The sequence below is a fragment of the Ruditapes philippinarum genome, unplaced genomic scaffold (genome assembly GCF_026571515.1).
Source record: "Ruditapes philippinarum isolate M1 unplaced genomic scaffold, ASM2657151v2 ctg2066_1_1_1_1, whole genome shotgun sequence".
NCBI lineage: Eukaryota > Metazoa > Mollusca > Bivalvia > Venerida > Veneridae > Ruditapes > Ruditapes philippinarum.
This window is the reverse complement of record NW_026857899.1, coordinates 1-107574: the sequence shown is the minus strand read 5'-3', so window position 1 is coordinate 107574 and position 107574 is coordinate 1. Positions and strand designations below refer to the sequence as shown.

The following is a 107574-nucleotide window of genomic DNA, read 5'->3' as shown; positions in this document are numbered from 1 at the left end:
TTATGAATAAAATCAATAGGAAAAATGATTTCAGGATATTTGAATGACGTTAAATAATAACAATAATACAAGAAGGGAATCACAGACAGCAAAATCCCCCGCCATAAGGAGGAAGTACATTTCAAAGGGAAGTAACCCTTACATACGTGGTAAAAATTCCAAGTAATGATACTCGTGAAAATTAATGAAAAGTTATATGCCTAGACATAATAAATCATGACAAAAATAACACTCCCATGAAAAAAACAAAGAAAAACAACAAAGAAGCATTAAGTGAACACTTCTGGTCCTTATGCTCTGCTATTCACTTCTATTAAACATGTTCAATATAAAGTTTTAAGTTTATATCTCAAATACCTTTAGAGGTATGGTCCTTGCAAACTTATGATAGTGAATACGAAGAACAATAAGTCCAAAACTGGAGAGTTGTCATTCTTGTTTGCGGATTTTTTTTCTTTATTGAAATCTATCCTCCAGTGAAATTTCAGATGAATTGATCATTTATGACACATTGTCCAAAAATTAACGCAAAAAACTGAACAAAAGACAATTACTTCAAAGAACTATTATTCTTGTGTTTTCTAGAGTATTCCTCCTCAATGAGATATATCCCCAGTTGGTATCTAAAACATTTGCTACAGCTTTGCCGTGCCAAGATGTCCTGCCATGTGCTTCCTTACGTCGCAATGTGGTAAATACCTTTTCCCATACTGGTCACAAATTAAAATACTTTCTGCAAAACAAAACGTTATTATATTTTTAAAATGTATAAACAATTTGTTTCTTATTTAAGCGACTCTTTTAAACGAGGAATTGTTTAAACACAACTTTTTCCCTTATACTAATCCTCTAAGAAGACATATTTACGAGACTGTTTAGTAATTTAAATATTAGTATCGTATTTTAAAAATGCTGTTTCGTTGAATTCTTACTAATCATATGAATATATGAACGTGAATATAAAGATATTTTGAAAAAAATAATAATGTCTTTAAGACAGCAATGTGCTTTCAAAATTTGTATATATTTGGGTCCGAGTGGGAGCATCTCTGAAGTTGAGTCCAAGTGGGAGCATTTTCCATTTTTATAAAAAGAATTAAGAAAAACTGACTTTTGAATAGAAACATTTGAAACTATTATAGAATAATGGGTATACATGACTCGGTTTATGTTCCGGTACGTTAAAAATAATTTTAAAGAAGGTTTTCAACCTTATTTCATATATGTTTCGGTAGAAGTCCGAGTGGGAGCATTCAGAGAAAAACACTTATCCCGTTTTCAGGCCTAAACCAGGTAATAAATCTATAAACTTTTTTTACAATTATCTTAAGTACTATAGCCATTCTTTGGTGCGCTACATGATTTTTTAATACTCTTACGTTTTCTTATAATAAAATTGTATTTTACCTTCGAGTCGACGAAAAAAAGGTCCAAGTGGGAGCATTTAGCAGGTGCGCGATGACGTAGTATCCTACCATTGTTAAAGTTTTGTTGCATATTGTTTCTATAAAGTGTAAACGAAAATTACTTTAATCTGTTGTAAAAGCCTGTAATAAGTAACAATTTGCGATTTAACTGTTGTATAATGTGGCTGTCTATCTGATCCAATATGAGAGAACTCGTATAATTTTCTCTTAAGAGTTTCCTTATCGTTACAAATTTGTGTTTCATTCTACGCCTGTGTTATTATATTTGAGGACAGCTTCTATGAATATTGATCCGCGGTAATCCCACATTCGAATTTGAAATATCTTAGTCTATTCAATTCATGTTAATTTAAAACTTATATCATTGTGAGTTTGTATGCATGGGTATTTTAAACATAGATAATCATCAAACTTGAATGCTGTCTAAACCTAATTTTCACACTTTATATGAAACTCTAGGTAATATTCGGATAATTATATACGAGCAAGAATCAGATATGTAGAAAAAGTTGTGACCTATTTATCTACTTGCTTTCTACATGATAGATGTAACACAGATGGCCAAGATTTGGACGATTCGATCGTTCATTATTCTGAAGTTATTCAGATTGTCTTGAATGGTTCTCGTGGTCATATGGCGATTTTCCAGCTTTACTGGTGCAGGAAGACCTCGGGTACCTGAGTAGAACTACCGACGTTCCGTTAGCTAGTTGGATAGCTTCCTCACATGTACGGGCAGGATTCGCACCCAAAACGTTTAGGGCAAGTGGCAGATGTTGCGCTCAACAAATAGAAAATATTGATTGAAAAAGATTAATGTCTGAAATCAACATAACCTTGTTCCTTGAAGGCCTTAACCAGTAAAAAGATTCCCCGTGTTCCACATTGTTTGGCAATAGAACATATAGTAGGTTTTTCACCTTTCTATAACTATAATTTTGATAGCGGAATTTTTTTTATATAATTTTATCGGTGGTTTTGTATCTTGTATCTTAAAGTCACCCTTAGAGTGTTGATTTTTTGCATTTCTGTAATGTTATTGTCAAAGTAATGATTACTTATATTTTTTTCTGTCACAAAATACTATATCTTAAAGATTACAATGAACTTAAGAGAGTGATTAAATCCAATAAGTGTTCATTAATACAAAACAATATATTATGTTGATAATGGATAATGGATATCTATAAAGTTGTACATTTTGTTTCTGTTTGTTTTTTTTTTTTTTTTTGTTTTTTGTTTTTTTTTGTTTTTTTTTGTTACTGTTTGTTTTTTATGATGTCCTGTTTATGTCATTTTACATATTGTTTATTGAAATTAATCTAGCAATCAGTCAATATCTTTTTACTTTAGTTAATACAAATGGCTTTGCAAATCAAGAGACCATTAGATATCAAAGGCCTTACATCAAGCCAATTCTGAATTGTTCAGTTCCTGAGGCAGTTGTAAATTATTCCACTGAGTACGCGTACATACATATTTCATGTGAACGTTCTCTATTTCATTATTGATGAATATGTCCCGATACCAGAATTGGGTTAATAACCATATATCTGTAATTAAAAAACGCAACATGTTTCACACTTTAGAATACTTGTACCGTTTTCTTCTCTAGTTATATTGTTATAAAATGCGTTGCATTTTTCACGTTTTACTTTTAAGTTTGTGTCATAGATTTACATCAGTTCGAGTGATTGAAATAACAATTTTGTATTGTTATATACTAGTCCCTATATTACTGGAAGCCGATAAAAAAAACGGACGGAAAATGTGTGAATTATTAACCTAACAGTCGCTAGGGTAATAATTGTTTCATTTTTTACATTTTCAATTAACGGCAAAATACTTTTTTGTTTACCGCTTAGTAATTCAACCCTTATTTTTCTAGGAGTAACAGCTTATGTCCATGCGACCAATGTAGACCAGGACAAGGCGGCAAACTGTGTCTTTTGTTAATGGACCACACTGTTCGCTTTTCAGTCAATACACATATTGAAATTTGCACGGAAATAATGAATGGTTCTGTCGAGAGATTGCACAAGCCGATTTAAGATATTTCAGCACGGATATCATTGCTTTATAAATTACACTAATATACATGTATTTTGTATCGAGTCTGTTGGAAGCTACAAGCCCGTATCCGTCGTTCCTGGAGCCAACAAGTACTCAGCAATGAGTGTAAAGTTTCTTGCTCACGGAAACAGCGGTTTGCCAATGACATGGTTGCTTAGATTGCTAGTCCGACGCGTTAACCACTCGGCCGCCACTAACCACTATGTTTACATTTTACCTTTACAACACATTACTGTCTGTTCAGTGCTATTCTCTTCATTTGTTAAACATCTAACATGCTCTAAATCTACTTTCTAAACATTTTAAACACATATTTAGCTGTTTTAAAGAATTAAAAAATAAATAGATGTCTGAGGCATCATTTGCCTTTGTATACCGTACTTTATAATAATTTGTATGTTTATAAACTACTCCTTTTTCCATAGGATGTCTCGAATTCATTGTAAATAAAGTCTATCGTATTCTCTGGTGGTTTTGATGGATATGTTTTTGATAAATAGATATATGTTTTAGACACGCTCTCAAAATGTAGATATTCAAGATAGATCATGTTTGTAAAGAGACAGTAGACTCTGAATAAATACGTTAATTATCTGGATACAACATAATAATGAAACTTTGTGAGTTTATACGGAGAAAAATAATCAAAAGATACGCACAGAACAAAAAAATGAATTCCTCAAATAGTTGTACATTTTGTCATAACAATAGAAGCTGTTCTTGAAATAACTGTTGAATGAATGAACCAAGTTTAATGTTAAAATTGCGCCTCTCCTAAGTTTAAATAATGTTATTGATCAATTATATATATAGTTTTCAACTTATTTTTGCAACAATATTCGATTAAAGAAGAAAAATCGAAAAATCGTTATTTAGCGAGCACTGGTGCATGCATGAGCTTGAAAGAGATACTTCATATCTAGATTATTGTAATCATAGATTATCATGTAATCACTGATTCCATATCTATGTCATCCAATACTGATAAAAGAAATAGATCAATGGGTGACTATTTGGAGCCAGTAAATTGTTTTTGTTAAGTAAGAACTTGTGTCATTTGTACAGTGAGGTTTGTTTGTATTTTTGGAAGTCATAAGCATATCTAAAGTGCAACCACCTGTGACTAGTATTGTATCAAAGGCCTTAGAATACACAATATTTGTCTTGACAGGAGAAGAAGAAAAGAAGAAAAATTGGATGGCATGTAAAATGCATGTAAAAATATTTGTCTGTGATAAATAGAAAAGTTCAAACTTTATATACACGACCCCTGAATGTCTAGGTCTGTTCATCTTAGAAACGGTAAAGGGTATTTTGACAAAGATATGTGGTCCTCAAGAAATTCCCAAAACTGAGATCACCGATTCCGTATCTGTCATCTTGTAACAATATTTCAATAATAGATAAGACGTCAAAAAATTAATCGATTCATCTCGGAGAATATCTTGTTTGTGTAAGATACTTTGAGCATCATAGTGTACAAACTTTTAAGTCAATTTATAACTTTAAAGGTCATATGCCAATTTTCAGCTTTACTGGTCGAGGTAGACCTCAGATGCTACCCTTCGGTGTTGTCGAATTGATCGTGCATAGCTGTGCATACGTGAAATAAAGTAAAAACGAGATAAGTCTTAAGTTATCAATCTAATGTCCTAAGTCTTTGTATTGAATTGTTTTGCTTTTTAAATAAAAGTGTAAATATTGCGATTGGCGTATTATAACGGTGTTAGTCTTTACATCAAACTCTTACTGTTTTACTTTACGGTTTACGAGAACTTTGCCATGCAATATGAGGTTTGGTAATGTATATAATCACTTATAAAGGTTATCCCTCGGAAGCATTAATCACAACACAATTATATGAAAATTGCAGGCTCGATTGCGTGAGGGATAATAAAAAATTACGCCCCTTAGCACCCGTTTGAGCGGTACTCAATTTTCAAAACTTAAATGTGTTGGAATCCATGATCCCGAAGGACTAGAAAAATATAGCAACCCTCAAATTTAACTTTACGAAAATGTTGCGAACTACAAAAATATATTAAATCATTATAATAATGTAACACTGTATCGGTAGTTCACTGTATAATTTACGGTTAATTTGAAAGTAGGTGTGTATGTCTTTTTATCGGGATTTCAATGTATATTTTTACAAATGTAGACAGATGATTTTCATTGATTTAACCCACGAAAATATTTAAACTATAGTTCTGTCTGGTTAGTTTTTTTTTAAGTTTTTGTAACCAGTATAAAGTATTATATTGTAAATATGTATAATTAATATGGTATGCAGTGCATGCAAGACATTAAATTACAAATTTACAATGGCGGTTTATACTATCTATTTATTTATATATTCATTCATTCATTCATTCATTCATTCAGAAAAAACAATGCATCTAATTATTTGAAAAGTATATATAGTACTGCGCATTAATAAACTATAAAAAATATAAAACTATGAAATAAAACGTACGTTATGAACATAGGAAATCTATGATAAATAAATACAACATGAATGTGAAATGCGTTTGAAAAAATCAAAGAGTAAGTCTTCCATTCATGTATTGAGACATTACTTTGTACGTAGAAAACGTTACTATAAAGCCTCTTGTTTTGTATTTCTGTCAGGCCTGTGGCAGTTTTCAAGTCAACCATTCACGATTTATAACAATCATGTAAAACTTTATAGTGTTTAGCAAGTATTCAACAGTTTTCTTACTTTCTTTAACACAAAATGTTTTCTTCTTGATGCTTTAAACACAGCATCTCTATCGTGACGATAGAAAACTACATCATCTAGGTACTCGTACGTAATTTGAAAATATTACAAATGTCTTTCTTTTCAACCATTTTTGACTGTATTTGTCCAATGGAGCTTCAATGTTCTTTCTCATGTGAACACGTCTCAAATATAGTCCATTCCATTCATACTGTGTGACATTGATAACAAGATTACGCCTGTCTTTTTTTTCTTCCTTCCCTGTTATCTTCACGTAAAACACTGCATTGCAATTTTTAAAGCGTCATTAATTGATTTATCAGTTAGCATTTAAAAGCATAAGTTAATGAATACTTTTTTAAGATAAAATAGCAATGATCGAGTTAGTATTAAGAGTTAATTGAGTTATATCGAGGGCTGGTTGTGTAACAGTTGTAACTGATTTGACATACATAAAGAGATACACCCATTTTTCACCAAGCCCTCGATAAGTACATTTGTCATATATCTCAATCTTTTGTTTTCAGCTGCGACTTGATCACATGTATGTGTTTTGTACAAAAGCGAGATTATAATCTACTTGTTGCATTTTTTTCTTTACGCTCTGTAATGTTTAAAGCAGCATGCCTCCAGATTCATGCTTATTTTTATGAAAATTTGAAAATGTATTTAACAGCATACTTTTGTGAAGTAACCAAAAGAATGGAATTAACACATTATCAATGACACTTACAACCCATGTAAATTACCATAAATGGGTCAAAATATGCAGAAATAGCCCTTACTGCGTTAGTAACGCAGTAGAAATATAGTTATAATACTAAGAAAATAGTCATTAATCGCACATAATATGTAAATTATTGCCTGAATTTTTTAATCTTTATACTTTTTCTTAAATCTTATTACATTTTTCTCAGGTTTGATTTTACTTCAATATTCAATTGATAATTCATGTTTTGATATTGATGATTTTAAAATTAATAAAGTAGAGAAATGATGAAAAGATTTATTAATACACACAGCATATCAATACTTGTTTCGTTTTTTCAATAACATTAAGGAATACATTATGTAAATAACAAAGGATACCAAAGGAAAATGAAAGTATTTCTCAAATATAATTTACATTTCTTAAACAAGAAATCCAGTTATATGTAAAGATTTATTTGCCTATTAAGTGTGTGATGTTTCTTTTCTTTTTTTCCGTTAAACCAAGTACTTTCAAGTATCCAATTTTTATATAAAGAATTCTTACCAAATTTTTTACTGCATATTTCAATTTTTGTACTTGACCAAACAGGGTACATTTTTCTAAGCGTTGGCAATTTACTACTCATCAGTGCCTCGTTGCGTGAACCATGCTGACAAGGTAATTTGGTTGACCTTCTTGCAAACACTTGTACGCCACAGCAGCTGTAAGTTTATATAATAAAAAAGTAGTCATCATATCGGATACATCTCCCCTATAAGTGTTTAGCATTGCAAAATAAACAAAGACCCTTAATGTTGTAATTAAAGGATTTAACAAACAGCTAAGTAGGTTTTATATAATTATGCATATAATTATTCTTCTAATCTAAAAACAATTTCCACAAACATCCAAGAATATGTTAAATATGTACAGCAATGTTTATATACATTATAATTAAACTTTTACTCTGACAGACAATTCAGGAATTCATGATTTAATTTAATAAGACGTACAAATTACACTTCTCATCTTACATAATAACAGATTGTTGGCCAACATCTCTCCCGCCACAATGTCCCCCTTTAATATTTAATTTCAATCCGTTTAAAGGTACTTACACATGATTTCTTTCTGGCTTATTGTCATAGATTGTGTATTCATTACTTGTCATCTGACAGCAAGTTTGTTTGCTTGGCTGGTATGCCACTGGGCCACAACATCCGACAGTGCCTTTCTTGTTAGTATAAGTACTAAAAGTTCTTCCATTACAAGCTAATGTAACGATGCTTTTCAACAAAAAAGAGGATACTTATTGATTTATTTAACATTTCGTTCATCTGGAGACAGGTAGCTTTAAAGTTAAAAGGAATGCTAGGATATATGCATTACATCCAAAACAATAGAATGTTTTAATAAATTGTGGAAAATTGTACATATTATTTAACCATCTGGAAAACAACGTCAGTGGATTTAACAAAATAAACTTTACACATTTCAAAACAATACGGAAAGGGCAGTCATTACAGTGATATTATGTTAAAAAACAACGTTGTTTAAACGGATAGGATAAACATATTACTTTATTAAGTCTTTAAAGACTGACCTTTGGGAGTAATTGAGGTAAATTGTGCATAGATAAAATTTACACATTTCAAAACAATCCGGGAAGCGAAGTCATTACATGTGATATTATGTTAAAAAAAATGTTATTTAAACGGATAAGAATTTTAAGTCTTTAAAGACTGTTTTTAGGGATATACACGTACGTATATTTGATTTCATTATTCATCGTTTAAAAAATAAAAGAAATACCTGAGAGAAGTGTTAATTGTTGATCTGTCGTCTTGTAAAATTATTGAAGTGGAGTTAAAATTTGTTGTTGGCGGTACCAATAGTGGCCTCAACTTTCTTCTGTCAATCAAATGTCCGTTGTTGCATTCTTGTGTTTCGCTGTCATATTTGGTAAAAATTAGTCCAGATCTACAGAATAATTTTACACTTACGCTCTCTGAAAATGTAAAAGAATCTGTTTTAAAATGCGCAAAACACCTACAATATACTTACGACTTTATTTGTGTAAATTTTTCTACTTACTTTAAATGATGCCAGCGATTTTTTTGTGAAACAATCTTAATTATTATCAAAATATAATTTTACCTTGGCAAAAACTGATGAAGATCATCAGACATAAAATTATGACTCCTGCTTTGAACAACATTTTTTTTGAATATTTGAATTAATCTACCTATTAAGTCACCTATATATTTCAAATAATTACATAAATCTAAATTAGTAACTTGGTTTTCCATCATTCATCTTCATTTTCTTTCATCTTGTTTCCACCCACGCTTGGAAATAGGTAAACAAACAAATAAACAAAGGATTAAACCTGAATTAAATATATAGTAAGCATTTAATATAATGTCTATTATGCTTCAAAAATGCTTTTATTTTATTTCCCTAAATCTTTTAAATCTGGGTGTACTTTTACAGTTTCCGAAAAAATAGTCTTTGGTCAATTGCCTGAACTATAATTTTATCTTTGCGGCAATAAGAACAGTTATGTTAATTTGCTTTTGTATGGAAGTCAAAATAATACTTTTTTACATTTTGCTACATTTATGACAAATTATCATAAAACAAATCATTTCAAGTGTGCCAGCTGACCTCTGTAAGGAGTTTATACTTTAGGCATCTGCACCTTTATTTGCCACTAGTCATTGAACGAATAATGCTTTGTCGTTCTGGCCTTATCTTTGTTGTTGTTGTTGTTGTTTTTTTTGTTTTGTTTTTTTTTTCTGGTGGGGTGGAGGTGGAGTGGATGTTTTTCTTTCTTCCTTTTCAAGAATAAAGCAAGCGAAATATTTTATAATAATACAATATATGATCGCCTAAATATGACAGAAACTATAAATGGACCTTATCTTATCAATTAAGCCTCGTTTCTGTTTTTAGAATCCAAATATCTATATCAAATGCATATCGTACTTAATGAAGGTTAAATAATAGTGGTGTAAAATAAAGAAGCCATTTTACATGTTTGAGAACATCACTGGATCTATTGGACTAGCGTATCGTCAAAATAGGTTTGACATCTGTGTACATGTCCAGTCGAAGTCAATATTGTACTCAAAACTGTATAATAACCTCATATTATTATATACCTCATAAATCTAGACAATCGACAATCTGCTTTTTTACCTCGTGACCGTCCACATATTCCCGTATTGGATCAAAAAAAGTTATTTCCTCATTGGACGGCTGGGGACATGTGCACTAAACGACTGCGCATATATTTTGACGTGACGTCATTTTCGTTATATAGACGCGCAAAATATTAGCGTTATACTATTGTCAATGTGATAATTGAGATAAGGGATGTCAATGTGATGTTTTTGAAGATTAAATGTCATATGATTATGATGTTTATTAAATATATATTAATGATTAATGTAAGTTGTTACAATCATCATCATGAATAAAATGTACATTAAATCAACTCACGTGAAAATTCAAAGGCGCCAATGAGCAAATTGGCTCAAAAATTATTAAATTGGCTCAAGAAAATCACGATTAGCTCAGACTTACAAAAAGTATGACTTTTGGAATCTCCAGTCTAAATTTAGCATTTGCTATTTTAAGAAAGGAAAAGTACACATTTGGTTTCCCAGCTTCCACAGCGACGCAGTTATATTTGTAATTTCCCTTCCGAATGACATATCGATATGAACTACTGGTTACATCAGCTGATAAATATGACACTTTTTTGAAAATAAAAAACAGACATGCAATTTTCGCTGCTATAGAATGGCTAAAACAATTTGCCAGTGCTAGCCCTGTTTCCGTTCATTAATTGTTGGTCCACTAATATAATAACTGGGCCACCAATATTTAACAGTCATTGGTAATTTTAACTGTCATTTTCTTGAACTCACAGTAAATGATAAATTAATAAATAACGTCTGATTATAAAAAGTATTCGTTGTATCAGTCAAATCATAAAATTTATGTTTGTATACAACAAAACCATTCATATTAATATCATATTCTCCTCCGAACAACCTCGAAGTCTGAGTAATACATGTAAAGATTTATGAAAAAGGTTAAAAATCGGCGGTATGAAATATATATAATAATGTCGTTATACATTATTGAATACAATACAGATTTTATTATAGTTCAGTATTACACCCAGCAATGTATAATAATCCCATACATCAAAGGCGATTCATCGGTGTTTAATGCAACTGAATGACTCAACATTTGCTATTATAAAACTGTTAAATGATATCATTATGTAAAATCAGTTAAAAAGGCAATGAAGACCAGATGTAATACAGTGATATGTCATATAAACTATAGCAAACATTGTAACTTGTTCAAAAGCACAAATCCGTAAACATTATTCAAATATTTTGAATTCCAGTTTATAAAACACATTCCTAAAGAAAAGTTTAAAAAATAAATAAATATATTTATTTTTAAAAATACTCGGCCGTGATAAATTTAATTTAAAGTGTTGAGCCTTTGTACATAAATATTTCAAATATTGATAAAAATATAAAAATTCAATAGAAATAAGTCGTTTGAGAAATGTTAATAAAGGTATAGGTGAAGAATATGAATATCTTAATGATGAAAAATAATATTATGTCCTAGATTACTTTATTATCTTATATATTGTAGACACTAGAAATAGATATGTAAAATTGGGATAATATATTTCTTAAATACCAATAACAATAATATAGCATTCATTTTGTGGTTTGTTTGGCATTTATTGAACTAAATGGTAAATGCTATCAACACAATTATTTACCACATTTCAAACTTTCCACGTTTTAAATTAAATGTTTTGAAATCATTTTTAGCTAGTGTTGCGTAACTTTGTAATGTTAATGTTCGTAATGTTTATATAATTTTAACATTTTGACCGTATTACTGACTTTATGCAAAAAATGAAAAATATTCCTAGAGATATTGACGTCATGGTTAACATGACATTAATTTAAATGATTTATCTTTTATATTTAATTAAATATTGAATATTCAAATTTGGTGGGACAGACTTTAAATACGCTTTAACTGGATTTCTGCGCATGAGTCGTTGGACTGTGTTTTCCATTTGCGCCAACACAAATACCGATCTCGTTATTTTCAATGTGGGGTATTCCTGGTCATCAGTGATGATCTCCCTTGGCAAAATGCCAAATAACTAAGGGGAGATCACTGCGTGGAAATTGGGTCTGGCGTTCCTTCTCTATATACTTTATTATACTTTCCGTAGTAAATGGACTAGGGTATTCCGAGCATGCGAACGCGTTGTTCGTAATCGGACACGTAAACATGCAGCATTCTTTTCATCGCAATCAGACCATCGCATAATGTTTCATCAACGATTCATTACAGTGCAACCATTTAGTATACAATTGTGTATTTATGTTTATATGAAAGAATTAATGTAAATTTATATACGCAATAAAATAGATCTACTATTAAACTGAAAAGTGAAAATTTTAAACTAAACGCCTCCAAATGAGCCAAAAAAATCAAGAAAACCAGACTTGAGAAAAATGTACTTAGATTTCTATTGTCTAGTAAAATTATGCACAATTTAATGACTAATTCTTGCATAATCTGACCTATTTTTATATATATTTGTCAGTATTTCTATAATTTTCGTTTTAAACAAAACATTTACTTGCATAAGTTGAACTAATCTTCAATGCTAAGTATGAAATTCTAAGGTAGATCCATTAGGGCAGTGACAATATTGTCATTCATGATATCATGGTTACAGTTTGGGGGTAGTAATTAAATTTAACATCTGAGAAGTGCCATTATAAGTAAAAATAGTTCAGTCTACTTTAATTTGGAAACCCAGTTTATCATCTGATTAACTATCAAAATATATACATGTATATGTCGTGAATCATCCTAACCAAACTTTTTTGAATATACATATTAAATTGACCTTATTTTGAATAGTTATAACCTAAAAACATAAGCTAGTAAAAATGTGTCGGTTTATTCATTTATTTATTTATTTATTTATTTAATCGAATTTGAATTCAAAGTGTAAAATTGCTAAATATAAACTGATATTGTATAAGGCACAAATTTGCTAGTTTTTCATCGAAAAATTCCATCATGAAAAAAAGCGAAAACAACTTTCACCGTGATAAACGGCGAAGAACGGAAAACGTAATCTTATATCGCGAGTTTTAACTGTTTTATAGCTTTTTTGTATGGAATAAATATTTAAGGTCATATAATAAAGAATGTTGTGAAGAAAATCCGTTTGCATTTGTTTTTAGGGATTGTGCGCTTATTTCTGTGAGTTGTAACTTTCAATATTGGCAAAAAACTTCAAATGATTTGTTTCTTGATTAAATTGTATAAGAGACAAATTTACAATATATGCAAATTTTAATTTAAGAGAATCGCATTGAACTATTTAGCAATGTTACACTTTAAAGTCCAAAGTATTCAACATTTTCTTCGTAAGGTATGGTGGCACAGAAGGGCCTTTATTATGAAAGGCGCACGTACTGACACAACAATTTTCATGTGCAAATAAATTAATAATAAGCGTATGTGGGTAAGCCTGTTTAAAAATGCTCACGTGATAAATTTACGCATGCACACGTGATAAATAGACACAAGTGCACGTGATAAATATTTATTACGATGCCACCTCTGTCCCGATGTTTGCCTTACAAAAGGTGCTGTAGTTTTAGTATAAATAATTAATTACGGTGGTGAAAAGCCCTTTTGTTGCTTTGCGTTCATGAATTCATTAATTTACATTTTACACAGGTTTGCTTTACCTTAAATTATAATTAGACCAAAGATCAGTGAAATAACGAAACAGTGTCTTGATACTCAACAAAAAATATAATTCTACGTATACACGATGGCGACAAAATTATTCAGCCTACCGGAATTTATATACAATGTAGTTAGATATTCTCTCCTGTATCCTGTTCTGTTCCTATAGCATACAGTTCTAACATATTTAATCCATGACATTTATGTAAGGTTGCTTGGAGCCTTGCGGAACATAAAATATAAAGCATATGTCTATTTGTCCAAGAAAACGCATGTTTAAAACGAAGAGGTAACGTTTTTCTATTTATAACAATAATGATATATATGCAATCATCGCCAACAGTCTTAAGATTTGCTTTAATAAGAATATTTTCATAATTTGTTACAATGAACTGCATAATATATATACTGATATTTGCTGGAACTTGACTGCATATGGTAATTTGTATATATTGATGGACTGATTAATCAGTTTTCTCAAAATTTTTCCCTGAAATGACGATGACCAATGGTGCAAGTCGTAAACAGTCCCCCACCCCACCCCCTTTACCAGGTACAAGTAGAACATAAACCGTGTGTTTGATCTTTTGTTTCATCATCAATCATCATCAACAACAACAATACCAAAACAACAAAAACCTAATCATCATCATCATCATCATCAACAAAATCATTATTGTTATATTCATCATAATTATATCTGTAATCATTATTATGTTGTTGTTGCTGTTTTTGTTGTCGCTGTTCCTGTTCCTGCTAATTTTTGTTATTTGTTTGTTTGTTGATTTTTATATATTTTTTATTTTAGTTCTTATTTTCTTTTTTTTACTACGTTTACTCATGAATCTTCACTCACCATTTTTGTCATCAATACCCAATTGTATTTTGCAAGATGTCTACTTCTGTCTCGGTGTCTAAGATGTCTGTTTCTGTCTTGGTGTCTAAGATGTCTTTTTCTGTCTTATTGTCTAAGATGTCTATTTCTGTCTTGGTGAATAAGATGTCTATTTCTGTCTTGGTGAATAAGATGTCTATTTCTGTCTTGGTGAATTAGATGTCTATTTCTGTCTTGGTGAATAAGATGTCTATTTCTGTCTTGGTGAATTAGATGTCTATTTCTGTCTTGGTGAATAAGATGTCTATTTCTGTCTTGGTGAATAAGATGTCTTTTTTGTCTTGCTGTCTTAGAAGACTATTTCTGTCTTTGTGTCTTAGATGTCTATTTGTGTCTGTATGTCTAAGACTTGGTGTATTTGATGTCTATTTCTGTCTTGGTGTCAAAGATGTCTATTTCTGTCTTGCTGTCTAAGATGTCTATTTTGGACATTTTGCCAGTGTCAAACATGTCTATTTCGGACTTGGTGTCTTAGATGTCTATTCCTGTTTTTGTGTCTAAGACTTGGTGCATAAGATGTCTATTTCTTTCTTGATGTCTAAGATGCTTATTTCTGTCTTGGTGACTCTGATGTCTACTTCTGTTTTGGTGTATAAGATTTGTATTTCTGTCTTGGTATAGAACATGTATATTTCTGTCTTGATATCTAAGATGTCTATTCCAGTCGTGGTGTTTAATATGTCTTCTTCTGTCTTGGTGTCTAAGATGTCATTTTCTGACTTGGTGTATAAGATGTCTATTTCTGTCTTGGTATCTTACATCACTATTTTTGACTTGGGATCTTAGATGTCTATTCCTGTCGTGGTGTTTAAGATGTCTACTTCTGTCTTTGTGAATAAGATGTCTTTTTCTGCCTCGGTGTCTAAGATGTCTAGGATTTGAGACAGAAAAAAATATTATGGGTAAAAACATATTTTTCCTACCAACCAAACCTAAACTTAGAGAAACAAAGATAATTTTAAGTTTATAATAATATTAATAATAAGTCTGATAATAATGATTAAGGTTTATGTAAAAAATGTATCCAGTCGCAAGGGATATAACTGTGACAAACAACTTTACAATTTCGTCATTAAAGAGGGCGTAAATTCTTAGGTTTTAAAACAGTTTTATATGCCCCTTACATAAATATACGATCCGATCACGTAATTACTCATACATTATTTTATGCAGCTTGAAACTTTTAAACTGACTAAAATTTATAACTATACTACTTCGCTTTGTAAACTCCGATGTCGTATTTTTTTGGAAAACCAAATTGTCTGAATCACTAAATGTTATACATCATCGGAAATGATTTATGCCAATGCGTATCCAATGGTATTATATCTAAAATTAGCTACTAACAAAGTATACTTGCCTTTTTATATACTAAAATTTAAAATTCTGTATTGAGATCCTTTTTCCATAGATTTTCTTCGTTCTCTTACGAATGGTAATAACTTAATTTTTAAATTCATTCGTTCGTTCGTTCGCTCCTTTGTTTGTTTGTTGGTTCGTTAGTTCAGTTAGTTAGTTCGTTTATTCATTCATTTATTCTTTCATTCGTTTGTTCATTCTTTCATGTATTTAGTTATTTATTATTTGACTCATTGATTGATTGATTGATTGATTGATTGATTGATTGATTGATTGATCAATCGAGGTTGATGTTTCATTCATTCATTCATTTATTCATTAGTCAAGTTATTTATTTATCTATTCTTTTATTTATTATTCATTCATTCATTTTTTATTTGTTAATTCATTCATTCATGTATTTATTTTTTCATTTATCTATTTATTTATTCATTTATTTATTAAGGAATCTTGCACCATACAACTTTCACTCAACTCTAAGGTTTGTGAGTCCATGTGCAGCCAAATGCTACACAAGAAATTTGTATTGCACGGAAACCATGATTAATTTTGTGTTTCACAAAAAAAAAACATCCCTTGTAACTATTTATCAAACCGTTCCAGTGATTACAATTTTAATGTTATATTTGTTTAAATGAGAAATTTGATATGAAATGTCGTGGACTTTGATAAATTACGATTGCTGGAAATGTAAATTAAAGACATTTGTTTTAGTTTTTTATGTCAATAACTGTTCATGTGGGACAACTGTTTAATGAAATCCTTTTAAATACAATTGAAGGGATGCACTTTCTAAACAACCCAGAATTAATGAATGAATTTTCTAAAACGTTAAAATTCAAAAGACAAAAAAATACATGGTCGATACAAGGCCGTTTCCCATTGTTTTTCAAAGAGATGTTTTTTTGTTTTGTTTTTTTTAATCAAGCAATGATTAATCTGGTGTATTTCTTTAATTACTATTATAAGCTTTTATGAATACAAGTATTAAAGACCTGTACGAAAGTAATACATTGATGTTGAACTCCACTTAGTATTGTACTCTCCAGCTTATAAAAGAATGGATGTTTTCTTTCTTTTGCCGCATTTTGCATCATCCGAAGCCCCCACTTACGAAAGACCGCTGAGGACATTTCAACTTCATGATTTCCCGATTTTATCTTCGTGCATTCACAAGTTTAACTCCTTGAATTTACGTTGTCAATATACATAATTCACAAGTTCCCGATTTCAGCTTCATAAATTAACGATTTTGACTTCAAGAATTCACCATTTCAAGTTCATGAATTCGCGATTTGAACTTCACGATTCGAATTCAGCTTCATGAATTCACGATTACAACTTGACGAATTATAAGCGATTTCAACTTCACGAATTCACGATTTTAGCCCACAAGTAAAGAATTCGCGATCGTGCGTTACATACCTGTGGTGATTAACTTTTTATAAGGTCAGTGGGTAGGGGTGTGTATTTTTCATTAAAAGCGCTTTTCAACACTTTTTCGATAAGGACCTTTTTAAAACTATGCTCACTGCAATGCTCATAGTCTTGAAACAGCAAGTGAATTTTGTGATACATGTAAATTGCGCTATGTACGATCATTACTTTTATTGTAACAATTAAGGATTTTCATATACGGTCCTTCTACACCAATAAAGCTTAAAATCTGCTATTTGTCTTTCCAAGTTTTGGCTTGACTTAATAAAAAACGCAACCAAAAATAATTTTCAAATTGAACCTAGTAAATAACACGAGTAGTCCCACAAAATCAACGTTCGTGAAATCGGTATTATAGTTCATTGCAATTCACTTGTATGAGGTTTCTTGAAATAAGAGTTATGTTCACCAAAACACTAGCAATACTCATGCAGTAAGTGATGTTCACCAAAACACTAGCAATACTCATGCAGTAAGTAATGTTCGCCATATTATGAAAAAAACAAACCTCAGTGGTTGATATTCACTAAAATACGAGCAATACTCAGTGAATGATGTTCACTAAGACGAGAAAAACTCAATGCGTGAATCACGTTTACTAAAACAAAACTCGAGCAATATAATTAAAGTTGGGCACTTTTTTACTGAATGATGTACTGCAACTCGTGAGCAATACCCAATGCGTATTTTTTAGTTTTCCTTTAACTGCTGACACGAAATATTTTTCTCACTTGAAATTCAAGGAATAAGATCTGCTTACTTTGATAATAAAAGTTCAAAAACTATATTTTTCATTTCACGGCTATTAGTATTCATTCTGTCGGTAAAAAACTCAGGTCACAATTGTTTAGGTGCCATTCAAATCTAAACGGAAGCACTGGCGACATGCTGGGTCAATATTTACGTCATTTCCCTTGTAAATGGAATAATATTTATGCTTGAAATGTTTTCTATATTGATTTGATTAAGTACTATTTGAATATAAATATCCTACTTGAGTATAACAGAACATTCATAACAGAAATATGCTGTGTGTGCAAACGAAATGGGGAGACACTTAAAGGCACGTTATGTCTAAAAAACAAATACATTTTTTACTTCTTAAGAAAATGCAAATAAGCATTTAATTTCATATATACATAAAATGTATTTTAAAATGTACATAAGACAACAATTCAAAAACATGGTTCATGTAACTGACAATGAGTAACTTTTTGGCCGGGTTGCACAAGTGCAAACACGGGTTATAGTATAGTGAATGTTGGGTGGTTGGTGTTTGTTTTGAAGGGTGGGGTTGAAACAGTTTTCTCAGCAACTACTTATCACAGTTTTTTGACATTTGGTATACAGCATTAACACTTAGTCCATACCGTGGCAATCGATGTCAAGTGTGTCGCTCATCCAATTTCTGTTTCGACATTAACGTTTTATAAACTTTCGTAATATCACACAACAGAACAGAATTTTATTTTGGGTTTGTACATAGTACATCGTCACTACAATATAAATACACAAAATGTAAAGATGTCACGTTTTTATTTAACAAATAATATAGGATTAAATATATAGTATTGAATTTCATGTAAAGCTGGAGAATGAAGAATAATGGTTTAAGAGAGAACATTATAATCACTTAAAAACAATTTGTTAAGCAGAGAATAAACATATTTGATACAATTGATTTTTTAGTATAAATTTGTAACTAAATATCAAAATTCAGTATATTGTGTTCCTGAATTTAACCGATTCTCTCAAATATTTAGCTAGATTAGTTAGTATAATTCTATTATTTGAAGATACATAAGGTTTGTATCTTTTCAATAAATTTACACATTGATGGTCTTTTGTAATAATATCGTTTCACATATCTTTTCCTAATGTCAACATAGCATGGGCATATCAAAACAAAATGTTATTCGTCTTCTAAATCCATAGTATTACAACATAAATAATATATTTCGGGGCGTCCGTGGCCGAGTGGTCGTTGACTTTAAACCACTTGCCCCTCACCACTGTGGGTTCGAATCCCGACAGGGACTTTGGATTCTTTCATGTGAGGAAGCTATCCAGCTAGCTTACGGAACGTCGGTGGTTCTACTCAGGTGCCCGTTCGTGCCTGAAATAATGCACGGAAGGGCACCTGAGGTTTTCCTCCACCAGTAAAGCTGGAACGTCGCAATATGACCTATACTGTGTCGATGTGACGTAAAACCCCCCAAAAAAAACAAAAAAAAACAACAAAAAATAATATATTTCACTCCTTGGGATTCTGTTCTGACCATACCCGTGCGTACTCTTAGTGTATATTCTTGTGATGTATAATCTAAGATCCTTAGGTAATATGTTAAGATTGTTTTCGTATGAATATAATTCTTTACAATTTTCAAAAAGTTCTAAAACAGAATTATTTTCTACAGATGAATGCCATAAAACTATATTGTCAGTATTTAACAATTTGCACGAAAACTTAATTATTCTTACGTATCGGTTTATATACAATGGGAAACGACCGAGTTCGCCGTATATACTAACATTGCTTGTATTGGCTCTAACATTTAAAATTCTTTGACAATATTTCAAGTGAATACGCTCAATATCTTTTGATTTGCTATAACTCAATACTTCAGATGCATATGATATGATTGAGCCCACAAAAGAATCAAATAATTGGCATAATAATTTGGGTTTTATATCCATGTCTTTACAATTTACCAATAATATGTTCATTACTTTCAAAGCCTTACCAGTTAAATGTGCATTATTAAGAGAAAAATTGCCTGTTTAGCTTAACACTGTTCCTTATGGAATGCCGGTATATATAGGGACATTCCACTTTGCTTATTTGCCAACTACTGAATTGCTTATTTGCTAAATGCTGATTTGCCAATTTTCTTGTTTGCTAATTGCTTATTTGCTTATAAACATAAATTCGTATGCTATTGTCAGGCGACACGTCCGATTCGCAAGTTCTTGTTTGGTATAACATAACAAGTCTTTGTAGACTTTATTTCAATCTCATGTCAACCAATATCATGTTATTATGTTTATAAAGTTTTGTTAATTATAACTTGTGAAATTATGATCAATCCATCATAACCTAGAATATATGTAGAAAGACAGATGGATACTTTTTATTCAATTTCGAAAAAAATAAATTCAGTTTCCAAAAGTAGTTTTGTTTTTTTTTAATTATCTTGAGTTTCAGTTTTAGCTCCACTATTCAGAGAATAGGGATGCTATTCTACCCACCAAGGCATTGGTTTTTTTTTTTTGGTAACTTGTGTTTTCTGTCATATCTCTGTTACTTTAGCTGATTCATGCATCTTAATGCAACTTATGACACACAGACATAAATGATCTCAAAATCTTACAGAGCTAAAAATGAGGTCCATTTCATAAGTGCAAAGACAAACACCCGTGTTAAGCATGCACCAAGTGTATCATTCGTGATACTATGTGTTCGTACAACTAAATTGAGGCCCTCTGTGACAAATCTGCTGAGAATAACGACATTTTATATGCCATAAAATAAGAAATAGTTTTGTTTTCAAGTTCTTTTATTTTCAATCTTTACTCAATAATTTTCACTTATATATGACTAATCAAGTGTTTATAATGCCATCAATCTCTGACTTAAGCTGCACAAACAGATCTATAGCTGCAACACATTATAAGGCATTCTCAAGCACAGATAGCACAGTAAATATAAGTCAAGGTCTTCTACGAATAGGGAAGACATTAATGGCGAAGTTACCTCCCCTTGACGTAGGCCTACAGCATACTGGAAAAAATCTGATTAGGTGTTACAACATCACAGTCTCATGATATTTGGTAAACAAATGCAACCCGACCACCTCTGTCCTTGACCCATTTTGTATACTATAAAAGTGAAACAAAATTAAAAGGCTTTTGAAAAATAAAAATAAAAGCACTCTTGGGGTATAATGGACCTTTTAGTATTTTGTCATAGAAGAATTATACTCGTAGTTTCACCCCTTAAGCACTGTTTTTGTTCTTTTTTGTATTGATTAGCCAATTAAGAAATATAATGCGATTTATTAAATAGTTGCATATGTTGTCCGTCCGACTGTTTGTCTGTCTGTCTGTCTGTCCGGTGTCCGTCATGAAATTTTCCTTGACATACTTGCATGAAATATAAAGAAATAAGCAGCAATCTGGGGATAATTTGTCATGCAATATAATGGCTAGGCGCTTGGAATTAATGAATTCGAAAGTGCAGACGCAGACTAATTTTATTCAGAATAAACAATATTTTAATTATGAAAGGAAATGGAAATCGTTCATCGTTCTATTCTTGGGGGATGGGGGAAAAGGGGTCATGATACAGTTTTAAGCAAAGTTTCATTGTATGATAACAAACAAAAAGTCCTTTGTTGAGCAAGTATAGATAGAGCCTTTAGTAAAAGTAAATACGTTTAAAGTGTTCCAATTCTGAGGTCGAAATTCAAATAAAATATACCACTTTATTTTGTTTACTTACATGTTAAGAGAAAAATGAGAAAAAGAACTGGTTTCCGGTGCGAAGATACTGTAATGTGAAACCAGAAATTTGTTTAAAAGTACGAATGTAAATGCTACCTTTATAACATTTTAGAATTTTAAATCTTATCTTACAACGTATGTGTGAAATCATTGTGTTTGATAGTTATTATTATTTGCAAGAAATGATCATTTTATATGATAAAAAGAATTTAAAAAACTTGAGAACGAAAATGTTTTAAAATGTTACTTGGACGAATAGAATATACATGGGTTTTATTATGTTGGTATGTTATTTATTATTTAATGAATATGATAACAATAGGTCTATTTATCTTGTGTGTTTTTTGTTGTTGTTTTGTTTGTTGTTTTTTTTTGTTTTTTTTTTTTGTTTATAAAATGATTATATCATAAAAAAATACATAAATAAACCTTTGTACTCTTTCTGTTGCATTTTTTACATTTTTAAATTGTGAAAACGTGATGCAAAAAATGGATTCAGGATTCTGGGCAAGACTAGAGAGAGTATTTTATAAATGAAGCGTTTATTCAGGAAACGTATTTGAAGCGCTTTTCATGTTTTGTTGCTGTTGATTTTTTCTGTTTTTTTTTTATTTGGGGGAGGGGAGATATATCTTTTTTTTTTTAAATTTATCTAAAAAAAATCAGATTTTTTTTGCTAGACACATTCCTTTAATACGTTGATATATAAGAAACGAAAAAGATTATAACTTGCAGTCATATATTTTTCATATCTATTTTGACAGTATTTTTCGCCTATCTTGGTCGGTTCTCTCATGGTTTCCCACATGCAGTATTGACACCTACATATACAAGCGGCAGTAAGTACCGGTTTAAAGGAGTGTGCGAGTTTCCTCTAGACACTGGAGAATCCTCCTTTACCGTCAACATCACTTTTGATAAAGAAATAACCGGATTTCAGGTATAGCCTACGTGTATATGATTTGATCTCTAATTTCATCGCCCATTCTTTACATGTATTGTTTATTGAGCCGCGTCACGACAAAACCAACACAGTGTTTGCGACCAGCATGGATCCAGCCCGCGCAATCTGATCAGGATCCATGCTGTTCGCTATCATGCAGAATCTCTACTTGTAAAAGGGTTGATAAGCGAACAGCATGGATTCTGATCAGACTGCGCGGATGCGCAGGCTGGTCTGAATCCATGCTGGTCGCAAACCCATTATGTTGTTGGTTTTGTCGTGACGCGGCTCAATTATGATCGTGTAGATGACTCTCAACTTTGGCAAGTCTGTTGAGGAAAAAAGGGGGATGTCTAAAAATTTCGTATCTTTTAAATGAATACAAAATCTGCTTATTTTCTTGCTTATCTGGTTCCTACAACTACAGATAAAAGTTAAGATGGAGCCTGGAACAAGTATAGTTATAGTATAAATAGTGCGTATAATTAGACCTTGCATTTTCATTGAGTCTATTTTTTACGGTAGCATCTTTAGATATCCGTTCGTTATGATTATTTGTAGAAAAATTGTAAAATGTTTCTAATCAATTACCAAACGGGACGCATTTTTTGGCAAAGGTTTTATAAACTTTACATATGTTCATTAAACAAAATGTATGCCTGCGCAAATAAGTTTTTTAAACATTAAAGTCATCGTGCATAAGTTTTAGAAACATAAATCCTTAAACCTTAATGTTTCAGAAACTTGTATATGCGCGATGACTTTAATGTTTCAAAAACTTATTCGCGATGACTTTAATGTTTTTTAAATTTTTTTTAAATATAAAGATAATAGCGAATAATTTTTTGAATTATTAAGGTCATTTGTTCTATTTTTATACTGATCATATTCTAAGGGAACCATATGCAGGCTTTTTTGCGTTTAACTATTTTCGACAAAACGAAGTGACTTTAATAATATTTTTGTGATATAAGGAAAGGATCTTGTGGGAAATATTTTTCTACATGAATGCATTAAACCTAAATGTGCAAAATTAGCATGGATACACTATGGTCGGGAATGCATTCATCCTATGTTATTGTTTTGTCTGGAAATGCATGTATTCCTTGCGTACGGCGTAGATATGGTCGTGTATTTTACTTTGTATCTTGCTAACAAATGATAGTACTGTCAAAACATGTAATGTAGCTTTCCTGCTATTTTTTGTTTCCTTTTTTTTTTTGAAATAGCTCAAATGTTCAATACTTCAACAATTTTAAATTGTTTCAGTTTTGGATCGCTCAAGACGTATCTCTCGACCCAAGTGGGAAATGGATTTGCGTCACTAACAAATTTCCGGAACCAGGACCGCAAGAAATCTTCTTGCAATTTAATGTTGACTTTGAAAGTCCCGGCGACCCAGTAGGCGACTGCTTTGTCCAGACAAATAGTCAGACACAATGCCTGTCCTATGGTAAGAAGTTTGAGTCGCTACGACAAGCATCATAATGTTTTATTTTGGAGATTTAATTTCAAAGATGCCATATGAAACAAATAAGAAACACTATAATTAGTTTAAACATATTTTATTTCTAATATTTTTTGCAAGATGTACAATGCAAATATATAGAATAAAACATAAAAATGCATTTTTGAAAGGAAAAGGGTTGGACCACAAGTTAATATACCATTTATATCAATAATTCGGTCTGTCCTAAGAAAAACTGCTACTATAGATTACATTGAAATGGCATTGAAGAATCTAACAAAATATTTTAGTATTTTTCAAAAAAAGTTAGAAAAATAAAAACAAAATTAAAACAAGCAATTATCATAGTATTGCAAGCAATCCATAAGTCCCCTACCGGTAAGAGCCCAAGCAACAGTCTGAAGGGCCATTGGCCATTCACTTAGGTTCCTATTTTAAGTAAATTTGTTGAAAAAGTTCTTTAAAAGTGATCACAGGAAACAGTTTTATATGTACAGACAGACATACTGAAGGACACTCTAAAGTTATTTTTTAAACATCCCTGTTATCAAAATAAAACATTTTTAAAATCCTATCATGATTGAAGAAGTTGGAGTAAAAATTACCAATTTCTCAAAAAAAGTCTAAGTTCAAAAGGGGCATAATTCTGGAAATAGTCTTGCTAGAGTATTGAACATTCACAAATGTTGAGTGACAATAAGAAACATTTATATGAAGTTTGAAGTAGATACATTCAGAAAAAGAAGTTATTAAAAAAAACAATGTTTTTTTCATGAAAATTTTAAGTTCAAGGGAGGTAATTCTGATAAATTTTGTGCTAGAGTTGTACACCTTGTCACATATGATGTGGTTGATGACAAGCAACTTATATTTAAAGTTTGAAGAAAATACCTTAAGAAATAAAGAACTTATAGTGAAAAAACTTAAAAACTAGAATCAGAAATCTTGAAATTCAGTCTATTTGTTGCCATAGCAACCAGAATTTTCAACATAGGAAGATAAAAAAGGATGTGCATAATTTCCATACTGCCATCTACCCATATGTCAAGTTTCATAAACATATTTTCAGTATTTTTTGTGTTATCACTGGATCCAGGTTATGTGTAAAATTTGCCATATTTTCAGTCTATTTGTTGCCATAGCAACCAGAATTTTCAACATAGGAAGAAAAGAAAAGACGTGCATAATCTCCATACTGCCATCTATCCATATATCAAGTTTCATAAAAATATTTTCAGTACTTTTTGCGTTATCGCGGGATCCAGGTTATGTGTAAAATTTGCCATATTTTCAGTCTATTTGTTGCCATAGCAACCAGAATTTTCAACATAGGAAGAAATGAAAAAGACGTGCATAATCTCCATACTGCCATCTATCCATATATCAAGTTTCATTAAAATATTTTCAGTACTTTTTGCGTTATCGCGGGATCCAGTTTTGTGGACGGACGGACTGACGGACGGACTGACGGACAGACGGACAGACGGACGGAGGGTAAACCTAAAGTCCCCTCCGGTAAACTGGTAGGGGACTAAAAATATATATGATAATATACATACGGTATACACATGAATTCATTTGGTAATTTCTATTTTAGATATTTATAAACTGTAAATCAACTTCGGGCCACGTTTGATATCTTAAATGGACTTGTCCGTCTTTTAATCTAAAAAACGACATTTACATTTCATTGAATCCTAAATGACAAATTTGTAGCGCGCAAAACCTGAAATACATTCATGAAGAATATAAAAAGTTGATAATATAAAGAGTTGGTAAATTACAATACGTTAAATTTTAGATTTGTATCTGTATTTGATTTCAAACAATGTATGAACCTGAACGACTTTGAAACAGGAAAAAATCGTTTTTACAATTTGAATTTATGAATAAACAATAGCGTGAATATCGTCTATACTGGCTCGCATTCTGCGATATATTTAGTACTTTATAAAGTGGCGCTCATTCATCGATCTTGCATTGTCATAAACCTGAAGAGTTATATACTCGGAACATACTTCATTGGAAAATTATTGATCATTTTCAGTGTTTAAATTTCACCGGTCAAAAGCACTTTGATATTTACTTTTGTTCCCAGTTCTTCCGGATACATGTATTAATAAAAGTATAAATAAGCGTCACACTGTTTTAAGTTTTAATAATAGCCTATACCTTTAAATGTATTTCTTGATTTTATTGAATATATTGTTACAGTTAAATATTACAGATCCTGATGTTACAACGACGATGACATCGACCTCAGCATCAACCTCGTCTACAACGTCAACAACCGCGTCAGCGACCACTACCACGCCCACAACCACCTCCATGCTTTCTACCTCTAACACGCCCACTATCGTGCCCAATATCACGTCAACTACCACGTCTAGAACAAGAGAAGGCTCAACCACACAGCCTCTAATAACTTCAGACCAAACATCATCTACTGCGGCATATAACATAACAACACTGTTTATTTCAAACTTTTCAACATCAAATGATTCAATTTATCCGAGCATTTCGACGCTTTCAACTTTTCCAGCTTCTCCATTTACCAGCAATCCAACTCATCCGAATGTTTCGACGTCTTCAACTTTTCCAACTTCAACATATATCAATGCTCAAACGAATCAAAATATTTCGACGCCTTTAACTTCACCAATTTCTTTGTCTACAAACGATCCATCGCATCGGAAGGATTTGATGTCTTCGACTTCTCCGCCTTCTTCAATAATCAATGGTCCAACGCAACCGAATAATCCGATATATTCAACTTTTCAAAATTCTTCATTTAACAATGATCCATTGCATCCGAATATTTCGATGTCTTCAACCTTTCCAACTTCTCAATCTACAAATGATCCAACGCATCCGAATATTTCGATGCCTTCAACTATTCCAACTTCTTCAATTATCAATGATCCAACGCAGACGGATTCAACTACTCCAACTATCAGTTATCCAAATATTTCGAGCCTTTCTTTCCATTCAGCAGAAACAACTTCTTCAACTTCTACTCGCTCATCTACCACACAAGTACCACGCTTGCGACAGATCAGGAATCGCCTTTACCTTTAACATCTCCGGTATCCACAAATGCTACTACAACGCAGTCACCAACTACAATGAGGTCATCAACCACAGAGCAGCTGACAACTTCACTACCCTTAACTACCATTGAAACGACAACAACAGAACTATCTTCTACAACAACAGAACCACCTTCAACAACAACAGAACGACCCTCTACAACAACAGAACGACCCTCTACAGCAACAGAACCATCCTCTTCAACAACAGAACCATCCTCTTCAACAACAGAACCATCCTCTTCAACAACAGAACCACCCACTACAACAACAGAACCATCCTCTTCAACAACAGAACCACCCACTACAACAACAGAACCATCCTCTTCAACAACAGAATCATCCTCTTCAACAACAGAACCATCCTCTTCAACAACAGAACCATCCTCTTCAACAACAGAACCATCCTCTACAACTACAGAACCATCCTCTACGACAACAGAACCACATAAAACCACCTCAAACTACAATTTATTAACAGGAACTACAGTAGGGGCAGAATCTACTTCAATGACATTTACAAGTCAATCTACAGTGATATCAAGTACTTCTGGTCTAACAACAATTCACTCTGGCCATCCAGAAAGAAATGACACGGCAAATACTACAGATATTACCAACTCAACTCAATCTTCGGAAGTGTCATCAACCACAGCTTATGCGACAAACACTCAACCTTCGGATATATTAACTAATTCTACAGTGTCACCGACTTGCACATGTCACAAAACAGAAGAGCCGATAACCGAAACCGAATTTGAGGAGATGATTCAACAGCTGAAAGTTAACAAAACAAGTTTGTCATCAACAAGAAGAAAACTGACGAGTGCTCAAGATGATAGGCCCGCTAGTGCCGCAATAGGAGCTGTCGGAATTGTTTGTCTTTCAGTCGTTCCAGGAATTTTCTTTTTGTTTGACATATTTACATTTTTTGTGAAACGGAATACGGTAACAAGTAACCGTTATTGACAATAGTATTGAAGTAATTATATATCATTAAGAATAGTATCTTTACTAAATACGGGTGTGGGTGGGGGTATTAAAGCTTTCTTAAGCAATGTTTATGTTGATGTTAAAATACTAAACAACGCGACAATTTACAGTGTGACTAGTATGAACAAAAAAACATAAGGTATATTTCGATCCTTCAATAACTTTTACTAGGAAAATAAAAATTGTCAAACCTTCAAAAATGTTTAAAGAAAATTCTGTGACTTCATTGTACATAAATATTGTAGTTACTACGACTTTATATTTTAATTTAAAAATCAAACAGTTTAAACAGTACTGTCGCATTTTGTTGTAGGTAACGTTTAGGGAATCAAAGAATAATTTATCAACAACTATTGAAGAGTTCTATCATTGTTAAATCAAAGTACATGTACACATATAAAGATTTGCAGCTTGTCGGTCATTTAATGGTCACTTAGCCAAAGTATGTTACGTTATAATGCCCATTTTCAAACAATGTTATCAGTCTTAAAGACATCAATAATTAATAGAGGCTGCTTTGTCATCGGGAAATAAAAAGAACGTATTACTCTTTACAAAAAGTTGGTCTCTACTGTGGCTGAAACATTTTTCAAGCTATTGTATTAAAATCAAATGTGTATACCTTACTTCTGAAATTTATAACTTTTTTTCAAATGAAGACAAGGATAGACAGATACTTTTATTGAAGAGCATAAACATATATATAGAAATTACAGTTAAAGTAGAAATATATTCAAGGTTTAAACATAATTTATAATATTGTCAAAACTTAACATATAATATAACCTTGTGTATAGAAACCTTGATTCCAAATCGAAATACTAAGATACCTACAAGTTAGTTAACAAAGACAAATATAGATGCGCGCATTTGTCGAATATGAAACCAAATTATATCTATGGAAATATGGCAATTTCACTTAAAGATGTACAGAAACGGTACGGTTTGAAAGATATGGTATATTATAACTATGCTTAAGCGATCTTATGTTAGCAGTACAAATACAAGTATTAGCATTACCAAAGTTGCGAGAACTCGTTGTTCAGCCGGGTATTTGATTTTGTTTTCATCCAATAGACCTCTCCTCAACAATACAGCAATTGTTTCTTTCTATAAGATAAATATTTAAACAAGATCAACAAGGAAGGCCGACGTTCAATGAACACCCACACAACCCAGCAACACAGAACAACCGCACGGAGCACAGCAGAACCAAAATAAAAACAGAACAGGGGACAAGTCAAAGCATAGACGGGGTGATTAATATGACAATATATAATAGGAAATAATAGAAACCAAGAGCAAAATTAAAGAAACGATTAATGATTGGCCTAAAAATGTTAAGGGGTGTTGTGGAAGGGGACTAGAAGGTCGGGTCGTGTGGGGGCAAAATTAAATTTTAAAAAAACTAGGGGCAAACGGAAGATACTTACAGTAGAATACTATTTACCAAACAGGAGTCCCTGGTTCCCAGCTTCGCATAGTCATGAAGATAGTATTTCAATTCTATATAGGAAACCCGACAAAAAACATGGCGGATGACGTGACCCATAGGCGGGCCTTTTTTAAGTCTTTTGTCGTCCTTTTTTGTTATCATGCTTAAGCAGGAGGTGAATGAGAAGAAATGGTCAAATCTTGTTCATTGTATATGTCGCGACACTCATTTTATAACCTTACTGTGGTGTGATTACTTCACATGTCATGTTAGTCATTTTCAGCCTGTGAGCATTGTGCCCAAAATAGCAACATAAATTTCCGTAAGAGGGTGTTTGGATTGAATTTGTGCCCTTAATAAAGTTGACCTTTTCAAATTATCAAACACAACAAAAAGATCATTAAAACTGGCTCGCTACTGTATGGTGCACATGTTCTATTTTTAGATGTCGATTTAGTGTTGACTTTGGCTGTTATTTATAGATTAAAAAACGCCTTAAGACGAATTGTCTTACTGAGCTGTGAGACATTCGTTTTAGGGCTTTGTTTCACTTAAAGATATCTGGAAAAGTTTAAATGGAGTAGTTTGCATGTTCAAACACTCAAAGCGGTGCGTTTCCGGTATTTATGCGCAAATCTTTCCGGAATAATACAAATAACTTTGAATGGGAATACAAATCGACATTCACTTCATGAGAACGTCTTAAAACGTCGTAAAACTATTTGTCAACAAGTAAAAAGCGAATAAAGTAACAAAAATAAGTCATTTGTATTTGTACGTTTGTATTGAATATGTAATAATAAAATTGTGTATGCTTAAAAAAACATAATTTATTTTTAATACTTTTATATTTAATACTGCATTTTGTTTATGTTACAGTGTTATATTTAAATAATTGGAGAATGATTCTATTTCGTTTTATTGTCATAACGCTTTGGTAAGTCATTTTAAGTATTTTATACCTTAATAAGTAGCGTAATAAATCTAGATTTTTTGTTTTTGCTCACATATGCATTTTCCGTCTTAAAGGAGCTCCACAGCGGTCAAAAGCCTTAGAAACATAAAATTTAAATTCCTTACTTAGATCATCAGTACTGTAGCATTTGAAACTGAAAAATTTGCAAAAGATATTTAAAAAATATATTCGGAATAAATTGAAAATCATAGTGTTTGGCTATGAGTGAAAAGCGTTGCAACGTTTTTCAATTTTAGACCTTTTTCACAATTGGAATAATCATTTGGGAAAAACGGAGTGAGTGAATGATCTGAAATATTAGTCTAGACCTACATCAAACGGAACATTAATATCGAAACTTACTTCCATTTTCGTCATGTAAAAACACAAAATCAATGGAGTCCCTTTAATGTATTGATGTGTTCTGTTTATGTTGGCTTAAAAGCGACACCGACGCTGTCAAGGCGCCGCAAAGATCATGTACAAAATACCAACTTTCTAGCTTTACTAGATAAAGAAGACCTCAGGTGTTCTTTCGTGAATTATTAAAGGCACGAGCTTCACCTCGGTAGAACCACCGATCTGTCGTAAACTTGTTTGACCATTTCCTGGAGGAATCAATAGTCCCTTACAAGATTTTAAACACAAAGGTGTGAGAGGCAAGTGATTGAATCCGGGGACCTTAGCCACTCGATCACGGAGATCCCCACTTTGAATACTAAAGGATTGTTAGGTTATTTATATAATAATACATTTTCAGTATTTGTGCCATGTCAAGCAAATAATTTTGAAAAATATACATGTATAAACAATGTACATATAATGTACATGTCTATGCAGTAATTATTTGAAAATATATCAAATTTGATTACCGTTAATGCCATTCATAATTATAATGCTTGTTTTCAATATTTTTTACAGTTGTCTATCTTGCTCCTCAAAATTTGGGCATTGCTTTCCGCACATCATCGTTTTGCCGTCTGCAGCAAATGGTAACAAATACGAATATTCGGGTGCATGTGAATTTACGCTCAACCAGACTGATGTATCGTGGACTGTTAACGTAACTTTTACCCGAAGTGTATTCTCCATCCACGTAATGTATAAATTTATATTGTATTAGACCTGAACCCGCTGAATTTCTGTAATAGAATTGCCCTGTTTTGAAATCAGAACAGTCTATTTGAACATTTAGGGGGTTAAATTCATATCAAGATACAAAAAAATGGAAGTGCCTGGCCAGGCGTTCGTTTTCGGCAGGTTGAAGGCTAAAGATAAAAATATTTGTTTTTTTTATATGTGAGACAGGATTCATACCACGTTAATTTTATCAGTTACTGTAGAAAAAGACTAATTTTAATCAAGTTAAAGGAACTCCACTGAGTCTAATAGCCTAAAATAAAAAAAGATGAAATTATTTCATACCTTTAAATGGGAAACTATACAATAGAAAATATTTATAAATATACTCGAATTTTATAATCGATTTCTTATGCGTTTTATGGCAGAATTTAATGAAAAGAGTTGAAACACTTTTTAATTTGTGGTGAATTTGCGCAATAACACTGGCTATCCCTGGGAAGCGGAGTAAGCAAATTAACTGAAATTTTGCACACGAGTTATTTGTTACAGACCTACATACCGTTATACAAAAAAAGTGAACAAATATGTTCGGTGCCATCGTGTCAAAAAAAATCCCAGTAGAGTCACTTTAATATTACATTTGGTTTTCGAGTGCACGTATGAAATTTATCAAGCATTTCGTGAAAACTTGTTTACAATACTTCTCTCACTTTTCAAGCTCGTTTACAAGTATATTGCACAATGATATACTATCTACAGATGCATGAATAATTAAACTTTTACTTTATATAAACATAGCGTCATACTTGTAAAATTTTGTTTACTTTAGACTGTTAGATATACTATTCTCAACGTTGAGTCACAGGAATTTATTGAAATCTATTAAATTCTTACTGAATATGTCTATTTTGAATAAAAGAATTAATAAACTATGCTGTGTTCCCTATTATAGATAAGAAAAGTTGCTATTTTTCTTTAAAATACTGATTGCTAGGTTTTTTAGTGATACTGTCTATTCATGTTGTGACCACCTGTAGTGTGTAGAACTATAAACGTAACATTTCTTCTTTGTGTGATGTCAAAACATGCTTATTTTATATTTAAAAAGAGACAATATCAAAGTTGAGCATAGTATATCTTTAAGTCTAGTTGCCTTTTATTTAAGTTATCATTGTTTTATTAGTTGTCAACATAGAGAGGGGCATCGGTATACTGTTCCCAGGTGACCGAGTGGGCTACCGGGTCCCTTTAACACGTTCTCTCCAATTTAAGAAATTGTTTGTATCACGATACAATAGGCAGAAAATTATTGTAATAAGAAATGGAGAAAAATTATAATTAGACAGAGTAAAGCTATAGCTAATAAATAAATATACATGTATATATAACAGTAAAATTATGCTGTTTTCATAACTTTATGACCGTTTATTGAAATATTTGTAATAAAGATTATTTTTGTACATGTATTTTGATATAGATGTAAATTATACGTAAAAAGTGTTCTGGGAGAGGTTTTAGTTGGTTTGGCAATGATTTCACACATGCAACACTCGCTTTCAATGAAATATATTTAACAAAGTTCTATCGTTCTATGTATTCTGCTTTCGTTTTAATCCCAATATAAATTTTAATCCCAATATAAACAGAGAATAAACTTATTTATACACTTTAACCACTACCCAGGTGGTGCGAAATGTTTTCTAAACAGGCATCTGAACATCCGGTACATCTAACCATGTTTACGAACGACCGGTGGGGACATTTCAACATGATGAATTCAAGATTTCAACTTCATGAATTCACGATTTCAACTTCATACATTCAAGATTTCGACTTCATAAATTCACGATTTCAACTTCATGAATTCACGATTTCAACTAAAATAAAATCATGAGATTGAAATCGTGAGTTCATGAAGTTTAATTCGTGAATTCACGAAGTTGAATTCGTGAAACTGAAATTGTAACTTTATGCAGTTGAAATCGTGAATTCGTGAAGTTGAAATCATGAATTCACGAAGATGAACTCGTGAATTCGTGAAGTTGAAATCGTGAATTCATGAAGCTGAAATCGTGAATTCCGTATATTTAAAACGGGAATTCGCGAATTTTAAATTGTGAAATCATTAAATTGGATTGGCCCTACCGGTCTTTCGTACATGTTGGTTGCAGGATTGACTAACGCTTTAATTACCGTTTGTCACGATATCTCAAATTGTAAAAAGAATAAGTTAAGCAAGTATTAGGTGAAGGCTGCTATATATATATGTGAATTATATACATGTATTTTGTTTATGTATTCCTGTATGATATTCATCACAGATGGCAGACGGTAAAATTGTAGAGAAAGATCCTAATAACAGATGGGTTTGTGTGAAAAATACAAACAAAATTGATCCGCCGGAAGTTGTTAGAGTTGAATTTAAGCCGGTTTACACATTCCCTGAAGGACCTTACGGTGAATGCTTGGTTTTGAAAAATATGGGAGACGAATGTATGAGCCTTGGTAAGACAATGTTACATGTATGTTATGTTGCAAAAGTGGAAAAAAAGAATATAAAAAGTAAGCAAATTGTGTTGGTGTTTACGTCGAACCAACACTTTAATGGACATATTGCTACTTCCCAGCATTTATGGTGGAGGAAGACCTAAGGTGACCCTCCGTGCATTATTTCAGGCACGAACGAGCTTCTTGAGTAGAACCACCGGCGTTCCTTGAAAGAGCTGGATAGCTTCGCCACATGAAAGAATCATAGCCCCTAGCGATACTCGAACCTATAACGGTGAGAGCTAATGGCTTGAAGTCAACGGCCAATTGAAATTTGTTGATATTTTTTATTATAAAATAACCCAAGTAGTCTTAATAATATTTTCGTAATCATAAACCAACTCGCTTACTAACAGTGGTCTTAGTGGATAAAATAAAACATTGGAAAACGTTCTACCATGTGATGAACAAAATCAGAAAATTAGCGCTTATTCATCTTTAGTATTTGCATATTTATTTCATTATCAAGACAGAAGTCTTTTTTCTATTCGTTAAATGTTTTAATTTTATCTATTTTACAGAGCCGGATTCTACTCAAACAACAAACATACAATTAACAACTACAACAACTTCTAGCACAACAACGACATCTGATATTCCTACAAGCACATCAACGACATCTGATATTCCTACCAGCACATCAACGACATCTGATATTCCTACCAGCACATCAACGACATCTGATATTCCTACAAGCACATTAACGACATCTGATATTCCTACAAGTACATCAACGACATCTGATATTCCTACAAGCACATCAACGACATCTGATATTCCTACCAGCACATCAACGATATCTGATATTCCTACCAGCACATCAACGACATCTGATATTCCTACCAGCACATCAACGACATCGGACATTCCTACAAGCACTGATATTCCTAGCAGCACAATGACATCTGAAATTCCTACCAGCACATCAGCGACATCTGATATACCTACAAGCACAACAACGACATCTGATATTCCTACAAGCACATCAACGACATCTGATATTCCTACAAGCACATTAACGACATCGGATATTCCTACCAGCACATCAACGAAATCGGACATTCCTACAAGCACATCAATGACATCTGATATTCCTACCAGCACAATGACATCTGACATTCCTACCAGCACATCAGCGACATCTGATATTCCTACAAGCACATCAACGACATCTGATATTCCTACAAGCACATCAATGACATCTGATATTTCTACCAGCACAATGACATCTGACATTCCTACCAGCATAAGTCCGACATCTGACATTCCTAGCAGTACAACAACGACATCTGATATCCCTACCAGTACATCAACGACATTTGATATTCCTACCAGCAAAATAACGACATCTGACATTTCTAAAACTAGCATAACAACGACATCTGACATTCATACCAGCAAATCAACGACATCTGACATTCCTATTACTAGCACAACGACATCTGACATTCCTACTAACACAGCATCGCCATCTGATATTCCGACTACTATCACAACTATATCAACAGGTTCCACTTCCAATTTTTCGAACACACCTGTAAACAACACAAGTTCGCTAACAACACCAAAAACGAAAGCTTCGCCATGCTCATGTGAAATTCCGGTATTATCCACACACAATTTTACATATCAAGACTTTTATGAAATGCTTCTGAAAATGCGAGTGGACAAATCAAAACTGTCAGCCACACGACGGAAACTTACTTCAGCACCGGACAATCGTGTTAAAAGTAAATGGTTAGGAATTTCAGGAGCAATGGTTATTGGTACTGCTTTGGGACTTGTGATTTTGATTGACGTTTGTAAAATATTGAAAGATTTGAGACTTTTCAGTTAAGTTTGACTAATAAATATGTCAGTTTCTGTAATATGTTGAAATGCACATAGTTTTCGCATGAACATTTCCAAAGACAAATGTTAAGAGTAATCGTACAAGCTACTAGAATACAAATATAAACAATTTACATATTCTGTGAAATGGTTCCTTTCCGGGAAGTCAAATTGGCGTTATAGATGATAAAGTGTTCATTTTAAACTTCAAACATTGTTGTGTAGACTGTTGTAGTGTGAGTGGACAATTAGTTTGAATGATGTTCTGTTTGAGACAGATACAATGTCGCCGGATTACATGCGAGATTTTGATGCGCTGTGACGCCATTTTTTGTTATGAAAGAAACATTGCTAGGCGAGATGAAAATTATAGCAAAATTTAATGGATTTTGTCGCACGTTCACTTAGCCCAAACAGGGCATCGTAAAATTAAACGGAAACCGTGGAATGTTTTGATCGACTATGAACAATATTTGATCGTGTTCCCTATATCATAAAACCCGTTTAATGACAATATTTAGAGTATCTGTACGAAGGTCACATAGACTGGAAGATATGAATTATAAGAATTACTAGAATAGAAAGACAATTTTGGCAAATGTTGTTACAATTGCGATATTGAAGACGAGAATCATTTCATATGAAACAAGGGCATGATATGTAGGTGAATATTGATTTCTTGAATTTAGTAAATGTTCATATTTTGACTAACTGTATTGCGCTCAGTAAAAAATAGAGGATTTTTTTATAAAGATTTTTTGTGCAATACTGATAATTGCTATGTTACCCTCGTGCATCTGTGTGTTGTTTTGTTGATGGTGGTGGTGCTGGTGTTTGTTATTTTTGTGTTTTTGTTGTTGTTTCTTTGTTGTTGTTGTCGTTGTATTAAATTTATTCTCCGATTTAATTCTAGGTATAATTGTGTTGTATTTAGCATGACAAACTATGGTGTAAGTAAATTTTACTCCGTTTGATAGTATTATTTAATTTTTCTTGAAATTAGAAATTTGATATTAATCGCAACAAGGGTGGCGGCCGTATGTCAATCGTCTCAAATTCTTCATTTTGATAACACATCCCCAACAGATTTTGTAAACGTTTGAAAGGCCAACAAAAATATTTCTTATTTCGAAAACTTGGATGAAATCCGTTCATTTGTACTTATGATACGAGATATATTGATATTTGAAGTTAGCAGACGACAAATGTCGTACTGTATTTACATTTACAGTAAACAATCACAAGTCACAAAGTCATTGATCGTTTATATTGTGGGAATGCAGGTATATATGTACATCACTATAGATCTGATTAAAGCGGCATTCCGGCATGTAATGAAAAATAATTAATTTTTAGGTGAACAAAGAATGTATTTTACACTATAGGCCTACGTTCAATCCAAGTTAATTATCAAATAAAAGTCATAACATGGACATTTTTTAGATAAATCGTTTCATATGACTTTCAAATCAAAGGAATTAAGGTGTGAAATGAAATCTACATAAATAATAAGGAAACCAATCGATACATGTAAATTACTATTTAAAGCGATTCGTTTTCCGATCTTCTATTTTTAGAAGCGAACGTCACTGTCGCGTGGGTGAGAAATACTTCGTTTCAAAACAACACAGAATTGTTTTTCCAACAAAAAAAACTGAGAACCGCTTTAATGCATGTACCTTTAACAATTTCATTATAAATCGGATGCATCTCTGCGATCAAATAAACTTGAAACCATTCATTTTAATTTTATTTTATTTCTATTTCGTAGTACATTTTAACAATACATTAAAATTTGTATTATGTAATAAATAACTTTATACATAGAGTTCAATATACACGTAACACTACATTTACACAACAAGTTCACAAGATCTAAATAAAAATAAAAGTACTAAACCTTTATGGCTAAAACAATTCTAAAATTAATTTACTCTTATACAAAGAGCCGTATTCGTCTCATTTAGCGCCCCACGTATTTTGATATAGCTAATGAACTTTCACATTATTTCATTTATTTTCGTCAAGTTACGAAATGACTGTTTTGCACAGATATTCCTTTTTTATTTTGCCTGACAAAATTTTAGTTTTGACTTGATTAGTTCGTAAGCTGAACGTGTGTTCCCTCTTTAAGTACCACCCCTTCACATCACAAGTTTTCTAAGTAAGTGAGGCGGGTGCTAAATATGAGGACTACGGTAATCATTCTTTAAATAAAATTAACTGCCTAAAGTTACTAGGCAACTTTGTTTCCCATAAAAAAACAAGTATTCCTATTACTATTGTCGTATACTGAAAACTTCATATTTACAACATGTTGGCAAGTTCCGCTATCCTGATCTCCTCGCCAGTATCATGTACCAAAGTATGCCGGAAATGGTTGAATAATGCGTGCGCACGTGCTACCACGCACGTGCTGTAGGATGAGAAATGTTGATTTCATGTTATTTAAGTAGTATTATTATACAAAATAAACATGATGAAGTGTGGAATTTCTTTCAATTTTTATCAGTGAGTTTTTAAACACATTCGCCTGAGTGGTGATTTTTTTTATCAAGTAAATATTCTAAAATAAACACTTCCTTAGAACTTGGACAGAATATAACTAATTTCCCGGCTCTGAATGGAATTCATAGATTGATAACATAAATAACGCCGAACAATTTTCATTGTTGCATTCATAGTTAAGATGCATATATATTATGTTTACAGAACATTTTTGAACACATTTTATCTTAAATATTCAACAATAAACAATGTGTTTTGAGCAATACTCTATGACTAGTGGTACATTTTTCCAACATATCAAAATAACAATCCCACGTATAGAGGTGCTACTCAAGTGAAAGAAATATGGTTATTTATCAATCTTAACCTCTAAAACACACAAATAATATCTCTAACAAGAGGGCCATGATGGCCCTGAGGTCGCTCACCTGTATATAGCCCCCCCCCCCCACACCCATAAGAAGATGTTTCATGCTAAACATCTAAGCTCTAGCTCATTGGGCTTTTTAAAAGAAGACTTCTTTAAGTTTTTACTATACACATATAGTTAAAAACAATGACACCCCTGGGGCGGGGCCAATTTTGACCCAAGGGCTTTTATTTGAACAAACTTTGTAGACACTTACTAGAAGATGTTTCATGCTTAATATCTAAACTCTAGCTATTTGGGTTTTTTCAAAGAAGATTTTAAGTTTTTGCTCTAGACATATTAGGAAAATCAATGACCCCCGGGGCGGGGCCAATTTTGACCCCAGGGCTTTTATTTGAACAAACTTTGTAGACACTCACTAGAAGATGTTTCATGCTTAATATCTAAACTCTAGCTATTTGGGTTTTCTCAAAGAAGATTTTAAGTTTTTGCTATACACATATAAGGAAAATCAATGACCCCCGGGGCGGGGCCAATTTTGACCCCAGGGCTTTTATTTGAACAAACTTGGTAGACACCTATTAGAACATGTTTGATGCTAAATATCTTAGCTCTAGCTCTTTGAGTTCTTTAAAAGAAGATTTTTTAAGTTTTTACTATATGCATATAGGGAAAATCAATGACCCCCTAGGGCGGGGCCAATTTTGACCCCAGGGCTTTTATTTGAACAAACTTGTAGACACCCATAAGGAGATGTTTCATGCTAAACATCTAAGCTCTAGCTGATTGGGCTTTTTAAAAGAAGATTTTTTAAAGTTTTTGCTATACACATATAGTTAAAAGCAATGACACCCCTGGGGCGGGGCCAGTTTTGACCCCAGGGCTTTTATTTGAACAAACTTTGTAGACACTTACTAGAAGATGTTTCATGCTTAATATCTAAACTCTAGCTATTTGGGTTTTTTCAAAGAAGATTTTAAGTTTTTGCTATAGACATATAAGGAAAATCAATGACCCCCGGGGCGGGGCCAATTTTGACCCCAGGGCTTTTATTTGAACAAACTTTGTAGACACTCACTAGAAGATGTTTCATGCTTAATATCTAAACTCTAGCTATTTGGGTTTTCTCAAAGAAGATTTTAAGTTTTTGCTATACACATATAAGGAAAATCAATGACCCCCGGGGCGGGGCCAATTTTGACCCCAGGGCTTTTATTTGAACAAACTTGGTAGACACCTATTAGAAGATGTTTGATGCTAAATATCTTAGCTCTAGCTCTTTGAGTTCTTTAAAAGAAGATTTTTTAAGTTTTTACTATATGCATATAGGGAAAATCAATGACCCCCTAGGGCGGGGCCAATTTTGACCCCATGGCTTTTATTTGAACAAACTTGTAGACACCCATAAGGAGATGTTTCATGCTAAACATCTAAGCTCTAGCTGATTGGGCTTTTTAAAAGAAGATTTTTTAAAGTTTTTGCTATACACATATAGTTAACAGCAATGACACCCCTGGGGCGGGGCCAGTTTTGACCCCAGGGCTTTTATTTGAACAAACTTTGTAGATACTTACTAGAGGATGTTTCATGCTTAATATCTAAACTCTAGCTATTTGGGTTTTTTTTCAAAGAAGAATTTAAGTTTTTGCTATACACTTTTAAGGAAAATCAATGACCCCCCGGGCGGGGCCAATTTTGACCCCAGGGCTTTTATTTGAACAAACTTGGTAGACACCTATTAGAACATGCTAAATATCTTAACTTTAGCTCTTTGAGTTCTTTAAAAGAAGATTTTTTAAGTTTTTACTATATGCATATAGGGAAAATCAATGACCCCCTGGGGCGGGGCCAATTTTGACCCCAGGGCTTTTATTTGAATAAACTTTGTAGACACTTACTAGAAGATGTTTCATGCTTAACATCTAAGCTCTAGCTCATTGGGCTTTTTAAAAGAAGATTTTTTAAAGTTTTTACTATACACATATAGTTTAAAACAATGACACCCCTGGGGCGGGGCCAGTTTTGACCCCAGGGCTTTTATTTGAACAAACTTTGTAGACACTCACTAGAAGATGTTTCATGCTTAATATCTAAACTCTAGCTATTTGGGTTTTTTCAAAGAAGATTTTTTAAGTTTTTGCTATACACATATAAGGAAAATCAATGACCCCGGGGGCGGGGCCAATTTTGACCCCAGGGCTTTTATTTGAACAAACTTGGTAGACACCTATTAGAACATGTTTGATGCTAAATATCTTAGCTCTAGCTCTTTGTGTTCTTTAAAAGGAGATTTTTTAAGTTTTTACTATATGCATATAGGGAAAATCAATGACCCCCTGGGGCGGGGTCAATTTTGACCCCAAGGGCTTTTATTTGAATAAACTTGGTAGACACCAATAAGAAGATGTTTCATGCTTAACATCTAAGCTCTAGCTGATTGGGCTTTTTAAAAGAAGATTTTTTAAAGTTTTTACTATACACATATAGTTAAAAACAATGACACCCCTGGGGCGGGGCCAGTTTTGACCCCAGGGCTTTTATTTGAACAAACTTTGTAGACACTCACTAGAAGATGTTTCATGCTTAATATCTAAACTCTAGGTATTTGGGTTTTTTCAAAGAAGATGTTTTTTTATGTTTTCTATACACATATAAGGAAAATCAATGACCCCCGGGGCGGGGCCAATTTTGACCCCAGGGCTTTTATTTGAACAAACTTGGTAGACACCTATTAGAATATGTTTGATGCTAAATATCTTAGCTCTAGCTCTTTGAGTTCTTTAAAAGAAGATTTTTTAAGTTTTTACTATATGCATATAGGGAAAATCAATGACCCCCTAGGGCGGGGCCAATTTTGACCCCAGGGCTTTTATTTGAACAAACTTGGTAGACACTCATTAGAACATGTTTCATGCTAAATATCTTAGCTCTAGCTCTTTGGGTTCTTTAAAAGAATTTTTTTTAAGTTTTTACTATATGCATATAGGGAAAATCAATGACCCCCTGGGGCGGGGCCAATTTTGACCCCAGGGCTTTTATTTGAACAAACTTGGTAGACACTCACTAGAAGATGTTTCATGCCAAATATCTTAGCTCTAGCTCTTAGGGTTTTTTAAAAGAAGATATTTAAAGTTTTTTCTTTTGGTTGCCATGGCAACCAGAGTTCTGCATGGAATTAAATTCTTTGAACAACTTTTAAAGGTGACCACCAAAGGAACATTCCTGTGAAGTTTGGATGAAATTGGCCAAGTGGTTTATGAGGAGATGTCATTTAAAGTAGAAGTTTATGGACGACGGACGGACGCAGGACTAAAAGCGATCACAAAAGCTCACCCTGTCACTTTGTGACAGGTGAGCTAAAAATTCTTGTCCAATGTTTTATATCATTAAATTCATAGAACATGTCCTGACGTGAAAATCTAGCATGCCAAAGGGACCTAACTCGATGTATACTAAGTATACAAAAGGAGAAAGCTGGGGAAAAAAGTTTGTTGTCTTAGAAAGTATCTGAGTGTCTTAAAACAGTTTTCAAACTTCCCAGGGTGTACATTTATGGGTGTGCAAGAATAATTATATGTACTAAATGTTATGAAAACAATGAGTTTTGAGTTCAACCCGAAACTTTATGTATAACAAGAGAGATAATGTACTTAAAGTGACTAATAATATATGTATAGTGTATGTGCACTAGGATACATTAAAATGGCATATCCAAATCTTAAAGCTGCATGTTGTCAGATGAGTCAAAATATTTCAACAAAATCAAACTTGAGAAAAATGCACAAAGATAAAGAAAAGTAAATATTCAAATAATAATTTAAAAATATTGTGCCAATATTTTGTAGTATTTATCAACATATTTACTGAGTTACTAACACAGTAAGGGCTATTTTTGCCATATTTTGACCTCTTTAAGGTCATTTATGTAAATTGTAAGTGCCGTCTGCGATGAGGAAGTCACATTCTTTGTTCACATGACAATATTTTACTATTAAATCCATTTTTAAAATTTTCTTACAAATTAACCTGGAGGCATGCTGCTTTAAGTAAGATTTTTTTTTTTGTAAAAGAATGATTGCACATGTTGCATAAATTAACACATAATCAAACTGTTTTTCATATTGAGTAAAAACAGAAAATTAAAAATGTGTCCATAGGACACAGATTCCACCACATTCCACAGTTCTGTCAGTCTCCAGGGTGTGGACAAATCTATCTCCACTCCACAAAGGGAAGTGGGGAGGGGCATAACTAGAAAAGTATCCTTAGGACATGGACATGTCCAAATATTCCACTGTTTTGTCTATGGACGGACAGGGTGCACAGACAAGTTCAAAACCATATGCTCCCCTACTCCCTTAGTGAGGGCTTCAAATATTAACTAAAATGGATAACATTTGACATATAACTACTTTAAAATTCTTTTTATAGTAACTTAGCAATAACAAAACAAATCCCCATAGAAGAAACCACACATCATGTAAGCATAATATACATGTATACATGTTGTTTTGTACGGAATATAAATAAATGTGGAATTTTATTCAGAAATGTCGAATTTCATGTAATAAACAAAGTATAAGCTTTAAATCTACTTTCATACTGTCTTCAACTATAACTATTTCCTGGACCAAATTAAAAGTTTGGCACTTTTATATCTGCCTATATTTCAATGTAAAAACTTGGCAGCAAATTTCAAACAGGATGACTGTTAATTTAGGAATTGTGTAATTCATAGTTTGAATGTATGAAGATAATCATATGATCATGAATGTTTCAACATTCAATGATTTATTCAAAGAAATATCAACCAAAACATATGCCATAGTCCAAAATTACAAAGCACCTGGATTGCTAAGAGCATTAAGTATAAATGCACTAAAATGCTAAGAAATAAATACAAATATCAAATGATAAAGGCTAATTTAATGGAAGATTTGCTAAAATATATTTTTTCTGTGTCATATTTCATATATTTACTCATATCATCATTAATGGTATCACTTATAATGACATCATTACATATGATTTCACTAATAATGTCATCAATAATAATGATATCACTAATAATAACATCACTTATGATATCTCTACTCAACATTACAAATGACACCACTAATGATATCACCAATAATGGCATCACTGCTAGATATTACTATAGCATCATCAATAATGACATCACTAATAATGGTATCACCAATAATGACACCACTAATGATATCACTTATTATGGTACCACTAATGACATCACTTATAATGACATTCTACAGACATTACTAATGACATCACTTATAATGACATCACTAATAATGACATCACTAATAATGACATCACTAATAATGACATCACTAATAATGACATCACTAATAATGACATCACTAATAATGACATCACTAATAATGACATCACTAATGCAACGACTACTAACAACACTACTTGCACTAATCACATCACTTATGACATCGCTTATAGTATTTTATCAGTATTTCTCCAAACTCTAATCTATCACAAGACAGGGAATATTTTAAAACTTACATGTTGTTTAACTAAGATAGACAGTGCACTATGTTAACAGTGGCATGTGTAACTACATGTAAACAACTTTATTTACTTTTTATCTACAGACTTTGAATCTAATGGCAACATGTGAATTCTAGCTAATGATTTAAAACAATACATACAATATGTGAAAAAATGCAACTGAATGATAACATAAAAAATACAATGTGACACCAAAATAATCTATTCTTTATTATTAACAAAAATAAATGACAGTGCAATATTTTACTATAAAATCTCCCACTAAAATTTAAATGCTTTTCTGACTCCAAAAGAGACTGATGAGCATGTGACTGAAATGGGATAGGTGCAATTCCTTTTGTCATTTTCTTTATTGTTTAAAACGCTTTGTATAATTAAAATGATCAAAACTTGGACAGAAAGATGGACATGAGAGCGAAACGAAATAAGGGCAATTTGCTTTTGTTTAATTTTTCCTTTTGTTTGAAAGAGGTCCATTGGCCCTGTATTCCATTGTAATGGAATGAACTCAATTATTCCATGCATGTGATGTCCCGGTGGGGATTTCAAAAAATTGTGATATTTCGACCATGATCCAAATTTCCTAAATGTTCCCTTTTTGTTTAGTTTGCATTATTAGATGGCTCTGTATCTATTTTTCTGTAGTGTGGACAAACTGAGATACATTGAGACAACTACACATCTAACTTCTCTTCCTTCAATATTTGTAATGCAAGCTTTAAGCAGCATGCCTCCAGATTCATGCTTTTTTTTTTTTGAATTTTGAAAATTTATTTTCAGTAAAATATTGTAAAGTGAGCAAAGAAAGTAATTTTCACATTACAAAAAGCTCTTTCAATCTATGTAAATTACCAGAAACAGGTCAAAATATGCAAAAATATGCAAATTAACTACATTAATAATGCAGTAGAAACATGGTGATAAATATTGCAGAATCAGTCATTAAAGACACATAACATGTAAATCATTAATCTTTTTTTTACTTGACTTTTCTTATAATCTTAGAACATTTTTCACAAGATTGATTTTCTATTAAATATTTTGGCTCATCTGGAGGTATGCAGCTTTAAATAACCTAGCATTACAATAGGCCAGCCTGATTCTTGGTATGCCCATCAAGGCACGATATTGTAACCCAAATTCTGGCATTTCAGAATCAAAATCAACATTCTAAAACTGGACAATTCAATTCAAAACTGAACAAGTCTTTTATAAAAGAGTAACACAGTATGGGTAAGGAAAATGGTGACCATACTAAAAACATTAACTAAGAAATCTTTAAGCTTAACATAATAAATTATTACAACAGTGAACCAAATTTTGTCATGATTTTTTAAAACAATAAAAAAATACTGCTCATTAGTTAAAATATTGATAACACATTTATCCTGAAAGTAGCTAACATTTGGTATCTAAAGATCATTGCATAAGTTTTGGAATAACATGGAATGGAACGATGGGACTTGAACTTTCAAGGTCAAGGGCCGTCAACTGACAATTGACAGCTGCCTCTGACTGGCCGAGGGCTTCTAAAACCACGCCTAAACAATACCTGTAAATAAAAAAGAGAACATTTTCATTTTTAAATTATTTATAAAAAGAAAATTCGGAGGTCAATAACTTAATGACATGATACAAACTAAGTTAAAACTGTACTCGATAGTCGTGATAAACTGGTAAATAGGTGTGACATAATTTTCTCAAAGAATTTCATCAAAGAAACCTTTAAAATGTAACAGCATAGACACTTCTTGTTTACATAAAGTCAGACAGAAAGGTCTGTACCGTGACACATCCAATAGATACTTGTAAATTCCCAATTATGTTAATTTTCAATAAAAAGCAAAAGGGTAATCATACATAATTTACATGGATGCAAAAAAAATATTCAATTTACGCGGGTACGAAAAAGAATGTATAATTTACCTGGGTACAAAAAACAAAACAAAAACAAAGTAATTACAAATTATGCAGAAACAAATTGTTGACAGTAAATCGGATGGAGACCTTCATAACACACTGCAATACATTTTACAATTATTTCAGATATATAAAGGATAATAAGTTTTTCGCTATAAATACAGGATATATTTTCATCAAGTGGTATGAAACTAAGGCACAAGCAAAATATGATAATTTTCATACAGAGAAATGAAAAGGAAATCCCCTACTTACAGAAAAACAACTTGAATTTTCTATTTATTTTAAACTTTTTCTAATGCTAGCCTTATCTTTTAGGCGCGTCAATGAAAATGACACTTTTTTACTTTAAACCATTCTTATTTTGGATATGTGATGAAAAGGATATTAAATTTGTGAAGAGGCTCGCAAAATATGATTTTATTTCACTCATTCAATAAATTTAGTATTCACAATGAAAATTTACTTACTTATAAAGTGATAAAACTGTATATATGCTTACCAGGATTTATTTGAGGTAGGATCTGCATTAACGGCATCTCGAAGCACCTTCTCTGCTAATTTGTTACTATCTAAATAATGCAGCACCATGCCCTGAAAATTTATACGTTTATATTGTTTTATATATATCATTAAACATATATGATTCAAGAAAACAATATTCATAAATTTACATAATAACACCAGTATGTGTTTCACTATTTTGCCACTAGGGCCGTTTGTTATTTATGCTTAAAGATCTCATTAAAGTGGCATTATACTCATATTTTTCCTGTCCAGTTGAGTTTGATTTGTAACAGATTTCAAAAGATAGGCTATTGTTATGATGATTGACCAATAATAGATACTGAAAAATGTGTATGATACAATATAAAATGAACTGAATTTTTAAAACAAGAGGGCCATGATGGCCCTGAGGTCGCTCACCTGTATGTAGGCCCCCCACCCCCGGGCCAATTTTTACCCAAGGGCTTTTATTCATTATTTGAACAGACTTGGTAGACACCCATAAGAAGATGTTTCATGCTTAACATCTAAGTTCTAGCTCATTGGCTTTTTTAAAAGAAGATTTTTAAAGTTTTTACTATACACATATAGTAAAAAACAATGTGACCCCTGGGGCAGGGCCAGTTTTGACCCCAGGGCGTTTATTTTAACAAACTTTGTAGATATTTACTTAAAGATGTTTCATGCTTAATATCTAAACTCTAGATATTTGGGTTTTTCCAAAGAAGATTTTCAAGTTTTTGCTATACACATATAAGGAAAATCAATGACCCCCATCCCCCCCCCGGACGGGGCCAGTTTTGACCCCAGGGCTTTTATTTGAACATACTTGGTAGACACCCATTAGAACATGTTTCATGCTAAATATCTTAGCTCTAGCTCTTTGAGTTCTTTAAAAGAAGATTTTTTAAAGTTTTTACTATATGCATATAGGGAAAATCAATGACCCCCTGTGGCGGGGCCAATTTTGACCCCAGAGCTTTTATTTGAACAAACTTAGTAGACACTCATTAGAAGATGTTTCATGCTAAATATCTTAGCTCTAGCTCTTTGGGTTCTTTAAAAGAAGATTTTTTAAAGTTTTTACAATATGCATATAGGGAAAATCTATGACCCCCTGGGGCGGGGTCAATTTTGACCCCAGGGCTTTTATTTAAACAAACTTGGTAGACATTCACTAGAAGATGTTTTATGCCAAATATCTAAGCTCTAGCTCTTATGGTTCTTTAAAAGAAGATTTTTTAAGTTTTTACCATATGCATATGGGGAAAATCAATGACCCCCGGGGCGGGGCCAATTTTAACCCCAGGGCTTTAATTTGAACAAACTTGGTAGACACTCACTAGAAGATGTTTCATGCTTAATATCTTAGCTCTAGCTCTTTGGGTTCTTTAAAAGAAATTTTTTTAAGTTTTTTACTATATGCATATAGGGAAAATCTATGACCCCCTGGGGCGGGGTCAATTTTGACCCCAGGGCTTTTATTTGAACAAACTTGGTAGACATACACTAGAAGATGTTTCATGCTAAATTTTTAAGCTCTAGCTCTTATGGTTCTTTAAAAGAAGATTTTTTAAGTTTTTACTATATGCATATAGGGAAAATCAATGACCCCCAGGGGCGGGGCCAATTTTGACCCCAGGGCTTTTATTTGAACAAACTTGGTAGACACTCACTAGAAGATGTTTCATGCCAAATATCTAAGCTCTAGCTCTTATGGTTTTTTAAAAGAAGATATTTAAAGTTTTTTTCTTTTGGTTGCCATGGCAACCAGAGTTCTGCATGGAATTAAATTCTTTGAACAATTTTTAAAGGTGACCACCAAAGGAACATTCCTGTGAAGTTTGGATGAAATTGGCTCAGTGGTTTATGAGGAGATGTCATTTAAAGCAAAAGTTTACGGACGGCTGGACGGACGATGGCCGGACGGACGCCAGACGAAAAGCGATCACAAAAGCTCACCCTTTCACTTTGTGACAGGTGAGCTAAAAACACTGCCCTACTCTACTGAGTGCTACCCCTAATACATTCTGAATGATATGTTATTTATAGAAATTTCCATTGGTCACATGGGTTATTCATTATTTTTTCATAGAAAAATATAAAATTGAACAAAATTATGGTGAAATGTCAGGTTATTTTAATTATCACCTGTTCACCGAACATTTACACATAAGATGTGCATGGCGTCATTCCACATCATAAAATATGTTACACTAAAGGGACTTAACTGAGGATTTTTTACAAGAAGGGACTGGAAATACATGTATTTGTTCAAGATTTAGGTACCTTTAAAACATCCGCGCAGTCTGATCAGGATCCATGCTGTTCGCTTACCAACTCAATTACAAGTAGGGAAACTGATTGCAATTGCATGGATCCTGATCAGACTGCGCGGATGCACAGGCTGGTCTGGATCCATGCTGGTCGCAAACGCACTGTTGCATTTGTCGTGACGCGTCTCATTTATTGTTTAAATTACCCAAACTTAAAAAGCATTGTAACACTTTAAACTGAAATCGGGCCAAATATTTACGTACCAGATGTTGAAGACTTTTGGTATGAAAAGGATTTAATGATATTGCACTTTCATATGATTCTTTGGCTTCTTTAAATTTGTTCGTATGTTCAAAGATTCTTCCCTTCTGAAATCAAAAGAAAGTAGACAATGTTATAGATGTGACAGTACAATATTGTAAATTATTGTCCTGCACCAAACAGTATAGGTAAATGGCAACAATCCAGCTTTACTGGTTAAGGAAGACTTCAGGTGCCCCTCTGTACATTATTTCAGGCACAAACTGGTACCTGAGAAGAACCACTGACATTGCATAAGCTGGCTGAATAGCTTTCTTATATTTATCCAATGATGCTTGTGGGGCTTAAACCTATAGTGGTGAGGGGCAAGTGCTTTGTAGTCAATGACATTAACCTCTTGGTCACGGAGGCCACTCACGTATTGTTGTTTTGGTATACATAAAGTAAAAAAGAGATCTCAACCTTAATCCAAAGAAAGTCACCTGAGCCAAACTTCTCACCTTAATGATTGAGGGTGTGATTTGTTTTAATTTCATCTGGTTCTTGTACATGCAATATATATAATACCATACATTTAACAGGACTATGGCTTATAATGTCTCATCTGCAAGACTGTTAGAAAATACAACCGGCCTTGAAGTAATAAAACTTTTTTCTGAGTTCCATCTCAAGTCTCATGATTTTCATTGGTCAGAAAAAATTTGTGACCTGCAGTTTCCAATCAATCAAATACCAAAGATCCGAGTTTGAGCTTAAAGTAATTTTTTATAACCTCGGACCCACAAGTAGCGGAAATCCAACTTGCCATCTATGGTTTTGTAGTCAAGCAGTATAATAACTAGACCACCATGTCTGCTCTTATGATTGACTGACAACTATTTGAAATAAATTTTGAGTATACGAACCATGTAGGCCACCTGGTGAGACAATGGAAAGAGGGCGGCGGTTTCCCGGACACATGACTCCGCCTCCTCTACTTTATCCAATGACAGATAAAGGTCACTGAGGTTCATCCAGATCTGAGCCTGTAATCTTAATGTCTTTGACATTGTGAAACTTTGACTACCACCACTATCGCCGATACTAGATGACGCGAGAATTGACAGGGTTTCCTCCACACGGGAGACCGCTAGAGATTCTGCCCGGACTGATACTGTTTGGAATAAAAATAAGATAAAGTATTAGGTGATATGGTCTGAAATCTGCAGAAATGACACGAACAAAATCATAGCTCTTCATTTAAAGGTCCATTATGCCCTAGACATATTTTTATTTCTAAGGAGGGGCTTTATTTTTGTGTGTGTTTTTATAGTTTCCAAAAAAGTTATGATATGCCAATTACATGAACCATCTTTTGCTTCTGTTGCTTTTGGCAATTAGTTTAGTTATAGTGATTTAGTATTATGTATGGAAGTCAAAATACTGCTTTGTTTACATTTCACATTAAGCACTACTTTCTTCATGTAACAAGCATCTAACATTCCCTAAAACCATTATTCAAATGATTTAAAACAAAAAGGAAGAAGTGAGAATTTTATTCATTTCTGAGGCACAATGTGCCTTTAAGCTTTTTCTTTAGATTTTTATCCACTCAACTGTTTCAATTCCTTATATTTTATTTAATTGCTTCATATTTTCTATCTATTCAGTTTTTTCTATTTCATATTTTTTTCTTATTCAATTTTTTCATACTTACTTTCAAACTTACTCATATATTTAAAAGTCAATTTTTTCATAAATTCTACTTTCCCATACAAGCTTTATATAAAATGCAAATATTTAAACATGCCTAATTTTGCCAAAACATATATCATAAGTACAAATATATTCATTCTGCATGAAAAATGGGGAAGAAGATTACTAAATTTTTTCTTCAAGACTTAATTTCATGGCTGACCAGATCCACAAAAAATAAATCCCCCACAAATATTAATGATTTTACAGTATAATGACTACAGACTCACTAGTGTCATGAAGCTCATGCAGTTGCAGGTTGGCCTGAGATTTTCTGTCAAACTGTGACCTGTCTGTTGTTGTCAGGGAAGATTTCTGTAGATGTTTTATACTACGTTTGTCTGTTCTGAAATGACAAAAATACATATACATGAAGAGACATTTTTACAAGGTGAGAATAGTATAACATTCTTACAGTTATGTGTTGCACAATATTTTAGTGGTAAATGCCACTGTGAACTTGACCTTTTACCAACTGTGAACTTGACCTTTTACCAACTGATCACAGAATCTATAGGGGTCATCTACTAGTCATGACTTACTTTCACACTAGATCTTAGAACTGTTACCAACTGTGATGTTTCAAAGAAGAAGATTTTTTTAATTGTTTACTATGTATACAAAGAGAACCGACTGGTAGAGATCCCTCAGATGATGTTCATGCCAAATATCTAAGCTCTAGCACATAAGGTTTTAGAAAAGATGATTTTTTTAAGTAGTAGTTTCAGTAGTTTTTAAGACTGATGTGCATACAAAACTTTAATAAACAATTTTCGTTGTTCAAAAGGGCTATAATTCTATATACAGTCTAACTTGCTGACGAACCAAAAACATTTAAAGAAATGTAACTTGAAAATGTAAAATTTGGGGTTTCCATTGCGGGGTCGCTAAATACAACTTTGACTGTGTATACTGCACATTGTATTGATTTTCACTGGAAAGTCATATAATTTTTCCATAAAATAAAGGAATTGTGCTGAAGTGCCAATTTGTAGTTAAGATTTTTGTTAGATTTTATGGAACATGATGGAAGAAGACATCAGGTGCCTTTCCATGCATTATTTCAGACACATAAATGCACCAGAGTAGAACCACTAATTTTCGTAAGCTTACTGGATAACTTCCTTGCATAAAAGAATCCAAAGTCACTGTCAAGATTCAAACTCACAGTGATAAGGGGCTAGTTTAACCACTTGGATGCCCCCAACATAAAATAAACTTGCTTTTTAGAGTCCACATTAGAATTGGTTGAAATGCAGCAATGATGGGTAATTTATTTTGCTAATGGATATAAGCTGCACTCTAAACATGACTTGAACCCAGTAACCTCCAAATTTCAAAGAATTTATCCTTCCAATGGACCACCGCTCAATCATTGTATCTCATATAATGAGTAGAAGGAGATATAAGTTTTTTGCACCAAACCCCACTGTATGAAATCATGAACATACTCTTCTATGTGCATTTCATCCAACTTCTTCCATAGTTTCATCATATTCTGGCAAGTGTTCAATGCAACCTCGGAACCATATAATATCTCTTCTATCTTGGACTTTGTGAACAATAAACTGTAGGAAAAGATATAAATTTGCAAATAACTGTTGAATAAAATTTAATGAACATATAAATATTTTTGAACATTTAGAATTCTTAACAGAAAAAATGCATCGCAAAAAAAGTCTAAGCCCATGTTTTAATTTCTACTGTTGCTGAATGTGATAAAAGTATAAATCTAGCACTCATTTGAACCTAAAATTTGATTTCATATTTCATCAATATCAAAGATAGTTAAAAAATTTAACAAATTAAAAGATAACTGACTCAGCCCAGTTACTGCAAACAGACTAGTAAATCAACCCAACTCAAAGTAATACAAGTCAAACCTGTGGGCGAGTGGCCATAAAAAGGATAGACTGGACGTGGTCTTTATATACAAGTGGTCTTTATTTTGAGGTAACTCTGTTAATCAATATCTTACCTGATATTGTCCGGATATTCCTCTAATGCGGCATGAATGAGATCCATCGCATCTTGGTACTGTTTCTGTGCGGTCAATAGTAGGACCAGGAGATGTAGAGAGTGTATATGATCACTGTAATGTTTTAATGCTAACTTTGTATACCTCACTGCATCTTCTATCTGTAATATATATACAAATGCATTAATTTTTATACAGATCCACCATGTAAGTCAAGTGGGTTTTTTTTAGTAATTTTGTTGGGTTTTACGTCACACCTACACATTATAGGTCATGTGGTGACTTTCAAGCTTTACTGGTGGCGGAAAAACCCAGGTGTCCTTTCGTGTATTATTTTAAGCATGAACGGGCACCTGAGTAGAACCACTGATATCCTGAAAGCTAGCTGGATAGCTGCCTCACAAGAAAGATCCGGAGTCCGAAGTGGGATTCGAACCCACAGTTGTGAGAGGCAAGTGATTTGTAGTCAGCTACCTTGACAACTCGGCCAAGTTGAGTGTCATGTTGCACTTATTATAATATTATGGTCATACAGTACCCCTGTAAAGCAACTTCCTCTTTATGACAACAGTTTCAATTTTTCATAATATATTGATATAATCTCACTTGTTTACTCAGGTCGTATGTCATTATCGGCATTGTTTACATTTTACATGTACCAATAAACACTTTTTGTGTTAATTTTAGAGACTGACAACTATAAATAATGTCAGATTTATAAAGAGTAAGGATTTATTTCATTAATTGTTTACATATTTTCTTATAATCAGCGTACATTTAGCTAGAAAGTTGCATTTATTGTAATTTTACTCGGTAAACTTTGACAGGTGTTGTTGTTGTTCGCTGATGCATTATGGGTTGTGTGACTTCCGTTGTCAATAGCAATTGCTGCCTAAACTCAGTAAACAAACAGTTTCAAAGTTATGTTTCATCAAAAGCAACAGACTTATAGTCAATCCATGGTACTAGTCATTTTTATAAATATTATATGTATCAATTTATCGTATTTTCATGTAAAGTTTCATAGAACTTTAGCTAAGAATTGTTGATGTTCGGACGTTCGGTTGGTTGACAGCGTTCTTTGTGTATGGAATTGATCGTTTCCGAACGTCAAATGTTCAGTTTTCGAACGTCGAACATTGTCAACCGACCAAAACGTACAGTTGAACATTTTTCGAACCTTTTTATGTTCGTTTTCTCAGATTTGGTATAAATAGGCCAGAAAACGATCAACTTCAGTCAGTTTTCATTTAACTTTCGGTTAGTCTACATTATTGTCGTGTTCTTCTGAACGGCGGATTTTACTTATTTTTAAGGCAAAATAAAACGTAGTCTTTAGATTATTATTTTACATTTAATCAATTATTGTCTAAGAATAATTGATAAGAACTTTATCATTTTTGTTTCACATTAATACGGTCACTGACTCGACCAAACTTTATATTTACGTTGTCATATTTTTGAATAGAAATTAAACGGCAGTCGTGGTAATAATTTATGTGAAGTCTATGTAAGACATAGCTTATCGGATATTTAAGACTGAATTATATACATGTGTTGATGTTATTTACAATACTGTTATTTGAATATTTGACAATTGAATTTATTAACAGTTTAACACTAATTAAAATTAGTAAACTGTGAACAGTCTTTCTTCTTTGTGACTCAATTTTAATCTTAAACTGGCGTACCTCCAGAAGTAAGGAAGTGTTATCAAGTACTGTGGAGTACAGTGTCCTAGCCATACAGAGTCATACAGAGTAGCCCACTATTGACAGATGTCGTAATAGCATATTTCAGCTAAATAGATCTATATTTAGACTTTGACAGTCGTCTGAAACAAGTATCATCAGTCCCTCTAACCCTAACAATTTCTATTTTATATAGAACATTGTTATATTTGTGATCGTTTCATTGTTCGTAAATACAATATCGTTCTCTACAGTCCAGTACGATCATTGGTCACCAAGTCTTGAGCACGTTACCACATTTTTAAGAGGATTAAAGGGGCCTGGTACCATATAGCTGGACCGTACCGTAACAATATCTAACCATTCTAAAGCAACAATCAATTAAAATCTTTGCAGCTTTCAGTAATGTTAGGCCTTAAATACTCTTCTACATTGTTCCAGAAAATAATATAACGTACACCACTAAAAACTCATTCTTGAAAGAGCTAGATCTACAGACAACAAATCAATTAGCTTAAGCCCTGCACTAAACTATTCTTTCGTTGACAAATGGTTGTTGACAATAAGTCTTCTACCATCTTTCTTAACTCTCTTTTGCCGAAAAGCTTAAAGCTGCACGCTTCTGGATCAGCCAAAGTATTTCAAGAAAATCAAACTTGACAAAAATGTACTAAACTGGTTAAACCGGCAGGGGACTAAAAACACTGCACTTACTTGTCGTAAAATTGCCATTTGTAATGCCAAGTGAAATAATGACAGATAATCATTGGGATCTAAGATGTGTGCTCTGAAAAATATAAAAATAGCTTATTTTAAATACATATTTAACATACAGTTCTTATACATGTGCCTTCAAATCATATTTTTCATTCTTTTTGATTATAGTAGAAGCTTTTACTAAAACATGCATATTCCAACATACATTTTCCCAGTATTTATATTGGGTCACTGGTGTGCACTTACTAATACAATATCTAAGGAACATGCAAGCAGGTCTGTAAAATTTCTGAAATTCAACATTAGTCATGCTGAAATTGAAAATAATTAACCTTTGCCACCAGTACAGAGCCAGGCCAGCCTTAACATCTGTACAGTCTGACCAGGCTCGACAAAGTTAGACAACTAATCTCAAATTCCATCTTGCTATCTTTAGAAAAGAAAGCTAAGATTGTTCATTTAAGAAATTCTGCAGGTTGAGGAGTCTTAGCTATTTGGATAGGTACTGCACATACCATGAATCAAGTTTACATCAAAAAATATTTCATAACAAATAATTTCTTTGTCATTGAAAAATTAACAGTGACTACATTTCAAACGCAAACAATATATTTTCAGAACAGTTCCTTGTTCTTTTTTCTATTCCTAATACAACAATTATTCGGTGTCAGACCTAGCAGATTACTGGCAATTCTTATTAGTAGATAACTGATTGCATATGCCCCTTTATAAATCATATGTAAAATGGCAGAAAGGTGAAAAAATTAACAGTTAACTGAAGTACCTTTGGTGTCAAAAGATATGTTGAAGTTTATATTGATATGAAGCTCATATTTACAAGCTTTTCAGTGTAGTAAGCATTTTGAAAATCAGACAATTACTTGACATAAAGTAGCAGTTTAAAAACAGTTATTTGTATTGTTTAAGCATTTGCAAGATTGATTTTACTCACAATTTAGGACAAATTACTCATGGTTTCCATTCAATATTGCTTGCTTATTTACATAGTTCATATTTATGGGTGTATTTTTACAATAACAATAACGATACCAACATTAAACAAGAGGGCCATGATGGCCCAAAGTTGCTCACCTGTATATAGGCCCCTGGAGCGGGGGCCAGTTTAAACCCAAGGGCTTTTATTTGAACAAACTTGGTTGTATATGTATACATGTATATATATATATATATATACATGTATATATATATATATATATATATATATATATATATATATATATATGTAAATATATATATATACATATACATATATATATTTACATATATATATATATATATATATATATATACATATATATATATATATATATATATATATATATATATATATATATATATATATATATATATTAATATATATGTATATATATAAGTCGAGCTAATGAATGACCCCCGGGGCGGGGCCAATTTTGACCCCAGGGCTTTTATATGAACAAACTTGGTAGACACCCATGAGAACATGTTTCATGCTAAATATCTTAGCTCTAGCTCTTTGAGTTCTTTAAAAGAAGATTTTTAAGTTTTTACTTTATGCACATAGGGAAAATCAATGACCCCCGGGGACGGGGCCAATTTTGACCCTAGGGCTTTTATTTGAACAAACTTTGTAGACACTCATTAGAAGATGTTTCATGCTAAATATCTTAGCTCTAGCTCTTTGGGTTCTTTAAAAGAAGATTTTTTAAGTTTTAACTATATGCATATAGGGAAAATCAAAGACACCCTGGGGCGGGGCCAATTTTGACCCCAGGGCTTTTCTTTGAACAAACTTTGTAGACACTCACTAGAAGATGTTTCATGCTTAATAGCTAAACTCCAGCTATTTAGGTTTTTTTAAAGAAGATTTTTTAAGTTTTTGCTATACACATATAAGGAAAATCAATGACCCCCCGGGGAGGGGCCAATTTTGACCCCAGGGCTTTTATTTTAACAAACTTGGTAAACACCCATTAGAACATCTTTCATGCTAAATATCTTAGCTCTAGCTCTTTGAGTTCTTTAAAAGAAGATTTTTTAAGTTTTTACTATATGCATATAGGGAAAATCAATGACCCCCTGGGGCGGGGCCAATTTTGACCCTAGGGCTTTGATTTGAACAAACTTGGTAGGCACTCATTAGAAGATGTTTCATGCCAAATATCTAAGCTCTAGCTCTTAGGGTTTTTTAGAAGAAGATTTTTTAAGTTTTTCTTATTGGTTGCCATGGCAACCAGAGTTTTTAATGGAATTTAAATTTTTGAACAACTTTGAAAGGGGTCCACCTAAGGATCATTTCTGTAAAGTTTGATTGCAATTGGCCATGTAGTTTAGGAGGAGATGTTGTTTGAAAAGTTTGACGCCATTTTTTGAAGGACGCACGACGGACGCAGAGTGATGACAAAAGCTCACCTTTGAGCACTTCGTGCTCAGGTGAGCTAAAAAATATCAAAATATTAAAGAGTTATACTTCATTTACTATACAAACTTACTTTTGGAAAGCCCTGAGTGCCTTATTATGAAGAGCCTGTCTATCAGCTTTCAATTTCATCTCTGCAGCTTTCAGACTATGACCAATACCTAGAGCCACGTGCACACGTGACGCAGCTGGATGTTCATCACCTGCTTCAAGGGCAAGCTTTGCAAACTCGATACCTTCGTCATACTGTAAAAATAAAAAATTTAGAATTTGAAAATCAATAAGAGCTGTTGATAAGACATTATGCTCAACTTTTTTCAGTGCTTAAACTAGAGCCTTAAGCCTTTTTTAGTTCAAGAAGGGCTATAATTCTGTCAAAAAACCATGATGGAGTTATGGGCATTGAAAAGGGACCTCTTACTATGCTCCTAAATAACCCTGATAAGCGCTTAAAAGGCATTAAACAAGCTAATGATACCCAACAATCTACATGTATTACTATGACTAAGTAATCAATTTGCTGTGTAAGAAAGGTGTAAAAAGCATGACTCACTATTTTATGCAGACAGTATAAAACTGTACATGTAATTACCTTATGTAGATGTTCATAACATAGTTTTGCTGCCTGTAATACTGGAATAACAAGTTTAGGTCTCAATCTATGACACTCCTTTAATACCTGGAGGGCTCTTTCATACTGAAAATATCAATAAACAAACATTTTTTCACAAACAGCATAATTACAAAAATGCATGTATGTTCATTACCTCCCTTGTCTTAAATATAACAATCAAAATTTGTCTAGGATATAAATGTTTGTTTGTTTGTTTGTTTCATTTTACGCCTTTTCCCAACAGTATTTCAGTCATATAGGCGGGTAGTTTACTAACCATCGTTCCTGGAGAGTTACACCAGTACTAGACGACCTTCCTCCGTGCTAAACTACCAAAGCATCTCCCGGGGATCAAACCCACGCCAGAGAGGTAACTGGATTAGAAGTCATCGACTCTAACCCCTCGACCAAGGAGGATATTAATAGAATGTAAAATATTAAAGTGACATTGTGCTCATTATTTTTGCTGAAAAGTTGAGCTGAATTACCAATAATTGATAAGGGCAAATGTTTAGGATAAAATATAACAAGAAAAATATATAAAAGAAAAAATAAGTCTTTCCTTTTTTTGTTGAGTCACACTTGTTGTTTTGTCCAAGTAAGAATACTTTCCATAAATAATTTACAAAGTAAAGAAAATATAATCAAAATTCAATGATGGTCAAGGTCATTTAAAGGTCAATATCAGTTCAACCTTTCAGAATGTTTTGTCCAAAAGTTTGATTTGTTTACATATAAAAATAATCCATTGATGAATTACTAAGTTACAGCAAATTATAGCGATATCAATGAAAATAATATAATTTGACCTTCAAACTCAAGGTCATACATGAGTCAAGGTCAATTTGAGTTTGATATGCATGACGGTCCTGACCTAAGAGATGTTGTATCTTAATATCAATTTAATTCATTTATGAATAACAAAGTTAAAGCCAGTTACAGAAAAAAAAAAGAATTTCATTAATTTCACCTTGACATTCAATGTCAATTTAAGGTCAAGCTAAAAATTACTAGCATTATAAAGACTATTCCACTTTTTTATCCATTGTACATTACTCATAAAATCTGAACAATTTTTACTGAAATTTCAACAAACAAATTTTGGGTAAAATTCAAATGTATATACTGACTAAATTGTGAGCAGTGCAAACTATGATCAGCAAGCATGGATGTACTGTCTGATCTTGGTCTGCAGTGGTTGCATGAGTACTCTAATCCCTGCTAGCAGACTAAGGGTTTAAAAAGCCGGAATTAGCTTATCCCACAATAAATACAATAATATGCTATATATGGTAATTAAAACTTTACCTGTTTATCACAGATGAGGGAATTTGCAAACTGATGCCATATATGATATTCTTCAAATGAAAACTTCATTGCATGTTCTAATGTCTGCAATATAAACATTAATTCTGATAAAAAAAATTTTTGATAACTTAAAACACTAAGACATGCACACAAGTGAACATTAATCTTGAACAATGATATCTAGTCCAGTCATGTAAAAAAAAACTTCAGTGGAGTCCCTTTAAAGCAGCAATAGGTAATTTTTTAGTAAATCGTACAAATTATGTGATTTAACTTAGCCTAAGCTACATCATCAACAAAAAAATTACATCATTAACAGAAATTACATCATCAACAGAATTTACATATATTTTGTCAAAATTTGGCACAGTTTATCTTATAAGGTCAGTAACAGGGTGTAGTTCTGGTGATAAAAACAGTAAATTCTATCAAACATGTAATTTGCATAATATCAGAGTTGTAAATATCTATATTTTTTTTTTTAATTATAGCTATATCTTTCAAAAGTTTGATTTTTTAAGATTTTTTATTATCTTGTGGCATGGCTCTTCAATACAAGGGACAATAATTACGTTCCATAATCTATCTGGATAGCTTCCTACATATAAGGATCCAAAGTCCCTGTCAGGATTCGTACCCACAGCTTGGTTAGGAGCAAGTAGTACTCTCCATAAATACATTAATAAGGAATAAAACACATGAATGTTATCATTGACCATGTACTCACATCTGCAAGTTTATGGAACTGTGCCCTCTTCACTAATGCTATGGCAAGAAGATCAAATACTGCGGATGCATTTTGGAATGTATGAAGTCTGCCTTCTTTGTGCTCAACAGTCCTGTTCAGAATTGCTTCCCTTGATGCCTATATACATGTAGTAAATATTGGTTAAAATGAGGGTTGTTCTAAAAGTTTGCATGAAAGTTCCATTGTGAAAAATGCAATTGACTATTTGCATTTTTTTTTGAGAAAACATTAATATATTTCTGATTACTATCAAAATATCTAACCATCGAAATGATGAAAATAATTCTAATAGTAGCATAATTATGAATTGACAGTTGGGTTATTCAAAATACACATATACAACTCATTCATAAAGGTTGCAAAATTAAAACATTTTGAAGCAAAAAAAAAACTTATCGTATATGTGGAGTGTAAAACATTTAGCTGTCATGAAACAAAACTAAAGATAGCTGAACAGAGTCCAAGGTCCAAGGTTATAAACAAATTATCTAAGCTCAAACTCAACTCGGATCTCAGGAATTTGATTGGTAGGAAACTGCCACACAATGTTCACTGACCAATGAAAACCCTGAGATTTGAGACAGACCTCAGAAAAAAGTTTTATAATCTCAAGGCCAGTTTTGGCTGAACAGAATCCAGTTCTGGCTATGAAGAGCCTATTTCTGAAGAATGAATTATTTCCAATTTTCTAATCATACTTGTTTACCAGTAATATTTGTAAGATAAAGGATTTAAAAGAATCAGTAATGAAAAGAAACAGCAATTCGAAATGAATGCCTATTCTCTACTACAAAAGCCACTACATACCACTGCCTCTGCTATCAGTAACAACAATAGGGCTTCCTCACTTTCATTACATGGCACAAATACTCTGAAATACATGTACATACATATTCATTATCAGTTACTTTAAATCCTAGACATACAACACATATTTTGAAAGACAAAAATTTATAAAGGGGTCGCGTCTTCAATTTGGTCTTTTTTATTGAATGATTATTGACATGATTACTACATTGTCTTTTGTCATAGCATTTGATTTATTAATTTACTTTTTTATTTAATTTTATTTTTTTTATATTTATTTATTTGCTTCTTTGCAGATGATTAATTCATTGTTTCATTCATTTATTCCTTTAATTATTCATTGACTAATTCATTCATTGATTCATTCACTCAGTGACCAATTAATTGATTGATTCAGTCATTCATGTAATCATTTATTCTTTTATCCACTGATTGATTTGGATGTTGATTGATTCATTCATTCATTACTTACTTTTGATATTAATAATTTAACATGTTTGGTTTATCTGCAAACTGCAATAATAATTCAAGACGAGAAAATGAGTGTTGAAATCAATCAAAAGAAGTCTTAAAGCTAAAATATACTTGTCGGATGTGTATTTCCTTGGAGAAAGTCCCGTCTGTCTTGCAGTGTTGTTGTTTGTTAACACGGGATCTGGACAGACATATGAACTCTCACAAACACCTCTTAGTAAAACTTCTGCTAATTGGCGTGCTAATGTCTGAAACGACAAAACGGAACACACATGTCAAATTCAAAAGAAAACTACAAACAAAATATTAATATCCTAATTCAAGCAATCTGGTCTGATTTAATTCAGTTTTGTAACAAAGCAGAAATTTTATCATAAACAAATGGAAATAGCAAAATAGGTACATTTCATTTTAATGCGAAAATAAATTGGAATATAATAAGTGCTTAAGTGGACATGAGGCAAGCAGTTTTTTATCAAAGAAGGATAAATATTGAAGTAAAATCAACAAGTGTATTCATTGAACAGAAATTCTACTGTTCCAAGCTGTAATTAACAACAAACTTGTGAGGAAATTTCCTGAATTATTCACATTTGACCTTGAGGGTCAAGATCATTTTTCGGTCAAGGTCAGATTAAGTCAAAACGAAGTTTTATTCTAGACATGCTATGCCAAGCAAGTAAGAAGGTTCTAGTTAAAAGAATAAGAATGATACAGCTAAATTTAACAGGGTTTTCATGTGTAATACACATTTTGAGGGTACCAGGGACTCTTGTTACAAAATGTTGGGGGTCCATATAACAAAACAGGGGTTTCATTATGGAAGGGGTCCATTTTAGTCATATATGAGTAAAGGGCGTAAAACATTGAATTTGGCAACACAAAGGGCAAATGTTGCCTGTAGACAGATAAACACAAAACAAAACTCCTCTTGAGCAATCAATGCGGACACACAGAACTTGGAATATGGACTGAAATATGCTGAGTTCTATGACTAAACTGTCCAATATCATATTGAAATCAATAACAGACAATAATCTCACCAGTCTCAAATGTTGAGTATATCGTGATTCCACCGCACTGAGTAATTCTCGGAATCGTTTAACACCTTTTTCCAATTCTCTGAAATGCCAAATTATATCTATATGAATAACATTGAAAAACTGTTGAATGAATAATCACTATAATCCATTGACACTTTCTACGAATATTTATGTCTGTAAAAGTTAACATTTCTAAAACACATTTAGGTTCTAGCAAAAATTTGGATAAAATAAGACAGGCAAAAAAAGTGGTGAATGTGGACTGCAAGATTCTTGATCCTGAGGCCAATGGTTTGATCCCCATAAGAGGCAAGATTATCCATTGACTTTAACAGTCCACACTATTTTGAGTACTGGTTAAGACATCAAAAATGCAAACATAATATTCGTCCTTTTAGTGCAGTAATAGGTTTACTCTAGACATAATTTAATAGGATTTAACCTGTTACTGCATTAAGTTGATGATATGGAACTACAGAAGGGTAATGCCAGTCATAATCAATACTGTAAGCTCTAAATGTATCTTATACAAGCAGAAACACATTGTAGAACAAATAATTGAACATTATAATGCAGAATGGAGACCTTCCTGTAAGTTTTAAGCAATTTAAATTAAAACCATTCCAAATTCACAATAATGTATTCCTAGAAACTTTCGCAGATATAATATTTTGAGTTTTTCTTGCGAACTGCCCTTTTGGGGAAACAAACTTTCACGCATACAAGGATGCAGAATTTTGCTAATATTAAGTTGCCGTGGTAAAGAACATATATTACTAGTACCAAAATTAGATTTCTCTACCTGTTTATATCTCTCTTTACTAAGAAAACATCAACAGTTTAAACAAGAAGAATGCTACTGAATGTATTGGAAGCCCTTAAGTCTACCAGCCAAAATGTCAATGTTTAGAATGAAATCACTGAAAATTTACGCATTAAATTTCATGTCTACTAAAGTATTCTGACATGCCATTTCATGTCAAGCATGATGACTTTCAATCAAATGGGAATTCTGTTTGACTACACGAAGTGAATCACTCCCCTCGTCACTCAAGGTTCAACTCCTGCCAGTGCCTAAATGGTTTCAATAGCAAAAGCTATCCAGCTAACTTGCAAAAGGTTTTTATTTCTTATTTTGTCCATCTTGGTTTTAAATTGGAGGGGCCTCATGTGGCCAGGGAGGTCTTAAATTGGAGGGGCCTGAGACATGTGGCCTGGGAGGTCTTAAATTGGAGGGGCCTCATGTGGCCTGGGAGGTCTTAAATTGGAGGGGCCTCATGTGGCCTGGGAGGTCTTAAATTGGAGGGGCCTCATGTGGCCTGGGAGGTCTTAAATTGGAGGGGCCTCATGTGGCCTGGGAGGTCTTTCTCAAACAGAAAAACTGTTGGTGTGATTTAAACCCAAAGCCCGAAAATGTATTTTTAATTTTTCATTGCAAATAAAACTAACAATTTCAACATGTATAAAGGAAGCAAATACAAACCCGTGTTTAATATAATAGATGGGAGATTGTTGTATGGCAGTTTCTAGTATATCTCCCACATTACTCTCCTCTGGCTCTGTCAGTGGTACAGGACCCCAGGACTGTACAGTCTTCTCTTTCTCCTGAAATTTATACAAAGTTTTTTATATATGAGCCGTGTCACAACAAAACCAACATAATGGGTTTGCGACCAGCATGGATCCAGATCAGCCTGCACATTCGCGCAGTCTGATCAGGATCCATGCTGTTCGCTATCAGTTTCTCTACTTGTAATAGGGTTGGTAAGTGAACAGCATGGATCCTGATCAGACTGCGCAGATGCGCAGGCTGGTCTGGATCCATGCTGGTCGCAAACGCACTATGTTGGTTTTGTCGTGACACGGCTCAAATATTGATCTTCATTGACCAGTATTGACTGAAAAATCTAGTAATAACCACCCAGATGGTGGTAATGTTGGTAGATAGTAGGATCACGCTGTAAGCCACACTGAATTTTACCAGACACAAGTCAGACAGTGCAAAGCAAAGCAGAGGTACAGTGCAAATGACTGAAGAAAGTATTTTATGATCAATCACAACAAAAGTGACCTGCAACTTACAGGAATCATACCAGGTTGTCCAATTCACAGTCCAATGCTGTACTTATTGAGCTAACTAAGTCAATATAAGTACATAAATGAGTTTTTCTTGTACTTATAACTTACATGTCTATTTTTTGCGGTTATAATGCCAGGCCATAAAATTATACATTTAATCAGGAAAGAGGTTACAAAAAAGACACTTACAATAATGAAATTGTCAAAAATTGTAAAAAAAAAAAAAATCAAAATTTTATAATAGTTATAAATTCATTTTTCATTTTATTTTATTTGTTGATCATTTTTTTTAAGAGTATAATATTTAATCTTACAGGTCAAGGTCAACGAATTCTCAATGTCAGAATTCTGTAAAGTAAAATCTAACTTTTTATCCAAATGTACTTTTAATAAACATATAAGGACTTGGGCTATATAAAATGAAGATGTAAAATAAAGAAAATGTAGTACAATTGATAACATTATTTCACTTTTACTACCACAAAGAATTTTTTTTATAACAATAAACCTATGATATTTACAAATAATCGCTGGGAGTATCCAATTTGTATAATAATTACAAGCATCCTTTTTTATCTTAATAAAATCCTGTAATTTATTGGAATTTTCTTGGAAATAACCAATTACCATATACAGTAATTACTGTAATAAAACTTTGTGTATCAGAAGAATTATAGAAAAATTACCGCAATAAGTTAATGATGACAAAGCGCAAATCAAATAATTATTTTTATTATCAAAATCATATAAATATCTGTACCAAAAAAAAAAAATCAATAACTGACTTACCTGTAGGTACAACAGACAAAGATCTCCGGCCATCTCGAAACACGACAAGATTTTATCCTCTTTTTCTGCAGCCTTAAATTTACTTGTAGTGCTAGTGGGCAGCTTTTCCAAACAAAGTCCTAGACAGACATGTACAATATAGATTTTCTATTTTACTGCAAGATTGATAGACAGTGTAACAACAATTGGTTAAATTTATCTCCCTTGCTTATCTCCCTTACTGTACACAATCCAAATGAGCTTAAAGATATAGTTTCCTCAAATTTGATATTTGAAAATATTGATAATTGCTACAAAGTTTTTTTTTGTCAATATAATAAAAACATGTTTTGGCTTCACACAAAGTACATTTAGTAGATATGTTATGCTTTAAATCCTATACACTGTAAGTGGACACACTATGAATATATACATGTGTAGTCAACCAAAGGACCAACTTTTCTTGATCCTTAGTAAGGAATGCAGATTCCCATACGTACTTTGTATGTTCTTTTATTTAAATAAGACATATTAAAATTTCAATAATTTCTGCAATAAAAATAATTTACTCTCAAAGATCAGCATAGTATATCTTTAAGTGTGTTTGTTTTTTTTAAATCATGAAATCTTCTCTTCTTTTGTGATTTCAGTCAAGTTAAATGGACTGTCTCTGATTTTTATTATGAAGAAAAACCCTATGTATTGGTTATACTACAATGAAAACAAGCAATTTCACGTGATTAAATAATAAAGTTTCCTTTTAAAAGGAAAGGCTTGCTCAGTTGTGCCATCATCCCTTCCCTTTACAATTTTTTTTTTGTTTCAATTTATTATAACATTTTTTTTGAATTACGGCATTTGTATATCATAAAGGGTTTATTTAGTTTTTTTTCTCGAAAAAAAAGTTTCACTTTTAAAGGGATAGGTAGGGTAAGCCCAAGACTGGACGAGCACCTGTGCCCATTTGTTTGAGCACCAGTGTTATGCGTGCAAATTTGGACCAAATAGGGACCAGAAGTCCACTGATTATAACTGAACGGGATCATGCTGGCGATAACAGTAGCAACTTTTTTGTAAAAACGAATATTTTTTTGTCAAAAACGATTCGAAATCTATTCTCTATAGTATAAAACTAATAAAGAAAATAATCAATCGTAAAAATACTAACATTGGCTCTCACATGGAGATCAATCTATCATACCGAAGGGAAACAAGTGTGAACATTTCATTTCCACTTTTTTCGCAGAGAGAGTCATTCGTTTTGGCAGTTGCTAATTTCATTTATATAGCAGCTTTAAAGACAAGTAAATGCACTAAAAGACTTCGTGACGTGGTACCAATTAATAAGCATGTATCAACTATGTTACACCTTAAATATCTATGATCGACAACACAGGAGATCAGCACGTGGTAAGGTTCATGATATGCATGGGCTTTTTTTAGATTACCTCACCAAGACGTTTAAACTCTGTCAGTAGATCTAAATATAACTTGATCATGCACTAATATTCTACGTGATTCGGTCACGATCTTTTGGTAAGCAGGACCGCCCTTTGGAGACGGAATACTACTACAGTAACCATTCTCTATTGTATAAAACTAATAAAGACAAAAACCAATTATAAAAGAAACTAACTTTTGCGTCTTGAAAAAGTACTGAAACGGAATCAAGTAAAAATAGAAATCCTATTTATATAAACAAACTGGGGTTACCGAAGTAACTAAAATAGCTAAGATTTCCGTAATATTTCTTCGTCTGATTCCGCAGTATGACGGAATCGCCCGAATTGTCACAATTGCAATCGGAACTTCCTCGGCTATTATCATTAATCCGAAGAGTGACGGAAAGGGCATGATTGCAGCTGGTTTCCCGTTCAATCGTGCACTAACTAATGTAAGCAGGAAACCACCTAACCGGAACAACTAATCCAAAACAAATGGCTAAAAAATAACAGTTTTAATATACAACATTACCTTTAATTGCATAGGCTTCTGCTATAATATGAAGAACCCTGGGTGATGAACCTGACACCGTTACTGTATCCAAGTTTGCATGCTCATACATAGTCAGGGCCGATTGGTATGAACACTGGTAAAAATGGACCTTTGCTTGCAATAGAGTAGCTTCTAAGTGCATCTGAAACAAATACACATATCTATAAAATATTTTTTCTCAAATTTTTAGACATAAATTCCTGATATAAAACAGCATTGTCAAAGGTAGTTATTATTGTAAATGCTCAACCTGTTTTTTCTGCATTTTTAAGGTTAATCAATGTTTGTATAGAGAGAAATACATGTTAATCAGGCAAACACCAAACATGTACATTCTCAATTCGAAGCAAAACACCACTAAACAAGTGCTACATTTGAATAAACACCATGCCTCCGGGGGGACCTTGACACTGGTGACCTTGACCTTTGACCCCATGACCTCTTAAATGACCTCTTATTCTCTGATTAAGGAGAATAAAAACCTAATCCAAAGAATAAATTATACACATCATGTTCTAATAAACAATTCGAAAACAAAGAACTGGTCATATTAAAGCTATAAAAATTTTACCCAAATTTTCAAAATTTTAATATGAAAAAAAAAATCAGTTAGGTCAAAAACTTTTTGTATCACAAATTTCAAAACATTGCAGTATCAAAAAAGTTCACTGACCACCTTAGTGTTATACTATTTAAACTGCATATAACTTAATTTCTTTCATAAAGAGTAGACAATAGTAACTAATAGGGTTTCTTAATCGGACAAAAATCATAATGGATCATCGAAAATAATCAAACATCCCTTTTCGATCAATCATCAATTATATAATCAAAACATTTACAACAAGAGCCATGTCAACATGGCCATCCCCCGCCAAATGTGTTTGCTCATTGGAAGAATGTATATGTAGTAGAGCAGAATAATTCCATTTTAAGAGGTCTTTTGGTAATGAAAACTGATGGCTATAGTGATTACAGATTTGAAACCTATGTGAATACTGATGGCTGAAAATAACAAAGGGCAATAACTGAAAAATAATGCAGGGTAGGTTATCATTCTTGTGTGCTGCATCCCTCCTCAGGAAAATCTATCCACCTATGAAGTTTCAAGTTGATACCTCAAATACTTTTTGAGAAAAAAATTGAATTGAAAAATTAAGTATGAAAAATAACAAAGGGCAATAACTCAAAAATTATAAAAGGTAGAATTATCATTCTTGTGCACTGCACACCTCCTGAGTTAGATCTATGCACCTATGAAGTTTCATAATGATATCTCAAAGGCCTTTTGAGTTATGCTCTGGACAAAAATTAATTTTGAAAAATAAAAAAAGGGCAATTACTCAAAAATTATGCAGGGTAGAGTTATCGTTCTTGTGCACTGCACTCTTCCTCAATGAGATCCATCCACCTATGAAGTTTCAAGTTGATACCTCAAATACTTTTTGAGATAAGCCTGGACAAAATAGCATGAAAAAGAACAAAGGGCAATAACTCAAAAATTGTATAGGGAAGAGTTATCATTCTTGCGCACAACATTCCTCCTCAATAAGATCTATCCACCTATGACATTTCATGTTGATATCTCAAACACTTTTGAGTTATGCTCCACTCAGGTGAAAAATTAAGTATGAAAAATAACAAAGGGCAATAACTCAAAAATTATGAAAGGTAGAGTTATCATTCTTGTGCACTGCACACCTCCTGAGTGAGATCTATGCACCTATGAAGTTTCATGTTGATATCTCATAGGCTTTTGGAGTTATGCTCTGGACAAAAATCAATTTTGAAAAATAACAAAGGGCAATAACTCAAAAATTATGCAGGGTAGAGTTATCATTCTTATGCACTGCACTCCTCCTCAATGAGGTCTATCCACCTATGAAGTTTCAAGTTTATAACTCAAATACTTTTAGAGATATGCTGCGGACAAAAATGTCGGACGGAAGGACGGACGGACGGACGGAAGGTCGGACGGACGGACGGAGACTTTTTCGGCGGTGGGGGATAATAACAAAGTAAATAATTATGTACAATGTACATATCATGCTTTAATATTTATATGAATTCCATTAATATTCTATGTTTTGTGTAACTACCTCTTTATCAACTGAAATAAACTAGTTTAAAGATATACTATGCCTATCCTTGAGTAAAATATTTTAATCAAATAAATTCATTAAAATCTATGAAATTATTACTAGTATGTCTCAATTCCAATAAAGGAATGAATAAACTATGAATGGGAACAAGTTAAGTTGGTCCTTTCTTAAAAAAAATGCCAGGTTTTTTAATGACACTATATTTTGATATTGTAACCACCTTTAGTGTGTAGAATAATTTTACACATAACATATCTTCTTTGTGTGAAGTCAAAACATGTTTATTTTATACTTACAAATAGTCTGGGTAGCAATTCTAAATATTTTCTAATGTCAAATTTGAGCATAGTATATCTTTAAACTAGAATGCCTCACTGTCTACTATTAACTCCATGGTCACCACTATGCTTTCATATTCATTTGAATGAAAATTCTTGTTTCAACCAAAGCTGGCTTTAACTTAGAGAGTTGTTATAATACAACGAGTCACTTAGGTAACAGCAAGAAAATGAATTACCGATAACCGATTATTAATTAACTTTGTATTTCATCATCGCCAATTGGTCCTATAAACGATCAATTTTCTATTACACTCAATCATCGTTTAATCCCTAGTAACTAATGCACTAGTTGGCACTGAAATACTAAATTACCTTTCCATTTTCTTTAAGCACAACTTTCAAATGTCTCTCAGCATCTGCTAACTTGTCCTTCTCTTGTGGAGAGCCTGGTGTAGCATGTTGTTCTGATACCTTTTGCTCTTTTGCATAAGCTTCCAAGTAACTTTCTCCCAAGATAAAATGCACATAGTAATCTGTAATTGAGGTAATCCTGACATTGCAAGATTTAAAGATGTACTATGCACCACTTTTGATAAAAAAAATTTTTTACAGAAATTTATTGAAATCTAGGAAATTCTTACTGAATGTCTAACTTGAATGTATAAACTATGTTTAATAAGATGCATTCCCAATTACTGATCAAGTTAATTGGGTCCTGTCTCAAAAGAACCACCAGTTTTTATATGACCGTAGTAAGACCAATTCAGGATGTAAACACTAAACTTAACAAGCAAATTCGTGGAATTTATATCCCCCACCGAGTACTGGCTATTACTAACACAACATCTGAAGACATTTTTAAGTCTTTATTTATAGATTTATCATGGCATAAACAGTAATATTCTTTTTACATGATAAATATTCAGGGCAATAACAGAGCAATAACTCTGTGTTAAATAGTAATATCTGGACATGCCAATGAGATGTAAATTGCCTTTTTGTATCCATGGTTGCCATAAAGTTTTGTTGAAATCAATACAGTTGTTGCAAACAAATAGCAATATTGCCTTATATGCATACGATATAACTAATCAAGGGCCATAACTCTGTAATGAAGGGTCTTGTCTGAACAACTTCAACAAGGCAACAATATGCACATCTCCTCTTGGTATTAATGGTTCCCATAAAGTTTAGTTGAATTCCAGCCAGCAGTTGCAGAGAAGTAGCATGGAAACAATTATTGCTCTATATGCATACTGCGTAACTAATCAAGGGCCATATCTATGAGTTAAAGTGTCTGACCAATACAAGGCGATGATATGTGCATCTCCTCTTGGTATTAAAGGTTCCCATAAAGTTTGCTCTATATACATACTGCATAACTAATCAAGGGCCATAACTCTGAGTTAAAGTGTCTGACTGGAACAAGCCAATGTCAGATATGTACATCTCATCTTGATATTGATGTTCCCAATAAGTTTCGTTGAATTCCAGCCAGTAGTTGCAGAGAAGTAGCGCGGAAACGATTATTGCTCTATATGCATACTGCATAACTAATCAAGGGCCATAACTCTCAGTTAAAGTGTCTGACCAAAATAAGGCGACAATATGTGCATCTCCTCTTCAGTAGTTACAGAGAAGTAGCGCAGAAACGATTTTTGCTCTTTATGCCTACTGCATAACTAATTAAGGACCATAACTCCGAGTTAAAGGGTCTGACCGGAACAAGCCGACGATATGCACATCTCTTGATATTGATGATTCCCATAAAGAGTTGTTGAATTCAAGCCATTGTTGCAGAGAAAAAGCGCGGAAAGGATAATAGTTCTATAAGCATACTGCATAACTAATCAAGGGCCATAACTCTGAGTTAACGTGTCTGACCGAAACAAGCCGACGATATGCGCTTCTCCTCTTGGTATTGAAGATTCCCATAAAGTTTCATTGAATTCCAGCCAGTAGCTACAGAGAAGTAGCATGGAAGCAATTATTGCTTTATATGCATACTGCATAACTAATCCCAGGCCATAACTATGAGTTAAAGTGTCTGACGGAAACAAGGTGACGATATGCACATTTTCTCTTGGTATTGAAGGTTCCCATAAAGTTTCATTGAATTCCAGCCAGTAGTTGCAGCGAAGTAGCACGGAAACAAATATTATTCTATATGCATACAGCATAACTAATAGCAGGCCATAACTCTGAGTTAAATTGTCTGACCGGAACAAGGCGATGATATGCGCATCTCCTCTTAGTATTAAAGGTTCCCATAAAGTTTTGTTGAATTCCAGCCCGTAGTTGCAGAGAAGTAGCGCGGAAATGATTTTTGCTCTATAAGCATACTGCATGACTTCTTATGGGCCATAACTCTGAGTTAAAGGGTCTGACCAGAACAACCCAACGATATGCCCATCTCTTGATATTGATGAAAGGGTTTGACTGGAACAAGGCAGTGATTTTCCTGCTTATATTACAGACTCCGATAAAAGGCCTCTTCCCAATTGAAATTTTCTTTAAAATCATGCAGTTTTCCCAAAAATCTTAACTGAAACCCGCTTTTTTCTTCCCAAATTAGCAATTTTAGCGACATTTTTTCCCAAAATCAAGAGGCTAAGGCCTCTTCCCAATTAAGTGAAAAAAATCACTGCAAGGCGATGATATGCGCCTCTTCTGTCCAATGGATTTGCATATCATGACATAAATGTGTTAATTGCAGTCAATTATTGGCAGTAACTTGTGTAAGTTTATGTCCAGAGGTGAGAATTCTATTTATTGTCAGGCACTGAGATTCAGTATGTAAAGATCCATACAACATTTAATTACATACTGTACAATAAGTAAAAAGCTCGACAAAGTCGGTTTCACTATGAGTTTGATGTTCAAACTCGACAAATTTCACAAACTACTAAGCTGCTCAAATTGCCCAGTTGCTTGAGCCCTGTATAAATATAACGTTGCTTTGCTTTTTGCACAGTAACCGAAAACTTGTGGATAGAAATACCACATGATCAGATAATTATCTAGTCAAAATATATTGACGTGCCAAAGCTTGATTCTGAGATATTTTCGTTCTGGGGCAGAATCTCGCATTGTAGAGGCGAGATATTGCCCAGACACGAAAATAGCACAATTTCTCGTCGCGCAGTACAATTAGTTGGACTAATGATTATCTAAACCAGAAAAGGGACTCAGGCTTCGCCCTTAGTCTGGCAACGAGCAAGATGTTTTCCAAAACCTACCAAGTGCTGTGTTTTTCGATGAAAACTGTTTGATCAATTCTAAAGCCTTAGTCCAAAGACCTTCAACACGACATTTTTCTATTTCGCTCTGAAGCCGGGAGGATTTTGTTTTGGCAGCCATTTCTAAACAGCATTTCACTACACGCTAAACAATTTAGTAGCAGAATCTCTGCAATCTTGTTTCGTAAATTATTCGGAATTGTCATTCAGTCCTTGCCGCACTAATTACTCATTTACTTATCTTTGCAAATCAATAATTGTAATAAGAATTTTCTTTATTTTTATTTCCGAAATGTCAAAATTGAAGAGCATCAAAGCAAAGAAAGATTACTCTTACCGATAACGATTCGCTCCACTGACGATTCGCCCCACTTTTTTTAATGAAGATTCGGACCACTTTATATTAAAAGTGTTTAGTTATTTGGAATTGAAAATTGTATATGATTTGGATACATTTGTGCATATATCTGGTAGATCTATAAGTATCTTTCATAGATAACATTTGATTTTTGAGATATAATAAGAAAATATCGAGTTTCATAGAAAGGTATTGAAGGTTCCATAATAACTGCCATATATGAACACATCTGCAGATGTTTCAAAAATCAAAATCTTACCATTTTTTGTTAAATGTTGAATTCTGCTTAAGTCGGTGCTTGGCGGGGGGCGTGGACGGTAATTGCAATCAATTACCAGTACCGTCTATGAACAGACTCAATCAAACCGAGCATGCAACATTTAAATTTTACCATATTGGGCTTTATACAGGATTTCTGTTTTTCTCTATTAGTAATAATTCATCTCATTTGTATATATTGTTTATTTATGTTATAATTGTTTATTTATACATATTTATTCGTTACTTTAGGTAGATTGTTATACACTGATATTCCTAAAACTAGAAAGTTAATGTATTAATTTATAAAGTAACTCAACTAAAACAAATAGCTGAAGATGTAGTTCTTTAGTGCATACCACCAACTGGAAAAAATGATTACTTTTCTTCTCAGCAAATACAAAGAACAATATATAATTTAAACGCTCTTGAAAAAAAAAATTTGGACATTAAAACAAGAATGACACAGTTCAAAGATTTAAAGCAATATTTTCTGAAAAGTGCAGCAATTATATAAATTATAATACAACACGTGAGATTTTTTTTTAGTTATTTTATCAAAATAATATTAACTTATGTATACTAAAGATCACACATATCTCATTCATACTAAGATACTCTTTCATCAAATACAAATATGACGTTCTATATATCACCAACAAACACAAAATAAAATAGTTATGTCTGTCCACGTGTGAGCACAGTAATCATGACACTGGTAATATTAATCATCAAGCCAAATCCATGTCAATGCAAACAAACGCACCAATACTATAGCAAATCCAAATAAAAATTTCATACCAACCTACCAAGAGGCTTTCTTACTATATTTTCTTATAGTAGTATAACCCTCAAGACTAGCTATCACCAGCCTGCAAGATTGATCCTTTCCTGAGAAACAGTGTGTCATAACGATATAATGAACATAAATCATTTAATACATCATGTAAACACGGAGTTCGTAAATAACAACTGTAATGTAAATCAAATCTTGCATGACAAATTAATACAATAGGTCAACCCCACTGGGAGACCTTCTTATAACCTTTGGAGCAGCAAATCCTTCAATAGTGGCCATTGCCAACCTGCAAGATCAAGCCTTTGCTGACAAACCAAGTGTCCTAAGCGAAACATAATGGCTGAGTAATTAACTATGTAAATTAATATTTGAAACAATGATTTTTTAAAAAATAAAGATTTCACTTTATTTCAAAGATTAGATCTTCCAGATATCACACAACGATCATCCAACACAAATTACTTTAAGTGTTCAATTTTATTTTTAATAAAAAATTTAAATGCCTAGTACCTTCAAAATTAAGATGGAAAAAAAATCGTCATCCTTTGTGCTTCACGACGGGGAGTACCACATTCAATCTAACATTATGTCCAGCCAAAAGTAACTGGTGAGTGAGAAAGTAAAAGTAAAAAAATTAAACATTTTGACATAATAGTGTTCAACTTCATATTTTACTACACACAAATGATTCAATAATCCATTAATTAAACTAAGTAAACTAAAATATCAATCGTTTGAGAGGCTATAATTTGAGTATCAAATATCCCTGAAACATTTTTGGCAATGGAATTCGAGACTATTGTACATTTGCGAAGTGGTGGATGATTTACATGTTCTGAAAAAATACAAAAAGGACATTTCAACGCATCGTTGGGACCTACGGGTACTGCATGCTTCCACAGAACTACGTCACTTCAACAATGAGTATGTCAAACAAGAAAACTAAGTTGGAGAAATATCTTTATTAAAAAATTTACATTTGTCTTCAGTGGTAAGTTGAAATATATAACGTTCATAAACGTCAAATTGCCAATCTCCAAGATTTTAATTTTCAACTACTGCTCTCTTTGCCAACCAAATACAGAAATTAACATTTAATGACTAGTGGAGAAATAGACCAAAAAGTTTTCCGCGACCAAAAGAAAGTTGATTTTTTGCCTACACGAACCATAAATTAAAATCAACTAATGAAAAAAATAGTTTTCACCAATCTTACAATTAAGTTGTTTTAGTTTAAAATAAACAACATGATGAAATGTGATTAAAATAAAACGTATAATTCACGTATAAGCTCCATCATATTTGACAAATATTTCTTGGTTCAGTTGTCACGTTGGGCATTAATATAAATTACCATGAATAATCCAAGAGACAAGTTTCTTCCGTAAAGTCTGCATTAATATTTTCCCATCGTATGAGATCGAAACATGTGTTAGAATACTGTAACCAAGAAACCCTCGTGCAGTTTTCAGTATCTTGTCAATGGAACATAAATAAATGACGTCTTTATTGATAACGCTCACATCTCACGACAGGGACAAATTGCTTTATAAATTTATAGGAACATATTGTTTAAGTTTTAAGATTTGAAATCAGTTCGAGTGTTGAGATTCGAAATGTTGCAACGGAAAAATACGTGGATATTGTTTTTGTTTGTTTTAGTCAGTATAAATTCTTATAATGCTTCTCTGTATAGTAAAAGTTTAATTTGCATACACTACAAAATAAATAATTTTAATATTTTTCTGGGGAAATTGACTTTTTATGGGAAATTGAATTTCATTTTTTCTAAATAATTATATTGTGAGTTCCGATAATTTATTTTGAATTTTTTTATGTAGACTATTATTTATTTCAGAATTTGTACAGAATTACATCGTTTAGTGGTAAGTAGGCATTATGATTAATAAACAAATTTCGGTATTTTAATTGTTGTGTTTTTTAAAATATATTATACATATATATTTATAAGAACTATCTATTTCAATATGTAATATGAAATGTACGTGTTTTTTAAATCTAATTGTTTTGAAACATATTTGAAGGTAAATTTTATAACATTTTGAATTTATGTATCTATATAGATGTACATTTTCCGGTGCATGCTGTAACCCAAACCGTATGTGCTGATGTTCAAATAGGAACGGTAATTGACAAACATCGGCCTGTAGGTGGCGAACTTCCGTGGATATACACACTAGGGGGTAAATGAGCCGCGTCACGATAAAAACCAACATAATGGGTTTGCGACCAGCATGGATCCAGACCAGCCTGCGCATCCGCACAGTCTGATCAGGATCCATGCTGCTCGTTTACCAACTCTATTACAAGTAGTGAAACTGATAGCGAACAGCATGGATCCTGATCAGACTGCGCGGATGCGCAGGCTGGTCTGGATCTATGCTGGTCGCAAACCCACTATGTTGGTTTTGTCGTGACGCGGCTCAAATGGAATATGTATATCAAATATTTGTCTGCCCGCTGAGAATCGGTATTTTTTCTAAATTATATTAAAGACTATACATATGTTGGCATGGAGGTTCCATGATTGCCTCCATATGAACACATCTCCGGATATTATAAAACTCTTAATTAAAAATAATTTTCATCCTGAAATGTAATTCTGCTTAAGACGGTTCTATGGGACATGGATGGTAACTCGGATTCCACAAACCTAGCCTAGAACATTTTAATCATGCCGCATTGGCAATCATTTTTACTAAAAAATAATAAATTTTATAACTGGTAGGAACTTTATGATATTTCTAATTATAATTTCAATGTATCGGCAATGTTTGCTTTATGCTACGTTTTTAGTGTTTTAGATACATGTATATCTTATATAATTATGCAATACGTATTTGATGAAAAGCTGAAGTATTTAGATAACTTGCCATCTGTCATCCACACAAGACATTTATATATCAAAATGCTTTTTATGTATATGTTTGTCATTTCTACATGAGTGGTATATTGGTTTCATTTTTAGATGGAAGCACATTTTTTATTATTGATAAACGAACTGGAGACATTATGGTTGCACGTGATCTTACTGAGCTGAACGCTACATCATTGGAGCTAAGTAAACACGTGAAAGATGCACGCGGTTCTCGTGCTGACATAGTGATTAACGTTAAACTGATTAGACCAGTTATCTCGGCAAAGGCTTGTCCTAAAATGTAAGAAATATTGCTGTAAGGCAATGCTGAAAAATATTTTTTTTGTGTATTTTGAAATAAAGATAAAAGATTTATTGTTCCTAAAGCATATTACACATTATGAACAAACTTCAAAGCCATTAATCATTTATTGAATTATCAAGTGAATGGATGATTCCCGCTGCGTGTAATTGTCGACTTATAAAAATGTTCAGTTTCAGAAATAGTTTTTTTTTGTACCTATATCATATAAAATATGGAAACAAAAAATCAATGTTCAAATACAATAAAGCTTCGCCTTTTTGTATCACTCCGCTGTTACGACAAAACTAAGGACCATTATCAGAGATGTGCTTTACAAACATAAATTATTTAACTATGTATCTTATTTTTAAAATAAAAAACTACTGACTGCCGTTACAAACATAAATTACTTAAATGTGTATCTCTAAGATAAAAACTCTGTTGACTATAGAATGGTTTTATTAAAAAAGGAAACATTGATTTCTTTTAAAGACAAGAGCTTCGTGTGAGAGAAATAGCACCGATCGGTGAGGAGGTGGGCATGGTAGAATGTACATCAAACATAAATGATACGGTCATCCTTGACACACAAACACCTTTCTCAGTATCGAGCCGAGGTATTAGTTGTTAGAAATTATCCTTTAGTAATTAGCTGTTAGTACTTAACGGACGTTTTTTTTAGAAAGTGAAAAGATCTTATTTAAATGTGTTGGTAAAATACATTTAGTTCGTATCGTATTTTGTCCATTTTTTTCACCCTTTGACTAAACGTGGTGCGATCTTTATATTTGGCGCCTGTATAGCGTAGATTATTGTACAAACTAACACATTTGTACGGCTTAAACGTTTCAATTTCTAATTTCTATATGTTTATGTTTAGTTTAGTCCTTTAATTAAGGTATTGAACAATCCAATTGTACAACTCCATTCGACGTGTACTATAGTATTTTACGTAGAAACTGGCTGTATATCAAATTTACGTTGTCATTTTTGGTCTCCAGTACGAGTTCGACAATGTTGTATACACTTTGTCGTTGTAAAAACTTTATAATTATTTAGGCATTTAAGCGGCAAAGAATCATTTTATTTTTAGGATAATTACACAGGTATAAATTTTGTTGCAGGTGTTTCTAGTGCTAATGTGCCATTCTACATCACACCAAAGGGCATGATTGTAGTCTCCAAACCACTTGTCTACATGAACAATATTCAGGACATCCAAATCATTAATGTGACGTTTATGTACCTCAAAGACGGCGGCGATCGTCTTACAAATTGTAACAGAATAGAAACAAAAGTAACGGTCAAAATAATTGTTGAAAAGACAGGTAATTATAGTGGATATTATATATTAGTGTTTTTATTTGCTTTTCTGAGATCTTCATGGTAATGACAGGTATCCTAGGTAGAACTAGAAAATATCAGTAATCTGGCTGCATGCCCATTGATAACATACTATGTTTGAATGGTTCTAATCAAATTGAGCCTGAAGCTAGTAGGGCCATTTGATGACATTAAAACTATGCGATTTTTAAAAATAATTCAAGATATGATTAGATAACAATTACAGTTTCAATTTCAATAAAAATGTCTATGGAATCGTTCAGTTCTTAAAACTATAAATGCTAGTGGATTTATAAAGGTTTAATAAACCATCAGAATAGGGCAATGACAACTTTCCCGCCAGATTCTTTACCATTTTAGTATTTCTATATCAAATTAACGTTAGTTATTTCCAATTTCAAAATAAGACTAGTCAATGGCAGAATTTTAGAAAGGTGGGTTTTGATAAAGAACACCTATTTTTTTCAAATTTGTTCATTCTGTTGGTTTTCTTATTTATTGTTGGATGCTTATTCCAAATTTATTTCTATTTGAAAGACTGTCTTACCAACTGGACATACGATGCTAAAAGGAACTTCCAGTTGAATGTTGCACCGGTTGCTGTTGTGCAAAATTCAGCACCGGAACACTGCATGTTTGTCTGTTCTACTAACGTTTCTTTCATTTGCCATGGCTTCAATTATAACGCTGTCAAGAGAGAATGTTTGTTATTGAATGAGACTGAGTTCACACAGACAAATATGTCCAGGAGAAGAATGGGCATGATTTTATACAGAAAGTTTTGTGAATCTGGTAAGTGTGCATGTTTCTATGTCAAACGTCTAATTTAATTTTAATGAATTTAATGAAAATGGCATGGAAAAGATTTGTTGTAAATTCGATCAAGAAAAAGTTCACATTTCACCGTCAAACTGAGATTAAATAATTGTATATTTTAAAAAAGATTAACTATTTTAAAGGCAATTAAACAATAATTAATAATTACAAATGTTTAGGATAAAATATAAAATCTTCAAAAATATAGAAGAATATGCTCCACTCTTTTTTAAAAATTGAACATTACCGATATTTTCCGAATGATATTTACATATATTGTTGTGAGTATACATTATAACATGACACAATGTCAAATTTTGATTTTATCTGAACACTCATAATGTCATAATGTAAAAGTGGTTGAATTGCAGTTATTTAAGAATTTAAAGAAGTTAATACACATCATACGTATTATACATGCTTACTCGTTTGGAGGAAGCTAAATATAAACTAAAATATCTTCTTTTTTATATTTATAGAACCTCTTCCGTTGATATATTTGAGAGAAACCATGGTAAAGGTATGCTATTATGTTATATGTTAAATGTAATTACTCATGTTGGACAAGAATGTTGTGTGGATAAGCATATGTTAAATAAATGTGTATTTAGCCAGCTAAAGTCATCGAGACATTATATATTGAAACTCTCTTTTACAAATTCGTTTTCCTTCATTTCAACTTTAAGACAAATGCAAAATGTATATAAAGTTAAAAACATTAATTATAATGAACAAAAATACAATTTTATAAGAGCAGAAAATAAAATTAAATTGTATATACTTTATTCGAGATTGAGAACGCAACAAGTTTGACAATGGACGCAAGTCAGAAGGTTCTCGAAAAACTGTTGCATGTAGGGAACGACTTCACAAATACAAGCATTCAAGATGTAGCCATGGCAACAAGTATATTTCTGGAAATTGTTGATAAATCAATGTTATGTAACGCTTCAAGTCCTCAACTAGAAGTATATCTGGAGGTAAATTCAAAAACATCTGCCATACTTTACACTGAATTAACATTATCAGCTTGTATCTATCTTCGCGCAGTGGTTAATGTACTTAACTTCAAATTTTACTTGCCCCTCATCGCTGAGGGTTCGAATTCCGAAATTAATTTTAGATTATTTCATATGAGAAAGCTGTCCAGCTAGCATGCGTCAGCTGGCTTGCGGAAAGTCGGTGGCTCTACTCAGGGGCCCGTTCGCGCCTAAAATAACGCACGGAAAGGCATCCGAGGTCGACCTCCACCAGTCAAGCTGGAAAGTCCTCATATGACCAATACTTACTGTGTTGGTGCAACATAAAACTCAACTAAAATATATATTGAACATCCAAAAATAACATTTTGTATTAATCTGAATGTTTCCTAATCAACTTAAAGTCATTGTGTCTGGTTGTCTGATTAAAACATCACAAATTATACAATACATGTGTTTTTTTTTGTTTATTAATTTATTTCAGATATGCGGTCATATATTTGATATGCTTCTCTCCAAAGCAGAGTTGTTAAATTTTAGTCAAAAGGTATGTGGAACAGGTTTGCCTTTTTTCTACAATGTCATAAATTCACGAAATATTGGTTAACTAGTACATTGTATTGTTTATTTCAACATTTTCTATACGATTATTTTCAAAAAAGTTTTATTGTGAGAAGTGGAAAGAAACATTGTAACAATGATTGATTAACAAGCCGGACTGGGAATATGCTTTTTTTCAAACGTGAAATAATTTTGTTCCATTTAGTGACTTGACCCATATCTTATTTAGCCTTCAGAATAAAACATTCAAAGTACTTTATTCTTATTTCTGGTTTCTTATACATGAGTTCTTATTGTTGTGTTCTTATTGTTGTTTTTTTATTGTTGTATTCCAGGGAAAATTGAGTACTCTATTGACAGTGTTTGATACACTGATAGACGCGCTGAGTAAAACTAATAACGATGATTTGAAAACAATAACCGTTAGGTCGAAGATGACGGCGTTCAGCGTTCAAAATATTCATAAAAGACAGAGTTTCACCTCGGAAATAAGATCATTTACAAGCCAGAGCGATGTTAATATAATATTCCAGTCGCAAAATGCATCTGGTAAGTTAAATTGAAAATCATAGAATATAATAAACTTTTGTTAAACACGAAAAAAAATTAATCAAATAGTATTTAAATCTCTATACAAATGACATTACTGTATTTGAAAATATATTATTGAATTTACTCCAACTGTGTGTTATGGACTTTAAAATGGGAAGTGTGGCTCATAAAATAGTACAACTAAAACATTTTATCAAGAAATTTACCGAAATAAACCATTCATGCATATGAATACAAATACTTTTATTATACAATCTATTTTACCAATTCTTTGTATTTTATTATTGTCAATATTACAGTGCATGTTTTAGCCATTCTTCACATGACTACATGTATTTTGTAAATGGCCAAAGCCAAATATATTTTTCTGCTTTTGCCAATAAACTTGAAATATAAATGTAGAATTACTTATTTCAGGAAGCTATAACAAAACTACTCTTGTGACAGGCACCATAGGTGGACTTGAAGATATCATTATCCCTGTTCTTGTAGGAAATAGTATGGACAGCACAAGGTTATAACTTATACCTGAAAAGTCGTCATGTTAATGAAGAACTCATTTCATTTTTTTTAAATTATGTTTTATTTTTAATTAATTAATTAATTTATTTATTTATCTATTTATTTATTTATTTATTTATTTATTTATTTATTTATTTATTTTTGTTACTTTTGTTGAACTTGTACTATACATATTTTAAATTTTCTGGGAAATAAACCTTTTCATACATAACAGACTGTAACTGGATTGTAAAACATTACAATACAACAACTTGCTTATTATATTTACTGTTTTGATAGAACAATCTATATAGTACATTATATACTTAATTTTTAAGTGTAATACTACAATATTGTAAAGGATTATTAGTTCAGAATGCACTAATTTTGATCGTGAAATATTCTTAAGCATGATAAAACTGATTACCAAGTAGATTGTACGTTCTCTGCTAAAGAGAGGATGCAAAACGTAGTTTAAATTATGATATTTTTACTTAAATAGACTGACTTTAGGTGGACATGTGGTCTCAGCTGTAATGGAGCCTGCTTTTGGTGACCAATTTGAAGTGGTGCTTGACATTTCGACAGACGAGGTAAAATAAGGTTTTGAAAAAGAAATTATTTATGTCAATACATATAACTTGTTTTGTTGTCTGAAATAAAGGATCAAAATAGAATGTTTCGGATATGATATACATGTGTGTATTATAAAAAAGAAAGTTTTTCACTTTTCTTTGATGTTGTTTTTATTTATCTATTTTTTTTAATTTTTCATTTACTTTTTCCAATGAAAAAGAAACTTAGAAACCCAATTTATTTTGGTTCTTCAGGTTTACAAAAAATTTGATACCCCTAGAATATTGGTTTTATGGGGGCGGGAAAAAAAAAAAGGGTAAACTTTATCTCAAATTTTTCTTTTCAAAAAATTTCATCAATAATTTTAAAACAATCTTTTGGAAAAATTATTGCCCTCTTTTTTTTTTAACCCTTTAAAAGAACAGAAAAACGAGTTTTTTTTCCAAAACTTGTACCCACATAGGTACATTTTATAACAAGTTTTGGAAATTTTAATTTTGTGGTCCACAAATTTTACAAGATTAGGAAAATCATACATAAAGAAAAAACAATACAATACTGTTTAAATACAGAAGTGTTACAAACAGTCATTTTATCATACATTTACTTTTATTGAAACAACACATTCAGACAAAGTACAAGCAAATGGAGTACGGACGGTTGCTGGATGGTTAGATACAATAATTCCCACACCAGATGCAAGTGTTCACATTTAACAAACTTTGCTGTGTTGATGCAGGTCAAAATGTTTCAGGTTTGTATAACATTTGAAAGTAATTACAAATTAAAGAGAGTACTGTGCAGTCCATGATCAAACGGACGACACGTGATAAAATAAAGATAACATTATAACGGCTACGTTTTGCTAAAATAGCTACTATTTCATATTGAGTGATTTTACTTACGACATCAAAATTGTGTATTGATGTGGCAAAAACCTTTGCTCTTATCAATTTGCTTTACCTTGTAAAAAAATCATTTAATCATTTATTTCCTTATTGTGTTTTTTTTTGTCAGACAGAGAAAGTGCACGTTGTTTCCTTGGAAATTCTAACAAAGATTGGCTGTTGTATATCAATTGCCGCGTTAACCACCACCATTGCCGTCTTACTATGGTTACGGTAATTTTAATCAATTTATTATCTAAATTAGCGGCCTTTTTCTGAAATTCTGCTTCTTAAATTTCATCAACAATTCAAGCTACAAACAATGAAGATACTTTTATTTAATATGAACTCTATTAGGTTTATACATTTTTGTATACACAATGTATATTTATTTATATTAATTTAAAAGTGTCAATTTTATGAGATATTATCTTAATTTAAATGATACTGACGTTTCTTCTTCTGTCAAGAAGTTTAAATAAGCTTAATTTCCCACCTATAAAAATTAAAAATGACATTGAAATTAAAGCATTACTTGTTATTGCATAGTAGCTATTGTACTGCATTAATTTACTACAAAATATTTAATCATGTGTTTCTATCATTCAATTTTTGCAGACTACGTTCTGACCGATATTACCTTTTGCTGCACCTTTCTGTTGCTGTCATTATTGCGCAAGTTGTATTTCTGTTAGGGATCGATGCTGTACAGTTTAAGGTAAAGGTGATGAATGTCCTATAAAGAGTCAAATCATTAACAATTTGCTCCGTTGTTTGAATCCAAGGCACATTAAGTTTCAGACATTAATACATTGATTTTCTTTAAAAAGAAAAGAGCAAACAATTTATTTTATATACTTTTAATAATGTATTTTGAGCCTGTTAAATGCTTTTCGTTTGAAGAAAGAATCGCTTTGTGTTAAAGAATTTGTCATAGAAGTAGCAAAATGTAAACAAATTGATATTTTTTTATTACTTCCATACAAAATACTAAAACACTATAAGCTATAATATAACTGTAGCTACATGAATAACCTTTTTCTGAAATTATAACAGAGCACAAAAAATAAAAATTTTTTTTTAAGAAATAAAAATACGTTCTATCTTATATTTTTATGAACTTCATAAATAATATATTTATAAACTAACAATCTCTGCTGTATTCTATTTTTGTTTACATATTCCACGGCCGGGTTTGTTTACATTTTTTGTTTACAGATTCTAGGATTTGTTTACATATTTCTATATTTTTTGTTTAACAGATAGCTTGTCGTTTTGTTGCCATCCTGCTTCATTACTTGTACCTGAGTGTTTTACGTTTTGATGCTTGCGAGGGGAATAAAACTTTTCCAAAAAACAAACCCCAAAGCTTTTTGAGGGCAGACATAAAAAATTAATATGCTTTTTTTTCTTAGGATGGGTATGAAATTAAAACAATTTGATTCAAAATTTTTAATTTAATACAAAACCAGAAAAACAAGGGCCTTAGGTAAATAACCTCAAAATTCCCCTTTAAAAATTCCTTTTTATTTAGTTCCCATTGTTTTCCCGTTGGCCGGGCTTTTCTTTATTTTGGGGTTTATACGCGTTTTTTCTTTGGAAGGGCACAAATTTCAAATTAAAGGGTTTTGTTTAACCCCCTTTAAAATAACAATCGCGGATGTTTTTAATTAAAAATTTTCATCTTTTTGTTTTTAAATTCTGGCTTAAGCCGGTGCGGGGGGGCGTGGAGGGAAACTTGCATTTTCCCTTTCCTTAAGTTAAACCAAAGCCTGCAACATTTTCAATTTTGCCGTGTTGGGCTTTCTTAAGGGATTCTGTTTTTCTCTATTTTATTCTTAAAGCAATCACGATTCGTATGATTGGGTTATTCAAGTTTGGCCAAGAGAGTTTGGTTTTATGAGTCATTGTTGCAAGTCAAGACATTACTTTCTCATGACATATGTATTAGTTAGATAAATAATACAGACATGTAAGTATTTTATATACCGGGTATATTCGTTGCTTTAATCACTTTCGAGTTGCAATAAATATTTAAGCCAGTCGTTCATCGTAGATAACGTCAGTTCTTACCAGTTTAAGTTTTTAAAAGTCAGTTGTATATTTTACATATTATTACACAGTTAGCATTCATTGAAATAATTATTGTAGGCTCTCAATTAGCATTCATGGACATAATTATAATAGGCTGTCTTTCTTAATTTTGTTTACAGTACAAATACTGGGACTTTTTTAATTTTTCCCGGTGTTTTTTGGGAAACGTTTCCCTTTTATTAAACTCAATAACATGTTTTAAAAATTCTTTAGTGGTACAATGAATCAACCTTTTTTACACCTCATTGTTTTCATCTTTGTTTTTTCTTTTTCTTTTTCTTTCAGGTTCTCCGTTTATAATTGTCTCTTTATCGTTAATATCAGCTGGAGACGGGTACAGCACCGAACAACAGTAAGCTTCAATGTTAATAAGTGTGGTTAAGTACAAACATATCCAAAATTTATCAGGACATTTTTCATTAAAAATGACATTTAATTAAGTCTTAGATTTATGTATTCATTGTTTCATTTCATTATCATTGAAACGATAGAAAGAACAACTTTTTTGTTGTTGATGTATGTTTTTTGTTGTATTTTTGTTGTTGTTTTCTTCTCACAATTATAAGTATCTGTTACATATATATAATAACATTGTGATCAGTTTTAGATTTATTTTAACAAGATTCTACCAGTTAACAATTTTTCATTTCAGTTGTTGGTTGTCAACAGAAGGGGCTATATGGGCATTTGTCGGTCCTGCCTTAACTGTGATAACAGTAAGTCTTTCATTTGAAGTTTTAATAAAAGATTAATAATTTGAATAATTCTGTCATACTTATTTTTATCCACGCGGGTTGGGCCGTTTCGGTCTTTAACAACTTGAATATTAATTCATTTAGAATATTTGATCAAAGAAAATAGATCTATCCTTCCCAGAAAAATTTCCTCTTCTCCCCTTTGACTTTTTTGGGGTTTAAAAATTTTAATTTTTATAATTTGGGTGAAAATTCAATTAGTTTAAAAGAAACTTTTTTCAAAAAGGGTTTATAAAAAACAAAAAATTTTCAATCGTGATAACTTCTTTTTATGACTTAATTTCATATAACATTAAACAAAAACTTTAGATCTAAACTTTTTTTTTAAAGACAAAACAAAAATTTTAACCTACTCCTTTAAAATTGAATTTGATTAATTCTTATTTTTTAAATTTTAATTTATTTTAAAAGAAATAGCAATAAGCATAATACATTATTTTAATAATAATAATTGGGTTCAATGTCCAGTTTTGTTTTCGAAGCAACAAACTTTTACAGGACTTCCTCCCCCGTATTCTCATCCATGACAGATAATTATTTGTGAGCGTACTGTGCGGCAGATAAAGAAAAAACATCTGCGCGCTCTTTTTAACAAAATAAAGTTAGTTACATGTACTCACTAGTTTTCATAAATGCTAGCGTCCTTAAAATTATATATTAATATACGTATTAGCAAAATAAAGAATGTAAAAATACTTTTGCATCGGCTTTAAACTCTTGATCTCTCCACTTCTTTTATAAATAATTAAATATCGATGTAACGCTATGTGAACAACCATGTATTTAAAATGCGCGCGCGGGATAAAAGCTTCAGAGTTTACCTCCCTTTACGAGATATTTTATTCTCTTATAAATAACACATGTTATGGTAGCATTCTAAGTTTTGAGTGTATCATATTTGTAATACCAGATTATTACAATTATTTCACAGTTATCTATGAGTAAAAGTTGTATAAACTATTTAAGAAAAAATTTAATTTAAACACAAATTTTTAATTTTTTCCCAAAATAATTTTATTTTAAAGGGAATATCCCGTTTTCCCTTTTTCATTACTTTACGTAAAAATAATAGCCATTTTAAATATTTAAACAAAATCGGACGGGTGCCCCGGGTTTGACACATCTAAAACATCGACGCTTGACTTCGGGCTGTTTTCGTCCAGAATGTTTCCCTCCAAAAGTTTTTGGTTTACCGGAGCTTCGCTCCCTTCGGCACGATCAGCCCCATAAAAATTTTGGCCCCCAGACGACTCTCTTTGGGTATTTCTGTGGTGCCGTGGGGTTTACTTGTTTCTGCCTGTTCTCTTAGTAACTTTGGTTCAAATTTGGGAAGTTTGGGGTAAACTCAATTGATTTTATGACGCTCCATATACGGCACTTCAACGTGTGGCCAGTCTGCCATTTCTTTTTTTATTTCTATAGAATTTTGCCTTCTTATGAATTTATTTAGAATTTACTTTTATTTGTGTTTACATAATAAGTCCTTGAGAATTTAAATATCTTTAGATCAAACTCTCCCTCCTAAAATTACTATAATTCGAACGTTATTGGGACGGGCCAAAATTGTTGCAAAGAAACCCTGAAATTGCAAAAATCATTTCAAAGTAAAAAGTTTCACAGTATTGTAAAACATCCTTTTAATAAGAAAGAATATAATCAAATTAAATATGGATGACAATTTGCTGTATTGAATAATAATTTATTCAAAAATCTTTTTTAATGTAGGTGTGTAGATTCAATTACAAAAAAAAAATAAAATAAAAATAAAAAATAATTGTGTTTTAAAATAATACAAAAATGTATTTCAAGCAATTGGCAACAACGAAACATTCGGAAATATGTCTTGGCTATTATTCATAATAACGAACGGGGAAGATGCGTTTGAATAAGAATGCTATGTACTCTTGAACATTTGCGATAATTTTTCTTCATTTAAGGGCCAGTTTGAAAGCTACAGTAGTTCTGTTACCACTACTTGGAATAACTTGGATGTTTGGGGTTGTAGCTGTGAACGAGTCTACTGTAATCTTCCAGTACATCTTCGCAATTCTAAACTCCCTACAAGTAATATATAACATTTGTATTGATTGATTTTGAACTTCAAAGATAAAAGATTTATATTTCAATTTATTCTAATAGTTAATCTAGTTGATTTTTTGAAATAATAAGACCAAAGACTGAAATAAGTGATATATTTATCCGTGCGTGTATCCACACATAGTTTTCCTAGGAAATAGAAATCAATCTTGAGTTGTTTAGAATAATGCACGTTTCGAGTTCAAATGCGTAGAAGGCTGATAGGCTCCAGAGAATAATTTCAAAGCATTTGAACGATAAACCGGGCATTATTTTACTATAATGCAAGAAAAAAAAATATATATCAGTTTCCATTCAAACATGATAATAAAAAAAAGAATTGTTAAAAATATTTTGAACTAAATTGAGCGTAGTTCTAAGTAATTTTTCAGACGTCATTTGGTTTATTTACGTTATTTAAATAGTTTTATCATTAACATCTTGAATAGCTTTTTTTCCTTTTCAGGGATTGTTCATATTTTTGTTCCACGTGGTTTTTAATGAGGACGTAAAAAAGGCATGTTCTTTCCGAAGACGAAACCAGATCTCGAGTGTCGACCTATACCGACAGTCTTTGACAAATAAGAAACCACACAAAAAGGCACGTGTATTATTCAAGATCTACGACTCGTTGTTGATTACATGTATTTAATTTCAGACGTCATAAAGTAGTCACTTAGGATAACCTTATTGTAATACATGTACATGTATATCAATAATTAGTTGACACAAAGTCTTTAAATAGAAAGTGCTTCCATTTTGTTAGCTCCTGATAAATATATTCTGGGCTATATTTGTATTTGTTTTATATTTCATTCAGTAAAGTATCGCTATAACTACGGTGTTCCGTTTGGAACAATCGTGATTTTTTTATTTCGTCCTTACCGCGAATGCCACGAATGGTACGATGGTGACAACGCGATGTCAAGATAATGAAAACACGAATGTACGATGGTGAAAACACGATGGTAAACGATGGTTAAAGTCGGCGATGGTACGCGAATGGCTGTCTGATGATAAAAACGCGATGTTAATATTCGTGACCATCGCGTTTTCAGCACATCGTGAAGCACTGAGTTCGATATCACATGAGCAGCGAGAGTATCTCTTGCCTTTTGGGCCGTTTTCACCATCGTACCATCCCCCCTTTTTTTCCCATTTGCCCTTCCCTTTCAACCATTTTTTCCCGATCCCCCCTCGTTTTCCACCCCTTCCCCCCCTTGGGGGCGCTTTCATCATGGGGCCCTTTCCGGGATTTCACCATGGGTGGCAATTCGGTTTTGTCAAACCTTTTCCAAATTCGGGGTGTTTTTCCCCCCCCAAACCCGGGGCCATCTCTTTTAAATAACCTCGCGTTTTCCCCACCCGAAACAATCTTTCCCATCGCGATTTCCCAATCGTAAATAAATCGGTTTTAAATCTCTCCCTTCTGTTTTCCCCACGTACCATCGTCCTTCGCGTTTTAAAACATCTTTTAAAAACGGGGCTTCGGGGGAAGAAACAGACGAACTAAAAAAAACGGGTTGCCCAAAAGGGAAACACCTCTTTTACTCCCTTTTTAAATATGGTTTGACGGATTCTTTCCCGGCATAAAAATTTTATTTCATGTTTTAATATATAATGAGCGAAGTTTAATATTTCAGGCCAACTTGTACTCCGCCACTACATATTTGTGAGAAACTGTCAAAAGCAAAGCCAACAGCATAGTCAAAAGGTGACGTAATCAAGCGTTTCTGCGGCCTTTTCAATGGAATCGAACTTAAAATGTTGTCGCGTTCGTACAGACTTTTTAACACAGAAAAAAAGCGTGCGTGGCAGATTCATTATCTATATCAAATTTTAATACAAAATAAATAGTCGATAAACGTTGATAATAAGATTTCAATCTGATAAAACTTGATAAAATGAGTTCAAATTCTTGTTTCCGAGTAAAAATAATGTAAAATTAATTGAAGTTGCTTTGTTATGTGATTCCTGTATATAAAATTATGAATTTATCAAACAAAATGTGGTTATTTTTACTTATTCCCCCCCCCCGTTTAAATGACAGCGGTTAATTTCCTAGAATGGTTCGCAATGAATAATTGTTTCATATGGGGAGATCATTTCCGGGCAAAAACCATTTTTAATTAAGATTGGTGGTAATTTGGTCAAAATATAAGTTGTTTGTTTAAAAAACATACCTTTGTATCTTCTGAACCTATTCTATCTTCTCTTAGTGGAAGTTCGTTTGTTCTTCAAAGCCGAAAATCCTTTGTTTCTTAATCTCTTAGCGAAAATGCATTAGTTACAGTTTATAAGAGAGCAATTGGAATAAGGCCCCTCAATAATAAAAAATTATCCAAAACATAATACATCAGATTATGTCATCTTATTCTGTTGAGAGCAGCGTCCCTCCAGATTCATGCTAATTTTCATGAAAATCTTGAAAATGTATTTAAAAGTAAAATATTGTGAAGTGAACAATGTCAATAATTTTCACATTGCAAACGGCACTTACATTCCACGTAAATTACAAAAAAGAGGCCAAATTATGCAAAACTAGTCCTTACTGCATTAGTAACACAGAAGAAATATGGTGATAGATACTGCAAAATCAGTCATTAATCGCATATACCATGTAAATAGTTGTTTGAATCTTGAATCATTTTTCTTTTCTTAAAATGTTAGTACATTTTTGTCAAGTTTGATGCTTGATGTCATATAGATATAGATACTTTTTTTATTCCTCCAATATTGAAGAGCAAATGACCCCAAAATGCAACGTAGATATAAATGAAGATAATGCAAATTACGGAAAACAATGCGCTTTTGTGGCTATTTAAAAACTGTATATATAAAAATTAGGGTGAGTGTTGAGCATGAACATTGTATTCACAGCAAAATGTCGGTGAAACGAACTAAAGATACCCCGTAGAATAATGATCCCTGCTCAAAATTCTATAGAAAAAGTGAGCTATTTTCTATAAATACTAACTGCATCTGGAGAAAAATGACCCCACCCTCACTCAGAAACCATTTGAATATTGATCCCCACCTTATCGACCACAAAGACAGATTTCTGCACAAGGTAGATTTCGCGTGGCATGTAGGTATTTTTGGACAGTAGATATAGTAGATCTATAACATCTACTCACAAACTTAAATGGTATTGTCCTTTAAATAATATTGTAAAATACTTTCATATTGGCTTGAAACTCTTAATCCGTTCACTTTTTAAAGAAAAAAACAATAATCAAATATCTCTGTAACGATTCAGACGAATATGCGCTGGATAATTTAGCTTTTCAGAGTTTACCTCCCTTTAAGAGATACTTTATTCCCTTATTAATTATAAACATTATGTTATGTTTTGGTAGCATTTTAAGTTTTGAGTGTATCATATTTGCAATAACAGATATATTACAATAATTTCACAGTTATCTATGAGTAAAAGTTGTATAAACTATTTAGATTAACAATTTAATTTACTACATATGTTTGATTTTTATTCATAATAATGTATAATTAAAGCTTATGCGTTTTCTTTTTCATTACATTACAGTATATATAGTCCATTTTATACCTGAAACTATCGGAGCGTGTGTCCCGGTTGACACATCTGAACATCGATCGCTGACTCTCGGCTGATCTGTCCAGAGTAGCTGTCCCTCCACACGTTTCTGATACCGGAGCTCTCGCTGCCTCGCCGCACGATCGAGCACCAATCAAAATTGGCCCGCAGACGACTCTCATTGGGTAGTCTGTGAGTGCCGTAGGGTTTACTTGTTTCTGCCTGCTTCTCTAGTAACTTAGGTTCAAATTTGGGAAGTTGGGGTAACTCACTGATTTATGACGCTCCTATACGGCACTGCAACGTGTGCAGTCTGCCATTCTTTTGTTATTTCTAATAATAAAAAAAAATATTCTTAAGATTACTGTTTTTTTTTTCATTTATTTATGTTCAAATATAAGAAGTCTTGATTTTTTATATGCTATAGATCAATCTCGCCATCCTAATTATGATAATTCGAACGTTCTTGGGCGTGGCCATTGTTGCAAAGAAAACTGAATTGCAAAAATTCAAGTAAGTTTCACAGGCATACAATAAACAATTCTGGTTTGAAACATTCTTAAATTAGAAGGCTATGTATCAAATATCATTATTTGAATATAATATCTAAAATCTATTTCAATGTATGAGTGTAGATTTCATAATAAAACAGGAAAAGAAGAGTTTTTTTTATTATAACAAAACAAGAAACGTGTTTTAAGCAATTGACAAAAAAATAGTAATTCTGCAACTGTCAATCGGAGCTACTCGGCAATTACTTGTAATAACGAAGTTTGAAGGAAAGGGCGGAAAAGATGTATAGTCACGTGTTGACATAATCAAGCGTCACTGTATATTGTTACACAAAACAATGATGTTTCATTTAAAAGTTGCTTTTTCAATTGAGTCGAACTTAAAATGTTGTCGCGTTCATACAGACTTTATAACACAGAAAAAACGTGCGTTGACGCTATTATAGCATCACATTTCAAACCAGATTCATGATGTATATTTACCACAAACGCATGAGTCAATAAACGTGAATAAGAATTCAATATGTTCCATGTTTCTATATAAACTTGATAAAATGAGTTCAAAATCTTGTTCCCGAGTAAAAATAATATAAATTATTTGACGTTGCTATGTTATGTGAATTATGAATTTATCAACCAAAATGCTGTAAGATCCCCCCTCAGAGCCTTTTAATGACCGCGGTAAATGTCCTTAAATGGTTCGCAAGGAATAAATATTTCTAAGCTTTATTGGAGATCATTTTCGGACAGAACCATTTTGAATAAAGAATGGTGGTAATTTGGTAAAAAAAATTGTTTGTTTGATAAACGTACCTTTGTATCTTCTGAACCGATTTTATCTTCTCTTAGTGGAAGTTCGTTTGTTCTTCTTAGCCGAAAATGCCTTTGTTACAAAACAACAGTTGGAATGAGGCCCCTCAATAATAAAGACGTTCATTCAACATTATCCAAAACATAATACATCAGATTATGTCATCTTATTCTATTCAAAGCAGCGTCCCTCCAACTTCATGCTTATTTTCATGGTCGTCAGACCGGTAGCGAAATTTCAGACTCTGATGCTGTTAATTGAAAATGCCGAAAGTAGTCCGCTTTTTTTGAAGCGGTTACTTCCCTTTATATGTACACTAACGCCGAAAAATTCAGGGGAGATCACTGCGTATAGATGGTCAAATGACAGGCGCATTAATTTTCAAGCAAAATAGTTCCCGAATGGTCGAAAATTTCTAATTTTGTTTTATTCTTTATAGAAATACATGCTTATAGAAAGCTCCATGATTATTTACATCTGTTTTAAACAACAGTTAGCGTCGAAATAATAAGGGTTACAAACCCTAATTTAGAATAATATGGTTTTCTTCAGGTCATTAACATATAACTTCACCGTGGCAGAGGGTTTGCGCGCTCGCTTAGGAAGCGAGAGGTCAGAAGTTCAAATCCCAGTTAAGGCAACTCATTTTTTTTCAAATTGTTTAAGTCAAATAAACATTGAATTGAATATCAGTGTTGCAATTAGTCTTATGGCCATTTTACTACAATTTAAAGGCTGGAAAGCATTGGTGGCACTAACAAAAACAAATTGGTTTATAATCTCACAACCTTCACCTTTCTGACATTCTGAGACCCAAACAAATTCAGTGCTTTGATTATCATTGTCAATAACCGACTTTGTTATTTCCCCCAATGGTATTAACTACTCAGATGATCATGATACATGTAAGTACTCCACATTGTTTTCAAATCAAATGGAGAAATGTGTACTGTTGATCTTCATCATTACTCGATATAAGGTTTTTCGGTATTAAAAAAAATACTTAATGATAATAATAATAATAATAATAATTACCACATTTCTATAGCGCCCTTCTCAAAAATAAAATGTTCAAAGGCGCTTTACAATGGAATTATATACATTTACAATGACTTTAAAAACAAAAAAGTAATAAAAATAATAACACACATTTATGTATACATTTACAAAATATAAAATATACCATGATTAATCTAAAAGTCTAAAACTCAGTCGATCAAATAAAAAAATGTATATGAAGAATAATCTAAGACTTGAAAATAAAATAAAGAGAAACGTGAAAACTATTAAAATTAATAATAAAAACACAAATAAAGATAAGACAACTGAAATCTAAATCCAATTTGATAAAAACAGTAATTAGTAATGGAAATGTGATTCAAAAATAGACTATTATATTTCAAATGTGTACCCAGATATCTCATAACAAAAGACAGCACGCCAATTCATAGTGATGACAAATACAGCACAGTTAGTTACTATAAATTTTCTGGAAAAAATGTGTTTTTAAAGATTTCTTAAAAACATCTACTGTTTTTGAGTCTCTGATACTGTCTGGGAGAGCATTCCACAGTTTAGGTGCCACCGAAGAGAAACTGCGTTCACCATATCTTACAGTCCTACTTTTGGCAACAACAAGTTGCTTTGAAGAGTTCTTTGATCTTAAGTTTCTTGTTGGTTGATATAGTGCCAGTAAATGTTTAAGGTAAATTGGTGACTGGTCATGTAGGGCTTTATAAGTTTGCATAAGGATTTTAAAATCTACTCGATAAACCACAGGAATCCAGTGTAGTTTCTTCAATACTGGAGTGATATGTTCAAATCTGGATGTTCCTGTGATGATGCGGGCAGCAGTGTTTTGAAGATGTTGTAGTTTATTCAATGTAGTTTTAGATACACCATATAAAAGTGCATTACAATAATCCATGCGTGAGGTGACTAAAGAATTCACTAAAGATTTTGTTGCATCAGTATTTAGGTATTTCCTTATATGACCAATCTGGCGTAGTTGTCCATAACAAGATCTACAAACTGAGTTAATGTGCTTTTCCAGGGTCATGTTGTTGTCCAATACAGCACCAAGATTTCTCCAGGGTCATGTTGTTGTCCAATACAGCACCAAGATTTCTTACACTATTTGATGGTTTTATGTTTTCATCTCCGATAGTCACAGTTATGGTCTCAACATGCTGTTGGTTTCTCTGAGATGTAAATATAATTACTTCTGTCTTGTCAGCATTGATTTTTAACATATTATTGTTCATCCATGTTACTATTTCCGCAAGACAGCTTTGAACTCGATCTAAAGAGTCATTCTTAGAGACTGGACATGTTGGTTTAAAGGAGAGGTACAGTTGTCCATCGTCTGCATAATAATGGTATTCCAATCCATGTTTCTTACATATTGCACCAACAGGTTTAGTGTACATAGTAAAAAGTTTTGGTCCCAGAACGGATCCTTGAGGCACACTGTAGCTCAATTTGACAGGGTTTGACAGGTCACCATTTATTGTGACAGTCTGGTGTCGATCACTTAGATATGAACGTATCCATTCTAACGGTTTTCCAGAAATGCCAAAGTTGGTGTTAAGGCGCTGTAGAAGTGTAATGTGGTCGATTGTATCGAATGCATGATATCTTTGAAAGTTTTAAAACTTCAACACATGCTCAATATTCCCCATAAGTTTAAACAGTTATCCGTAACTGGTGAAATATATGTTTTGTAAATGATTTCAGAGTTTGCGTGAGGTGTTTCGTTACTGTTAGTGCGTGCATTTACGCAGAGTGCTCTTTTCCTGAGTTGGGTGAGAAAGAGATGGTCACAATTCCAATAGTGGGCCTCTAGAGTCATAATATTATGCATGTGAAGTCATTTTTCTTAAAAACATCAAGAATACCGGCACTCCGGTCACAATGACCCCTTTTTAGGAAAACATACTTACTTTTGCTGAAAAATAAATAACCAGCCTTAGAAACTCAAAATAAGACGGAATACGCATCCGCCTTTTTGAAACCCGGATATAAATGCCAAGAATTGGTACTCATTGTTGTCGTGTTAGAAGCTCGAGAAAATAACATATTTATCTATAGGAAAATAGGAATTCTCTAAATTATAAAGTTAACTAAAATGATAAATGATAAAAAAATAAATCTTACATACTAAAAAGTACAAAAATTATCTGTCTTGCAAACACCGAAATGAGGGAAACAGATTTCTATACCTAAGCCGGAAGTCAATGTGAAAACAATCAGCCGAAGGCCGAAAAACTTAATATATTTCATTTTATCAATATTATTTAAACCTTAAATTATGCGTGTAAGATTAAGGGGGCTTTGCTGGTTTAAGATATTCATGTAAAATCTGAATGTAAATACATTTATTCCATTTTTATGTATTTAAACTATTTAAGTCGGTCAATTTAAAATGTATCTGTCGGATCAGTTATGTTAGTTTCCTATAAAACATAATTTAGAAACCGTAAGAGCAGTATCTTAGTTTAGTATTAGTGCTATTAAATGGATTCAATTAAAAGGCTTTGAAAAATGCGTTTCTACTAATTAACGAGTGAAATTCCCGGATGCATAACAAATTGCATGCAATGATATCTTAGTTAAATACATGCATTTTTATAACAGTTATAACATTAATTTCTTATGAACAAAAAAACATAAATAACATTTTGATTCTAAAGTCTATACATACAATATCAAATTTTATTGATTGAAATGAATCGTATTTTTGTTAAACTTTTAACTAGTAAACAACAAGAACAGAAATAATGTATAATATTGGGTTTAAAGGGAAAGACAAGGTTAGAATAAAAACTTGATTTCAGAAAAAGAATACTATAAATAATAAGTCTGCAAATTTTCTGCCGCCAAATAATAATATTAAACGAATGATAACAAAATTTAAATCGCTAAATCACCGATTTCTACAAATCAGTAAGCGCGGCCATGTTTGTGTATTGGCCGTATAAAAACAGGTGCGCGTGATGTCATTTCCCCACATCTTTAGATTCATGATAAATCTAGTTGAATCGTAAGGAAATATTAATGACCAGACAATTTAATTTTCACAGGAGGTGTAGAGGAGATTTTTTATGGTTCAAAATACGTAACAATAAAAAAAAAAAAAAAAAAAAAAATAAAAAATAAAGAAACGTACGGCTAGCCAAAAGTTCTAGCCGTACGTGAGTCACGAACGACTAGCCAGGACGCACTGTACGTATTGTCTAGCCGTACGGCACTTTTCAAAATTATATGGAAGTCGAACGTTATAAAATTGTTGATTTTCATGCTTATCATTTGTTGTTTTATTTGTATGAATTATTAAATCATTTTTGTTAATTTTAAGCACATGGATCGAATAAAAAATGATCGGAGTGGAATAAATAAATAAAAAGAACATTGAATGAAAAAAAAAAACGGTGAAATGCAAAAATAATTATATAATTTTCAAAACAGTAGATAAATATCGAACATAAAAGCACAGTCAATCAATTACTCAGCCTTTATTAAAACCTATCCAGGGACTGACAATAGAATTTTAGAATGCCTTTCTCGGAACATGCAAACTTTCCTTGATGGACAAACTTCTATACAGTACCGTCGGTAATTGTCGCAATTATCAAGAGCCTAACAACAATCATTTTCAGTGTTTGTTGTTTTTTTTTCATATAAAAGGTGTCGAAAATTAAACTTAATGAAACAAAAAAGGATTATTATCAAAATTTTGTAAACTATTTCAATTGGTGTAAATGCAAGCAAAGGATTTTTTTTATTCCCGACATCTTGCGATGACAAAGATCGATATATATAGCGATCAAGGCGATTAATCTCTAAAAAGTTAACATCCAAAGACAATTAATGCTGTTTCTTGGTTAAAATCCTTGCTTAAAGTCATAAAATAACATATGCATTTTCGACTTCCATAAAATTTTGAAAAGTGCCGTACGGCTAGCCAATACAGCGTGTCCTTGCTAGTCGTACGTGACTCACGTACGGCTAAAACTTTTGGCTAGCCGTACGGGCCCGTACGCTAGCCACTTCCATTATAAAAACCCTACTAAAACGTGTTCTTAATAGTACATATAATTAAAATTTTGCAGTTTGATTCTGACTTTCAAATTTAAAGGTGTGAACATATGTTATAATTGATGTACACATTTCAAAAATATAAGCAACTCTTTTGAAAAGTAAATTGTTAACATGTCTGTCAACGTATGATGCTGCGCATCGTAATCGTAGCCTAATATTAACTGCAGGCAAATCATTTTTATTGGCTGCTCAAAAGTCTAATTTGCATAATTTATTCACACAATTGCTGGTTTTTACTACTTATGTCTAATACTGCGCATTGTCCATTTTAATTGTTCCTAATTTGCACCAAATGCTCCTGTCACACTGTGTACTGACGATTTTTATTGCTCCTTGCATGCCTCTGTGCCGACAGACCTTTTGATCATGCACAATGTTGCCCTGATTGGTTAATCACCCTTGTCAAATATTCTAATGACGAAATAGACATCTATTTTTTTACGCTTCATCAGTGAACTGAATGACCTTAGGGGGAATTAGGTTCCACACCTGTCAAATTATACTGTAGTAAATTACAGCACGTCATAAAATAGCAACACATTTTTTTCAGTTACCAATAATCATTTTAAATATTAAGTAGATTTATGATTTTTTTTGTTTTATTGGATTAAATTTACGGTAGTAGAAATGCGTATCTGTCGGGGAAAGGAATTTGGTAAGTAGATATATATTGGATTTAGTTGATATTTTACCTGAAAAAAGATACATGACCGGCGATGTACCCTATTTGGACAGCTTGTCTAGCGAAAATTAAGTACAAAATAAAAGGATATATCGTCAATTTGAAGAAGTTTCTCATAATACCCAATTAAATTTATGGTTTATCTTTGAAAATTAAGCAGTCATTGCTTAAATCATGTGGTGGGATCATCAGCAAGCTTGAATATCGGAGAAATAATAATTAATGTCGCGGCGTCTTCAATTAATTAATTAAAGCAATTCAGTTCCATATGATGTTTTCATAAATAATATATAATGTACGCAATAAAATTAATAAGTTCTTCATCAAGATATATTTCAGTTGTACCAGCGTGTACACCTATACCGGAAGTGGGTATTACACGTCACAATCTCGGTCTCGTCTGTCTCGCGAGAATGACAGAACGCCAAAGTGGCGGCGCCCATGAACTTATTTCTCAAGTAAAAAATAGTGTCTTAAAACACGAATTTCTTTCTTATAGGGTTGATGTCAATAGGAAAACTGTCATGGTTCCTCTTTTTAAATGATGAATATTTATATTAGACAGACATCAATCCATCCATTCCTATTCCTTTAAGGCCCATGTTTGTTTTCAAATCAACCAAAATTTACAGGGGTTCCTCCCCGTATTCTCGACAGACACTAGCGTGCCTGTTCATGACATAATAAATAACGTGAGAAGCATGCACTAACTATCGTAACAGATGCCAGCATTCCTTAAATAATATATTAATTAATATCTGCAAAATAAAGTATGTCAAATACACTCGCATTGGCTTTAAACTCTAAATCCCTCAATCTTTATCATGATTCAACGAACAACAGCCTAACGCAAGCGCGTGGGATAATAGCTTCGGAGTTTACCTCCCTTTACGAGATATTTTATTCTCTTATAAATAACACATGTTATGGTAGCATTCTAAGTTTTGAGTGTATCATATTTGTAATACCAGATTATTACAATTATTTCACAGTTATCTATGAGTAAAAGTTGTATAAACTATTTAGATTAACAATTTAATTTACTACAAATGTTTAATTTTTTACCCATAATAATGTATTATTAAAGCATATGCGTTTTCTTTTTCATTACATTACAGTATATATAGTCCATTTTATACCTGACACTATTGGAGCGTGTGTCCCGGTTGACACATCTGAACATCGATCGCTGACTCTCGGCTGATCTGTCCAGAGTAGCTGTCCCTCCACTGGCTACGGTTTCTGATACCGGAGCTCTCGCTGCCTCGCCGCACGATCGAGCACCAATCAAAATTGGCCCGCAGACGACTCTCATTGGGTAGTCTGTGAGTGCCGTAGGGTTTACTTGTTTCTGCCTGCTTCTCTAGTAACTTAGGTTCAAATTTGGGAAGTTGGGGTAACTCAATGATTTATGACGCTCCTATACGGCACTGCAACGTGTGCAGTCTGCCATTCTTTTGTTATTTCTAATAAAAAAAAGATATAAAAAATATTCTTAAGATTACTGTTATTTCATTTATATAAGAAGTCTTGATTTTTATATGCTTTAGATCAATCTCGCCATCCTAATTATGATAATTCGAACGTTCTTGGGCGTGGCCATTGTTACAAAGAAAACTGAATTGCAAAAATTCAAGTAAGTTTCACAGGCATACAATAAACAATTCTTGTTTGAAACATGCTTAAATAAGAAGACTTTGTATCAAATATTATTTGAATATAATATCTAAAATCTATTTAATGTATGAATGTAGATTTCATCACAAAACAGGAAAAGAAGAGTTTTTTTTAAACAATACAAGAAATGTGTTTTAAGCAATTGACAAAAAAATAATAATTCTGCAACTGTCTGCAACTGTCAATCGGCGCTACTCGCCAATTATTTATAATAACGAAGTTTGAAGGAAAGGGCGAAGAAGATGCGATTGAATAAGAATGCTATGCTGTACTATAAGAAATTTGCGATTCCTTGAAAACAATTACTTTTGTGAATATTAACATGTAGACTAGTAATGTTTTTCATTTAAGGGTCAGTTTGAAAGCTACGGTAGTTCTGATACCACTACTTGGAATAACTTGGATGTTTGGGGTTGTAGCTGTGAACGAGTCTACTGTAATCTTCCAGTACATCTTCGCAATCATGTTCGTGAAGTTAGCCAGACAGCCGGAACAGCCGGAGCAGCCGGAACAAATTTTCGATAAGTCCGGCTGTTCTGGCTACTGCGGCTAGCCGGAATCCGGGTTCTGGCAGAAATGATACAGTAAAACATGAGCAAGAGACCATTGATTTATTCCATGATTAAGTTTTAAATTACTTATCACCTCGATATCTGGCTATTCAGGCTAGCCAGAATAACCGAAATCAAGATTACCTCAGATGAAAAGAAAATCAAACATATTCTAAGAAAATGAGCGTTGTCCATGGTGTGTCCGTGTGTCCGCTGGTATTGGTGTGTACGTAGGGAATACTATAGTATTTTGCCGACGTTGACACGAACTCGTACAAAAGACGGTCATTTCAGCTCATATCTCGCCAATTCCGGCTGGCCCCTGTGAGGCTTAGTCCAAATTTTGCAGAACCAAAATGGTGGGATGGTTTGGGGTTCAGAACGTGTGTCCGCGGGTATATGTGTGTCCGTCGGGAATACTCTAGTATTTTGCCTACGTCGAGACGAAAATCGTACTTTAGACGGTCATTCCAGCCCATTTATCGCCAACTCCGGCTGGACCCTGTGAGGCCAAGCCTCAATTCCACAGAACCCCATATGGTGAGATAGTTAGGGGGTCTGATCTTGTGTCCGCGGGTATAGGCGTGTCCGTCGGAAATACTCTGGTATTTTTTCCGACTTTGAGCCGAAAATCGTAGTATAGAAGGTCATTTCAGCTCATATCTCGCCATTTCCGGCTGACCCCTTAGAGGCCCAGCCTCAATTCTGCAGAACCCAATATGGTGAGATAGTAAGAGGGTCTGACCTTATGTCCGCAGGTATAGGTGTGTCTGTCAGGAATACTCTTGTATTTTGCCGACGTTAACCGAAAGTCGTACTATAGCCGGTCATTTCAGCTCATATGTCGCCGATTCCAAATTACCCCTGTGAGGCCCAGCCTTAATTCAACAGAGCCCCAAATGGTGGAATGGTAAGAGGATCTCGCCGTGTGTCCGCGGGCTTAGGTGTGTGCGTCGGGAATACCCTGGTATTTTGCCGACGTTGAGCCAAACATCGTCATATAAACGGTATTTCAGCTCATATCTCGCCAATTCCAGCTGGCACCTGTGAGGCCTAGCCTCAATTCCGCAGAGCCCCAAATGGTGGTGGGATGGTTAAGGAGGTCTCATCGTGTGTCCGCGGGTATAGGTTGCTCTGTTTTTATCGACTTTGAGCCGAAAATCGTAGTATATAGACGGTCATTTCAGCTCATATCTCGCCAATTCCGGCTGGTCCCTGTAAGGCCCAGTCTCAATTCCGCAGAACCCCATATGATGAGATGGTTAGGGGTCTGACCGTGTACGGCAGGTGTAGTTGTGTGTCCGTTTGGAATATTTTCCCAACGTTAAGCCCAAAATCGAAATGTAACTGTTCATTTTAGCCCATATCTCACATTTTCTATATGTTGGGATTCCTAGCGAGTCAAACCGTTTGTCCGCTGGTAAATGTTGTGTGTGTTAGAAAAACACTGGTATTCTGCCGCCTTTAAGCAAAAAATCGAACTGTGAATGATCATTTCAGCTCATAGCTTGACATTGCTGGCTGGACACAAAAAGCCCATTTGGGAATACTGATTTTCTGTAAAAAATAAGTCGATAAAAAGAATCATATCTGCTCATATCTCAGTTTCTTTTTTGAAATACCAAGGTTCAGTTCCACAGAAACCTATAATTTGCATGCTTATGTACGAAAGACCGCTGGGGACATTTCAAAATTCATGAATTTCCCGATTATATATTCATGATTTCACGATTCCAACTTCGTGAGTTCACGTTTTCAACTTACGGAAATCATGAATTTAAGATTTTAACTTCATGAATTCACAACTTCAGCATTATGATTTTACGATTCAATTGCACGAGTTCTTTATTTCAACTTTCAAATCACGAATTTACGATTTTAACTTCATGAATTCATACTTTCAACTTCATTAATTCATTATTTCAACTGCAGGAGTTCACGAATTCAACTTCTCTTATTCATGATTTCAACTTCATGAATTCACGATTTATATCTTCCTGATTTCACAAATTCAACTTCGTGAGTTCACGTTTTAAGCTTACGGAAATCACGAATTTTACGATTTTAACTTAATGAATTCACAAACTTCAGCTTTATAAATGTACGATTTCATCTGTACGAGTTCATTTATTTCAACTTTCAAAATTACGAATTTAAGATTTTAACGTCATGAATACATTATTTCAACTGCACGAGTTCATGAATTCAACTTCTCTAATTCATGATTTCAACTTTATGAATTCACGGTTTCAACTTCACGGATTCGTGGAGAATATACCCGATAATTCAAGACCCATCGGTCTTTGGTACTGTTTTGTCGCTGTTATACTCTGATATTGTGGTCATTTTAGATCAAATATTGAAATTCTGAATTGTTTCTGTTAGTTATAGGCTCAGTTCAGCAGAACCCCATACGATAGCATGATTTGGGTTCCAACTATCTATCAATTGGTATATGTCCGCGGCAGTACTCTGGTATTTTGTTTATATTTAGCCAAAAAACTGTCGGAAAATATCATTTAAGCTCAAATTTTGGAAATTCTGGCTGACATCTGTGAGCTCAACGCTCAATTCCACAGAACGGGTTTTTAATGGTATGCTTAATTGGTTTGATATTGTGTCTGTTGATAAAATATTTGGTTGAAAATACTCTAGTTAGACTATTTCATACATCAAGTAAAACGACATTCTGTTTATATATTATCGAAATAATACTCTTTTAATGAAAATCTTTTTAGATTGTGGTATGTTAAAATACATTTGCATGAAAGAAGTGTGTAGCCAAATATTAATCAGCACAGTCAATGCCCCTAGTTATATTACAATCATTTCATTCAATTATATAACATGTTCAACTAATCTATTGTGTTTGATTTTGTTGTCACCATCAAAGACATTCAACTGAAACTTCATTAAATTATATCTACACCAACATGAAGGCCTAAAACCTTCTGACAACCAGCTTCACTATAAAGTATTCAATTTGATAAAAGTCGAGTAGTGGATATGAGATTCAGTCGGGGGGGGGGGGGGGGGGGCGGTTGATATTCAACATTTAGTATATGTTTAAGTAAAGTATTATCAATAATCAAAGCACAGAAGGCGCTGAATTTGTTTGGGTCTCAGAATGTAAGAAAGGTGCAATTTGTGAGATTATATGTATAGTGCTACCAATGCTTTCCAGCGTTCTAATTGTAGTAAATTGGCTAAAGACTAATTGCAACACTGATATTCAATCCAAAGTTTTATTTGACTTTAACAATTTTGAAAAAAAAAAATGAGTTACCTTTATTGGGATTTGAACTCCAGACCTATCGCTTCCTAAGCGAGCCCGAAAACCCTTCAGCCACGGTGAATTTATATGTGAACGGCCTGAAGAAAAACCAGATTATTCTAAATTAGGGCTTGTAACGACTTTAACTGTTGTTTAACACAGATGAAAATAATCCTGGGGTTACTATAAGCATGTATATTTATAAAGAATCAAGGGCTGCAAGTTCTGTGGTATTTTCTGATCTTTGCAATCTAAATCGTACTGTATATATGTATGCATTTTCCTATATAAGTTTATTTTTATTTATTATAATTCATTTGCAAGGCACCAGAGTTTGATACATACGGAATTCTGCATAACTAGAGTTGCATAAAAAATCATTTATTCATTTATGTTCATTTTTTACGACAGCCACACTTAATCCTTGTATATCATGGCTACTTTCTTAACAAAGACAGAATTTAACAAAAAAAAAGTTGCCTCGACTTGGATTTGAACTCGAGACCTCTCACTCACTAAGCGAGCGCGTTACCACTGTACCACGGAGAAGTTATAAATTCAAAGCATGATTAACATCAAGTCATTCTAAATTTAGAACTTCCATTGCATTTCGGATTTGTAATCCTTAATAATTTAGAGGTATTTTGTTCAGGATAAACCTGTATTTTCATTGATAAAATCATATTCATCCGCGTAATTTGTGATTTTGCATTTATTGACAATTCTATAAGCCAACGCTATTGTTTAATTTTGAATGCGTTGTATTTGTTGGATACTTGTAACAAAATAAAATATTTCTTTCTTGTAAATCGCTAGTTTTAAGCTGTTTTGAGAACTACTTGTTGTTAGGATTGAATTAGAATCTAGAATTAGAGATTGAATGTCCGCTTTGTATTTACTTTTTTTCGATCAGAAAATACAATAAAACAATATTAGAAATCTGCGACCATTCGGGAATTACTTTGCTTGAAAATTAATGCGTCTGTCTTTGACCATCTTTACGCAGTGATATCCCCTGAATTTTTCTGCGTTAGTGTACATACAAAAGGGAAATAACCGGTTCAAAAAAGTGAACTACTTTCGGCATTTGCAATAAACAACATTAGACTCTGAAATTTCGCTACCATTATTTGTTTGGTCTGACGACCCAAACAAATAAAAACGAGTCTGCAGAAGATGAAGTTACAATCTATTAAAATGAAATAAAATACACGTACGACGTTATTTTATTTAATAATTTAAGCTGATCATGTCAACCTTCCCTGTTACGTTTTTTTCCGTTTATAAATTGCTTATTGTCTTCTTTGTTTTTAAATATGATCAATAAAAAAAATCATTACAGACATCTATTAAACGTGTATTATGTTATTTGTGTAATTTTCCCAACTATTTTTCAATTATTACTTTATGCATTTAAGTGGTTTATTAGAATTTCATGGAAGTGAAGAGCACCATGAAAAAACTAAAAAGGAAAAATCAAGAATACAAAAGCGATTTTTTTCAGAATTAAGAATAATCAAGGCGTCGTATACAGTGGACAGAAGGGGGGGGGAATGGAGATATAAACTACAATAAAACCCCTCAATTAAGACAGACATCGTTACTAGACTAAAGTGGTCGTAATTCAGAGTTGGTCTCAATTGTGGATATTCTTATCATTGCTTAGGTACTATAACCTAAAAGTACAATATGAAAGTATGTTATAATATTTAATCTGTTGAGAGCAAAAAAAATAGTTCTGAAGAAAGCTAATATCAAATACCGATTTATTAATTATAATATGATGTGAATAATTCAACTATCTTATAAAAAAATTAATGTGACAGTGACAACAATTTACTTTCTCATTTGTTAATTTGTTAACACCTTGTGAAAACAAGTGTCGTGCCAAAGAGCATTCATTTACTGTAGGTAGGTCTTGAGTTTTACATCAATGGTCTCAATAATGAGTTAAAAATAACAACAAAAAAACAAAAACAAAAAAAAAACAAAACAATTACGTTGATAAGATTCTCTT

General features: G+C 32.7%; 5 protein-coding genes, 1 long non-coding RNA gene and 1 pseudogene across 6 annotated transcripts; 5 read left to right on the top strand and 2 right to left on the bottom strand.

Moving 5' to 3' along the window:
• Positions 1-6313: 6313 nt before the first annotated feature.
• On the bottom strand, positions 6314-9165 carry LOC132751438 (uncharacterized; the record flags this gene model as incomplete). Its single annotated transcript, XM_060741591.1, is given in 5 exon segments — positions 6314-6504; positions 7478-7635; positions 8032-8199; positions 8726-8921; positions 9071-9165. Coding segments are annotated over 5 exon segments (774 nt in total), but the record flags the coding sequence as incomplete, so codon positions are not given.
• Positions 9166-22711: 13546 nt separating this feature from the next.
• Positions 22712-28535, top strand: LOC132751436 (mucin-2-like; annotated as a pseudogene).
• A 583-nt stretch (positions 28536-29118) lies between these two features.
• Positions 29119-37435, top strand: LOC132751434 (uncharacterized). The gene is made up of 4 exons (XM_060741588.1): positions 29119-30803; positions 31743-31917; positions 34226-34409; positions 34973-37435. Exons 1-4 carry the CDS (start codon positions 30769-30771, stop codon positions 36286-36288), a joined length of 1710 nt encoding a protein of 569 aa, XP_060597571.1. The 5' UTR covers positions 29119-30768; the 3' UTR covers positions 36289-37435.
• A 5398-nt stretch (positions 37436-42833) lies between these two features.
• On the bottom strand, positions 42834-73973 carry LOC132751435 (tetratricopeptide repeat protein 7B-like). The gene is made up of 20 exons (XM_060741589.1): positions 73659-73973; positions 70792-70952; positions 68016-68178; positions 66063-66181; positions 64678-64799; positions 63195-63273; positions 62263-62399; positions 61678-61741; positions 60850-60987; positions 60123-60206; positions 58794-58898; positions 58275-58447; positions 55783-55855; positions 53378-53538; positions 52851-52967; positions 51630-51745; positions 50571-50818; positions 49668-49772; positions 47123-47214; positions 42834-46252 (listed from the first exon to the last, which is right to left on the bottom strand). Exons 1-20 carry the CDS (start codon positions 73777-73779, stop codon positions 46120-46122), a joined length of 2511 nt encoding a protein of 836 aa, XP_060597572.1. The 5' UTR covers positions 73780-73973; the 3' UTR covers positions 42834-46119.
• A 3747-nt stretch (positions 73974-77720) lies between these two features.
• On the top strand, positions 77721-83611 carry LOC132751433 (uncharacterized). The gene is made up of 11 exons (XM_060741587.1): positions 77721-77727; positions 78063-78252; positions 78748-78872; positions 79380-79583; positions 80137-80391; positions 80895-80935; positions 81207-81395; positions 81880-81942; positions 82292-82505; positions 82926-83022; positions 83512-83611. The coding sequence occupies exons 1-11, from the start codon at positions 77721-77723 to the stop codon at positions 83609-83611; spliced, it is 1485 nt and encodes a 494-aa protein (XP_060597570.1).
• Positions 83612-84219: 608 nt separating this feature from the next.
• Positions 84220-85869, top strand: LOC132751432 (adhesion G-protein coupled receptor D1-like). The gene is made up of 4 exons (XM_060741586.1): positions 84220-84339; positions 84603-84706; positions 85091-85190; positions 85735-85869. The coding sequence occupies exons 1-4, from the start codon at positions 84253-84255 to the stop codon at positions 85867-85869; spliced, it is 426 nt and encodes a 141-aa protein (XP_060597569.1). The 5' UTR covers positions 84220-84252.
• A 981-nt stretch (positions 85870-86850) lies between these two features.
• LOC132751437 (uncharacterized) lies at positions 86851-93464 on the top strand. Its single transcript, XR_009628677.1, has 3 exons — positions 86851-86918; positions 87219-87282; positions 93378-93464. It is a non-coding gene; the product is annotated as an uncharacterized LOC132751437 (long non-coding RNA).
• Positions 93465-107574: the final 14110 nt, after the last annotated feature.

Excerpts from the sequence above, each read along its gene's own strand:
- LOC132751435 (XM_060741589.1), bottom strand. The coding sequence starts at position 73,779 with ATGGCTGCCAAAACAAAATCCTCCCGGCTTCAGAGCGAAATAGAAAAA. Across the intron at positions 68,179-70,791 it reads TGCTTAAAGAAAATGGAAAG|ATGCACTTAGAAGCTACTCT; the intron begins GTAATTTAGTAT and ends TATTTGTTTCAG. Across the intron at positions 64,800-66,062 it reads TTTGTCTGTTGTACCTACAG|GAGAAAGAGAAGACTGTACA; the intron begins GTAAGTCAGTTA and ends TATAAATTTCAG.
- LOC132751432 (XM_060741586.1), top strand. The coding sequence starts at position 84,253 with ATGGTTAGATACAATAATTCCCACACCAGATGCAAGTGTTCACATTTA. Across the intron at positions 84,340-84,602 it reads TGCAGGTCAAAATGTTTCAG|ACAGAGAAAGTGCACGTTGT; the intron begins GTTTGTATAACA and ends TTTTTTTGTCAG. Across the intron at positions 85,191-85,734 it reads TCGATGCTGTACAGTTTAAG|ATAGCTTGTCGTTTTGTTGC; the intron begins GTAAAGGTGATG and ends TTTGTTTAACAG.
- LOC132751433 (XM_060741587.1), top strand. Across the intron at positions 80,392-80,894 it reads CAGAAAGTTTTGTGAATCTG|AACCTCTTCCGTTGATATAT; the intron begins GTAAGTGTGCAT and ends TTATATTTATAG. Across the intron at positions 82,506-82,925 it reads CCAGTCGCAAAATGCATCTG|GAAGCTATAACAAAACTACT; the intron begins GTAAGTTAAATT and ends TACTTATTTCAG.
- LOC132751434 (XM_060741588.1), top strand. The coding sequence starts at position 30,769 with ATGATTCTATTTCGTTTTATTGTCATAACGCTTTG. Across the intron at positions 30,804-31,742 it reads TTTATTGTCATAACGCTTTG|TTGTCTATCTTGCTCCTCAA; the intron begins GTAAGTCATTTT and ends TATTTTTTACAG. Across the intron at positions 34,410-34,972 it reads AGACGAATGTATGAGCCTTG|AGCCGGATTCTACTCAAACA; the intron begins GTAAGACAATGT and ends TCTATTTTACAG.